The sequence below is a fragment of the Heterodontus francisci genome, chromosome 2 (genome assembly GCF_036365525.1).
Source record: "Heterodontus francisci isolate sHetFra1 chromosome 2, sHetFra1.hap1, whole genome shotgun sequence".
In the NCBI taxonomy this organism is placed as follows: domain Eukaryota; kingdom Metazoa; phylum Chordata; class Chondrichthyes; order Heterodontiformes; family Heterodontidae; genus Heterodontus; species Heterodontus francisci.
The window spans coordinates 92937827-93082005 of NC_090372.1; the positions used below are offsets into that span (position 1 = coordinate 92937827).

At 43.8% G+C, this 144179-nt stretch overlaps 3 protein-coding genes across 3 annotated transcripts in view; all 3 read right to left on the bottom strand.

Moving 5' to 3' along the window:
- Positions 1-3387: 3387 nt before the first annotated feature.
- gpnmb (glycoprotein (transmembrane) nmb) lies at positions 3388-81951 on the bottom strand. The gene is made up of 11 exons (XM_068050916.1): positions 81731-81951; positions 77719-77871; positions 72056-72199; positions 68157-68330; positions 67914-68078; positions 37470-37988; positions 31152-31277; positions 30709-30811; positions 8623-8825; positions 5590-5680; positions 3388-4158 (listed from the first exon to the last, which is right to left on the bottom strand). The coding sequence occupies exons 1-11, from the start codon at positions 81804-81806 to the stop codon at positions 3999-4001; spliced, it is 1914 nt and encodes a 637-aa protein (XP_067907017.1). The 5' UTR covers positions 81807-81951; the 3' UTR covers positions 3388-3998.
- Positions 81952-117752: 35801 nt separating this feature from the next.
- On the bottom strand, positions 117753-139506 carry nup42 (nucleoporin 42). Its single transcript, XM_068008857.1, has 7 exons — positions 139017-139506; positions 129360-129591; positions 126270-126364; positions 125943-126019; positions 123961-124047; positions 120367-120448; positions 117753-119208 (listed from the first exon to the last, which is right to left on the bottom strand). Exons 1-7 carry the CDS (start codon positions 139111-139113, stop codon positions 118592-118594), a joined length of 1287 nt encoding a protein of 428 aa, XP_067864958.1. The 5' UTR covers positions 139114-139506; the 3' UTR covers positions 117753-118591.
- Positions 139507-143744: 4238 nt separating this feature from the next.
- The window catches only part of klhl7 (kelch-like family member 7), a 33928-nt gene continuing 33493 nt past the window's right edge, over positions 143745-144179 (bottom strand). The window contains exon 11 of the mRNA XM_068008858.1: positions 143745-144179. This exon is cut by the window's right edge and continues 12 nt beyond it. Coding sequence (XP_067864959.1) covers positions 143908-144179 — 272 coding nt within the window. The 3' untranslated portion in view covers positions 143745-143907.

Sequence of the window (144179 nt, forward strand, 5' to 3'; positions counted from 1 at the left end):
ATTCCCAGTGAAGACCAAGAAGAAGGTTGCTTATAGTTTTGCAGTTTTGTGACCTAGTACTCATGATTACTCACCTGGACAAGGATGTTGGTGGAACATCACATCCTTGTCCATGTTCTCAGGTCAATCTTTGAGGATGTGCAGCAACTGATAGGTGTCATTCAAGAAGATTTATCTTTGTTGTAGGCACCAATGGATCATGTAGCAGCTTTATTGGAATCTGTAACAAATCCCCACGTAGGGACCAGTCTTTGCTTCCACTTCTATAGCAGCACAGATTGAAGCTCTAGCAATAAGTGAGAGAATAAATTTCATCCTGCATACCAGCTTTCAGATAATGGCACGATGGATGATGTTGTATTTCAGGTGTTTCAGTATCTGATAGTTGCCATTATCCCTCTGATCAATGGGGACATGGGTCCAGTGGTATGAAAGCAGCTTGAGACCACCTGCCTGATACTGGCGTCTCTCAAGACGGCAGTACTGCCAAATCTCTGGCCTTCCTCCTCAGAGCATCACATTAGTGGAAAGTCAGAGGTGACTACAGGTTGCCCAAGAACAAGCTCCAGAGATGCAGCCAGCAGCAGCTTCAAGTCCCTCAACCTTTTTGTAGAGCATAAGCAGCAAACTATAAGCTTGCAAAACTGGGACTCAGCTTGTACTAAAACAAGTAACAGAAGGGCATGTGTACCACTCAGGGTGTGAGGAAAGAATAGGTGGCTTCTGTTCATTTTGCACTTCATTGTTATAAGCTAGGATGTACATGAGTTTGGAGTCATACAGGAAAGGGTTCTCATAGTTAGTGCTGACATATTCACGCAGCTGATGTATATTGTCAGACCAAAGAGAGCTAATGTGTTGTGGGTTGAATATTGGATTGAGAGAATGCCCCTTCATTGTGGAGAAGAAGGTAAGGCAGTGGTGTCAAAGTTAGACTGTGTTACACAGAAGAAAATTCTACAGTCATGAGATATGCTCTGATGCTTCTCAGCAGCCACTGAGGAGTCCTCTGAGTGCAGGTTATTGTGATGCTCTCCTACATGTAGTTCTGTGATCAAAAAAGCCAGGGCCTCCTTGCCAGCAATTCTAAAGTCCATCCCTTTGTATACAGAAAAATTGCGAAGAGTGCAGCAGGCTACGACTAAGTGTAACACACCATCTGATCTGTCTCAACAGCAAAAACCATAGAACCATATAACCATAGTAAAATTATGCACCGAAGGAGGCCATTCAGCCCGTCGTATCCCTGCCGGCTGAGAAAACTAGCCGCCCAATCTAACTAGCCGCCCAACCTTCCAGCACCTGGTCCATAGCCTTGCAGGTTACAGCACTTCAGGTGCATGACTTTGTAAAAGAATTGAGGGTTTCTGCCTCCATCACTATTCCTGGCAGTGAATTCCAGTCACCCACCACCCTCTGGGTGAAAAAGTTTTTCCTCATGTCCCCTCCAATCCTTCTACCAATCACCCTAAATCTGTGCCCACGCGTAATTGACCTCTCCACTAGGGGAAACAGGTCCTTCCTGTCTACTCTGTCTAGGCCCCTCAATTAAGTCACCCCTCAGCCTCCTCTGTTCTAAGGAAAACAACCCTAGATGATCCAATCTTTCTTTATAGCTGCAACTTTCAAACCCTGGCAACATTCTTGTAAATCTCCTCTGTACTCTCTCTAGAGCAATTATGTCCTTCCTGTAACGTGGTGACCAGAACTGTATGCAATACTCCAGCTGTGGCCTAACCAGCGTTTTATACAGTTCCAGCATTACATCCCAGCTTTTGTATTTTATACCTCGGCCAATAAAGGAAAGTATTCCATAGGCCTTCTTCACCACTCTATCTACCTGTCCTGCCACCTTTAGGGACCTGTGGACATCACTCCAAGGTCTCTCACTTCTTCTACCCCTCGCAATATCCTCCCATTTATTGTGTATTCCCATGCTATTAAGACCCAAATGGTCCTCTTGATGACTGATCGAGTAGTGGCTTGTGCTTCACTGTAGTGCTCCTATGCTGCTTTCTGGGTCACTCTTAGTTGGGTCATTATCCATGAAAGCAGTGGGTAGGCTTTGTCACCCATAAGCCATCCGTTGACATAATTTTCTTCCCTGTATAGATCAGGAAGGGTCATATTTTGAAAGATGAATGTATTGTGACAACTTCCAGCATATCTGGCATTGGCATGTGGGATCTTTTGCAGATTGTGTGACAACGTATTTATTGAGGGAGTGGAAGCCGTTCCTACTGAGATATTTGAGAGGGTTTCAGGTGATGGCAATTCATTTCACCATGCACCATGGAGAAGCCAGCAAAATTAGATAGCTCTATCTCACTGCTACCTTGCCAGAATGTCAACGGCAATTAATTCACCTGAACTCATGTAAAGTGTCAATCACCTTCCCTTAACTGCTTGAAGTGAACTGTGAAGATTAAGTGCAGTGGTTACTTTCATATCCAGAGAGGCAGAGAGAATTGTCGACAGGTGAGATTATCAGGCTGCAGATTACCATGTGAGATTATTAGGGCTACAGATTAGCAGTCAGTAGTTGAAAGAGTTGCACCATTTCCTCTTGTTGAAGCACATTGTTATGTACAATCCCTCACCAAGGCTCTCAAATGACCTGTGCTGCCTGTATATTCTATGGGGTTGGGTGACATCTTCATTGCTATCTGACTTTCCTTTGTTCCATCCTATGCTGCTGCCCTACTCTTTCTCCATAATAACACACATTAGTCTATCCATAAGAAATGTCATATCTAGTTCTGAGAAACTTTCATGGGGGCATGGTGGGGTGTGTGCGGGATGTGGGTGGAGGTGGGGAGGGGAGGGGGATTGGTGGTTGGTAGAATGGAATCTGCCAGTGGTCTGACCCAGCCAAAAGCAGTCAGAAAACTGTTCAAATATGTGTCAGTAGAATGGCAAAAATAAGTTATCGCAAAAAGTCATTCCCGGGGCAGACATCATTAGTGAAATTTTCCTGACTCTTCAGGCACAGAAACATCTAATTTCTATCTGTCTCAGCTAATGCTGACAACTGCTGTGCCTTATAATTCTCAGTTTAAATTGCCCTAAGTGAAAGCAGGTGTAAAAGCAGGAAACTCAGAGTGGCAGCACCACTGGCTCTCAGTATACTATATCCAAATGAGGACACTTAGGACTTGGTTTATGGATTGCAGGAAGGACCAAAATGCACTAGGTAATTTGGGAGGACCAAACTTGGATATAAACTAACCTAATAACCTGAAACAGGAGGGTAAGATCACTGATAAATGAATGTTGTGGAGAGCTCTACTAATTTTTGCATGAGTCAATTCCAGACATTCCTCCCAACCTCAAACCAGACACAAGACAAAAATACAATTAAGAGTTTTTAAATTTATTATTACAAGCATTATAGTAGTGTATTTGCCATTATCAGTTTCAAAGGCTTTGGACATCAGCCTAAGAAGTGCAAGCAGCAATGTTAGTTTGCCGACAATCTTATTGAGAAGGCGGCCCAATATCCAAGCAAGTATGCAGAAACCCAGTAGTTAGTACATCCAGGAGGATTTCTCCAAACATCCCTTTTGTATAAGTTCTGAACACAAGCATTGTGGTGTCAGTAGAAATCCGGTAATACAATCCAGGTCTACAGCTATAAGTAAATGCATTGGAACTGGCATTTTACCACCAGTACTTTCAGGAATGAAAAGAAATGTCATTTTGTAGCTGAATGGAATGAACATTTTCACTATTCCACAGAGCTGCATGAAAAAAGTTTACTTCCAACATTTACAGTCGCAGAATTGATATAATATTCGTAAACACATACATTTTATGTCTTCAGGCAATGTGAGGAAGAGTTGGGTTTCAAGTATTTTGTGCTGTAATCCACTTGTAAAGAGGAGCTAAGCAGTATAATAGAATATTTCTATACTCAAGATTTGCTTAAGCAATACAGGTACCCGAACAGGAAGCTGACTCTTTCTGGAGAACACTTCTGCTTGGATGAGTAGCTCTGATTAAACGACTGCAGGTTTCTTTAGTAGGGGGCTCTTCTCATCATTCCCAAAGAGGAGTATGGTCTTCAGGTTACTGAAGTACACATTGGCACTACCATTATTCACTTGTTTACTTCTGTCACTCACCCATCTAACAATCGGTGTATATTCTTTGTAACGCCTGTAAAGTAAGTTTCACATTCTTAATGAATCAAATCTCATACAGCTCCCTCTTCAGCTTTCTCCTTTCCTTCTTACTCAAAAAAAAATTTACAATGTCATTTCTGGATTTTAAAAAACAATAAAACTTTAGTAGGAATTGTTGTAACCTGTAATGTGGAGGGTTCGGCAATCTCAAAACCATCTATTTTGTTCATTATCATAAGCAACATTCTTCGAAACATTTTAAAAAAAATAATCCTGTACAACCTCCTTTAAAGATTTTCAGCATTTGGATACTAATATACATTTTGAGTATTGCTGAAAACAGACATTTTGTCAAAGCTTTTCATCTTGCACTCATCAGGACTATTTGCAAGAATACCAATGTAAGGGAAACCAACAAATTTATACTGTATGAGAAGAGAGTGCTGATTGGTTGGCAAGTGGACTCTGATTGGAAGAGGCATTGCCATGGGGAATGCACTAGTTTATGATGACTGAGAGTTAACTGCCAAGCTTTGTTTGAAATTTAAACCAGGCAGCTTGACTCTAATTGGTCAAGGTAGTGTCCAATGTCTGCATGCTTTCCTTGTGAACAGAACTCCTTAAGCTTACAAGAAGTTTTATTCAGGTTCAAGTTTCTGAAAACACATTGGGGTTGATGTTTGACATCAGCGCCTGAGTCGTAATCTGGCTGAGCTAACTGCCCGCCCATTGTAGAACCTGTCCAAATTGAGCTCCATGGAATCAAGAGGGGTATCACTGGCAACAAAGTTGGAGTAGTGCCATGTCACTCAGATAGAGGAAGGGAGACCCAGCAACAGCCAAAGAAAAAGGAAAACTTTCACCATCTTCAGCTCCCAATAGAAAAGAGGGTATTTTTTCCTGAGCATATCTGATCCCGTGCAGGATTGATTACTTTTAGCTGGAAGAGTTTTGGGTCTATTTGTGGTTTCTGACTGGGACTCATGCCATCCCTCATCTGGCAAAATTATTTAAAGGGTGTACAGAGCAGAATTCCCAGGGAAGTCTGTGACCCTCCCACTCAGACACAGCCACTTGATGTGGGGGTGGAGGCAGGTGGAAGATTTGGCCACACCCACATCCATGCCCCTCTCCCCCTAGAATTTCACCCAAGGGCAGAAATAAGGCAAAATCTTTGTCTACCAAGGTTCTGCCTCATTGTCCAGTTCCTCAAGTGGAAATTCACCCCAGTTACACTTTGGCCCTGTTCAGAATTTTAGTGCAATGTTTATTTAGTCCTATAAGATTTATCAGAAGAATTGAAGGGTTGACTATGAAGACGGGAGGTATGGAGATAGGTCTATTGTTCTAATTTCTGTAGTATATTTTTCTTGTAAATTAGTTGGCATTAAAGGTCTTCACAAAGTTCTAGTACTCCTTTATTTTGTGCCTTTTATTCCCTTCCTGATAATCACTCAAAACTTACTTGTAAAAGAAAGAGGCCACACCAATAATAAGAACCACCAGGCAAGCACCAAATATTAAGACACCTTGCAGTCCCGTACCACTGCCAGAACCTGTAAGTAAATTGAAAACTGAAGTCACTACTCAGTCATCAAAGGAAATCTATTTTAGAGAACAGGCTTAAGACTCATATCAATGACCATCATCATCTGGACAATGTGGCAAAGCAATATAAAACAAATATAAAGCTGGGATATTTTTAGCCAGAACAATAGAGTACAAGTGTTTGGGTCTCTACAATGCAAGGGTCAGGCCATACTTGAAATATTGTGTTCAATTCCCAATATTTCTTTATGTATCAAGAAGAGAAACAAGATTGATCCTAAGAAAAACCTAAATATGAAAAGGAAATTACAGAGAGGGTATCATCAGGATCTATAAAATGGTACAGCCAGAGTAAACCCTGAACCATATATCAATTTAGGCCAGGAACAAACCTAAGAACATAAATCTAAGTGTAAAAAATAGATTCTTTAAAATGAGCTTCTTTACTTAAACCATGGGACTTTCCTCTGTGCAATAGTTTTAATGAACCTGTAAGCATATTTACAAGCAATACAGTGAAATTCCAGGGGCCATGGAGGATAGAAAGCCAGATTTTTGTCTTGCGGGCCAGGAATTTGGGGCCGAATCCAATTATGACGGGATTCCACTTCATTAACAGTAGCATTTTAAATTCCAGTGGACAGGGACATGGGAAGAACCGCAATCTGCCCTCCACCTACATGTCAAAGATTCTGCCCATATACTTTCCTGGGAATTCTGCCCATTATGTCCTCAGTAGTTCTCAAAAAGCCCAAGCATTTTTTAGACCAAGGTAATTAATGCTGGAGCAGATGAACTACCTTAGACTGCAAGGGCATAGGCTCTGCTATGAGACAATTTTTTATTTGCCAAGTTCTTTTTTCACCCAGAAGGATCAGGGCAGGTGCTGCTGAAGTACACATGTCAGGTTAAAAGGAATGTACTCTGATTGACAGGATGTGACAAGTGGTGTTCAATAACTTGAATGAAGGGAGAGAGAGCTGTCTATCCAATTTTGCAGATAGCACTAAGTTAGGAGGCGCAATAAATTCTGTAGATTTGAGCAGGGATATACGAAGGGACAGAGATACATTAGATGGCTGGGCACAGCTATGACAGGTGGAAGGATATTTGAAATCATTCATTTTGGATATAAGAAATACATATCAGAATATTTTCTTAATGGCGAAAGACTAGGAACTGTGGAGAAGGAAAGGGATTTAGGTGTCCAATTACACAAATAACATAAAGCTAGTGTATAGGTTCAAAAAGTAATGAAAAGGTTAATGGAATGTTGGCCTTTATCTCAAAGGATTGGAATGCAAAAGGGAGGAAGTTATGCTTGAACAGAGCCTTGGTCAAATCTCATCTGGAGTACGGTGTTCAGTTTTGTGCACCACACCTCAGGAAGGATATAATGGCCTTTGAAGGGGTACAGTGCAGATTCACCAGAATAATACCAGGGCTTAAAGGGTAACGTTATAAGGATAGGTTGCATAAACTTGCCTTGCATTCCCTTCAATTTAGAAGCTTTGAAGGATGATTTACTTTAAGTGTTTTAAATGATAAAAGAATTTGTTTGGGTAGATATTAAGAGGCTGTTGCCTCTGGTGGGTGAATCTAGAACAAGGAGGTACAATCTTAAAATTAAAGCTAGGCCTTTCAAGAGTGAAATCAGGAAGCACATTTTCACACAAAGAGTAGTAGAAATTGGGAATTCTCGCCACAAAAGGCTGTGGATGCTGTGTCAATTGAAATCTTCAAGACCTGAGATCAACAGATTTTTATTCTGTAAAGATATGAAGAGATATGGATCCAAAGGTGGGTAAATGAGGTATAGAACAGCCATGACCTAATTGAATGATGAAACAGGCTCGAGGAACTTGTTACGACCAGGTGAGCAATGTGTCTAGAGGTCTGTTGTCTTCACCTGGTCTTATTGTAACACGGTTTAATTTTAAACACACTGTGTTTCGAGCTCCCCCTTTGTGAATCCTTGTGCACAGTTTCCAATTATCAGGCAAATAACTGAGCAAACACAGGCTTTCTTTGGTTTAAAGCAGAAGGAGGAAATTTATTAAAACCTCAAAACTTTAAACTCAAACTTTAATACGATGCACGCCTACGGATATATGACGCGCTCATGCTAGCATGCACACGTGATATAAACATGCAAAATAAGGGGACAGAAAAGAGCAGAAGAAAAGATAAGAAGAAAAGTTTGAGGCAATATCTTGTTACTGTTTCTCGAGCTCGCTGTAGTCCTTGATCGAAGTTATAGTCTTGCATTTCGTTGGGGCTCAGAAATCTTCTTAAAACTTTGTTCACATGGCAAACCTTTCTCTCTTTGAGTTTCACGTGTCTTCAATGTGGTTTCAGTTCCCGGAGAGATAAGCAGACAGGCAGGAGAGGAGATGATCCTGCTTCAGTTCCAGGAGCACACGGCGTTCTGCCTCACAATTCCTTTCTTTGGGAGGTCCAATTTTTAAAAAAAAACTCCCAGGTTGCCCTGCAGGTTAGTCAAGTGACTTGTTCCTTACATGGAACAGTCTCCATATCCTTGGTTGGCAGTTCAAATTTCTCTGTCACAGCCAGTCAGCCATGTGACTAAAACTAGTCTGACCACTTTTGTGTATTGGAGGAACACTGCTGGATCCCCATTGTTTCAACATTGTTGCCATGGAAATGTCTTTCCAGTCAAAGATTGCAATTTTTAAAGTTTTAATGTTCATGTTGTGAAATAATGTGTGCCTCAGTCTTGGCAGGTGGGGGTTTGCCTGACAAACTGAATAGATATGTGCTGAATATATTCCTATTGACCAAAGGAAAAGAAATGCAAACGTATTCTTATAGCATAATTTTGGGAGACCAGATTATTTAATTCATTTTAACCAGTAGAGAACCAAAACAATAATGAATCATTTGTAGTTATTACTTAAATGAGCCCAGTTACTCAAAAATAATTGCTTACCTCCAATTGATACTAGAGTACTAGCAACAGCTAAACTAGCATCATCCCTCAATGTGATATTCACACAGTAGATGCCGGATTCATTGAAGCGTCTTTGAAGGCTCAGATAGCATGTGTCAACAGCCTCAACAGGGTCACAGATCATGTTTTGCAGCATCATGCATGAACTATCCCCAATAACAGTACACACATCAGTAGGTATACTGCAAGGCAGAAAAGATCACAGAAGTCAAGCTTTAATTGGGATGTGGAGGCAAGGAGTGCAATTATTAAAAGAAAAACAAATTATTGAGACATACACCAGGATCTGAAAAAAGAAAATATGGGAAATTAATTATTGCACCTGTCTTTTTGATAAAGTTTCTTGTGTCTGTTGTGCAATTTAAATTCAGTTAATTAAATAAAAATCTGGAATAAAAAGGTAGTATCAGTAATGCTGTCCATGAAACTACCGGATTGTCATAAAAACCCATCTGGTTCACTGATACCTTTTAGGGAAGGAAATTTGCCATCCTTACCGGTCTGGCCTGTATATGACCCCAAACCCACAACAATCGGGTTGACTCTTAATTCCCCTCTGAAATTATCTAACAAACAATTCAGCTGTATAAAACTGCTACAAGAAACAATAAGAATAAAACCAAATGGACTACTCAGCATGACCTAGGAACAGACACAACAAAGGCACACCCAGCCCTGTCACCCCTGCAACATCCTCCTCACTAACATCTGAGGACTCGTACCAAAATTGGGAGAGCTGTTCCAAAGACTAGTCCAGCAACAGCCTGACATACTCACAGAATCATACCTTTCAGCTAACATTTCAGACTCCTCCATCACCTGGATATATCCGGTCCAACTAGCAGGGGAAGACCCACCAGAAATGGTGGCACAAAGTTATACTGTTGAGAGGGAGTGGCCCTGTGAGTCCTCAACATTGATTCTGGACTTAATACCATGAAACATCATGGGATCAATTATGGGCAAGGAAACCGCCTGCCCTCCCACCTACAGCCCTCCCTCAGCTGATAAATCATTGCATCTCCATGTTGAACACCACTTGAAAGAAGAACTAAGGGTAGCAAGGGCACAGACTGTACCCTGGGTGGGGGACTTCAATGTCCAAAACCAAGAGTAGCTCAGTATCACCACTACTGTCTGAACTGGCTGAGTCCTGAAGGATATAGCTGCCAGACTGGGTCTTGTGGCAGGTGGTGAGTGAACCAACACAAGGGAAAACCAGCTTGACCTTGTCCCTTAGCAGAGGTGTCAATAACCAGGGGACATAGATTTAAGGTAAGGGGCAGGAGGTTTAGAGAAGATTTGAGGAAAACATTTTTCACCCAGAGGGTGGTTGGAATCTGGAACACATTGGCTGAAGGGGTGGTAGAGGCAGGAACCCTCACAACATTTAAGAAGTATTTAGATGAGCACTTGAAATGCGATAGCATACAAGGCTATGGGCCAAGTGCTGGAAAAAGGGATTAGAATAGATAGGTGCTTGATGGCTGGCATGTACACGATGGGCCGAAGGGCCGGTTTCTCTGCTGTATAACTCTGTGACACCAAGATACTTGTTGCTGATGCATCTGTCCATGGCAATATTGATAGGAGAAACAACTTAAACAGTCCTTGTCGAGACAAAGTCCCATTTTCACACTGAGGATACGCTCGATTGTTTTGTGGGCACTAGCATCATGCTAAATGGGATACATTCAGAACAGATCTAGCAGCTCAAAACTCAGTAACCATAAAGTGCTGTGGGCCAACAGCAGCAGCAGAATTGTATTCCACCACAATCTATAATCTCATGGCCCAGCATAACCCTCACTCTACCATTACCATCAAATCAGGGAACCAACCTTGGTTCAATGAGTCGTGTATATTCAAACATGCATGCCAAGAGCAGCACCAGGATTACCCGAAAATAAGGTATTAATCTTGTGAAGCTACAATGCAGGACTTGATGCATGCTAAACAGCAAAAGCAGCATGCTGTAGACAGAGCTAAGCAATCCCACAACCAACAGATCAGGTGAAAGCTCTGCAGTCCTGCTACTTTCAGTCGTGAATGGTGGACGATTAAACAACTAACCGGAAGAGGAGGCTCCACAAACATCCCCATCCTCCAGCATGTGAGTGCAAAAGACAAAGCTGAAGCATTTGCAATCATCTTCAGCCAGAAGTGCTGAGTGGATGATCCATTTCGGCCTCCTCCTGCAATCCCCACCATCATAGAATCCAGTCTTCAGTCAATTCGATTCACTCCATGAAATATCAAGAAATGACTGAGTGCACTGGATAAAGGAAAGGCTATGGGCCTCGACAACATCCTAGCTGTCATGCTGAAGATTTGTGCTGCAGAACTAGCCACTCCTCTAGCCAAAGTGTTCCAGTACGACTTGCAACACATGCATCTATCTGACAAAGTGAAAATTGCCCAGTTATGTCCTACCACAAAAAGCAGGGCAAATCCAATACAGCCAATTACCGGCCCATCAGTCTACTCTCAATCATCAGCAAAGTGATAGAAGGTGTCGATGACAGTGCTATCAAGCAGCACTTACTCACAAGAACAAATTATGTTTATATAGCATCTTTCAAAAGGCACAAGTCAAGAGTGTGATGGAATACTCTCCACTTGCCTGGATGGGTGCAGCTCCAACAACACTCAAGAAGCTCAACACCATTCAGGACAAAGCAGCCCATTTGATTGGCACCCCATCCACAAATATTCACTCCCTCCACCACCGACGCATAGTGACAGCAGTGTGTACCATCTACAAGATGCATTGCAGCAACGCACCAAGGCTTTTTAGACAGCACCTTCCAAATCCGCGACCTCTACCAAATAAAAGGACAAGGGCAGCAAATGCATGGGAACCTGCAAGTTCCCCTCCAAGTCTCACCCATCCTGACTTGGAAATACATTGCCGTTCCTTCACTGTCACTGGGTCAAAATCCTGGAACTCCCTTCCTAACAGCACTGTGGGTGTACCAATCTCACATGGACTGCAGCGGTTCAAGAAGGCTTCTCACCACAACCTTCTCAAGGGCAATTAGGGATGGGCAATAAATGCAGGCCTAGCCAGTGACGTCCACATCCCATGAATAAATTTAAAAAAACATAATTAAACATCCCAAGGCGCTTTACACAAGAACACAATAAATAGGAGAAGTAGACCATATGGCCCATTGAGCCTGCTCTGCCATTCAATATGATCATGGCTGATCTTGGGCTTCAATTCCACTTTCCTGCCCGCTCCCCATAACCCTTGATTCCCTGCGAGACCAAAAATCTATGTATTCCAGCCTTAAATGTATTCAATGATGGAATATCCACAACCCTCTGGGGTAGAAAATTCCAAAGATTCACAACCCTTTGAGTGAAGTAATTTCTCCTCATCTCAGTCCTGAATGATTGGCCCCTTATCCTGAGACTGTGTCCTGGATTCCCTGACCAGCGGGAACAATCTCTCAGCTTCTACCCTATCAAGACCCTTCAGAATCTTGTATGTCTCAATTAGATCGCCTCTCATTCTTCTAAACTCTAGAGAATATAGGCCCAATTTACTCAGTCTCATCATAGGACAACGCCCTCAACCCAGGGACAACCCCACCATTCCACACAAGTGCCAGGCAATGACCATCTCTAACAAGTGTTATGCCCAAGGCAGGAGGAGTGCGCAGTTTTTTCTAGTCCCACTTCTCCACAGGTCACAGCATATATTTAAATGTTTACCCAGTTACCTTAACGGTCAATCATAGACTCTATTTTTACCCCAGATTAAAATACACCAACCAGGTGTCTTTATTGAGATTTTTTTTTAGAGAGAGATACAGCACTGAAACAGGCCCTTCTGTACCGACTATCAACCGTCCATTTATACTAATCCTACATCAATCCCATATTCCCTACCACATCCCCACCTTCCCTCAATTCTGCTACCACCTACCTACACTAGGGGCAATTTACAACAGCCAATTTACCTGTCAATCTGCAAGTCTTTGGCTGTGGGAGGAAACCAGAGCACCTGGTAGAAACCCACACAGTCACAGGGATAACTTGCAAACTCTGCACAGGTAGTGTCCAGAACTGAACCTGGGTTGCTGAAGCTGTGCTGCTAACCACTGTGCCACCCTTAATAAACAACAAAATTATCAGTTTATTATAAAACAAGACTTAACCAGTACTGAAGCAAAGCATTAACACATAGATTGAAATATGAAAGTTCCCTTTTACCTTAGCCCCTCATTAGCCACACACACACACACCAGTTAACTGAAAAATAGAGATTTTCTCTTTAGAAAAAAAGGCAAAAAGAACACTTTGGCGAAATACTTACTAATTCTTGAAGAAAAAAGAGAAGATATGGAAAGATGTCAGTTGTTCCTTTTTGGTTTGGCATCCCAAATCCGCATAAACGGCTGTCACTGGGATCTTTCTCCAACAGTTCCCTTCAGGTGACGTTGAATATCAGTTTGGCAGACTTTCCAGGAGAAATGGGGCAGCAGGGGTTTCTGACAGGGCTTTCAGGAGAAATGCAGCATCAGTTTCTCTATTTCTTACACTTGGTTCTCAGAAAGTTCTCAAAGAGATGGACGAGGCTTCTGATAGTAACTGCTCTCTTGGCTGGTTTTCTCCTACTGCCTTCAAACAATTCACACCCCAACACAGTGTCCAAAATGAAACAGAAACAATATCTCAAGAGTCAAGCCTCCCGACCCCTATAAATCTTGACCTGTCACTTCTCTGTAAACATCTTCTCCAAGTCAAAAAGCCCCTGCTGGGTATTTATCTGAAGACTTCAGGTGACTTCCAGTAAGGGTTGTTTACAAACCAAGTCCAAAAAACCTTCTGATGACCCCAGTGAAAAAAACATCCATGGAATCCTTTTCAGTTTTCCCAAATATAACAATGTCCATAATTCTAAAATACATGAGTCCTCAAAAACAATACTTAACAAAAAATATAGAAGCACTGTCATAACACAAGAGAGAGTTTAACCACCTCTCCTTACATTCAACAGGATTATCATCACCGTATCTCCCACCATCAACAAACTGGAGGTGACCATAGACCAGAAACTTAACAGTCCAGCCACATATATACAGTGGCTACAAGAGCAGGTCAGAGAGTGGGTATTCTGCAGTAAGTGACTCATTTCCTGACTCCCCAAACCCTTTCCACCATCCACAAGGCACAAGTCATGAATGCGATGGAATACACTTCACTTCCAGTACCGCTCAGAAGCTCGACATCATGCAGGACAAAGCAGCCCGCTTGATTGGCATCCCATCCACGACCTTAAACATTCAATTCCTCCACCTTTGACATAATATGGCTGGTGTGTGAACCATCTACAAAACGCACTGCAGCTACTTGCCAAATCTTTATCGTTAGCAACACCCAAACCTCTGACCTCTTGCAACCGAGAAGGGTAAGGGCAGCAGGTGCATGGGAACAGCACCAACTGTAAGTTTTCTTCCAAGTCACACACCATCCTGACGTGGAAATATATCACCAATCTTTCCTTGTCGTTGGGTCAAAATCCTGGAACTCCCTTTGAGAGTTCCTTCACCACACGAACTGCAGCGGTTCAAGAAGACAGCTCACCACCATCTTCTCAAGGATAATTAGGAATGAGCGATAAATGCTGGCCTTGCCAGTGACACTTACATCCCAAGACAAAAATAAGAAAATTAGTGGCGGAGTTGGTTATTGAGTTCACTGGCATGAGCCCCAATCAACTGGACTGCTTTATTCTGATTGGTGTCAAATTCTAGAATATTGCTGCAGCTGCACACATGCAGGTGGACCTTCCACCCATCCCTACAAGACCATCGGTGAGAGGTGGGGGGAGGGGACACTCCCTAATCAGAGGTTCTGCTCAGTTGGAGCCTCGAGTATGATCGGCACAGGTACACTTTGTCCCACCAGGCATACCTTAGACAAAGGTAGTGGAAGTAGAGCCTACTCAGAGTTCCAAACCAGGATCATGCCTGGACCTCAAAAGATCAGTGAAATAATTTTCTTAACATTTCAAAATCGTATCCTGATGCAGCCAGATTCCTCTTCAGAGAAGGGAGCAACCTAGCACCTTTCCTTCATCAGCTGGTCATCGTACTGTGACATTCTCAAGTTGGCATCCTTCCAACTTCAAAAGTTGATGGACACGCAGCAAACAATCCATTTAGGTGGGGTGTCTTCTCTTGGTGCACCTTTGTTAATGGCTGTGAAGGCCAATTCTTGAGAGGCAGTTTCTGCCACAAGTGCCGCACATGAAGCTGCCAAGTGCGCTGTGAGTTGTTGTTTTTGGCACCTACTGCTGTAGCAACTGGTCATCGTTGTAGTGCACAGGATGTGTCCCCATTTCCCTCTTTCGCCAGCTAGTGACTCCCAAGTGCGATAGTCAACATTTAGGCCCTTCATGTCATGCTTCCAAGCATCCTTGAAGCAGAGCTTTGGATGCCCTACTGGTTGTCCAGCCCCAGCTACCTCACCATACAGAAGTTCCTTTGAGTATGCAACTGTCTTCTATCCTGTGGACATGTCTAATCCACCACAGCGCCTCTGTTTGATTTGAGCCAACACGCTTGGGAGCTCTGCCTTTGAGAGGACTGCCACATTTGTGGTTTTGTCCTGCCAGGATATACCCATAAAGCACTGCAGACAGCAAAGGTGGAAATTATTGATCTTCTTTTCCTGGTAGCTGTAAGTCACCCATATTTCACAGCCACGCAGCAAAGTGCTGTGAACACTGGCCTTATAAACTATCAGCTAGGTCCTAAGGGTCAGCTTGGTGTTATCCCATGTGCATTTTGCAAATCAGCCAAAAATGGTAGCTGCTTTCCCTATGCATGTATCGAGCTTTGCATCAAGGGACAGATTATCTGCTGATGGTGTTGAATGCCTTAGTGAGATCTATTAAAGTAAGGTAAAGGGGTATACTCTGTTCCCTAAACTTCTCTTGTAGCTGGCGTATGGAGAAGATCATATCCACAGTAAATCTGTCGGACTGTTACATTCCCATATCCTTGGCATTCCCCAAACTGCTGAAGAACCATCTGACACACAAACTTCAGCAGGACCAATAGCAAAGTTCAATGGTGGACTGCAATCCTGGTGTAACCGCTGGCATCATACTCCCACAGATTTTCACTATCTTTAAGTGCTTTGATGTGAAACCTATCCCACATTACAGAAAATATTTATTTGTATATTTTGCAATCTTAGCAAAGTGGAACCAGGAATGGTTAGTTGCCATTAAGATAAGTGCACAAGGCTACCAAGAGGTGATGGTGAGTCTCTGCGGTCTCTATATCATCTGCAGGACCTAAGAAGTGAAGCAGAAGAAGACCAAACATTTTCAGGAATTTAGCAAGTTAAGACCACTGACAGTACAATTTACCAGGTCAAAGGCCCATGCTTGGATGCTACAAAGTGTTACCCATCAATCTGCTGCACATTTGTTTCAGCTCTTTCATGACATGCATGCATACCCATACCTCAGCAGAGCACATCTTCTCATACAATGGTTAGGTCTCATCGAGAGTATTGTGTCTAATTCTGGACGCCACACTTTAAGGAGAATGTCAAGGCCTTGGAGAGGAGTTTTACCAGAATAGTACTGGGGATGAGGAACCTCAATTATGTGGAGGGACTAGAGAAGATGGGATTGATTTCCTTTTTTTTATTCTTTCATGGGATGTGGGCATTGCAGGTCAAGCCAGCAATTTTTGCCCATCCTTAATTGCCCTTGAACTGAGTGGCTTGCTAGGCCATTTCGAGGGCATGTAAGAGTCAACCACATTGCTGTGGATCTGGAGTCACATGTAGGCCAGACCAGGTAAGGACAGCAGATTTCCTTCCCTAACGGACATTAGTGAACCAGATGGGTTTTTACAACAATCGTTTCATGGCCATCATTTGACTAGCTTTAAATTCCAGATTTATTAATTGAATTCAAATTCCACCTTCTGCTGTGGTGGGATTCAAACCCACATCCCCAGAGCAATACCCGGGTCCCTGGGTTACTAGTCCACTGACAATACCAGTATGCCACCGCCTCCCCTCAATCGCCTCCTTGGATAAGGGAACATTAAGTGGAGATTTAATAGAGGTGTAGGAACTGATGAGGGCTTTTAAATGAGTAAATAAGAAGAAACTGCTTTCACTGGCAGGAGATGAATTTATTTTAATGCTGTGAGTTGTTATGATCTGGAATACAGTGTCTGAAGGTGGTGGAAGTAGATTCAATGGTAAATTTCAAAAGGGAATTGGATGTATACTTGAAAAGAAAAAAAATACAGGGCTATGGGCAAAGAGCAGGGGAGTGGGACTAATTGAATGGGTCTTTCAAAGAACCAGCACAGGTGCAACAGTCTGAATGGCCTCCTTCTGTGCTGTAAGATTCTAAGAAGTGATGGCAGATGCTAAACAGAGTCGTTGTGTCACAGAAAGGGGCCATTTGACCCGTCAAGTCCATGCCAGCTCTTTGTAGAGCAATCCAGTCAGCCCCATTCTATCCTGTAGCCCTGCAAGTTTATTTCCCTCAAGTGCCAATCCAATTTCCTTTGAAATTATTGATCGTCTCCACTTCCAGCAACCTCGTACATAGGCAATGAGTTCCAAGTCGTTAGCACTTGCTGCATAAAAGAAGTTCTTCCTCACGTCCCCCTTGTATCTCTTGCCCAAAACCTTAAATCTGTGTCTCCTAATCCTTGTACCACCAGCTAATGGGGACAGCTTTTCTTTTTCTACTCTAAGTCTTCTTCTTCTTCTCCTTCTTTGGCCTCCTTATCTCGAGAGACAATGGATAAGCGCCTGGAGGTGGTCAGTGGTTTGTGAAGCAGCGCCTGGAGTGGCTATAAAGGCCAATTCTAGAGTGACAGGCTCTTCCACAGGTGCTGCAGAGAAATTTGTTTGTCGGGGCTGTTACACAGTTGGCTCTCCCCTTGTGCCTCTGTCTTTTTTCCTGCCAACTACTAAGTCTCTTCGACTCGCCACACTTCAGACCCGTCTTTATGGCTGCCCGCCAGCTCTGGCGAACGCTGGCAACTGACTCCCACGACTTGTGATCAATGTCACAGGATTTCATGTCGCGTTTGCAGACGTCTTTAAAGCGGAGACATGGACGACCGGTGGGTCTGATACCAGTGGCGAGCTCGCTGTACAATGTGTCTTTGGGGATCCTGCCATCTTCCATGCGGCTCACATGGCCAAGCCATCTCAAGCGCCGCTGACTCAGTAGTGTGTATAAGCTGGGGATGTTGGCCGCCTCGAGGACTTCTGTGTTGGAGATACGGTCCTGCCACCTGATGCCAAGTATTCTCCGGAGGCAGCGAAGATGGAATGAATTGAGACGTCGCTCTTGGCTGACATACATTGTCCAGGCCTCGCTGCCATAGAGCAAGGTACTGAGGACACAGGCCTGATATACTCGGACTTTTGTGTTCCGTGTCAGTGCGCCATTTTCCCACACTCTCTTGGCCAGTCTGGACATAGCAGTGGAAGCCTTTCCCATGCGCTTGTTGATTTCTGCGTCTAGAGACAGGTTACTTGTGAAAGTTGAGCCTAGGTAGGTAAACTCTTGAACCACTTCCAGAGCGTGGTCGCCAATATTGATGGATGGAGCATTTCTGACGTCCTGCCCCATGATGTTTGATTTCTTGAGGCTGATGGTTAGGCCAAATTCATTGCAGGCAGCCGCAAACCTGTCGATGAGACTCTGCAGGCACTCTTCAGTGTGAGATGTTAATGCAGCATCGTCAGCAAAGAGGAGTTCCCTGATGAGGACTTTCCGTACTTTGGACTTCGCTCTTAGACGGGCAAGGTTGAACAACCTGCCCCCTGATCTTGTGTGGAGGAACATTCCTTCTTCAGAGGACTTCAGATACCCTAAGTAAATCTATCATAAGCTTGCGCTCCTCTGTCAGATCTTCCCTCACCTCCTTTAGAATCATAGAAAGTTTAAGGCTTAGAAAGAGGCCACTTGACCCATCGTGTCTGAGCCGGCCAAAAAACAATCCACCTATTCTAATCCCACCTTCCAGCATTTGGTCCGTAGCCCGGCAGTTTACAGCACTTGAGGTGCATATCCAGACTCCTTTTGAATGAGTTGAGGGTCTCTGGCTCAACTACCCTTTCAGGCAGTGAGTTCCAGATGCTCACCACCCTCTGGATGAAAAAGTTTTTCCTCATCTCCCCTCTAATTTTTCTACCAATCACTTTAAATCTATGCCCCCTCATCACTGACCTATCTGCTAAGGTGAATAGACCCTTCACCTCCACTCTATCCAGGCCCCTCAACATTTTGTACATTTCAATCAGATCTCCCCTCAGCCTTCTCTGTTCCAAGGAAAACAACCCAAGCCGATCCAATCCTTCCTCATAGCTACATTTTCCCAGTCCTGGCAACATCCTTGTAAATCTCCTCTGTGCCCTCTCTAGTGCAATTACATCCTTTCTGTAATGAGGTGACCTGAACTGCACACAGTACTCAACTTGTGGCCTAACCAATGAGTTATACAGTTACAGCATAACCTCCCTGCTCTTGTATTCTATACCTCGGCTAATAAAGGAAGGGATTCTATATGCCTCCTTAACCATCTTATTGACCTGTCCTGCTACCTTCAGTGACCTGTGGACATTCACTCCAAGGTCCCTCACTTCCTCTACACTTCTCAGTATTTTCCCATTATTCGTGTAATCCTTTGCCTTATTTGACCTCCCAAATGCATCACCCCACACATCTCCAAGTTGAATTCCATTTGTCACTTTTCTGCCCATCTGACCAGACCGTCAATATCTTCCTGCAGCCTACAGCTATCCTCCTCGTTATCTACCACATGGCCAATCTTTGTTTCATCCGCAAACATCTTGATCATGCCCCCTACATTTACATCCAAGTCGTTAGTATACACCATAAAAAGCAGGGGCCTGCAGCACTCAGCCTTTCAGTGCAGCAGCTTTTTCGGGAGCAGCGCGTGAGCGAGTGAGCAGCTGGGAAAGTCAGTTTGAAAGTAAATTTAATTTCCTTTTGTTTTTCGGCGGAGGCCAGGGGCCTGCTGGGTAAGTAAAACACTATATATTTGGGCGGTTTAAAATAACTTTCCTTTCAGTGCAGCAGCTTTTTCGGGAGCAGCGCGTGAGCGAGTGAGCAGCTGGGAAAGTCAGTTTGAAAGTAAATTTAATTTCCTTTTGTTTTTCGGCGGAGGCCAGGGGGCTGCTGGGTAAGTAAAACACTATATATTTGGGCGGTTTCTGAACCCGAGACACCACACTTGTAGTGTCTCCCACCCGCCCTCCTCCTCTAACCAAAAAAAAAGGACTCGGTGGGGTGTTTATAAGGTAAGGCTTTTTCGATTTCTCTGGTTTTATTGTGATTGGTAAAAACTTTTCGTTCCTTTTTCATTTAACTAAGTTTAAACTTAAGATTAAAAATGGCAGGAGATCTCAGACCCGTATCATGCTCCTCTTGCTCAATGTGGGAGCTCAGGGACATGGCTGATGACCCTGACTCCTTCACGTGCAGGAAGTGTGTCCAGCTGCAGCTCTTGTTGGACCGCATGACGGCTCTCGAGCTGCGGATGGACTCACTTTGGAGCATGCGCGATGCTGAGGAGGTCGTGGATAGCACGTTTAGTGAATTGGTCACACCGCAGATTAGGATTGCTGAGGGAGAAAGGGAATGGGTGACCAAAAGGCAGAGAAAGAGCAGGAAGGCAGCGCAGGAGTCCCCTGCGGTCATCTCCCTCCAAAACAAGTATACCGTTTTGGATACTGTTGAGGGAGATGGCTCACCAGGGGAAGGCTGCAGTAGCCAGGTCCATGGCACCGTGGCTGGCTCTGCTGCTCAGAAGGGAAGGAAAAAGAGTGGAAGGGCTATAGTCGTAGGGGATTCGATTGTAAGGGGAGTAGATAGGCGGTTCTGTGGTCGAAAACGAGGCTCCCGAATGGTATGTTGCCTCCCAGGTGCACGGGTCAGGGACGTCTCAGATCGGCTACAGAACATTCTAAAGGGGGAGGGTGAACAGCCAGTTGTCATTGTGCACATAGGCACTAATGATATAGGTAAAAAACGGGATGAGGTCCTACAAGCAGAGTTTAGGGAGTTAGGAGCCAAGTTAAAAAGTAGGACCTCAGAGGTAGTAATCTCAGGATTACTACCAGTGCCACATGATAGTCAGAGTAAAAATGAAAGAATAGTCAGGATGAATGCGTGGCTTGAGAGATGGTGCAGGAAGGAGGGGTTCAGATTTTTGGGACATTGGGACCGGTTCTGGGGGAGGTGGGACTATTACAAATTGGACGGTCTACACCTGGGCCGGACTGGAACCAATGTCCTTGGAGGTGCTTTTGCTAACGCTGTTGGGGAGGGTTTAAACTAATGTGGCAGGGGGATGGGAACCAATTGAGGTCAGTTGACAGTGAGGAGGTAGTAACAAAAGCCTGTAAGAAACTAGATAATGAAGTCAGTGTGACTAAGGGGAAGAGCAGGCAGGGAGCAGATGATGAATATAAAGGGACTGGTGGTCTGAGGTGCATTTGTTTTAATGCAAGAAGTGTAGTTGGTAAGGCAGATGAACTTAGGGCTTGGATTAGTACCTGGGAGTATGATGTTATTGCTATTACTGAGACTTGGTTGAGGGAAGGGCATGATTGGCAACTAAATATCCCAGGATATCGATGCTTCAGGCGGGATAGAGAGGGAGGTAAAAGGGGTGGAGGAGTTGCATTACTGGTCAAAGAGGATATCACAGCTGTGCTGAAGGAGGGCACTATGGAGGACTCGAGCAGTGAGGCAATATGGACAGAACTCAGAAATAGGAAGGGTGCGGTAACAATGTTGGGGCTGTACTACAGGCCTCCCAACAGCGAGCGTGAGATAGAGGTACAAATATGTAAACAGATTATGGAAAGATGTAGGAGCAACAGGGTGGTGGTGATAGGAGATTTTAATTTTCCCAACATTGACTGGGATTCGCTTAATGTTAGAGGTCCAGATGGAGCAGAATTTGTAAGGAGCATCCAGGAGGGTTTTCTAGAGCAGTATGTAAATAGTCCAACTCGGGAAGGGGCCATACTGGACCTGGTGTTGGGGAATGAGCCCGGCCAGGTTGTTGAAGTTTCAGTAGGGGACTACTTTGGGAATAGTGATCACAATTCCGTAAGCTTTAAAATACTCATGGACAAAGACGAGAGTGGTCCAAAACGAAGAGTACTAAATTGGGGGAAGGCCAACTATACCAAAATTCGGCAGGAGCTGGGACATGTAGATTGGGAGCAGCTGTTTGAAGGTAAATCCACATGTGATATGTGGGAGGCTTTTAAAGAGAGGTTGATTAGCGTGCAGGAGAGACATGTTCCTGTGAAAATGAGGGATAGAAATGGCAAGATTAGGGAACCATGGATGACAGGTGAAATTGTGAGACTAGCTAAGAGGAAAAAGGAAGCATACATAAGGTCTAGGCGGCTGATGAAAGACGAAGCTTTGAAAGAATATCGGGAATGTAGGACCAATCTGAAACGAGGAATTAAGAGGGCTAAAAGGGGTCATGAAATATCTTTAGCAAACAGGGTTAAGGAAAATCCCAAAGCCTTTTATTCATATATAAGGAGAAAGAGGGTATCCAGAGAAAGGATTGGCCCACTAAAGGACAAAGGAGGAATGTTATGCTTGGACTCAGAGAAAATAGGTGAGATTCTAAACGAGTACTTTGCATCGGTATTCACCGAGGAGAGGGACATGACGGATGTTGAGGTTAGGAACAGATGTTTGATTACTCTAGGTCAAGTCGGCATAAGGAGGGAGGAAGTGTTGGGTATTCTAAAGGGCATTAAGGTGGACAAGTCCCCAGGTCCGGATGGGATCTATCCCAGGTTACTGAAGGAAGCGAGAGAGGAAATAGCTGGGGCCTTAACAGATATCTTTGCAGCATCCTTAAACACGGGTGAGGTCCCGGAGGACTGGAGAATTGCTAATGTTGTCCCCTTGTTTAAGAAGGGTAGCAGGGATAATCCAGGTAATTATAGACCGGTGAGCCTGACGTCAGTGGTAGGGAAGCTGCTGGAGAAGATACTGAGGGATAGGATCTATTCCCATTTGGAAGAAAATGGGCTCATCAGTGATAGGCAACATGGTTTTGTGCAGGGAAGGTCATGTCTTACCAACTTAATAGAATTCTTTGAGGAAGTGACAAAGTTGATTGATGACGGAAGGGCTGTCGATGTCATATACATGGACTTCAGTAAGGCGTTTGATAAGGTTCCCCATGGCAGGCTGATGGAGAAAGTGAAGGCGCTTGGGGTCCAAGGTGTACTAGCTAGATGGATAAAGAACTGGCTGGGCAACAGGAGACAGAGAGTAGCAGTAGAAGGGAGTTTCTCAAAATGGAGACGTGTGACCAGTGGTGTTCCACAGGGATCCGTGCTGGGACCACTGTTGTTTGTGATATACATTAATGATTTGGAGGAAAGTATAGGTGGACTGATTAGCAAATTTGCAGACGACACTAAGATTGGTGGAGTAGCAGATAGTGAAGGGGACTGTCAGAGAATACAGCAGAATATAGATAGATTAGAGAGTTGGGCAGAGAAATGGCAGATGGAGTTCAATCAGGGCAAATGCGAGGTGATGCATTTTGGAAGATCCAATTCAAGAGTGAACTATACAGTAAATGGAAAAGTCCTGGGGAAAATTGATGTCCAGAGAGATTTGGGTGTTCAGGTCCACTGTTCCCTGAAGGTGGCAACGCAGGTAAATAGAGTGGTCAAGAAGGCATACGGCATGCTTTCCTTCATCGGACGGGGCATTGAGTACAAGAGTTGGCAGGTCATGTTACAGTTGTATAGGACTTTGGTTCGGCCACATTTGGAATACTGCGTACAGTTCTGGTCGCCACATTATCAAAAGGATGTGGATGCTTTGGAGAGGGTGCAGAGGAGGTTCACCAGGATGTTGCCTGGTATGGAGGGCGCTAGCTATGAAGAGAGGTTGAGTAGATTAGGATTATTTTCATTAGAAAGACGGAGGTTGAGGGGGGACCTGATTGAGGTGCACAAAATCATGAGAGGTATAGACAGGGTGGATAGCAAGAAGCTTTTTCCCAGAGTGGGGGTTTCAATTACTAGAGGACACGAGTTCAAAGTGAAAGGGGAAAAGTTTAGGGGGGATATGCGTGGAAAGTTCTTTACGCAGAGGGTGGTGGGCACCTGGAACGCATTGCCAGCGAAGGTGGTAGATGCGGGCACGATGGAGTCTTTTAAGATGTATCTGGACAGATACATGAATGGGCAGGAAGAAAAGAGATACAGAAGCTTAGAAAATAGGCGACATGTTTAGAGAGAGGATCTGGATCGGCGCAGGCTTGGAGGGCCGAAGGGCCTGTTCCTGTGCTGTAATTATCTTTGTTCTTTGTTCTTTGTTCTTTGAATGCCACTGGAAACAGGGGCAGCACAGTGGCGCAGTGGTTAGCACCGCAGCCTCACAGCTCCAGGGACCCAGGTTCGATTCTGGGTACTGCCTGTGTGGAGTTTGCAAGTTCTCCCTGTGTCTGCGTGGGTTTCCTCCGGGTGCTCCGGTTTCCTCCCACATGCCAAAGACTTGCAGGTTGATAGGTTAATTGGCCATTATAAAATTGCCCCTAGTATAGGTAGGTCGTAGGGAATTAGAAGGACAGGTGGGGATGTAGTAGGAATCTGGGATTAGTGTAGGATTAGTATAAATGGGTGGTTGATGGTCGGCACAGACTCGGTGGGCCGAAGGGCCTGTTTCAGTGCTGTATCTCTAAACTAAACTTAAAGCCCTCCAGTCGCTAAAACACCCGTCAACAATTACCCTTTGTTTCCTGTCACTGAGCCAATTTTGTATCCACCTTGCTGCATTTCCCTGGATCCCATTGGATTTTATTTTTTTAACCAGTCTGCTATGTTGGACTTTGTCAAAAGCCTTGCTAAAATCCATGTAGACCACATCAATTGCACTACCCTCATCTATCTTCCTTGTTACTTCTTCAAAAAATCCGATCTAGTTGGTCAATCAAGATCTTCCCTTAACAAATCCTTGGTGAGTATCCTTGATTAACTTGTACCTTTCTAAGTGACAGTTTATCCTGTCTCTCAGAATAGATTCCAATAATTTGCCCACTACTGAGGTTTGACTGACTGGTTTGTAATTATTCTGTCCATCTCTCGCTCGCTTTTTAAACAGAGGTGCAATTTTAGCAATTCTCCAATCCTCCGGCACCACACCTGTATCCAGTGAGGACTGGAAAATGATGGTCGGACCCTCTGCTATTTCTTCTCTTGCTTCTTTTAACAGCCTAGGATACATTTCATCCAGCCCTGGTGATTTATCAACTTTCAAGGATGTTAATCCCATTAATACTTCCTCTCTCCCTATGTTTATCACATCTAATACTTCAAATTTTTCCTCCTTAACTACAATATCTGCATCGTCCCCCTCTTTTGTGAAGACAGATGCAAAATATTCATTAAGAACCAGACCAATATCTTCCACTCCTACACATAGGTTACCTTTTTGGTCTTTTATGGGCCCTACTCTCTCCTTAGTTATCCTATTACTCTTAATGTATTGATAAAACATCTTTGGGGTCACCTTGATTTTGCTTGCCGATATTCTTTCATGCCCTCTCTTTGCTTTCCTAATTTCCTTTTTGATTTCACCCCCCCCCCTCCCCCCAACCCCCCCCACCTTTCTATACTCCTCTCGGCTTTCTCTAGTATTGAGTTCTCAGTTGCGGACATAAGCTTTCCTTTTCTGCCTTATCTTACCCTGTAGGCTCCTTGACATCCATGGGGCTCTAGATTTGGCCGCCTCACCATTTTTATTTGTGGGAACTGTTTACCCTGAACCCCTTGAATCTCCTCTTTGAATGCCTCCCACTATTCTGACACTGATTTACCTTCAAGTAGCTGTTTCCAGTCCACATTCGCTCAATCACTCCTCAGTTTAATAAAATTGGCCTTGCCCCAATTGAGAACTCTAACTCCTGTTCTATCTCTGTCCTTTTCCATAATTATTTTAAAACTGACTGAATTATGATCACTACCACCAAAATGCTCTCCCACTGCCACTCCTTCCACCTGCCCATCTTCATTTCCTAAAACTAAGTCTAAAACTGCACCCTCTCTTGTTGGACTTGCTACATACTGGGCCAAAAAAAGTTCTCCTGAATGCACCTCAAGAATTCTGCTCCCTCAATTCCTTTCACGCTAAAGCTATCCCAGTTTATATTGGGGTAGTTAAAATCCCCTACTATTACTGCCCAATTGTTCTTGCACTTCTCAGTGATTTGCCTACATATCTGCTCTTCTATCTCCCTCTGTCTGTTTGGGGGTCTATAGTACACTCCCAGCAGTGTGATTGCCCCTTTTTTGTTCCTTAGCTCAATCCATAATGCCTCATTTGATGAACCTTCCAACATATCATCCCTCCTCACAGCTGTAATAGTTTCCTTGACCAAAATTGCCACTCCCCCTCCTTTCTTATCCCCCTCCCTATCATGTCTAAAAATCCTGTAACCAGGAACGTTGAGCTGCCATTCCTACCCCTCCTTAAACCATGTTTCTGTAATAGCTGTGATATCATAGTGCCACGTGTCTATCTGTGCCCTCAGCTCATCTGCTTTATTTGCTATACTCCTTGCATTGAAATAGATACCCTTGAGCACCGCCAAACTTTTTTTATTTTCTAACCCTTGTTTCCTTTGTCTTCCAGACTCATCCATTAATTTTCCACCTTCCATTTTAATTTCTGATTTTGTCCCAGCTGAGTCTATGTTCAAATCCCCATCCCCCTGCCAAATTAGTTTAAACCCTCCCCAATAGCACTAACAAAACATCCCGCAGGGAACTCAGTCCCGGTTCTGTTCAGGTGCAACCCGTCCGGCCTGTACAGGTCCCATCTCCCCCAGGGCCGGTCCCAATGTCCCAGGAATCTGAAGCCCTTCCTCCTGCAACATCTTTCCAGCCACGCATTCATCTGTCTTATCCTTCTATTTCTACACTCACTTGTGCGTGGCACTGGGAGTAATCCAGAGATTACTACTTTTGAAGTCCTGCTTGCTAATTTCTGACCTAGCTCCCTAAATTCTGACTGCAGGACCAGATCCTTCTTTCTACTTATGTCGTTGGTTCCGATGTGGACCACGAATGCTGGCTGTTCACCCTCCCCCTTCAGGATGCTCTGCGGCCGCTCAATTACATCCTTGACCCTGGCACCAGGGAGACAACACACCATCCTGGATTCACGTCTGCAGCCACAGAAACGCCTGTCTGTTCCCCTGACTATTGAATCACCTATCACTATGGCTCTTCCAGTCTTCCCTGTACCCCACTGTGCAGCTGAGCCACCCGTGGTGTCATGGACTTGGCTTTGGCTGCACTCCCCAGGTGAAGCATCACTTTCCTCAGTATTCAGAACTGAATACCTGTTGGAGGATGAGATGCACTCAGGGGTCTCCTGCACTACCTGTCTGCTTCTTTTTGATTGTCTGGTGGTCACCCATTCCCTCTCTCCCTGCATACTCTTAAGCTGTGGGGTGACCATATCTATAAACGTGCTATCCACATAGCTCTCATCCTCATGAATGCACTGCAGTGCTGCTCAAGTTCCAAAATCCGGAGCTCAAGCTGCTTCAATTGATGACACTTGCTGCACAACTGTTTCGCCAGGGACATAGATGGCACAGTGGTTAGCATTGCAGCCTTACAGCTCCAGTGACCTGGGTTCAGTTCTGGCTACTACCTGTGTGGAGTTTGCAAGTTCTCTCTGTGACTGCATGGGTTGCTTCTGGGTGCTCTGGTTTCCTCCCACATGCCAAAGACTTGCGGGTTGATAGCTAAATTGGCTATTGTAAAAATAAAAATTGCCCCGAGTGTAGGTAGGTGGTAGGAGAATTGAGGGAAGGTGGGGATATGAGAGGGAAAAATAGGATTAATGTAGGATTGGTATAAATGGGTGGTTGATGGTCAGCATGGACTTAGTGGGCCAAAGGGCTTGTTTTGGTGCTGTATCTCTCCATGACTCTATACGGGAAGCATCCTCCAAGAAAAGCAACCCCAGCTTCTCCAAATGAATCTTATAGCTAAGTTCCCTCATCCCTGGAATCATTCTGGTAAATCTCCTCTGCATCCTCTCAAGGACCCTCACATCCTTCCTAACGTGTGGTGACCAGGACAGGATGCAATACTCTAGTTGTGGCCTAATCAGAGCTTTATAAAGGTTCAGCATAACTGCCCTGCTTTTGTACTCAATGCCTCTATTTATGAATCTGCCCATGTTTGGATGAATGTATTCAAATGATAAGTTAGTGAGAGGATGCATCACTTAATTTGTACCATAGCAACGCTGTGTATCAGGAGCACCATCACCTTCCTGGGGTTGAATTTTCAGTGCCTCCTGAAGACGGAAAGGAAGGCAGTGGGGCCCCGAAAATGCCAACACCCAGTTGATTTCAAGGCGCCGATCCCAGTGCTGCCAATAATGAGCAGCGCAGGTGGAGGGAGGGACAGAAATCCTGCTCTCCCTCCAATTGAGGCCAATTAACACAATTTATAAGCTTGTTAATTGTTTGTCAGAGGCTGACTTTTTAATTTTTAAAGAGGCAGACAATCTACCTGTGCTTTCAGAAACAGACCAGCTGAAGGCAGGCAGGTAAAGAGTGAGGAGCCAGTCATGGCTGCCACAGGGCATCCCCAGACCCCATAAGAGAATCAGCAGGGCAAAAGGGGACTGGGCAGTTGGTAAGTGGGTGTCCTTGGCACAGCACATATGGCAGGGAGACTGGGCACTCAGCATCCAAGCTTTGGACAGAGTCAGCACTCCCCTGGCATCGCTGGGGCATAAGAGCAGGGGGCAGGGCTGCCAAGGACAATTGGGCAGCTACCTGCCCAGAAGGAAGGCTCCAGTTGGCATTAGGGGCACAACTTTCAGATTTTGGGTACAGTGGGGATGAGGGGCAACACCCTCTGCAGGAAAAGCAAAATCCTGGTCTTTAGGAAGGCACAGGAGTGGAAAGAAAGGCAGGAAGGCAACGGAGGCCAAACCCTCAACATAGGATCTACTGCTGAAGATGGAGCGACCTGGAGATGACCAAGAACCAGTGCTGCAAGAGATTGCATCTTTCTAGGCAGATAGCAACATATATCTGTGCCCTCATCACCAAAGACCTCGCACCTCACAGCATTGGGCACCATGCCCTGCCAGTGGCTGTCAAAACCACTGTGGCCTTGAACTTCTTTGTTTCTGGCTCCTTCCAAGAATCAGTTGTGGACCATAATGGCATCTCAAAAACAGCTGCACACCACTGCTCCTCCCTGGTCACTGATGCCCTCTTCACCAGAGCTGATCAGCACACTCATTTAACGATAGACATGTCCTCACAGGGACAGAAGGCACTGGGTGTCGCCTCCATCACTGGATTCCCCCAGGTGCAGGGCATCACCAATTCCACCCATTTGGCCACCAAGGCACCCAGTGACCTGCAAGTGAGATCCACCAACAGGAAAGGCTTCCACTTCCTCAACAACCGCAGATCTCTCCCTCAGGACAACCAGCAGCCTCCGCAATGGCTGCCGTGGGGTGTCAAAATGAGTCCTACACTTCACCTGACCCACTACCATTCCTGCCCCACTAGCTCTAAGTGGACAGGAAACCTGCCCGTATATCAATTAAAGGCTCACCCCCTGAAAATCTGAACCATAATCAGTTTCCCACCAGAGGCAAGTTTCTGATCCAAAAACAGCTCCTTTTCCCCACCTCCGTGGTGAAAATTCAGTCCCTGGTGTCCAGTGTTGCTAAGGCAGCATTTTAAAGTGCCATTTTGCCTGGTGTATTTGAAGACTGATCAATCACACTACACAAAGCAGGAGTTTTCAAAAAAATTATTTCCTGCAAGTGGCACTGCCCAGCATATCACAATGTGCCATTTCCTCCCCACCCCACCTGAGTAGAGTGACCTGGCAGCAATGCAAGTATCACAGGAAACCCCCATTAACCTGTTAATTAACCTGATCCCAGAAATTCAATGAGGTGGGTGGGCAGAGTGAAGTGGGTGGAGAGATCCTGCCCAATCACATTCCCAACTGTAACCCCAGCACAGAGGTGAATCTAAGCCCATGTATTGGTGTTGTAGTTTGACTGAATTTATGTTCTAACCTGGTTTTGAATTCTTGGGAATAATTTTAACCCCCCAAAATAGGTGGGTTAGGGGGTCAGGTGAGATGTAAAAATGTCAAAAATCCTAAACCTGATCCCAGCCTGTCTACTTCTAGGTTTAACCGAGGAAGGGGGCAGGCAACCAACCTTCCCCCAGAAGGCAGGCTGTCCATTTAAATATAAGGCCGGAAGCCTCACATGTAACATGCATTACCCGGGACTTTTCTCCCGGGGATCAAAACCACCCCCTGCACCCCATCCACCCCTCACCACCACCCCCCCACAACCACCCCAACTGAAGTCAGGAACTGGACCCAACTCACTAGCAGCTGCAGGCTCCCTGTCTGTTCTGGAGTACTCCCCACCAGATGGGAGCCAAGACTGTCAATTAGTCTGGTTTCCGGGTGGGAATTCTGTTTTTTTAAATAAAATGACACTTCTTTTGGAGTTAAAACTCCACAGAATACACTTCTGGATTTTCCATCTGAAACTTCGCCCCCTGCTCAGAGAACTCGCCTCTGTCAATATAGGGGCTTTTGTCGCATGGTCATACAAAAGTCTATCCTTGGAAAGGAAAGCAGCCAAAAAATACAAATGCAACTTTTTTTGTCAGTGTTCTTGGATAATGCCACTCAGAATTGAAAGGAGAAGAAATTCTTTCACTCAGACGGTTGTGAATCTTTGGAATTCTGTACCCCAGAGGGCTGTCATTGAGCTTATTCAAGGCTGAGATTGATAGATTTTTGGGCACCAGGGAGATCAAATGATATGGGGATCAGGTGGGAAAATGCAATTGCTGTAGAAGATCAGCCATAATTGTATTGAATGGCGGAGTAGCCTCGATGGGCCATAGGGCCTATTCCTGTTCCTATTTCTTATGTTCTTATAAAGCAGCAACCTACCTGCCCTTGCATGTGACAACAAAATTCACCATGGAGTTCTGTTGAAGTTCTGTGGAGATCTGAATACTGGTCGTCTCTACAATGCTGACTCCAACAATTCCATCTAACAAGGAAGAATAATTAAAATTTCTTGTTTGTACTGATATTAACACTTTGGAGACATTTTTACTCTTGAGTTATTATAAATTCTTTTTAATTTGCTGATTTAGCTGTGGCACAATGTCACTCACTGATACAATACAGATATAAACTAAGATTGTGCAGTCAGTTTCGTGGAACAGTGTTCAAGTAGTCAGGACAGGTTAAAATATTTTAAGGTTACAGATACCGATAGCACTGGAAGATTTTATTAACGTCGTTGCTCATTCAGCAAATTAGTGAGCTCATCCGGGTTCTCAAATAGGACATTTGAGCTAAACTCAATTTTTGATAATATTACCTACCTACAACTGTGATGTTTGTTTCAAAGTAGCCATATCTGTAGAGGTTACAGGCTAACCCGGAGGCCTTTCTCATCTCCGACTGCAGTGGACTGTTTGTACCACTTGTATTAACAATTGTTGAGGAATCTGGGGAGGAAATAAAAATGATGAGCATAAATGCTACATATGAAGGGCAAGCATATTTTTAAAAACATTATAGGTATTGGCTGCAGAGAGATCTTGGGGGAGATTGTAACTCCTCTGCCTGTATGAAATAGGGCAATAGCAGAGTTTAAAATGGAGGTGGTGGACTTTCTGGCCTGTTCCTGTGCAGCCGCCATTGTCCCCAGAGCCTTGCACTGGGCAGCTGACGCACCCACCTGAATCATGTGGAAACCTCATTAATCTTTGCCATTTGGGGTCCTATGTATGTCATAGGGCATTTTAACTGCCTAAAAGGTGGAGAGCCCACTGTGGTCACTCTGCTCAATAGAACACCTTACTTTGTGTATGAGTCTCAATTTTGTGTACATGGGACTTCTGCTTTTTATAGATATATAGAGTCTTGCCTTTTTTATATGGGGACCTTGCTATAGATAGAATTACATGCAATATATAGCACAGAAACAGGCTATTTTGCCCAACTGGCCCATGCCAGTGTTTGAGCTCCACACAAGCCTCCTCCCACCACACTTCATCTAACACTATCAACTATTCTCCTATTCCTTTCTCCCTCATATGTTTATCCGACTTTCCCTTAAAGAATTTAAGCTATTCAACGCAACTACTCCTTGTGGTAATAAGTTTCCCATACTACTCACTTGCTGGATAAAGAAGTTTCTCCTGAATTCACGATTGGGTTTATTAGTGATTAGTCTCCCCCACAAGTGGTAAAACCTTCTCTATGTCTACCCTATCAAATGCTTTTACAACCTTAAAGACCTCTATTAGGGCACTGCTCAGCTTTATCATTTGTGTGGGCATGGGGACTCACATTATGTGGCCAACTCACATGTGTCTGGCCAAGTCACAAAGGTTGAATATCCTTAATTTAACTCATTAACTCTTACATAGGGAATATAGAAACATGAGTAGGTCATTTAGCCCCTGGAGCCTGTTCTGCCGTTCAGTGAGATCATAGCTGACCTGCGACCTAACTCCATATACCTGCCTTTGCCCCATATCACTTAATACCTTTGGCAAACAAAAATCTATCAATCTCTGTTTTAAAATTTACAATTGATCTAGCATCAATTGCCATTTGCAGAAGAGAATTCCAAAATTCTACCACCCTTTTCATGAAGAAGTGTTTCTTAATTTCACTCCTGAAAGGTCTGGTTCTAATTTTTAGCCTATGCCCCCATAAGACTCCATAATTAGCGGAACTATTTTTCTCTCCGTACCCTGCCTGTATCCCTCAATATCTTGAAAACTGTGATCAAATCATCCCTTAACAGTCTAAATTCCAGGGAATACAACTTTAGTTTGTTTAATCTTTCCTCGTAGCTTAACCCTTGGAGTCCAGGTAACATTCTAGTAAACCTATACTGCACTCCCTCCAAGGCCAATATAATCTTCCTAAGTTCTGGTGCCCAGAACGGCTTGCAGTACTCAAGGTATGGACTAACCAGGGCTTTGCATAGCTGAAGCATGATTTTTATCTCCTTGTTTCCTAGTCCTCTAAATATAAAGGCCAGAATTCCATTAGACTTTTCAATTATTTGCTGTACCTGCTCATGACATTTTAATGGTCTATGTACCTGGACCCCCAAGTCGTTTTCAACTTCCACTGTTTCTAGCTTTTCACCATTTAAAAAGTACTCTGTTCTATCCTTTTTAGGTCCAAAGTGGATGAACTCACATTTGCCTACATTGAAATCCATTTTCCATAGTTTTGTCCATTCACTTAACCTATCAATATCTCTTGGTAATTTTACACTTCCAACTACACTGCTTACAATGCTGCCTATCTTTGTGTCATTGGCAAATTTGGATATGTGGCTTTCTATCTCATCATCTAGGTCATTAGTAGATACAGTAAGGCCCCAACACAGATCCTTGTGGGTTACCACTATGCCAATTAGAGTGGGATACCACTATGCCAATTAGAGTGCCTGCCCATTATTCCTACTCTCTGTCTCCTTCTGCTCAGCCAATTTCCTCAGTTAATAATTTGCCTTCAATTCTGTGAGCTTCAACTTTAGCTCACAGTCTCTTATGAGGGACTTCATCAAATGCCTTCTGGAAGTCCATATTATTAACATCCATAGACATTCCCCTGTTCACTAATTTAGTCTCATTTTCAAAACATGCAGCCAGATTACTCAGACATGACCTACCCTTTATATATCCATGCTGGCTCTCTTTGATCAGCTGAAACTATTCCTTAATCATAGGCTCGAGACTTTTCCTGACACTAGATGTTAGGCTGACTGTTCTATAGTTCCCTGGCTTCCATTGTCATCTTTCTTAAACAGAATGGCATGTGCAATTTTCCAATTTGAAGGAACAATTCCCAAGTCAAGCGAACTTTTTAAAATTATAGCTCGGGCATCTGCAATGTTCTCACCTACTTCCTTTAAAACCCTGGAATGGAAACTATCTGATCCTGGGGATTTGTCACTCTTTAGTACTAATATTTTCTTCATGACTGTTATTTTGTTTATGTTAATTTTAGTAAGTCCCTGTTCCTGATTTAATATTAGTTTCCTTGGGATTTCCAGCATACTGACCTCTTCCTCTACTGTATTTACTGATGCAAAGTAATTATTCAGCATGTCCGCCATTTCCTTATTTTCATTGACAATATCACCATTATCAGTTTTCAAGGTGTCCACATTGTGATATAATTGTAAGAAATTTTTGTGTTGATTTATACATCCCTTGCAAGTTACCTTTTCATACTTCCTTTTAGTAGCTCTGTTTTATCACCTTTTGCTGTTCTTTGTATCCAATCCATTTGCCAGGATCTGTACTATTTTCGCATTTTTGTGTCCTATTTCTTCCAGTTTTATGCTGTCTCTTACCTCTTTAGTTGTCCACGGCTGTCTTTTTTGGCAAGTAGAACTCTTGCCCCTAAGGGGTATAAACTGGTTCTGTATCATTATTTTTTTGAAGACCTCCCAATTATCTTCTGTAGTTTTATCCATTAACAGACTTTCCCAGTTTACTGTGGAAAATCTCTGTCTTATCCCGATGAAGTTAGCCTTGCCTAAATCTAGAATCTTAGCAGCTGTTTCGCATTTCTCCCTTTCAAACATTACATTTATCTTGATCATATTATGATCGCTAATAGATAAATGTTAGTGCACCATTAGGCTGTTAACTTAATCTGGCTCATTACTCATTAATAAATCTAATATGACATTCTCCCTTATTGGTTCTAGAAAATATTGCTGCAGAAACTATCCAGGACACATGGGCGGCACAGTGGCGCAGTGGTTAGCACTGCAGCCTCACAGCTCCAGTGACCTGGGTTTGGTTCTGGGTACTGCCTGTGTGGAGTTTGCAAGTTCTCCCTGTGACCGCGTGGGTTTCCGCCGGGTGCTCCGGTTTCCTCCCACAGCGAAAGACCTGCTAGTTGATAGTTGATAGGCCATTGTAAATTGCCCCTAATGTAAGTAGGTGGTAGGAGAATGGTGGGGATGTGGTATGGAATATGGGATTAATGTAGGATTAGTATAAATGGGTGGTTATTGGTCAGCACAGACTCAGTGGGCTGAAGGGCCTGTTTCAGTGCTGTATCTCTCTATGACACAATCAAGAATTCAATATCTTTCTGCTTGTTCTAATCTATAATGAAAGTTAAAATCCCCCATTAAAAACACCCTGCCTTTGCTACATGCTTCTCTAATCTGCATTTATGCAATCTAACACTCCACAACTTCCACTAGAGTTTTCTATTTCTTAATTCTACCCATAAAGTCTCCACCACCTGCATACCTCTCAATATATCCTCTCTTCCCATGGAAGTGATTTTATCCTTAATCACTACAGCTTCTTCTTTCCCTCAACATGTTCCCGGTCTTTCCTGTAGACCTTATAATTTCCCCTGTCTTACCTGGTAGACCTTCTTTGTGACAGTAGTCAATATTCCTAACTCTTGACTACTACATACCACTCCTTGTTTTGTTCAGTCCTATTAACACACTCACTTATCTTCCCATTTCCAATTCTAGCAAATGGTCTACACTTGAAAGTTGGTCTGACCTTTCTGCTTTCAGATGTTGATCAGTCTGCTGTGCATTACCAGCATTTTCTATTTTTATTTAAGAGAAAGTTGAATTTTTGCTTCCAGTGCTTCCTCATTCCTCCCTCCCTGGTCACTTACTGGAGTCCATTGCACAAGATGTAGTGGTTGTAGTTTCTTGAGTTCTTGGGAGGAGAGTTGGTTTCACTAATGCAGAAGCAACAGAAGCAACTGGAGGTGGTACAGTGCTAACTTCAAAGAAAACAAGGTTAGGAGGGAAAACAAGCCTCAAATTGAATATAAGTATTGTCATATATAAGAAGGGATGGGGATAGAAGGAAGGAGAAATGGAGAGCGAAGAAAGGAGAGATGGGAGATAAGGAAGGAGAGATGGAAGGATTGGAAGTAGTTGAGTAGGGGAAGGAGGGGAGAAGTGAAAGAGATGTGGGAGAATGGGAGGGAATGAGGATAGAAGGGGAGAAGAGGCTGAACGGGAATTTTTAAATGACCAGATCCAATTTGAACTATGCACTCAACCCCTCTATCTACCCCTCACATCCTCTCCACTCCCCCTCTTGCTCCCTTTGCTTCCTCCTGTTCCGCCTTCATCTTCCCCCTCCTCTTTTCACAAATCTTTCTTTCCCATCTCCTTCTTCCCCTCCTTCCTGTCTCTTCTCGTTCCATCTCTCTTTTGCCTCCTCTTTTTCCCTTCCTCTTGTCCCAATTCCTCTCCCCAACTCTTTCTACCCCTCCGCACCACGTTTTCCTCCCCTCCTCCCTTGCCTCCCAAAATCCTGTTCACTTCCCCACCTCTCCCTCTGCCTCTCATCCCTACTCCTTGCCACCTCCTTCTCTCTTCCCCTATTTCCTTCTCCATCTCCTCTAATCCACATCCTTCTCCCCTCCTTTCCTTCATCCCTCCCATGCCTCTTCATGTCTTTCCATCACCACACCTACTCCTCATGTCCTTCTCTCCACCCTGTTTCTCCCCTACCCTATCTTCACTTCCTCATTCCCACCTCCCATTCTTCCTCTCTTCATCTTCCATTATATCTGTCCTTATTTTAGGGCGGCACAGTGGCGCAGTGGTTAGCACCGCAGCCTCACAGCTCCAGGGTCCCGGGTTTGATTCTGGGCACTGCCTGTGTGGAGTTTGCAAGTTCTCCCTGTGATCGCATGGGTTTCCGCCAGGTGCTCCGGTTTCCTCCCACAGCCAAAGACTTGCAGGTTGATAGGTAAATTGGCCATTATAAATTGCCCCTAGTGGTGGTAGGGAATATAGGGATTACTGTAGGGTTAGTATAAATGGGTGGTTGTTGGTCGGCACAGACTTGGTGGGCCGAAGGGCCTGTTACAGTGCTGTATCTCTAAGTAAGTAACTCCCTTTCTTTTCTCCTCCCTCTCCATCCTCCTCCTCTTTCAATTATTTCCTTTCATTTCTACATGTAATTATAATTCCCTATGTACAACACCATGGGAAATTGACTAGCAAGATAATATTAAAAAAACTAATGTTTGCACTTCTTTTTGACTTACCATTATACATTTCTATGTCCACATTTATATTAGAAACTGTCTATGTAAACCTATCACATTGGAATTACATTCTACTGCCAGTGGTGACGCTGCAGTTCCTTCCCAAGTGGACACATGAATTGATAACAGAAACATAAAAAGGACAGAATTCATGATTTGAAAATGGGGACAGAATTAAATCTGCATGCTCAGTTCCAATTATCCCCCATTGTCTAACCCTGTTTTACCTGAAGACTACACTTGGTCTTGACTCACCATGTATAATACTGTTGGAATCAAGATAGGTAAGTACATGCAAGTATCATAAATGGTTGATAATATTTGGAATTTTCTGATCTCGGGGTGAATTTCACAATTGTCCGTCATAACTTTGGCAGAATGCCGGAGAAATGGTGTAAATGCTGTTTACACAGTTTTTCCAAGACTTCTGTGGTTCACCCTCCAAAGTTACAAAGGACCAGCAGGAGAATCCCTACCAAAATTCATCCCCTTTAACTGGTATCTAGAAAGTTAGATGAAATTTTAATTCTGAATTCCAAAGAATTTTATCAAATGTTTGCATTATTCCATTATGGTACTACGTTGATTATTGTCAGAAAATAAATCACAAATACCAATTGTAGGATCTGCATTGGTAGTAGGGCTCAGTTTAGTTGTAGAGCTCTGTTCCGTCGTGGTGCTCTGTTCGGTCGTGGTGCTCTGTTCGGTCGTGGTGCTCTGTTCGGTCGTGGTGCTCTGTTCGGTCGTGGTGTTCTGTTCGGTCGTGGTGCTCGGTTCGGTCGTGGTGCTCCGTTCGGTCGTGGTGCTCCGTTCGGTCGTGGTGCTCATTTCAGTCGTAGGGCTCACTGTGGTTGGTATAATAGAGCCACAAGAAACTGGTATGATTGCTTCAACGGTCAGCTTAGGACTGAAATGCCCTGTCCTAGTATAGTTGTGAAGAGCAGTTGGACTTTTTGATAAAGACTCATGATCATCACCAAACTTCCAATGATAGGATATGGTGGCATTTTTCAGATAATGGCTGGGATCATGAATTTTAACATCAAAGACAACATTTAAGCCCTTTATATAGACATTATCAGTGGTATTGCGATTGTTTTTTTGTGAAATCTGCACATACGTTGGAATACGATCTGGAAAAAAATCATAAAATATATTACAAAGTCACATATCCACTGTGAATTTAAGATTCATAAGAATATTTGTTTTGTGACAATCAATAATATTTAGAATGGAGATTCCATTCGGCTATGCACAGTGATTTTAGCTGCCAACACTCTTAATTCTTGACCTTTTAGACTTGTCAAAGGTTTAAATGAGCTGAAATGCCTTGTGAGGCTTCCCAAAACTATCAGAATTTTGCCTTGTTATTGCGGCAGTCTCTAATTATTCCTGTTCCTTTCATTTCATTTACATGCAAATTTCGCTCACCTTTAAGGGGTAATTTTGACATAGTGTGACAGTGTAAAACAGGTATTTTACATCTGCCCAATTTTTATTTCCATTGACTTCGACAAAAATAAAAATTGGGAGATATATAAAACAAGATGAGGTGAGAGCGACTGCCCTTGACATCAAAGCAGCATTTGACCAAGCGTGGCATCAAGGAACTCCAGAAAAATTGAACTCAATGGGAATCAGGGAGACAACTCTCCACTGGTTGAAGTCATAGCTAGCACAAAGAAAAGTAGTTGTGGTTGTTGAGGGCAATCATTTCAGCCCCAAGTATTGCTGCTGGTGTTCCTCAGGGCAATGTCCCAGGCCCAACTACTTTCAGTTGCTTCATTAAAGACTGTCCCTCCATCATAAGCTTAGACGTGGGAATGTTCGCTGAGTGTTAAGTTCCATTTGTAACTCCTCAGATAATGAGGCAGTTCATGCCCGCATGCAATAAGACCTGGGCAACATTGAAGCTTAGGCTGATAAGTAACATTCACGCCACAAAAGTGCCAGGCAATGACCATCTCCAACAAGAGAGAACCAAAACACCTCTCCTCAACACTCAATAGCATTAACATTGCTGAGCCCCACCATCAACATACTGGGGGTCACTGTTGACCAGAAATCTAATTGCACCAGACATATAAATACTGTGACTTATAATCTGTGACTTTTCTAATATTTGTCAGTTCCGAAGAAGGGTCACTGACCCGAAACGTTAACTCTGCTTCTCTTTCCACAGATGCTGCCAGACCTGCTGAGTGAATCCAGCATTTCTTGTTTTTGTTTCAGATTTCCAGCATCCGCAGTATTTTGCTTTTATTTTAGTGTTTAATTCACTGCCACTTCTCTTCCAGGAATGCCTACCTTGAAGAAGTTCTGCTCTTCTCTCCGACGGGATTTTCGTTTGTCTCTTTTACCTTGTTCACCTTCATTGCTTTCTATTTCCCTCCTGGTGTTTGATAAGGTATCTACCAAAACCCGTTTTCACAGCCACATCTCCTTCCTCAGTGACTGTCTCCGGCTCCGACTGATTCCACGTGGATTCCAACTGCAGTTTCACCCATCATGCTTTGAAACCACCCAGGATCACAGGTATCTCCGAGAAATACAACGTTCCTCGGACTGCTACTCTCGCCGCATCCTGAGATCCACACTCAGTGCTATGCGCCGCCATATGCACACACTGGACCTCTCTCTCCAGCAGCACCGTCTCACCTTATCTCAAATTTGTTCTACTCCGCAGTTTCATCTCATCTTACGTCTCATCCGACGCATTAACAAAAAACTTTTTTTCTTCCTTTCAGGTGTTAAGGAACGCAAGCTCCAGCAGCTGATGGGGACTAATGCCCCTCCAGATCCTCCTTCCGCTTCACTTCCCTCTGACCCCACCCCTTCTGATCTGACCCCTTGCCGTGTATTCACTATACCCTCTGACCTCCCCCTCTCTGATGCTGAGCGTTCTGTACTCAGCAAAGGTCTCAGTTTTATCCCCTTACGCCCCCACCTCAATGAATTTCGCGCTCGGCATGACGTTGAGCTCTTCTTCCGTCGCCTCCGCCTCCGGGCTCACTTCTTCGACCAGGAGTCCTCCCCCCGACCAGCAGACCCATTCACCCGCCTCCAGCATTCTCCCTCTACCTGGACCCCTCACCCTGGCCTCTTACCCGCTCTTGATCTCTTCATTGAAAACTGTCGGCGAGACATTGGTCGTCTCAATTTCTCTGCCCCCCTCACTCACTCTAACCTGTCCCCCTCTGAACTTGAGGCACTCCGTTCTCTCAGGTCTAACCCCGACATGGTCATCAAACCTGCAGACAAGGGTGGTGCTGTTGTTGTATGGCGTACCGACCTCTACCTTGCAGAAGCTCAACGCCAACTCACAGACACCTCTTCCTACCTCCCTCTGGACCATGACCCCACCACCGAACATCAAGCCACCGTCCAAAGGACTGTCACTGACCTCATCTCCTCTGGAGATCTTCCCTCTACAGCTTCCAACCTCATAGTCCCGCAACCCCGGACAGCCCGCTTCTACCTCCTTCCCAAAATCCACAAACAGGACTGTCCCGGCAGACCCATTGTGTCAGCCTGCTCCTGCCCAACTGAACTTATTTCTTCCTATCTAGACTCTCTCTTTTCTCCGCTGGTCCAGTCTCTTCCCACCTACATCCGTGACTCTTCTGACGCCCTACGTCATTTTGACAATTTCCAGTTTCCTGGTCCCAACCGCCTCCTCTTCACTATGGACGTCCAATCGCTCTACACCTCCATCCCCCACCAGGATGGTTTGAGGGCTCTCCGCTTCTTCCTGGAACAGAGGCCCAACCAGTCCCCATCCACCAACACCCTCCTCCGCCTGGCTGAACTTGTTCTCACATTGAACAACTTCTCCTTCAACTCCATGCATTTCCTTCAAGTAAAAGGTGTCGCTATGGGTACCCGCATGGGTCCTAGTTATGCCTGTCTTTTTGTGGGATATGTCGAGCATTCTTTGTTCCAGTCCTACTCAGGCCCCCTCCCCCAACTCTTTTTCCGGTACATTGATGACTGTATCGGTGCCGTTTCCTGCTCCCGCCCTGAACTAGAAAACTTTATCAACTTTGCTTCCAATTTCCACCCTTCTCTCACCTTTACATGGTCCATCTCTGACACTTCCCTTCCCTTCCTCGACTTCTCTGTCTCCATCTCTGGGGATAGGTTGTCTACCAATATCCATTATAAGCCCACTGACTCCCACAGCTACCTCGACTACACTTCTTCACACCCTACCTCCTGTAAGGACTCCATTCCATTCTCCCAGTTTCTCCGTCTCCGACGCATCTGCTCTGATGATGCTACCTTCCATGACGGTGCTTCTGATATGACCTCCTTTTTCCTCAACCGAGGATTTCCCCCCACTGTGGTTGACAGGGCCCTCAACCGTGTCCGACCCATTCCCCGCACCTCTACCCTCACCCCTTCCCCTCCCTCCCAGAACCGTGACAGGGTTCCCCTTGTCCTCACTTTTCATCCCACCAGCCTCCATATCCAAAGGATCATCCTCCGCCATTTTCGCCACCTCCAGCGTGATGCCACTACCAGTCGCATCTTCCCCTCCCTTCCCCTGTCAGCATTCCGAAGGGATCGTTCCCTCCGCGACACCCTGGTCCACTCCTCCATTACCCCCACCACCTCGTCCCCGTCCCAGGGCACCTTCCCTTGCAATCGCAGGAGGTGTAATACCTGCCCCTTTACCTCCTCTCTCCTCACTATCCCAGGCCCCAAACACTCCTTTCAGGTGAAGCAGCGATTTACTTGTACTTCTTTCAATGTAGTATACTGTATTCGCTGCTCACAGTGTGGTCTCCTCTACATTGGGGAGACCAAGCGCAGACTGGGTGACCGCTTTGCGGAACATCTCCGCTCAGTCCGCAAGCAGGACCCTGAGCTTCCAGTTGCTTGCCATTTCAACACTCCCCCCTGCTCTCATGCTCACATCTCTGTCCTGGGATTGCTGCAGTGTTCCAGTGAACATCAACGCAAGCTCGAGGAACAGCATCTCATCTACCGATTAGGCACACTACAGCCTGCCGGTCTGAACATTGAGTTCAATAATTTCAGAGCATGACAACCCCCCACTTTACTTTCATTTTTAGTTATTTTTTCTTCCCTTTTTTTTTGGCATTCCTTTTTACATTTTTTACAATCTTTTTTTGTATTTATTTCAGTTCATCTTAGTTTGTTCAGTTTGCTCACCCACTGTTTTTTTCAGGTTGTTTTTCTTCAGGTTTGCACTTGCTGATGTTCAATATTCAGTATATTCACACCTAATCTGTACTAATGCTTTGTCTTTCAACACACCATTAACATATTGTTTGCCTTTGCTCCATGACCTTTTGGTCAGCTATGTGGCCTGGTCCAATCTGCACCTTCTCCTTTGTTATCTCTTGCCCAACCCCCACCTCACTTGTTTATAATCTGTGACTTTTCTAATATTTGTCAGTTCCGAAGAAGGGTCACTGACCCGAAACGTTAACTCTGCTTCTCTTTCCACAGATGCTGCCAGACCTGCTGAGTGAATCCAGCATTTCTTGTTTTTGTTTCAGATTTCCAGCATCCGCAGTATTTTGCTTTTATTTTAGTGTTTAATTCACTGCCACTTCTCTTCCAGGAATGCCTACCTTGAAGAAGTTCTGCTCTTCTCTCCGACGGGATTTTCGTTTGTCTCTTTTACCTTGTTCACCTTCATTGCTTTCTATTTCCCTCCTGGTGTTTGATAAGGTATCTACCAAAACCCGTTTTCACAGCCACATCTCCTTCCTCAGTGACTGTCTCCGGCTCCGACTGATTCCACGTGGATTCCAACTGCAGTTTCACCCATCATGCTTTGAAACCACCCAGGATCACAGGTATCTCCGAGAAATACAACGTTCCTCGGACTGCTACTCTCGCCGCATCCTGAGATCCACACTCAGTGCTATGCGCCGCCATATGCACACACTGGACCTCTCTCTCCAGCAGCACCGTCTCACCTTATCTCAAATTTGTTCTACTCCGCAGTTTCATCTCATCTTACGTCTCATCCGACGCATTAACAAAAAACTTTTTTTCTTCCTTTCAGGTGTTAAGGAACGCAAGCTCCAGCAGCTGATGGGGACTAATGCCCCTCCAGATCCTCCTTCCGCTTCACTTCCCTCTGACCCCACCCCTTCTGATCTGACCCCTTGCCGTGTATTCACTATACCCTCTGACCTCCCCCTCTCTGATGCTGAGCGTTCTGTACTCAGCAAAGGTCTCAGTTTTATCCCCTTACGCCCCCACCTCAATGAATTTCGCGCTCGGCATGACGTTGAGCTCTTCTTCCGTCGCCTCCGCCTCCGGGCTCACTTCTTCGACCAGGAGTCCTCCCCCCGACCAGCAGACCCATTCACCCGCCTCCAGCATTCTCCCTCTACCTGGACCCCTCACCCTGGCCTCTTACCCGCTCTTGATCTCTTCATTGAAAACTGTCGGCGAGACATTGGTCGTCTCAATTTCTCTGCCCCCCTCACTCACTCTAACCTGTCCCCCTCTGAACTTGAGGCACTCCGTTCTCTCAGGTCTAACCCCGACATGGTCATCAAACCTGCAGACAAGGGTGGTGCTGTTGTTGTATGGCGTACCGACCTCTACCTTGCAGAAGCTCAACGCCAACTCACAGACACCTCTTCCTACCTCCCTCTGGACCATGACCCCACCACCGAACATCAAGCCACCGTCCAAAGGACTGTCACTGACCTCATCTCCTCTGGAGATCTTCCCTCTACAGCTTCCAACCTCATAGTCCCGCAACCCCGGACAGCCCGCTTCTACCTCCTTCCCAAAATCCACAAACAGGACTGTCCCGGCAGACCCATTGTGTCAGCCTGCTCCTGCCCAACTGAACTTATTTCTTCCTATCTAGACTCTCTCTTTTCTCCGCTGGTCCAGTCTCTTCCCACCTACATCCGTGACTCTTCTGACGCCCTACGTCATTTTGACAATTTCCAGTTTCCTGGTCCCAACCGCCTCCTCTTCACTATGGACGTCCAATCGCTCTACACCTCCATCCCCCACCAGGATGGTTTGAGGGCTCTCCGCTTCTTCCTGGAACAGAGGCCCAACCAGTCCCCATCCACCAACACCCTCCTCCGCCTGGCTGAACTTGTTCTCACATTGAACAACTTCTCCTTCAACTCCATGCATTTCCTTCAAGTAAAAGGTGTCGCTATGGGTACCCGCATGGGTCCTAGTTATGCCTGTCTTTTTGTGGGATATGTCGAGCATTCTTTGTTCCAGTCCTACTCAGGCCCCCTCCCCCAACTCTTTTTCCGGTACATTGATGACTGTATCGGTGCCGTTTCCTGCTCCCGCCCTGAACTAGAAAACTTTATCAACTTTGCTTCCAATTTCCACCCTTCTCTCACCTTTACATGGTCCATCTCTGACACTTCCCTTCCCTTCCTCGACTTCTCTGTCTCCATCTCTGGGGATAGGTTGTCTACCAATATCCATTATAAGCCCACTGACTCCCACAGCTACCTCGACTACACTTCTTCACACCCTACCTCCTGTAAGGACTCCATTCCATTCTCCCAGTTTCTCCGTCTCCGACGCATCTGCTCTGATGATGCTACCTTCCATGACGGTGCTTCTGATATGACCTCCTTTTTCCTCAACCGAGGATTTCCCCCCACTGTGGTTGACAGGGCCCTCAACCGTGTCCGACCCATTCCCCGCACCTCTACCCTCACCCCTTCCCCTCCCTCCCAGAACCGTGACAGGGTTCCCCTTGTCCTCACTTTTCATCCCACCAGCCTCCATATCCAAAGGATCATCCTCCGCCATTTTCGCCACCTCCAGCGTGATGCCACTACCAGTCGCATCTTCCCCTCCCTTCCCCTGTCAGCATTCCGAAGGGATCGTTCCCTCCGCGACACCCTGGTCCACTCCTCCATTACCCCCACCACCTCGTCCCCGTCCCAGGGCACCTTCCCTTGCAATCGCAGGAGGTGTAATACCTGCCCCTTTACCTCCTCTCTCCTCACTATCCCAGGCCCCAAACACTCCTTTCAGGTGAAGCAGCGATTTACTTGTACTTCTTTCAATGTAGTATACTGTATTCGCTGCTCACAGTGTGGTCTCCTCTACATTGGGGAGACCAAGCGCAGACTGGGTGACCGCTTTGCGGAACATCTCCGCTCAGTCCGCAAGCAGGACCCTGAGCTTCCAGTTGCTTGCCATTTCAACACTCCCCCCTGCTCTCATGCTCACATCTCTGTCCTGGGATTGCTGCAGTGTTCCAGTGAACATCAACGCAAGCTCGAGGAACAGCATCTCATCTACCGATTAGGCACACTACAGCCTGCCGGTCTGAACATTGAGTTCAATAATTTCAGAGCATGACAACCCCCCACTTTACTTTCATTTTTAGTTATTTTTTCTTCCCTTTTTTTTTGGCATTCCTTTTTACATTTTTTACAATCTTTTTTTGTATTTATTTCAGTTCATCTTAGTTTGTTCAGTTTGCTCACCCACTGTTTTTTTCAGGTTGTTTTTCTTCAGGTTTGCACTTGCTGATGTTCAATATTCAGTATATTCACACCTAATCTGTACTAATGCTTTGTCTTTCAACACACCATTAACATATTGTTTGCCTTTGCTCCATGACCTTTTGGTCAGCTATGTGGCCTGGTCCAATCTGCACCTTCTCCTTTGTTATCTCTTGCCCAACCCCCACCTCACTTGTTTATAATCTGTGACTTTTCTAATATTTGTCAGTTCCGAAGAAGGGTCACTGACCCGAAACGTTAACTCTGCTTCTCTTTCCACAGATGCTGCCAGACCTGCTGAGTGAATCCAGCATTTCTTGTTTTTGTTTCAGATTTCCAGCATCCGCAGTATTTTGCTTTTATTTTAGTGTTTAATTCACTGCCACTTCTCTTCCAGGAATGCCTACCTTGAAGAAGTTCTGCTCTTCTCTCCGACGGGATTTTCGTTTGTCTCTTTTACCTTGTTCACCTTCATTGCTTTCTATTTCCCTCCTGGTGTTTGATAAGGTATCTACCAAAACCCGTTTTCACAGCCACATCTCCTTCCTCAGTGACTGTCTCCGGCTCCGACTGATTCCACGTGGATTCCAACTGCAGTTTCACCCATCATGCTTTGAAACCACCCAGGATCACAGGTATCTCCGAGAAATACAACGTTCCTCGGACTGCTACTCTCGCCGCATCCTGAGATCCACACTCAGTGCTATGCGCCGCCATATGCACACACTGGACCTCTCTCTCCAGCAGCACCGTCTCACCTTATCTCAAATTTGTTCTACTCCGCAGTTTCATCTCATCTTACGTCTCATCCGACGCATTAACAAAAAACTTTTTTTCTTCCTTTCAGGTGTTAAGGAACGCAAGCTCCAGCAGCTGATGGGGACTAATGCCCCTCCAGATCCTCCTTCCGCTTCACTTCCCTCTGACCCCACCCCTTCTGATCTGACCCCTTGCCGTGTATTCACTATACCCTCTGACCTCCCCCTCTCTGATGCTGAGCGTTCTGTACTCAGCAAAGGTCTCAGTTTTATCCCCTTACGCCCCCACCTCAATGAATTTCGCGCTCGGCATGACGTTGAGCTCTTCTTCCGTCGCCTCCGCCTCCGGGCTCACTTCTTCGACCAGGAGTCCTCCCCCCGACCAGCAGACCCATTCACCCGCCTCCAGCATTCTCCCTCTACCTGGACCCCTCACCCTGGCCTCTTACCCGCTCTTGATCTCTTCATTGAAAACTGTCGGCGAGACATTGGTCGTCTCAATTTCTCTGCCCCCCTCACTCACTCTAACCTGTCCCCCTCTGAACTTGAGGCACTCCGTTCTCTCAGGTCTAACCCCGACATGGTCATCAAACCTGCAGACAAGGGTGGTGCTGTTGTTGTATGGCGTACCGACCTCTACCTTGCAGAAGCTCAACGCCAACTCACAGACACCTCTTCCTACCTCCCTCTGGACCATGACCCCACCACCGAACATCAAGCCACCGTCCAAAGGACTGTCACTGACCTCATCTCCTCTGGAGATCTTCCCTCTACAGCTTCCAACCTCATAGTCCCGCAACCCCGGACAGCCCGCTTCTACCTCCTTCCCAAAATCCACAAACAGGACTGTCCCGGCAGACCCATTGTGTCAGCCTGCTCCTGCCCAACTGAACTTATTTCTTCCTATCTAGACTCTCTCTTTTCTCCGCTGGTCCAGTCTCTTCCCACCTACATCCGTGACTCTTCTGACGCCCTACGTCATTTTGACAATTTCCAGTTTCCTGGTCCCAACCGCCTCCTCTTCACTATGGACGTCCAATCGCTCTACACCTCCATCCCCCACCAGGATGGTTTGAGGGCTCTCCGCTTCTTCCTGGAACAGAGGCCCAACCAGTCCCCATCCACCAACACCCTCCTCCGCCTGGCTGAACTTGTTCTCACATTGAACAACTTCTCCTTCAACTCCATGCATTTCCTTCAAGTAAAAGGTGTCGCTATGGGTACCCGCATGGGTCCTAGTTATGCCTGTCTTTTTGTGGGATATGTCGAGCATTCTTTGTTCCAGTCCTACTCAGGCCCCCTCCCCCAACTCTTTTTCCGGTACATTGATGACTGTATCGGTGCCGTTTCCTGCTCCCGCCCTGAACTAGAAAACTTTATCAACTTTGCTTCCAATTTCCACCCTTCTCTCACCTTTACATGGTCCATCTCTGACACTTCCCTTCCCTTCCTCGACTTCTCTGTCTCCATCTCTGGGGATAGGTTGTCTACCAATATCCATTATAAGCCCACTGACTCCCACAGCTACCTCGACTACACTTCTTCACACCCTACCTCCTGTAAGGACTCCATTCCATTCTCCCAGTTTCTCCGTCTCCGACGCATCTGCTCTGATGATGCTACCTTCCATGACGGTGCTTCTGATATGACCTCCTTTTTCCTCAACCGAGGATTTCCCCCCACTGTGGTTGACAGGGCCCTCAACCGTGTCCGACCCATTCCCCGCACCTCTACCCTCACCCCTTCCCCTCCCTCCCAGAACCGTGACAGGGTTCCCCTTGTCCTCACTTTTCATCCCACCAGCCTCCATATCCAAAGGATCATCCTCCGCCATTTTCGCCACCTCCAGCGTGATGCCACTACCAGTCGCATCTTCCCCTCCCTTCCCCTGTCAGCATTCCGAAGGGATCGTTCCCTCCGCGACACCCTGGTCCACTCCTCCATTACCCCCACCACCTCGTCCCCGTCCCAGGGCACCTTCCCTTGCAATCGCAGGAGGTGTAATACCTGCCCCTTTACCTCCTCTCTCCTCACTATCCCAGGCCCCAAACACTCCTTTCAGGTGAAGCAGCGATTTACTTGTACTTCTTTCAATGTAGTATACTGTATTCGCTGCTCACAGTGTGGTCTCCTCTACATTGGGGAGACCAAGCGCAGACTGGGTGACCGCTTTGCGGAACATCTCCGCTCAGTCCGCAAGCAGGACCCTGAGCTTCCAGTTGCTTGCCATTTCAACACTCCCCCCTGCTCTCATGCTCACATCTCTGTCCTGGGATTGCTGCAGTGTTCCAGTGAACATCAACGCAAGCTCGAGGAACAGCATCTCATCTACCGATTAGGCACACTACAGCCTGCCGGTCTGAACATTGAGTTCAATAATTTCAGAGCATGACAACCCCCCACTTTACTTTCATTTTTAGTTATTTTTTCTTCCCTTTTTTTTTGGCATTCCTTTTTACATTTTTTACAATCTTTTTTTGTATTTATTTCAGTTCATCTTAGTTTGTTCAGTTTGCTCACCCACTGTTTTTTTCAGGTTGTTTTTCTTCAGGTTTGCACTTGCTGATGTTCAATATTCAGTATATTCACACCTAATCTGTACTAATGCTTTGTCTTTCAACACACCATTAACATATTGTTTGCCTTTGCTCCATGACCTTTTGGTCAGCTATGTGGCCTGGTCCAATCTGCACCTTCTCCTTTGTTATCTCTTGCCCAACCCCCACCTCACTTGTTTATAATCTGTGACTTTTCTAATATTTGTCAGTTCCGAAGAAGGGTCACTGACCCGAAACGTTAACTCTGCTTCTCTTTCCACAGATGCTGCCAGACCTGCTGAGTGAATCCAGCATTTCTTGTTTTTGTTTCAGATTTCCAGCATCCGCAGTATTTTGCTTTTATTTTAGTGTTTAATTCACTGCCACTTCTCTTCCAGGAATGCCTACCTTGAAGAAGTTCTGCTCTTCTCTCCGACGGGATTTTCGTTTGTCTCTTTTACCTTGTTCACCTTCATTGCTTTCTATTTCCCTCCTGGTGTTTGATAAGGTATCTACCAAAACCCGTTTTCACAGCCACATCTCCTTCCTCAGTGACTGTCTCCGGCTCCGACTGATTCCACGTGGATTCCAACTGCAGTTTCACCCATCATGCTTTGAAACCACCCAGGATCACAGGTATCTCCGAGAAATACAACGTTCCTCGGACTGCTACTCTCGCCGCATCCTGAGATCCACACTCAGTGCTATGCGCCGCCATATGCACACACTGGACCTCTCTCTCCAGCAGCACCGTCTCACCTTATCTCAAATTTGTTCTACTCCGCAGTTTCATCTCATCTTACGTCTCATCCGACGCATTAACAAAAAACTTTTTTTCTTCCTTTCAGGTGTTAAGGAACGCAAGCTCCAGCAGCTGATGGGGACTAATGCCCCTCCAGATCCTCCTTCCGCTTCACTTCCCTCTGACCCCACCCCTTCTGATCTGACCCCTTGCCGTGTATTCACTATACCCTCTGACCTCCCCCTCTCTGATGCTGAGCGTTCTGTACTCAGCAAAGGTCTCAGTTTTATCCCCTTACGCCCCCACCTCAATGAATTTCGCGCTCGGCATGACGTTGAGCTCTTCTTCCGTCGCCTCCGCCTCCGGGCTCACTTCTTCGACCAGGAGTCCTCCCCCCGACCAGCAGACCCATTCACCCGCCTCCAGCATTCTCCCTCTACCTGGACCCCTCACCCTGGCCTCTTACCCGCTCTTGATCTCTTCATTGAAAACTGTCGGCGAGACATTGGTCGTCTCAATTTCTCTGCCCCCCTCACTCACTCTAACCTGTCCCCCTCTGAACTTGAGGCACTCCGTTCTCTCAGGTCTAACCCCGACATGGTCATCAAACCTGCAGACAAGGGTGGTGCTGTTGTTGTATGGCGTACCGACCTCTACCTTGCAGAAGCTCAACGCCAACTCACAGACACCTCTTCCTACCTCCCTCTGGACCATGACCCCACCACCGAACATCAAGCCACCGTCCAAAGGACTGTCACTGACCTCATCTCCTCTGGAGATCTTCCCTCTACAGCTTCCAACCTCATAGTCCCGCAACCCCGGACAGCCCGCTTCTACCTCCTTCCCAAAATCCACAAACAGGACTGTCCCGGCAGACCCATTGTGTCAGCCTGCTCCTGCCCAACTGAACTTATTTCTTCCTATCTAGACTCTCTCTTTTCTCCGCTGGTCCAGTCTCTTCCCACCTACATCCGTGACTCTTCTGACGCCCTACGTCATTTTGACAATTTCCAGTTTCCTGGTCCCAACCGCCTCCTCTTCACTATGGACGTCCAATCGCTCTACACCTCCATCCCCCACCAGGATGGTTTGAGGGCTCTCCGCTTCTTCCTGGAACAGAGGCCCAACCAGTCCCCATCCACCAACACCCTCCTCCGCCTGGCTGAACTTGTTCTCACATTGAACAACTTCTCCTTCAACTCCATGCATTTCCTTCAAGTAAAAGGTGTCGCTATGGGTACCCGCATGGGTCCTAGTTATGCCTGTCTTTTTGTGGGATATGTCGAGCATTCTTTGTTCCAGTCCTACTCAGGCCCCCTCCCCCAACTCTTTTTCCGGTACATTGATGACTGTATCGGTGCCGTTTCCTGCTCCCGCCCTGAACTAGAAAACTTTATCAACTTTGCTTCCAATTTCCACCCTTCTCTCACCTTTACATGGTCCATCTCTGACACTTCCCTTCCCTTCCTCGACTTCTCTGTCTCCATCTCTGGGGATAGGTTGTCTACCAATATCCATTATAAGCCCACTGACTCCCACAGCTACCTCGACTACACTTCTTCACACCCTACCTCCTGTAAGGACTCCATTCCATTCTCCCAGTTTCTCCGTCTCCGACGCATCTGCTCTGATGATGCTACCTTCCATGACGGTGCTTCTGATATGACCTCCTTTTTCCTCAACCGAGGATTTCCCCCCACTGTGGTTGACAGGGCCCTCAACCGTGTCCGACCCATTCCCCGCACCTCTACCCTCACCCCTTCCCCTCCCTCCCAGAACCGTGACAGGGTTCCCCTTGTCCTCACTTTTCATCCCACCAGCCTCCATATCCAAAGGATCATCCTCCGCCATTTTCGCCACCTCCAGCGTGATGCCACTACCAGTCGCATCTTCCCCTCCCTTCCCCTGTCAGCATTCCGAAGGGATCGTTCCCTCCGCGACACCCTGGTCCACTCCTCCATTACCCCCACCACCTCGTCCCCGTCCCAGGGCACCTTCCCTTGCAATCGCAGGAGGTGTAATACCTGCCCCTTTACCTCCTCTCTCCTCACTATCCCAGGCCCCAAACACTCCTTTCAGGTGAAGCAGCGATTTACTTGTACTTCTTTCAATGTAGTATACTGTATTCGCTGCTCACAGTGTGGTCTCCTCTACATTGGGGAGACCAAGCGCAGACTGGGTGACCGCTTTGCGGAACATCTCCGCTCAGTCCGCAAGCAGGACCCTGAGCTTCCAGTTGCTTGCCATTTCAACACTCCCCCCTGCTCTCATGCTCACATCTCTGTCCTGGGATTGCTGCAGTGTTCCAGTGAACATCAACGCAAGCTCGAGGAACAGCATCTCATCTACCGATTAGGCACACTACAGCCTGCCGGTCTGAACATTGAGTTCAATAATTTCAGAGCATGACAACCCCCCACTTTACTTTCATTTTTAGTTATTTTTTCTTCCCTTTTTTTTTGGCATTCCTTTTTACATTTTTTACAATCTTTTTTTGTATTTATTTCAGTTCATCTTAGTTTGTTCAGTTTGCTCACCCACTGTTTTTTTCAGGTTGTTTTTCTTCAGGTTTGCACTTGCTGATGTTCAATATTCAGTATATTCACACCTAATCTGTACTAATGCTTTGTCTTTCAACACACCATTAACATATTGTTTGCCTTTGCTCCATGACCTTTTGGTCAGCTATGTGGCCTGGTCCAATCTGCACCTTCTCCTTTGTTATCTCTTGCCCAACCCCCACCTCACTTGTTTATAATCTGTGACTTTTCTAATATTTGTCAGTTCCGAAGAAGGGTCACTGACCCGAAACGTTAACTCTGCTTCTCTTTCCACAGATGCTGCCAGACCTGCTGAGTGAATCCAGCATTTCTTGTTTTTGTTTCAGATTTCCAGCATCCGCAGTATTTTGCTTTTATATAAATACTGTAGCTACAAGAGCAGTAACTCACCTCCTGACTCTCCAAAGCCTGTCCACCAACTACAAAGTACAAGTCAGGAGTATGATAGAATATTCCTAACTTGCCCGGAATACGGCTCGAACAACACTCAAAAAGCTCAACACCATTGAGAACAAAGCAGCCCGCTTGATAGGAACCTCAGCCGTCACGTTAAACATTCATTCCTTCCACCACTGGTGCACCTTGGCTGCAGTGTGTACCATCTACAAAAGGCACAGCAGCAACTTGCCAAGCCTCCTTCAACAGCACCTTCCAAACCTGTGATGACCTTTACCACCTAGAACATACCAACATACGAACATATGAATTAGGAGCAGGAGTAGGCCACTCAACCCCTTGAGCCTGCTCCGCCATTCAAGAAGTTCATGGCTGAACTGATTACTCCACATTTCCCACCTACCCCTGATAACCTTCCACTCCCTTGCTTATCAAGAAGAACAAGAGCAGCAGGCACATAGGAACACCACCACCTACAAGTTCCCCTCCAGGTCACACACCATCCTGATTTGGAACTATATCGCTGTTCCTTCACTGTCACTGAGTCAAAATCCTGGAACTTCCTCCCTAACAGGGTGTACCTACATCACATGGACTGCAGCGGTTCAAGAAGGCAGCTCACCACCACCTTCTCAAGGGCAATTCGGCAATTATAAATGCTGGCATTACCAACGTGCCCACATCCCATGAACAAATAAAAAAAGAGCTGCTAATTCACTATCACCCATTTTACACTATGGTCAAAATCTACCCTCTAGTGTTCTCCTTACATCAATCTGAATCTGCATCCGATGCTGTGAATAATCATGTAAATGAGTTAACATTGGAGAATTGAGTGTTATTAGGGTTTAACCTTTCAGGTGGCATTTGCATCAGTTCTTAACTATTTAGAACTGGCTTATACTTACACAAAAATTGGCCCCAATCATAAAATCACAGAAAGTTTATGGCACAGAAAGAGGCCACCTGGCCCACCGCATCTGCGCCAGCCGAATAAAAATAGCTGGATAAACAGTCACCAAGCACTCAGAGGTGCTAAAAATAATTAACCTGCATCTCTAGGCTACTAATGAACAACATAATCTAATGAGGATAGCTATGATATAGATAGCACTTAACAAGCACTACAGGGGTAAAAATTAACTTTGGCAGGAACACAAAATGGATGGTAAGAATTGGCCACCAGTTAGACACCCCGCCCAATTTTCCTATCCATTAACTTCAGTGGAAAGGAAAACTCGGCAAGATGTAAAACGTGTGATTGATTTGCTACCACCTGTGTTGTGGCTCTGCCGAAGTTAAATCCAGGGTTTTCCGGAGCCTTCTAAAAAACTCCGAATCTGTCCGAAATTCAGAAACTGCTGTTCCCGATGTCAGGATCCATCAGCTGTGAAACTGACGGGATTTTTAAAAAAACTGATCAACCATGTGCTGAGTGCTCCCGCTCTCTGCAATTGTCAGAGAGAAAAGGGGGGACAGAGAGAGAGAGAGGGAAAGGGGGACAGAGAGAGAGAGAGGGAAAGGGGGACAGAGAGAGAGAGAGGGGGACAGAGAGAGAGGGAAAGGGGGACAGAGAGAGAGGGAAAGGGGGACAGAGTGGGGGGCAGAGAGAGAGGGAAAGGCTGACAGAGAGAGAGAGGGGCAGAGAGAGAAAGAGAGCAAGTGTGATCAAAATCACTCCTGACAGAATGACATCTATCCAGAATACTCAGCATCACTACAATGTTTATTGATTACTTGTGCAAGCAAAAAATGCCAGGTATTTCACTAAATCAGTGTCCAATATAGTGACCAGAAATAAAAACAAATGGTGCTGGAAATACTCAGCAGGTCTGGCAGCATCTGTGGAGAGAGAAACAGAGTTAACATTTCAGGTCAGTGGCCTTTCATCAGAACTGGTGACCAGAAAGTAAGTCAATAAATTTGTCTTCTCATTTAAAGCTTCTTCACAAAAATGCAGCTTTGTTGATGTTTTGATTAATAGTGATAAATTTTAATGCCTTTATCGTTCCAAAATTGTCTCACTGGCCCCCCATGTAAAATTGTAATGTGGCTCCCCACGAGAAAAGGTTGGACAACCCTGTTATATAGGGATGGCAGTGCAGGTGATGTGCCACAACTGCAGCAAGTGGGAGTTTGTGAAAAGCATTGCGATTCCAGACAATCGCATTCGCAGTAAATGTCTGTTTCTCAAGGAACTTCAGTTCAGAGTTGTTGAGCTGGAGTCCGAGGTGCGGACATTACCATCAAGGAGGAGGAGAGTTACCCAAACACATTGATCCAGGAGGCAGTCACACCCCTTAGGTTAGGTAGTGGTGCTGGTCTGGTTAGCAGTCAGGGCCAGAAAGGTGTGACCTCAAGTCTGGTAGGTATAGAGGCCACAGGTGCAGTGCTGGAGGAACATTATCTTTATCCAACAGATACAAAGTTGTTTCTGCCTGTTTGGATGACAGCAAAGTTTGCAGGGCAGATGAGAAAACTGACCATAGTTCATTCGAGTGGGGTGGGTTGGGGTGGGGGGGGGTGTGGTGTAAAAGAAATGCGGTAGTGGTAGGAGACAGTATAGTCAAGGGGATAGATACTGTTCTGTGCAGCCACAAACAGGAGATTAAAGGTTGTGTTGTCTGCCCGGTGCCACAGTTAAGAACATCTTCTCATGGCTGAAGAAAAACTAGGAGCTGGGTGGGGGGGGGGGGGGTGGGGGTGTCGGGGGTGGGGGTGGTGGTGGTGGTTGGTAGAAGTTAGGTTGTTGTGGTCTTTGAGGAACCAACAACATAGGTAGAACTAGGAATGAGGTTCCACTGAGTTTCAGGAACTAGGGTCGAAATTATAAAGCAGAACCTCATAGGTAATAATCTCTGGATTGTTATCTGAACCACATGCAAATTGGCATAGGGATAAGGTTAAGTGCGTCGCTGGAATAAATAAGGGTGTGGGAGGCAGAGGGTTCACTTCATGGGACACTGTATTGGGCGGAAAGGGAGTTGTTCCATTGGGATGGGCTTCACTTAAACTGGGCTGGGACCAGTGTCCTGACGAACCACATAACTGTAGTAGTAGAGAGAGCTTTAAACTAATAAAGGGGGCCTGGGAGAATTCAAGTAAATTCAAAAGCAGTAAGAGAAATGTCATGGCTGTAGAGCAGAGTAGTGATTTGGGTAAAAATAAGTAGAGTGGGTCAAGAAAGGACAGAGAGCTTAACAAAGGTAATAGGGCATGAGCGACTAAGGTGACATCAGGCAAAATAGAAAAAAGTTAAAGCTAAAGGTATTATCTCTGAATGCGTGAAGCATTCACAATAACATTGATGAATCAATAGCACAGACAGAAATTAATGGGTTTGATCTAAATAACCCTTAGAAAAGCATGGTTGCAAAATGATCAAGGTTGGGAATTAAATATTACAGGAGACTTGACTTTTAGAAGAAATAAGCAAAATGGAAAAGGAGGGGTTGGTAGCCTTGATAATAAAGGATGGGATAAAAACTATAGAAAGGATCTTAGCTCAGAAAATCAAGATGCAGAATCAGTTTAGGTGAAGCTAAGAAACAACAGGGACAGAAAACAATAGGGGGAATAGTTTATAGGCCCCCAAAAATAGTTGTAGTGTTGGGTGGAATATAAATCAGGAAATTAAAGGCGCAGCTAACACTGGTAATAAAATAATCAGGGGGGCTTTAGTTTTCATATAGACAGGGCAAACCAAACTTACAGTAATAGTGTGAAAGGAGTTCATGTAATGTGTAGAAAGTAGTTTTCTAGATCAGTATGCCAATGAACCAACTCAGGAACAGGCCATTTTAGATCTAATATTGTACTAGGAGGAAGGGTTAATTAATAACCTTGTAGTAAAGGAGCCTCAAGGGAAGAATGACCATAATATGATAGAATTTTATATTGAATTTGAAAATGATTTAAGTCTAGGAATAGGGCCTTAAATCTAAACAAAACAAACTATTTAGGTAAGAGGAACAAGTTGCCCAAGGTAGATTGAGAAACTAGATTAAAAGATACGACAATAGATAAGCAATTGCACACGCAAAGAATTAAAAAGCCCACTGGAAAAGTGGTCCAACCATGGCTGACAAGAGAAGTTAAGGATTGTATTAAATTAACGAAGAGGCTTATGATGTTGCCAAAAAGAATAATAAGCCTAAGGATTGGGAGGATTTTGGAATTCAGAAAAGGCTGACCAAGAAATTGATAAAGAAAAAGAGAATATGACAGTAAACTAGCAACAGAAATAAAAACAGATTGTAAAAGCTTCTGTAAGTTTGCAAACATGAAGAGATTAGCAAAAGTAAACGTGGGTCCCTTACAGGGAGAGACAAGAGAAATTATAATGGGGAATAAGGAAATGGCAGAGACATTAAACAAATATTTTGTATCTGTCTTCACAGTAGAAGACACAAAACACATTCCAAAGATAATAGGGAATCAAAGATCCAGTGAGAATGAGGAACTTAAAGAAATTGGTATCAGTAAAGAAATAGTACTGGAGAAATTAATGCGACTAAAAGCCGACTCGTCCCTGGACCCGATGACCTGCATCCTAGGGTTTTAAAATAGGTATCTGCAAAGATAGTGGACGTATTGGTTTTGATCTTCCAGAATTCTCTAGATTCTGGAACGGTCCCTGTGGATTGGAAGGTAGCAAATGTAATCTTGCTGTTCACGAAAGGAAGGAGAGAGAGAAAATAGGGAACTGTAGGCCAGTGAGCATGACATCAGTCATCAGGAAAATGCCAGTAACTATTATTAGGGATGTGGTAACATGGCATTTAGAAAATCATAATATGATTAGGCAGAGTCAACACAGATTTATGAAAGGGAAATCGTATATGAAAAATCTGTTTTTGAGGTTGTAACTAGTGTAGGAACTAAGGGGTTAACAACTGCCATGTTTAATCTGTTGTTACTATATCACTTGAATGAACCTATGAAGTTATGGCCTGCTACAGTTTACATGAGGTGTTATATTTTTAAAGTAGAATGCTTTTAAGAAATGTTGCAATTATGCTTGGGAATAGGTTTACTTTATATGTGTGTCAATGCATTATATTAGGATTAAGTTGTGTACTTTTGTGTCTGGAATCATGTTGTTATGTGAAATGTATATTTTTATGCTGTATTGGAAAGATGGTGAAAGACAGAGTGTTTACTGTAGCAACAATAGTAGAAGTCGCTTTTGAGATAATGCAGGATGGGGGATGATCGCCTCTCTCCATTTCAATTAAAAGACTCAGAGTCACAATAACTGACAGACCTGCAGACTTCATGGGGTTGGAAGTGTAAATAAAGGTATTCAGAGGCCATTCATAACTGGAATATTGATGGGCATACGAAACATTCTCCATTTTGTGACAATGACTTAGGCCATCAAACCATCGGTCGAGACAATGTATAGAAGGTGAGGTCATACCTGACAGATGGAAAGGGTTAAGGTGGAATGTAGCCTAATATAGAATGAAGAAACCCTTGGAGGGGGATAAAAGAAAGGTGCTGAGAGACATTGGCGCACACCAACAGAAGAAGAATCAAAAACCATCAGTCAACAGTGAAGACACATGTGCCGCAATCAACCGGAGGCGGAGGACCAGTGTTCCACAGAGAATGTGACTACTTAGCATGGCCTTTTGTTAAGTATCACATTTTGTACTCATTGCGATAAACTTAATAAATTCTGTGAAGCCTGTGAAAACACCCAGCGTGATTTGTAGCTAGTCTGAACTGAAAGTCCCTTTGAGATCGTCTTTCCCAACTTAGTCTGTAATTGTAATTGACCTAAGTCTGACAATTAAATTAAAGCAAACCCCAGATCTTACACTAGCAGGGTAGATAAGTTGGAACCAACGGATGTAGTGTAATTGGATTTTCAGAAAGCATTCAATAAGGTGCCACAGAGAAGGTTATTATATAACATTAGGGCTAATGGGATTAGAGGTAATATATTAGCATGGATTGAGGATTGGTTAACAGACAGAAAACAGAGAGTAGGATTAAATGCATTATTTTTGGATTGGCAGGCTGTAACTAGCAGGATACCCGCAAGGATCAGTGCTTGGGCCTCAGCATTTTACAATCTATTTCAATGATTGGGAACTGAGTGTAATGCATCCAAGTTTGATGATGATACCAAGTTAAGTGGCAAAGTAAGCTGTGAGGAGGATGGAAAGAGGCTGCAAAGGGATATGGACAAGTTAGGTGAGTGGGCAAGAACATGGCAGATGCCATATAATGCGGGAAGTGTGAAGTTATCCATTTTGGAAGGAAAAATAGAAAAGCAAAATATTTTTTAACTGGTGAGAGACTGGGAAATGTTGGTATTCAGAATTAGTGTCCTCACACACGAATCACAGGAAGTTAACATGGAGGTAAAGCAAGCAGTTAGGAAAACAAATGGTTAGTTAGCCTTTATTATATTGGAGTACAGGAGTAAAGAACTCTTACAAAAATTATATAGTGCCTTTGGTTGACCACACCTGGAGTACTATTTACAGTTTTGGTCTATTTACCTAGGAAGGATATACTTGCCCTAGAGGGAGTACAATGAAGGTTCACTGGACTGATTCCTGGGATGAGGGAATTGTCCTATGAGGAGACAATACGTAGACTAGGCCTATCTTCTCTAGAATTTAGAAGAACAAAGTAATTCATGACAACGCTACTTCATCGGAGAACGTCATCAGGATGCGCCGCGTTGCGCACATGCGCAGACGGTTTCATGCCCCTTGCGCATGCGCTGCGGTCCGACTCTCCTGGACTGATTTGCGCATGCGCAAAGGACGCGGTACGCGCATGCGCACACAGTCTATTCATCTCTGCGTATGCGCTGCGGTCCAACCTGCCGGTCAGGTTGTGCACATGCGCAGATGACGTCATCGCGTTATTTCGTCTTCCTCCCGACGCGCCAGTTTGGCCTCTGCGCATGCATCAAAGCTTCGGCGCAACTTTTTGAAAGTGGAAGGAGCGGAGGTTTCGTCGGGCATCTTATCTGAATTATTTATTCGTTTTGGAGACTTGCTTCATTTTTATTTGACACAGGAGATTGTTCCAAGGTAAGTTGCTCTGCCTTTGTAAGTTGCTCTGAAAACATTTCCATTGTCTGGGCCACCGCATGTTCTCCAGTCCCTGTTGTGAGTTGCTCTGAAAACATTTCCATTGTCTGGGCCACCGCATGTTCTCCAGTCCCTGTTGTGAGTTGCTCTGAAAACATTTCCATTGTCTGGGCCACCGCATGTTCTCCAGTCCCTGTTGTGAGTTGCTCTGAAAACATTTCCATTGTCTGGGCCACCGCATGTTCTCCAGTCCCTGTTGTGAGTTGCTCTGAAAACATTTCCATTGTCTGGGCCACCGCATGTTCTCCAGCCCTTGTTGTGAGTTGCTCTGAAAACATTTCCATTGTCTGGGCCACCGCAGGTAGCAGGATGAAGGCACAGTGACTGTGATTTCTGGCGCCAAACAGTACACACTGCAGATACATGATGGCCAGGCTACCTGCAGCTGCATCTTCTCCATTCAGACTTTGTTGCCCTGCAAACGTGCTGTTGTTGTGCAGAGGCATCTGGGTCTGCCTTTGAACAGGCTCGCCCCCAATTGTCGCTGGCGTGCATCTCAGACACCAACGACGACAGGCATGGCTGCTGCCATTGTGATTACAGAGGAACAGCCAAGGCCCCTCAGCCACAATGAAAAATACCGCTTGCTTTCAGATCAATTGTACCAGCTGCAACAGGCCGTTCTGCAGAGTGGAACGGCAGCATTCATGAGGAGACTGGACTGGCTGCGGCAACAGACTCTCCGCTGGCAGCAAGGACTGGCTGATGAGATGGAGCCTTTTACTATGCCCAACAATTGCCCGGAAGCACCTTCGGATGGAGGTGGCCGCGCGCTGGACATCAGTCACGTGTCACAAACCCTGGATCCTGAGCGTCTCACCCCCTGGCCTAATGATCTGATGGACCATACATATGCCTACCTGTTCAAATCTCCACTTCCCCTACCTGCGGTACCCTCTCCTTGCAGCTCAGTTACACAGTCACCTGCTCCTACACCCATCAGGGCAGTGCACATGGACACACAGTTACCTGCTCCTACACCCATCAGGGCAGTGCTCATGGGCACACAGTTACCTGCTCCTACACCCATCAGGGCAGTGCTCATGGGCACACAGTTACCTGCTCCTACACCCATCAGGGCAGTGCACATGGACACACAGTCACCTGCTCCTACACCCATCAGGGCAGTGCACATGGACACACAGTTACCTGCTCCTACACCCATCAGGGCAGTGCTCATGGGCACACAGTTACCTGCTCCTACACCCATCAGGGCAGTGCTCATGGACACACAGCCACCTGTTACCCCATCCGACGTTGAAACAACCATGCAGAGCCTTGTGAGACTCCGCAATTGCCAGTTGCTGCCTGTCAAGCAGAGAGGGCGTCCAAAGGGGTCAAGCACTTGGGGAACATTCAGCAAGAAGAGACTGAGCACTAAAAGAAACAAGCATGCCGTGTCCAGTGGTAGCAGAAATGTGAATGCTCTTGCTGTGAACACAACTGGTGATAGTAGTAGGCAGGATTAAATGGGAATGGATGGAAAGACGCACGAGTAACATAACCACTGGCAGGGAACTGCTGGGCTAAATGGCCAGCTTTATGTTCATAGCCCAAAAGAAATGTGCTTCTTTTCCAGCACCCTCACATCATTCATGTTTTCCCTGAGAGCAGCATTGAACCATCACGAGATAGGGGCAGTAACATCATCCTGCCTCCTACAGCTGAGGTGGGTACTAAGTGATTCATTGGCGGTGTTATCAGTACATGCCTTTACCGCAGAACACAAAGCATGCTCAACAGTAATTTCATTGGAGGGAGGGAAGCTCTGACACTGATGTTCTTTCCTTACTTTCTTTCATGTAAAACGTGCCCTTGAGAAAACAATCCTTGACACTTAAGGACGGCATTCAAGCAAAGGAGGCAGTGCGGGAGAGGACGCAAGGATGTGCTGATTCCTGCATCTGAGGTGGGTAATAAGTGCTTCATTGGCGACGTTATCAATTGGTGCCTTCACTGCAGAACTTAAAAAGGTGTGCACAACAGTAATTTCAGTGGATGGAGGGAGGCAAGCTCTGACTCTGATTTGCTTTATTTCTTTTCATGTAAAACATGCCGTCGAGAAAACAATCCTTGAGACTTAAGGTCAGCATTCAAGCAACGAAGGCAACTAGATCATGCTGCAGAGCTCATCACGATGTGGAAAGGAACATTGCATTTATGGATGAATTGGGAATGCACATTGGGATGCGTTTGGGGAACATTCACCAAGAATAGACTGAGCTCAGACTCTTGTGACTTTGCCTTCTTCACATGGACAATACAGTAGTGGAATAGAGAGCCAAGCTTTTATTCACCACAAGGCTCTCCAGGAACAATCTCTTCCGCTGTGCATAGCAGAGAATCGACCTGTCTGTCTAACGGGAATGCTGGACACAACACTCATGTATCCATGCACAGCAGTTCCTCGGATACTTAATGAACTTAATAAAACTTTTCAATAATTAAACCCAGAATTGTTGAGGTTTTGTTTTGCATGCTATTTCCCCGACTTTGCAACTGCACTTCAGATATTCAACTATGGTGGGGGGGCAGAGGGAGGGGTATTTGAAGAGGGGGAGGGGTGGGGAGTGCGGGGAGGGGTGGGGAGAGGGAGCATGCAAAATGCAGGGACCAAACAGTTGCAATGCCTGAAGTACTGAGGAGAAGTAGAGAAAGCAACTGGGTAGGGGAGAAAGCAACTGGATTGGGCATCCGCAGCTGGAGGGAACGGCTGAATGGAGAGGGCCGGAAGCGAGAGGCCGTAGAGAGCCGCGGGGAGCGAGCGTGCGAAGACCTTGGTGTCACCGGGTCCAGGGACTGGCCAGTAACTCTTTTGCTGCACTCCTCTTCCGTTCCGCTGCTCCCCCCCCCCCCACTCTCTTCCCTTCCTCCCTCTCCCCCCAGCTCTCCCCCTCCCCCCTTCCTTACCCCTCCCCCTCCCTCTTTCTCCCCCCCTCCCTCTTTCTCCCCCTCTCCCTCTTTCTCCCCCCCTCCCTCTTTCTCCCCCCCTCCCTCTTTCTCCCCCCCTCCCTCTCTCTCCCCCCTCCCTCTCTCCCCCCTCCCTCTTTCTCCCCCCCTCCCTCTTTCTCCCCCCCTCCCTCTTTCTCCCTCTTTCTCCCCCCCTCCCTCTCTCTCCCCCCTCCCTCTCCCTCTTTCTCCCCCCTCCCTCTTTCTCCCCCCCTCCCTCTCCCTCTTTCTCCCCCTCTCCCCTCCCTCTTTCTCCCCCTCCCCCCTCCCTCTTTCTCCCCCCCTCCCTCTCCCTCCCCCCCTCCCTCTCCCTCTTTCTCCCCCCCCCTCCCTCTTTCTCCCCCCCCCCGGCACCGCTGGTCTCCCCGCGCTGCTCTCCCCGGCCCCCGCACTGCTCTCCCCGGCCCCCGCGCTGCCTTTCCCGGCCCCCGCGCTGCCTTTCCCGGCCCCCGCGCTGATCTCCCCGGCCCCCGCGCTGCTCTCCACGGCCCCCGCGCTGCCTTTCCCGGCCCCCGCGCTGATCTCCCCGGCCCCCGCGCTGCTCTCCACGGCCCCCGCGCTGCTCTCCACGGCCCCCGTGCTGCCTTTCCCGGCCCCCGCGCTGATCTCCCCGGCCCCCGCGCTGATCTCCCCGGCCCCCGCGCTGATCTCCCCGGCCCGCTCCACTCTCTCACTCCGGCCATTGTATTCTGCCACGTGTTTGTTAGGTTTCATCTCTGTGATTTTTTGAGCAGCGCCATCTTTAGTCCTGGCAGCTGCAACAGTCGCAGGCTGTGACGTTTTCGTGGCACATGCTGTATCTGCGCATGTGCCAAAACAGCGCCACCTACCGATCGCGTTGTCAACAATTGCGGTCTTAGAAGAATGGGAAGTGATCTCATTGAAACATTTAAAGTTCTTAAAGGGCTTGTTAGGATAACAGCTAGCAGGATGTTTCTGCTGGCTGAGAAACCAAGAACTAGGGATCACAATCTCAGAATAAGGGGTCGGCCATTTAGGACTGAGATGAGGAGAAATTTCCTCACTCAAAGCGTTGTGGGATATTTGGAATTCTCTACCCCAAAGAGCTGTAGATGCTCAGTAGTTGAGTATATTCAAGACAGAGATTGATAGATCTTTGGATCCTAAGGGAATTAAGGGATATGGGGATAGTGCAGGAAGGTGGAGTTGAGGTAGAAGATCAGCTACAATCTTTTTGAATGGTGAAGCAGGCTCGAAGGGCCAAATACTCCTGCTCTTATTTCTCGTGCTCTTATGTTCAAAGCTACTATATTTGACAATTTCAAATTTTTCATTACTACTTGTTTCTGTAAATAATCTATAAATGAACTTGTTTTGTAGTTTTGTGTGTTACTAAAGTGTCTGTTTTAACTGATATTAATCGTCTGCATACTGTGAATCCTAAATCCAGAAATTGCAGAGACAATTGGCCTATTGTTTTACAAGAGCATGCTACCCCAGATGATTTTGCTCACAAGGAGCTGTCAACTTGGGTGGGGGCATAAGACGATCAAGCTCAGATTGGCCACTGTGAGAATGAGGTTTCACACTAGCTGCGTCCCTCGATGTTCTGGATCAGCACACCATGAGTTAAAGTAGCTTTCTGCTGAACATGGGATGCATTGTGAAGCAGACATAAGGCAAGGGTATCTCCAGAGATCAGAAGACTGACCTGTGTGCCTAATCATCTGGGAAATGTTGATCTGGTCAGTGTGTTTATAGTAGTAAAGTGATTGGAAAAGCTTAAATGAGACATATAACCATGGTAACAGAATGATTGAAAGATAGTGAGAAGATCTAAGGATATCTTGTCTTCACATTGTTATTCTGATGTCACTTTTATGTATCTTTGATGTACTATGACAGAGTGGTAGTATGCAATGAGCCATAGAGTCATTACGGCACAGAAGGAGAACATTCAGCCCATCGAGTCCATGCCAAACTGAAATGTAGAGGCCAAAGGTAGACTTAGCTTAAAAATTGTGAGTGAATGTTGTCATGCTGGATTATAGAATGTGATGTACCTGACCACTTATGTTAGATCATATAATATGAGCTCATTTAAGACCTATGTACACATACTGGAATCAAGTAGCGTGACGTAACTGAGAGCATGTACAGGATCATAAAGTGTGACGTCTCATTAAAGACCAGATTCTGTGGTTGTTACAACAGATGCCTGTGTATTCCGGTGTTTAAAGTAACAAAAAGAAATTAGAACAAGTAAGCAATCCCAACAGCCATCTGTTCTGCATCAATGAAACAGAAAATTCAGCAGAGTTTATAACGGACAACTGGTCTATCTCACCCATTTCACCTCCCCAATAAAGTTGAAAGTTCTGGCCAAGGTCCTGCTTGGTTCATAATAGTAGTGCAAGTTTACTTATGAGAGCTGCCTTTCTATTGGGCATAAAAAAAGTATGTGGAGAAACCCCAACTGTAACAGCTATCCATTATGATGCTTGCCAACAGAACATTCATGAAGACACCATGGAGACCTAGCAAAACTGGTCAATGGTGACAGAGGCAGTACCTCAAGTCATACCTGATGCAAAGAAATGTGCTCATGGTTGTCAGAGGCCAGTCATTACAGCCCAATAGCATCACTGCATGAGGTCCTCAGGGAAGTATCCTTGGCCCCACCATCTTCAGCTGCCTCATTTGTAACCTACTGTTTGTCATCCAGTCAGTGGTGGGGCTTTTGCTAATGATTCCACAGTGTTCAGCTCCATTCACAATGCCTATGATAATGAATCAGTCCATGACAGTCGACAACAGGATCTGTGCAATAACTGTACTTGTACTGGCAAATGGAAGGTAATATTCACACCATTCGAGTTCCCGGTAATGACTATCTCCAATGAAAGTAAGCCCAGTTACCTCCCTTCAATGGCACCACCTTGTCCAGTTCTTACCCCATCAATATTCTGGGAACACTATTGGCCAGTAGCTGAACTGGAGCAACCATATAAATAACGTCACTTCAAGTGCAGGACAGAAGTTGAGTACTCTGTGATGAGTGACTCACTTCCTGACCCCTCAAAACCTCTTTCTTCACCATTTACAAGGATTGTTACTTGCCCGGATCAGTGTAGCTACAACAACAATCAGGAAGGTTGGCAACATCCGGGACAGAACAGTTCACTTGTTTAGTGCCCTACCACTGAATTCTGTTTCTAAACCTTTGATCACCTGCATACAGTGGTTGTAGTACAAACAACCTACAGGAAGTTCTGTCGGAACTCACCAAGATTACTTCAACACTACCTCCCTCTTCTGTGACCTCTACCAACAAGAAGAACAAGAACAGCAATGTTGTGAGAACACCACCACCTCTAAGTTCCGCTCCAAGTCACACAGCACAGGGGTGGCACAGTGGCGCAGTGGTTAGCACCGCAGCCGCACAGCTCCAACGACCTGGGTTCGGTTCTGGGTACTGCCTGTGTGGAGTTTGCAAGTTCTCCCTGTGACCACGTGGGTTTCTGTCAAGTGCTCTGGTTTCCTCCCACAGCCAAAGACTTGCAGGTTGATAGGTAAATTGGCCATTGTAAATTGCCCCTAGTGTAGGTAGGTGGTAGGGGAATGGTAGGGATGTGGTAGGGAATATGGGATTAATGTAGGATTAGTATAAATGAGTGGTTGTTGGTCAGCACAGACTCAGTGGACCGAAGAGCCTGTTTCAGTGCTGTATTGCTCTATGACTTGGATATATATTACTATCCTTTCATTGTTGTTGGGTTAGAATCCTCAAATTCCCTACCTAACACCATTGGGGGAGCACAATCACCACAAGGACTGCAGCAGTCCAAGGAGAAGGTTCACCACCACCTTCTCAGGGCAACTAAGGTGGACAATAAATGCAGTCCTGCCACCGTCACCAACATTCCGAGAAAGAATAATAAAAAGATGAAATGAGCAACATAACAACCTGCCTCTCTTGGCCCAAATCTGACCACAAAGTAATGACTTTCAGGGGGAGTCTGGGTCAGATCATTATGCTGGCCAATCACAGAATGGTTATAGCACAGAAGGAGGCCATTCGGCCCATTGTGTCCATGCCAGCTCTCTGCAAGAGCAGCTCAGCTAGTCCCATTCCATCGCCTTTTCTCCATTACCCTGCAAATCTTTTCTCTTCAGATAATTGTCCCATTTTCTTTTGAAAGCCATGATTGAATCTGCCTCCATCACACAGGCAGTGCATTCCAGATCCTAACCACTCACTGTGTAAATAAGTTTTCCCTCATGTCACCTCTGGTGCTTTTGCCAATCACTTTTTAAATTGGTGTCCTCTAGTTCACCAAAAGGAACAGTTTCTTCCTATCTACTCTGTCCAGATCCCTCATGATTTTGAACACCTTGTCATGGACGCGATGGGCTGAATGGCCTCCTCTGTGCTGTAAATTATTCTATGACTTCTAACAAATATCCTCTCAACCTTCTCTAAGGAGAACAGTCCCAACTGCACCAATCTATCCATGTAACTAAAGTCTGTCATCCCTGGAACCATTATCATAAATCTTTTCTGTACCCTATCCAATGCCTTCATATCCTTCTTGAACTGTGGTGCCCAGAATTGGGCACAATGCTCCAGTTGAGGCTAAACCGGTGTTTTATAAAGCTTCACCATAACTTCCTTACTTTTGTACTCTATGTCTCTATTTACAAAGCCCAGGATCCCGTATGCCTTATCAACCACTTTGTCAACCTGCCCTGCTACCGTCGACGATTTGTGCCTGTATACCTCCAGGTCCCTCTGCTCCTGCACTCCCTTTAGAATTGTATCCTTTATTTTATATTGCCTCTCTTCATTCTTCCTGTCACTTCACACTTCCCTGCATTAAATTTCATCTGCTGTGTGTCCTCCCATTCCACCAGCCTGTCTATGTCCCCTTGAAATCTATCACTATCCTCCTCACAGTTCACAATACTTCCAAGTTTTGTGTCACCTGCAAATTTTGAAATTGTGCTGTGCACATCCAAGTCTAGGTCATTAATATAGATCAAAGAAAAGTAGTGGTCCTAGTGGTACCCCACAATATATCATCCTCCAGTCTGAATCTGGGCTTTAGCCTCCAAACATGGCTGGATGGGGACTGTAAAATACTGAATGGTTTTCTTTTGAGAATAGAGAAGATAGAAGAAGTGAGTACAGAGAAGAGACAGAAGGGAGAAAGAGGTTCAGTGAGTCTCGTATTTGCTATTTTACAGATCTTGGAGCTGGAGTACGCGCTCTGGATGAAATGTATGATTTGGCCCTCTACCATAGTTTTCAGCTTCTCCATAATCATCACATGAGACCTTTGAAGCTTTACAAAAATCAATGAAAGAAATGCAAGCAAGTCATCTCGAATCTTCAAAGCTCCACAATCTTGTATAAAACTACAACTAGTTTTACACATTCCTCATAAGAGTGGACTCCAGCCTGTTCCTATTTTTGCTAGGTGATCCAAATGTCTGAAACTAATGATCAATGAATAGATTAACCCAAACATATTGACATCTCACCTGTAACAGTGTATGGGCCACTTGCTGTTGCAATTGGGATGTATGTGTTTCGATGATGATCTCTTCGGTAAACAGACACAGCCATCATATGGTCACCAAGTGTGATGTTAGTTGTATTGATAGAGAGGGTCATACTGGAACGCCCAGTATTTTCATAGTATTGGCCTAAATTTGAAACAAATTTGGTTAGGAGAGTCTTCAAGGGGCTCTCTTGGCATTTGAAGGAAATCTTTTTGTACCAACCTTGTGTGTGCCAAATGTAAACAAAGTTCTTATGCCTCCAGTCCATTTGTCTAGGAAAAGGATGACCATCTGGGAAGACATTACATTTGGAAAACGTGGTGCAGTTAAACCAACCATAGTCATCAATCCAGGAAGTCCAGTTATACACATATTGACCAGGAAAGAATGAAGATGCTGGAAAATAAACACTGGCATTAATGACTTATACAGTTCATGTGGGAGTCAGATTTAGAAATTTGCATACATCTTCCAACAAATTATTAGATGATGTCATTGAATATTTGCAACAAAATGCACGCTTGAGGTCCTAAAAGTTTCATTGCAACGGGTCAGAAACAGAGGAATAACAGAGAGGGTGTTTTATACATCAGAATTATAGTGTAACTCTGGTGAGTAATGTAACACTCTACTATAATTGCCAATCTCCATATATAAATAATATGCTAAACAAACTGGAGGCTGTCCATTTATGGCGACAACATACTCAAAAATAGGTCTACCAGATATATAGTGTCCATATTATCTTTTTCCTAACTAATCAATAATAATCAATTTAAGGCTATAAAGATGACCTGAAAAATTGTACAATGTCGAATGCTCCTGACATATATACCATTGGTCACCTCACTATCTGCTGTCTCATTCATTTTTCAGAGAAGCTCAATATCCCTCTGGATGGAGGCCTCCTACTGCTGAAGAGCCAATCAAGTCTTTCAATTTCAAGTGTGAATGCGATCTTACTTGCAAACATAGGAGGTGCCACAATTGCCAATAGATACCCCATTTCACAGATCCATGCTAGCCACTACAAAAAAAATCAATTTGCCTGAAAAGGGTCAAGACAACCATTGTCATAAGGTCAAAGAGCTTCTCAAGATGTCCTCATGGGACAACCTATTCCATAATTCTTGGGCTGATTCTTGTTGATAGCCAAACTTTTCTAGTAAGCTTCAGCATCAAGACAACATTCTTCATCACTTCTTATGTATAAGCAGGTGCTTCAACTAGGGTCAAGGCCTAACCTCAACAAATGTTAAACCTGTTTTGCTTTGGCTGACAATTTGAATGACTTAGTCACATGCCTGTTACTGGATTCAATTTGTCTGCCTTGGGGAAGATAATTCATTAACTATTTGTAACAAAATCACAAATGTAAGTACAAAGGATGTATTTATGATTTTGTTACAAATAATTACATCTTCCCTCTTTGTGACTTCAGAAGGTAGCCAAGGACATTGAGGCCTTGTGCCCCAGTTCAAGTTGGTGCCTACCAAATGCATCAGGGTCACTCACAATGATTCCAGCATCCGACTGATTACTAGGTATGCAGTTGAATGAATGCTCCTTTAAGAATGAGGCATTTAGAATCTCTTTCAGAGTGGTGACACTATTGCTGGAAAATCTTGCTATTGAATTAACCCGCAACAGACAAAATCATCACATTGAGCTCTTCTACTAGGCTTGGAATACTTTTGATTGTCACACCTTTATAAATTTTTAATATCAGAAGGAAGTTTAAATAGGCACTGTTAATCAGAGGGTTGGTTTTACAGTGATTCCCGCAAGACCTTGTTTCATATGATCAGCTACAGAAAACTATGGTCCAGATTTTGCTGGAGCAGGGCATCTCACAGTCTGCCCTGTTGTTAGACTTGTTCACGTACATTTAGGCTTTTTAATTTTTTTTCTCACAAAGTTGCTGCAAGTGTGAGCTATTTAAGGCCGAGTAAGGACAACAGAGAATCTGGGACCTTGATGAACAGTGGGAGAAACAATTAATCTCCTTAACCAATGAAATTTAAGGATTGAGAAATATACAGTGTGAGGACTGTGAAAAAGCATGAATTAGAGTAGGTGAATTCAATGTCAAATCAAGTTCAGAAAATAGAGAGGGAAAGGTTGGATTAAGAGAGAGAAAAAAGACAGAAAGGAAAACATAGGAACAGGAGTAGGCCATTTAGCCCCTCAACTCTTTACCGCCATTCAGTGAAATCGTGGCTGATCTGCGACTCAACTCCATATATCCGCCGTTTCCCCATAATCCCTTTGGTGAACAAAAATCTATCAATCTCAGTTTTAAAATTTACAATTGATCTAGCATCAGTTGCCATTTGTGGAAGTGTTCCAAACTTTTACCACCCTTTGCATTGAAGTGTTTCCTAATTTCATTCCTGAAAAGTCTGCCTCTAATGTTTAGACTGCAACCCTAATCCTAAACTCCCCAGACTAATGGAAATAGTTTCTCCCTATCTACCCTATCTGTTCCCCACAATATCTTGAAAACTTCGATCAGATCATTCCTTAACCTTCTAAATTCCAGGGAATACAAGCTTAGTTTGTGTAATCTCACCTCGTAATTTAATCCTTGGATTCCAGGTATCATTCTAGTAAACCTACACTGCACTTCTCCACAACCAGTATATCCTTCCTAAGGTGTGGAGCCCAGAACCGCTCTCAGTACTCCAGATGCAGTCCAACCAAGGCTTTGTATAGCTGAAGCAGGTTTTCTACCCCCATGTATTCTATTCCTCCAGGTTTAAAGGCCAGCATTGCAATAGCATTTTTGATTAGTTTCTGTCCTGATTCATGATATTTTAATGATCTATGTTGCTGGATCTCCAAGTCCCTTTGGACCTCCACTGTTTCTAGCTTTCCACCAAATAGAAAGTATCCTGTTTTATCTTTTTTAAGTCCAAAGTGGATGACCTCACATTTGCCTACATTGAAATCCATTTGCCACAGTTCTGCCCATTCACTTAATCTATCAATATCTTAGATTTTATGCTTCCATCTGCACTGCTTACAATACTGTCAATCTTTATGTCATCAACAAACTTGGATATGTGTCTTTGATATGAACAGTAAGGGAAAGTGTAAATTAAAATTTATTTTTAAAATCTCCTAAAGAAATTCACAACTGGAAGGAATGAGACTCCACACATATAATTGTTGACTTTCTGGGCCAGAGACATTGATTGGCAGTCAATAACAATTACCATATTGTTATAAGGAGTTTTATGCTGTTAATTACTAGATTTAACTTGCTGTGGCAAATTTAATGAACAATTAATGTGCGAATGCAGCAACTTCATGAAAATCACTGAGGTTAAGTGCAAGAAGCCATTTTCACAAAGCTAATGGCAGAGTAGCACAAATAATCCAGCAATTTGTGGTGATGCACAATTAACAGGTTTATCTCTTCCATGCCATAAATTCCTAGTCAATTTGCACATTAATAGCAGCATGCATTGTTCACGCACTTATTTTTTCTGTAAATTTGGGCACATATCATTTTAATAACCTGCCCTAGGATTATCATTTACTCATCTTGAAGTAACCTGTTTATTGGACATTCCCAAAAACTCAATCCCTTAGAATTCCAGATATAATCAGCACAGACAAGTCGAAGGACGTTGAAGGACCTTCTTAGTGTCTATTCCTATGCCTGGTGAAAATGTCCTATCACAGATCCAGCGTAGGCACAGCCCGCAGAGAGGGCTGCTCTGGCTACCTGATTCTCTTTCATGGTTTAGATGACACCTGGGTGGCCTTGGAGAGGGAACATGCACTGCCCACTGGTATGGTTGGGGACTTCCGTGACTGGTGGGCATGGCAGAGTATCTTGTCTTATTCCTTGTGGGTCATTCCCTTCATGGAAGTGAGGCATACGTCTAATATCAGGGATGCCTTGGGCCTCACAATTTAGACACAGCGACAGAACCTGGCACTCCCTGTGTGCCCAAAAATGGGCATACCCAATTTCAAGGCCAATCGTTTTCATGACACCCTTCTCAAATTATACATAATAGCCCAAATGGATTGTGCAAGTGAATGAAGCCATTGAAATTGATCTTTATTCTACATAGTATATACATTGCATACGCACATGCAAAATTTACCATTTTTGCAATTTATATCATAAATGATGTCACCATTATCATCCTCCTTTTGACATTTAGGTAATTTAAGCACCACGCTAAAGGTTACATTTGCTCTAACGAGAGTAGGCCCATCATTGCTCAAGTGGGCCACGACTTTTCCTCCTGAAAGAGAAAACAGATGGATTTAAGAGGAAAAACAGATACTTTTTAGTATTCAATGTAATATTTGCTCAGTCGGATGTGGTTCGAGCTACAAAATAATTAGCAAAATTGTAAACAGAAGCATGAAGCATGTGTTTAGGATTTCACTATCAACAGTGAACAGAGAAAACCTTCGTATATAGCCTCCCAAGGAAAACCAGAACATTTTAAAATTAATTATTAACACATACCACAATAAATTGCCCGTCCCCTGTTCAAAGATAAATAGAAGTACAAAATTAAGGGATTGGGACTGCAAGTCAGAAGGTTAAATTTATCAGATCTTCTTCAAACCAAGAGGATCATTAGACTATTGTAATTATTCATGTATATGATGAATAAAGACAAATATTTTAGGAAATTGATGCTACTTTTGTGAGCCTGAGAGTTCAGGAAAGAAATCGGTCATCATTGCAGAAAACGGAACAAAATGACAAATTTTGCAGGCTATGCCCTGTGCCCCATTTTGGCCTTGTATATACTAATGGAGGGGTCTATTTCCTGTCATATGACCTCTGAGAAATTGGGGTACCTTGGGCCTTCTCTGCATAGGATTTCCTGGCATGAATGAGGCCCAAGAACCAGCCACAACCAAAAGGTAACCTTTATTTTTTTTTAATCATGTAGAGCCAGGACGAGCAGGAATATTCTTCCCAGCTCCACAGCATTCCTGCTGAGTAGTGTGAACTGCAATTCCCCTCCTACTGTTCTTCCTACACCCCAGCGCCTACCTGAGGGCTGCTGCCAGTGAGACAAGTGGGCTGAAATGCATCTGTTGAAGTAGGTGACGTGCCTGTGGAAGCACGACAGGCGGCGGTAGTTCATTTGAATTATTGAATTATCGGCCCAAGGCCCAATTTCAAGCCAGCCTCAGGCATCCTGGTTGGGGCTGATTCTGAGCCGAAAAATGGGCTTGGCTGAATTTCTCCCCATTATATGCAAGCTACTGAATGAATCATGAAACAAAGTACAATTGTACAAAGTACAATAAAACATAGTACAATTAACCCAAATAAATCACTTTGGGTTTTTGATTAGAGACTTAAGTCTCTACAATACTTTCAAAAAGATACATATAGCGTAGCCTTTTTTTGTAGTGTGTGGGCGATTTGTTTAAGTGCACAGGCCCTTTAAACTTTTTTGTGCAGTTGTGCACACATGGTAACTTAAAGGCACCGACTTGTGCGCGGCCTGCATGGGAACGTTCGAGCCAGGAACCTTAGAGGGAACACTGAGTATGTATAGCACACGCATAAGTTTTGTGAAATTATACCTCATTTAACTATGGTCTATTTGTGGTTTAAATCCATTTGTTATTGTAAAGCTGTATTACTACTGAGCTAGTTCAACAATATTAGCTTGAACGCTTTTAGCAGTAACACCTAAGCTAACTAGAGAAATCCTTTCAGTTTAAATACTAGTGACAGTCATAGTTTTATTACTAGCCACAATGTGTTGCTGTCGACATGTAATTTTAAGCTGTATGGTTTACTAAGTATTCCTAAACTGTTTAGCTTTGTTTATTTGTCATAATTGAATTTACCATAAATACACACATATCCTGCATCTAACAGCATAAGTAGTATCATTTTCAAACAAATTCACTGGTTTTGATTAATTTATTATATAAATCTTTTAATTTGCATTTTTCTGGTTGCAATGCATACTACAGGTCTGTCATTTCTATTTTCCAAATTACCTTGAATCATTACACAAAAAGGATCTTTTGTAGAATTGCCTATGAAGTTTAAAACATTCAAAATTACAACTTTAGTTTACAAGATGCAATAAAGCCTGGCTCAGGTATAAAATTAAAACCCAACCCAGGCCTGACCTGACAACAGCCAACCCGAACCCGACCCAAGCCCTTTAACATTTTTAACTGCCCGACCAGACCCGAACCCAACAGATGTATTTGGGTTTGGTCAGGTAGCCAGGCTTTAGACCAGTGATCGAGTACAGGTGCCAGTTGTTAATGTACCCGTGTTCAATTAACATCATAGTGTTTTTAAAAAAAAACACTGATTTCAAACAGGCGAAGGCACCGCAACCCTGAGCACTCACAGGAAAAAAAGTATCCACTTCAGGAAATCATGCAATGTAACCAACAAGCTTCTGAACTGTATCAAGTTACAATGTCATTAACAAAAAAAAATGTCCGCGGAGAACTCAGGTTGGGAAGTTTAATCTCCCTATTTCCAGATCATTTTAAATCCTTGGGCCAAGTATAGATTCAAGCAAGAGCTCAGTTGATGTTTCTGTACATACTGCAGTTACTGGTATCTTCCCCGGGCTTGTCAGTTTCTCCCGGACTTGATAGATTTCAGAGTGTAAGGGGTAGGGTTAATTTCACTCCGGTGCTTTATGTCGGAACTTGTAGCTGTTTCTTTCCCCCCCCACTCTTCTCACCTCTGATTTCTGTTTGTCCTGATCTCTGTCCACGTCCAGCCCGACCCAACCCGAGTCCGAATTTTGGACCGAGAAGAGAGACCCGACTCGAACCCAACACGTCATCGGGTCCCGTCGGGATCGGGTCAGCTAGCCATGCTCTAAGATACAATGTTTCAAATAATCTTCCAATCTGCATTCTCATATACTAGAGAGTATCTGCTGTAATAGAAGCTCATGTAGATTTGCACATTTCTATTTGCGCTGAAATAATAGAGAACTTTTTCTTGTATTCGAGATGGAGAATCATTCGAACATGAAACTTCCAAGTAAGGTGCAGTATGGAGCACTAATTATTTCCAATATAAGCCTCAATATCTAATATCACAACAGCATTCATTTCCATCACCATTCATTCAGCCTCTCATCACAAATTATAGAATCGGGAGAGATTCTGGGATCTGGCTGAGATGATACAGTAGAAGATTTCAAGCCACACAATTCAGACATGGAAGGCATTACAGATTCAGAACAGATTTAGCAGCTCAAAACTGGCCATCCATGAGGCGCAGTGGGTCGCAGCAGAACTGTACTCAACCATAATCTGTAACCACATGGCATGGGATATCCCCCACTCTATCATTACCATCAAGCCAGGGGATCAGCTTTGGTTCAATAAGGAGTATAGGATAGCATTCCAGGAGCAGCAACTCACCAACCTTCTTTGACAGCATCTTCCAAAACTGCAACATCCACCTCCTAGAAGGACAAAAGCAGCAGACGCATGAGAACACCACCACCTGCTAGTTCCCCTCCAAGCCACAGCCCATCCTGACTTGGGAACAATATCGCCGTTCCTCACTGTTGCTGGGTTAAAAACCTGGAACTTCCTCCCTAACAGCACTGTGGGTGTACCTACACCACATGAACTGCACGGTTCAAGAAGCTGGCTCACCAGCACCTTCTGAAGGGCAGTTAGGGATAGGTAACAAATAGTAGCATTGTCAGTGACGCTCACATCCCATGAAAAAATTAAAAGAAACAGGCATACCTAAAAATGAGGTGCCAACCTGGTGAAGCTACAACACAGGGCTACATACATGCTAAACAGCAGAAGCAGCATGCAATAGACAGAGCAAAGCAATCCCACAACCAATGGACCTGATCAAAGCTCTGCTACATCCGGTCGTAAATGGTGATGGACAATTCAACAACCAACTGAAGAAGCAGACTCCACAAATATCCCCATCCTCAATGATGGGGTAGCCCAACACATCAGTGCAAAAGACAAGGCTGATACATTTGCGACCATCTTCAGCCAGAAGTGCCGAGTGATCAAACTCAGCCTTCTCCTGAGGTTCCCAGCATCATAGATGCTAGACTTCAGCCAATTCGATTTGCTTCCTGTGATATCAAGAAATGGCTGGAGGCACTGGATACTCCAAAGGCTATGGGCCCTGACAACACCCCAGCTGTAGTACTGAAGACTTGTGCTCCAGAAATAATCGCAATCTTAGCCAAGCTGTTCCAACAAAACTAGCATCTACCCGACAATTGCCCAGGAATGTGGAAAATTGCCCAGGTATGTCCTGTCCACAAAAAGCAGGACAAATCCAATCCGGTCAATTACCGCCCCATCAATCTACTCTCAATCATCAGCAAAATGATGGAAGATGTCATCGACAGTGCTATCAAGCAGCACTTACTCGGTAATAAACTGCTCATCGATGCTCAGTTTGGGTTCTGACAGGGCCACTCGACTCCAGACCTCATTGCAGCCTTGGTCCAAGCATGGATAAAAGAGCTAAATTCAAGACGCGAGGTGAGACTGACAGCCCTTGACATCAAGGCAGCATTTGACCAAGCGTGGCATCAAGGAGCCCTAGCCAAATTGAAGTCAATGGGAATAAAGGGAAAACTCTCCATTGGATGGTGTCATACCTAGTACAAAGGAAGATGGTTGTGGGTGTTGGAGGCCGATCCTCTCAGCCCCAGGATATCACTACAGGAGTTGCTCAGGGTAGTGTGCTAGACCGAACCATCTTCAGCTGCTTCATCAATAATCTTTCCTCTATCATAAAGTCAGAAGTGAGGAAGTTCGCTGATAATTGCAGTGTTCGGTAGCTCGGTGACTTCTCAGATACTGAGGCAGTCCATGTCCATATGCAGCAAAGCCTGGACAACATTGAGGCTTGACCTGATAAGTGGCAAGTAACATTCACACCACACAAATGCCAGGCAATGACCATCTCCAACAAGAGAGAATCTATCCATCTCCCCTTGATATTCAACAGCATTACAATCACTGAATTCCCCACCATCAACATCCTTGGTGTTACCATTGACCAGAAACTTAACTGGACCAGCCATAAAAATACTGTGGCTACAAGATCAGGTCAGAGGCTGGGAATTCTGCAGTGACTAACTCACCTCTTGGCTCCCCAGAGCCAGTCCACCATCTACAAGGCACAAGTCGAGAGTGTGATGGAATACGTCCACTTGCCTGGATGAGTGTAGCTCCAGCAACTCTCAGGAAGATAGACACAAGCAGCCTGCTTGATCAGCATCCCATCACCATTTTAAACATTCACTCCTTCCACCACTGACGCACAATGGCAGCAGTGTGTACTATACACAAGATACACTGCAGCAACTCGTCAAGCCTCCTTCGACAGCACCTTCCAAACCCACAATCTCTACCACCTCGAAGGACAAGGGCAGTAGACTCATGGGAACACCACCACCTACAAGTTCCCTTCAAGCCACACACTATACTGGCTTGGAACTATATCTCCATTCCTTCACTGTGACTGGGTCAAAATCCTGGAAGTCCCTTCCTAACAGCACTGTATGTGTACCTACACCAGAGGAACTGCAGCGGTTCAAGAACATGATGCACCTTCTGAAGATGAATTAGAGATGGGCAACAAATCCTGGCCTTGCCAGCAACACTCACATCTCAAAAACAAATTTTTAAAAACCCTCCTTTTTAACTAAGCAGAATTCAAAGACCACCTGGGAAATGGTTCTTGAGCAGAAGCAAGGTCTGCAATACAAAAAGTTGGTTAGAAATTTCCAGTTCACGTTCTTACCTTTCCAGCAGTTTTTCCAACGGACATCATTCGTCTTCCAATAGGGATAAAGTTGTTCATTCCAGACATTATTGTCAGGATGCCATCCAGCAATATGACCAGAATGTAGTGAGAATGATAACTTGCTACCATGAGTTAACACATCTCGAAAACCTGAAAACAAAAAATGCAGTTAGTCAACTTCTAGGATTAGTAACAAGTTCCTCTTTAGTTGACAACAAAGCTAAACAACTGTCAGGTATGTGTGATACAGATGTAGTTAGAGACTTCAATTGTGTGAAATTTCTATGAATGCTGCCCCATTCTAATATCGGCATATCAATTTTCTAGTTATTTTAAGTGACTGTAATAAACTGTATTTCCCCTCCCCACCAATATTTCTCCTTTATTATCCTAAAAGTAGATACTCTTATTGTGACTATTTTCAAGGACACCACATACCAATGTCAGTGAATATTTGACTGTGAAGGGCTATCACAACCAAGCTCAATTTCATCTTCACCCAACATCGACACATGCACACCTTCCCAATGGAGTTGTGAATACAATCAGAAGCAGAAACTCTGCCTGATCTTGTTGTCCTTCTTAGCTTACACACTGAGGCTGATTCTATTCTCCTTATCACCACCCTAGTTACAAACAATTTGGCTTTAATAACTTACACGATTAGGTAAATGAGGAAGGAAAAGGATTAGTTTATATATTGGAATTGGGCTGTCTTGCTAAATCCAGCTTTTTTTCTTTTGCTTTTCAACTGTACATCGCAAATATTAGACTGTCCAAGATCGGGTATGCTGTAAAACCGCATAATGTGAACTAGTTAGGACCAATTTCAGGCGAATCCACTGTGAAGAGGCAGCCATAATTTTGAGGCCGATGAGCCAAACAGGTCTGATAGAAGCCTGATGTTGCTCACCGGTGTAAGGCCACCCTGGCCACAAGTGTGGGGGTCGGTGGCGAGGGGGGGGGGGGGGGGTGGGGGATGGTGGGGATGGCGGGGAGGGTGGGGTAGGAACAATCGCAATGGGTGGAGGTCCCAAGGAGGCAGTACCCCAAATTATTTTTGTGGGGTCTGGAAGAGCAATCATGCTCCTCTGGGCCCCACTGAAATAATTCCAAACTTATTGTGGCTGGGCCGCTTTGGCACGATTGCCTATGGAACTGGTCAGACTAAATTTGAGGTCCTAGGACACTGATTTGCATATTAAAAAGGGGTTACTGCCTGAAAAAGGCACATACTTTGGGACGCCTTTCAATGAGTCCCTTTCTAAATGTCACTAGCCTCTTCATCTGTGTTAACAGGGTGGTGAGTCAGTAGCCTCAATTTTGCAAGTTGCTCCCTTCATGGAAGTGCGTTACAAAGCCTAATATCAGGGACACCTCGGGCCTCACAATTTAGACACAGGGACAGAACCCAGCACTCCCTGTGTATCCAAAATTGGACATGCCCCAATTCCTAGGCCAATAGTTTTCATGACCCCTTCTCAAATTATGCATAATAGCCCAAATAGATTGTACAAGCGATTGAAGCCACTGAAATTGATCACTTGAGTTTTATTCTACATAGTATATGCATTGCATATGCACATGCAATGTTTACTAATATTGCATTTTATATTATAAATGATGTCACCATTATCATGCTGCTCAAGAGCTCTTTCCAGGTGATCTTTCAATTCTACTTAGTTAAAAAGGAGTAATGCTTTCCATATCTGAATTGGGTGACTTGAAATCGTCTGCTGAATGCATGTTGAATAATCTCATCCAAAACCCAGAATCTCTCTGATTCAACAACTTGTGATGAGAGGCTGCAGGAATGGTGCTGGAAATGAATACTCTTGTGATGTTCGATATTGAGGCCATTATCAGGCAGTAGAAGTGAAAATCAACCCCATTCTCTTCATCTAGCTCTCACAACTAAGCAACTACCACTGAGGTCTAACTTGCCTCTACTCTCTGCAACCTGCTACTTTATTCATCCCACTTAACCTGCAGCATCAATTTACCCACATTGAAAAGAAAAGCATTAATCGGCTTGGGGGAGTGGAATAGAGATACAGATGCTAATACCAGTACTGTGATAAAGAGGTATGCCTTTTTAGTAACTCTGCAAAAAGATCAAATCTCGGGTGTAAATATCTGAACTTTTAAATAAGATTGAGTCAACGATCATCAGATACTATCCAGCCAGGAGAGAGAAATTGCTGTAATCATATTCATGTGACTGTCAGATGACTGAACAGCCAGAGGAAATTAACAGTGAAAAGTTGGCATTGTAACATGACCAATTATAAAAACTTTAATACACATTTTTAGAGCTGTAGATGTAGTTATGTAGTGCCAGCTTTTTTATAATGTACAAACTAAATAAGAGTTACCAAAAGCTGTGATCTGACTCAGTTCTTAAATTCCAGTATTTGATGTAGTCTTTATACTACACCAACCCATGCAGATCTGACAGGGTGTCTGCAGCAGAGCAAATTGACAGTTATGCTTATTTTGTTCACTTGTATCACTGTGGAGTGGCACAGGGAAGAGCTATGTACATTTAAACTCAAACACTGGAACATGGTATGACTTACCAGCCTCTGACTCAGGCAAGTCTTTTTTCATTGCCCCATCAGTTCTCCTCAATTTTTGAAAATGGCATTGTACCAACTGACTTTTCTCTAAAAAAAAAAGTAAACTAAATATTTGGCATTGCACCAGCATGTTGCACTGTTGCTGATGCAAAGCAAAACAAACCGATTTGTTGAAAGTGATTTCCTTGGGCCTCAGTACCAGTCTGGCACCGGCACTCCAAAAACTTAGTTTGGCACCAGCACCAAACATTCAGAAGGCAGTGCAAGCTCTGAAAAACCATCAGAGGGTTACTTTAGGGCAGGAGATAATCAAAAAGGATCTACCACACTCCCTCCAATAGTAGTCTAAACCTGCAGTAAACAAACAGTCATTGATGTCAATATTGCTAGTGGCCAGCAGTTATACTACTGCTACCGAGATGACTGTGCATAGCTGGCACACCCTTGTATTGACTGGGACTAGTATCAAGGTGCCACAGTATGCACCTCTTTGCCTGTGTTCTAATGCATATAGCTCTTCTCCCCAGCAGGTAATAAGGTTAGGATAGAGCAACTGGACATTCTGTCTGCACTGAGATTAAAAATATTACAGTTCAATTTTAAGTTTGCAGTTAGATTTTTTTCTCTTGATACATAAATTCAATACATGTACTGTATTTATTACATGTGCAAATCATTCACTCTACCATTGACACTTGGTAATTTGCCATGCATTTGGTTTAGAAATGCCAACTTTTCATCTTGTAGTTCCCAACAGGTTTTATTTTAGGCATTTTTTAAAAAGAAGGCTCTTCAGGTAAATAAAAAGGTTGTCAGCGCCTGATCCAGGATACTGAGGAAGTGCTGCACTATCAGACGTGCCACCTTTCAGATGAGACATCAAACCAAGGCCCCTGTCTGCCCTCTCAGGTGACATAAAAGATCTAGTGGCACTATTTCAAAGCAGAGCAGGGGCGTTCTCCCCAGTGTACTGGGTAATATTTATCCCTCAACCAACATCATTAAAACAGGTTATCTGATCATTGTCACATTGCAATTTTTGGAGCCTTGATGTGTACAAATTGGCTGTCGCATTTCCTACATTACAACAGTTACTACACTGCAAAGATAATTAGTTGGCTGCAGAGGTCATGAAAAGGTATTTTATTTCTTTTATCAAAGTCTTGATGGAAATGGCACACTCTGGTTTGAGTGCGCTCACCAGGATCAAGACCTGACACCTGAGCTTTGCATTACAATCAACCAACACCATTTCAAATCAACATTGAGACGCAGTCACACTGTCAGATACAAAAAAAAAACCCACACATCACCTTGTTGGTTTAGTTCAGTTTGAAATACAGTGTGTACGTTTCCATACAAACTTTTACAATAGCCGTACGCTAGGATAACGTTTGAATGAAGTCCTGGCAAGTTTTAAAAAAACTTACGTCTGCGAGCAGCTGTTTCGAGGACTGTATCGAGAAAGACAGTTCCAAACAGCACCAAGAAAGAGAAGCCTCGCATGATGACCAGGGGTTAACACTTTTACCAGACTCCAAGTCGAGATACTGAATTGCTCACTGCAGAAACTTATTGTAAAGACAACAGTTACATTCCTAGTACAAATCCACCCCCTCACCAAGTCCTTACTAATTTCGTTAACTCGTCATGTGCTCGGTTGAATAAAAAAAACACTTGTCTATTAAAAACTGAAGATCAACTCCCGCCCAAATCATACATCTCATGGCTCTGAGTCATTCCCGGGTGATCTGTATCAATCGGCTTATGACTTCAGGAAAAGCGGGTGTTGGTGCACCAGGATCACGAGAACAAGGCAGAAAGTGGGGACTGCTACTCTGCACCAAGACTGAAAACCAGGCACAATAGCACAACATATTCCCAAAGCATTTTACATAAATGACAGTACTCAAAAACATTATTCAAATGGGCAATTTGTTTCTCATTGCATTTTGGAAAACAGAATAAACAATCATTTTTTCTCGAGGTGATTTTGGAGGGAAGTATTGGGTATCACAAGAGAAAAAGTTATGAAAACTTAAAATTTACAGCAGAGATAGAGATCATTAATAGAATTTGACAAATTCGGAGAAATGCCTTATGAGCGGCTACTGGAAACGATCCTGCTAAACCAACTTTAGGTGTCAAATCCCCACACATGATCGTGAAAAAGCATGTTTGCAATAGATGACATTAGAACAATTGGCACAATGATCAGGGATCAGCTATTACCATTGTGTAGATGTCTTTTTACTGGTTCCATTCCTCGACCGTCCTAATGTCACCCTGGTAATGGATACGCAGATGTCCCTCCGTTGTCCCACCGATCCAGCCAGGTGTAACTATTGGTCCGATTTTCTGCAGGTTTGTTCGCTGTGACTGATATTTTCGGTGGTGTACATAAAAAGTAACTTTTTCACAGTTGGTGACGGATATTCTCCATTCCACTTTCCTTATCAGTCAAGTAATGTTATTCTTTTTTTTAAAAAGGCAGTATGTTCATCTTCAGTAATTTATAACCAATGACACATAGTCTGGGTGCAAGCAAATTTAGCAAAACCCATCAACAGTTATAAACTAAAGCAGAGATTCTGGAGATAAGTGAGTGGTAGAAAGAATAACTACCAAATACAAATATAAGAATTCACCCTGATATGATATATGATTTATAAAAACTAATGCTATCAATCTCAGCAACTGAATATCGCTCTTTGAACAAATTTGCTCCTTCATCACATATCAATCGAAATGTGATTTGTATTTTTGTCTTAGCTGCGCTGAAGATAGTTTAAGTCTGCTCAGACATTATTGACAATTATTTGTCAAAATTGATGCCCAGATGACAGTTGTACTTGAATAAACGTTAGAATGCTGTGCTATTGAATGAGTATTTGTTTCGAGTCCAAAAAATGTCACAATCATGAGAAAGGGCAAGGAATGGGCTGTGATTGCCTCATATTAATAGCTAACATTGGATTCCACATGCAAGATAAAGTTGGAAGTTGGAAATCTAAGCAAGATACCATGGGATTATTAAACATATAAATACAGACACCGGAAACATCAGAGGAATGTATGATGGCATGAAGAGAGCTCTTGGGCCAACCATCAAGAAGATCGCCCTCCTCAAATCTAAATCAGGGGACATAATCACTGACCAACACAAACAAATGGACAGCTGGGTTGAGCACTACCTAGAACTGTACTCCAGGGAGAATGCTGTCACTGAGACTGCCCTCAATGCAGCCCAGCCTCTACCAGTCATGGATGAGCTGGACATACAGCCAACCAAACCAGAACTCAGTGATGCCATTGATTCTCTAGCCAGCGGAAAAGCCCCTGGGAAGGACAGCATTAACCCTGAAATAATCAAGAGTGCCAAGCCTGCTATACTCTCAGCACTACATGAACTGCTATGCCTGTGCTGGGACGAGGGAGCAGTACCACAGGACATGCGCGATGCCAATATCATCACGCTCTATAAAAACAAAGGTGACCGCGGTGACTGCAACAACTACCGTGGAATCTCCCTGCTCAGCATAGTGGGGAACGTCTTTGCTCGAGTCGCTCTGAACAGGCTCCAGGAGCTGGCCGAGCGCGTCTACCCTGAGGCACAGTGTGGCTTTCGTGCAGAGAGATCGACCGTTGACATGCTGTTCTCCCTTCGTCAGATACAGGAGAAATGCCGTGAACAACAGATGCCCCTCTACATTGCTTTCATTGATCTCACCAAAGCCTTTGGTGACGTTGTTTCTTCAGACTACTAGAAAAGATCGGATGCCCACCAAAGCTACTAAGTATCATCACCTCATTCCATGACAATATGAAAGGCACAATTCAACATGGTGGCTCCTCATCAGAGCCCTTTCCTATCCTGAGTGGCGTGAAACAGGGTTGTGTTCTCGCACCCACACTTTTTGGTATTTTCTTCTCCCTGCTGCTTTCACATGCGTTCAAGGCCTCTGAAGAAGGAATTTTCCTCCACACAAGATCAGGGGGCAGGTTGTTCAACCTTGCCCGTCTAAGAGCGAAGTCCAAAGTACGGAAACTCCTCATCAGGGAACTCCTCTTTGCTGACAATGCTGCTTTAACATCTCACACTGAAGAGTGCCTGCAGAGTCTCATCGACAGGTTTGCGGCTGCCTGCAATGAATTTGGCCTAACCATCAGCCTCAAGAAAATGAACATCATGGGGCAGGACGTCAGAAATGCTCCATCCATCAATATTGGCGACCACGCTCTGGAAGTGGTTCAAGAGTTCACCTACCTAGGCTCAACTATCACCAGTAACCTGTCTCTAGATGCAGAAATCAAAAAGCGCATGGGTAAGGCTTCCACTGCTATGTCCAGACTGGCCAAGAGAGTGTGGGAAAATGGCGCACTGACACGGAACACAAAAGTCCGAGTGTATCAGGCCTGTGTCCTCAGTACCTTGCTCTATGGCAGCGAGGCCTGGACAACGTATGTCAGCCAAGAGCGACGTCTCAATTCATTCCATCTTCGCTGTCTCCGGAGAATACTTGGCATCAGGTGGCAGGACCATATCTCCAACACAGAAGTCCTCGAGGCGGCCAACATCCTCAGCTTGTACACACTACTGAGTCAGCGGCGCTTGAGATGGCTTGGCCATGTGAGCCGCATGGAAGATGGCAGGATCCCCAAAGACACATTGTACAGCGAGCCCGTCACTGGTATCAGACCCACCGGCCGTCCATGTCTCCGCTTTAAAGACGTCTGCAAACGCGACATGAAATCCTGAGACACTGATCACAAGTCGTGGGAGTCAGTTGCCAGCGTTCGCCAGAGCTGGCGGGCAGCCATAAAGACAGGGCTAAAATGTGGCGAGTCGAAGAGACTTAGTAGTTGGCAGGAAAAAAGACAGAGGCGCAAGGGGAGAGCCAACTGTGCAACAGCCCCAACAAACAAATTTCTCTGCAGCACCTGTGGAAGAGCCTGTCACTCTAGAATTGGCCTTTATAGCCACTCCAGGCGCTGCTTCACAAACCACTGATCACCTCCAGGCGCATATCTATTGTCTCCCGAGATAAGGAGGCCAAAGAACTGCATTACCTGAGCCATAATCTGATGTGAAACAAAAACATAAAACAATGGCAACATTTCACAAGTCAGGCAGCATCTGCAAAGAAAGGATAATGTTAACATTTCCGGTACTGCATAACCCTTTGTCAAAAGGCCATTTTTTGCTCCAGATTTCCACCATTTTTTTTCTTTTTCATCATCTGATGTGAATTTGTCAATTTATACCATGATTAACCAATGAAGGAAGGCTCTGCTCAGGCAGTTTCAGTCACCATGCGCTGTCTCCATAAACCGTAAAAGCATGTGTGACCTGTTGTTTCTAACTCCTCCATCGGTTATTATAATTCCAATGTGTTTCCATTTCCTTAGGCTTTCTATGGCTTTGTTTATAAATTATCAAACTCAGATCATTTGCTTTCCTCCTGGATTTTGCCTCTAATGAAGTGCTCATTTCCATTGCTCTGTTTGTTAACACCAATTGGGTTTCCCCAATGTTTGATCACAAGTCACTTAACTTGGTTGCTAATTGGGTAGGCCATTGAGAATGATCATCCAGGTAAAATTTTCCTTTCTTATTTGTGTGAATGGGGTAGTCATGTCAAATCCAGCCTATGTAGATCTTTCAGTGGTGCAACTGGGGCACTTTGTACCAAATACCTCTGCTGCAAACACAACAATGGTGCCATTTTTTGCCCGGGCCATAGTTCTTCCAGTAGGGATGAATCACAACCAGATGCCTGAGTTTTTCAGATGGGGGTTCATTCTACACTACACTGCAGGGAGGTTGATCTTGCCATGGAACCACACACCTCCAAAGGTTCTATGGTTAGGGTTTTTGTGGGCAGTCGGTTTAGCCAAGATATTATTTCCAGTGGCACCATATGAATGTACAACTCATTTAGACAGAGAAACCCGCAAGAGGGTCTTAGCTCCAGTAGTTAATAACTATTCAGCCTTGACTCAGTGGTAGTAGTCATGCTTCTAAGTCAGAAGGTTGTTGTTTCAAGCCCTACTCCAGAGCACATAATCTAGGCTCACACTTCATGACTGAGAGAGTGCTGCATTGTCAGAGATGCTGTCTTTCAAATGACATGTTAAACTGAGGCCTTTCCTGTTCTCTCAAGTAAACATAAAATATCCCATGGCAGTATATGAAGAAAAGCAAGGGAGGTAACTTGATCAATATTAATTTTACATTCAACTTCACTAAAACAAATGATCTGGTCATCAATTTCCTTGCTGTTTGTGGGACCTTGGTTTTTGGAAACTGACTGCCATGTTTCCTTACATTTCAACAATACTTCTAAAATCTTCATTGGCTGTGATGCATTTAGGATATCCTAAAGTTGTAAAAAGCACAATATAAATGCAAGTTCTTTTTTTCTCACTCTCATCAATGCATGTTCTGTTCCACAGTAAAGGGATATTCTTTAAGTGGGGTGGGGCTTGAATTAAGAGGCCACAGTGGTACTACTGTGCAAAACTGCTGCAAAGAAAATGTCCTTACCAACTGCTAGATCCAAGACTGGGACCAGACTGGGGCAGTCAAGCACATCAAAGGACAGAGTTTTCATTTATTTATTTGACAGATACAAAGGTGCTTTCCACAATTAATCTTTCTTTCTATTCTCTATGTCATTCTTTCTACTTTCTATTTGCTGTCACCAGCCCACCTCCATCACCTCCCCCTGTACCATAACCTCCATATTTAAGAATGTCTTTATATCTAAATATTCATATAGTGAATTTGGAAATGTGTTTGTCAGAAAAAATTAACAATTGGTTATCAATAACAAATGTTGGTAATTTTCCTCCTATGTTATTAACAGAAGATTCATTTGTGCTCAGTACAAAGGTATTAAATCCTGCCCATATTGGACACTTAACCAATAAATCTTTGGCTATACATAATAGAGAACTATATCCTGATGTATTAATATTCCTTTGGCAGATTTGTATCTTATTCTTAAATATAGCAAATACACACAACCTGGTATATTTTTCAGTGTCTGTAAAATTACAGGAACATTATTTTGTCATATGTTTATAATCTACACCATGTTTTTAATGTCTTTTTTATAATATGGCACCCAAATGCTAGCATGCCATCAGAAAAATTCCTTTTTTGCAGTTATCCCTAACAATTGTTCCACATCCACCTCCAGTACACCTACATTCTCACTTCTACCAGCGTTTGTAAAAACTGACAAAAGTGTTTAATAGCTCTCTCAAACCTTCAAACTCCACAACTAGATTTCCCCTTTTATTCTTGGGCACTTCTTCCCTCACTAACTATTCTTTTGATTTTTAAATGATTATGACAGCGCTTACTATTTCCTTTTGCATTATCTGAGAGCTTTTTTCTTCATATTTCCTTTTTAGCCCATCTTACATCTCACTACACGTTCTATACTCCCTATGATTTTTTTCCACCCTACTTATATATTACTTTTTAAGTTTCATTTTAGTTTGAATCTCTCTATTCATCTATAGAAATCTATCCTTAGATGCATGCCCTTTTTCATCTTGCAGCACAATGTCTATTTTGTGTTCTATCCATCTGACTTGAAACATCCCATTTCTGAATCATGTAATATCCTAGGGAGAAAATTAAACAGTTGCACTTTAACAATCATTGTGAAGTTCAATGAAGTGTACAATTGAATATCAGCTCAAGTGTCAACGCACGAGAATTCAAGTTCAGAAATTTCAAGTTGTGTTCTTTTAGTTGGAAAGCAAACCAAAACACTGGGACAAAATAACTTTTTGAATGTTAGCAGGCATGTTTTATTGCATTCTATGTTTTTGTTTTTCTAGATAAAGATTCATTTGATTATCTGACATTCTAAAGCATGCGTAAGTAGTTGCTTGATGGAATCCTCGTGAAGAAATAATCACTCTCAGCTGACCAACGTCTCAATAATACTGTTTATGCTACTGCTTTACTAAATTAATTCTTCAATACTGGAGGGTGGATTAACCCTTTTGAATCCAATACTCAGAACAAAGAAGCTGTCAATATGGTTTGTGTTTTTATTTATATTTTTTGTATTCTTATTTTAGAGCTGTCCATATTCTTTCATATTTCACAGCCCCATGCATCACTACACTAGATCAAGGGAACAGCCAGAAAATCTGCTCTCTGGCGTCATTGCTTGTAACCATTCATCAGGAATTGTTGAGAAAGGAGGTTTTCATTATCCTTCCATTTGTAGGCTCACTTCTATTCAGCACCTCCCAGACAGTGCTGCCAAAAGTGGAATTCACCAAGTGGGAATCACACGTCTGCTCATTTTACTACAAAAAGGATCAATGTTCAAATGTTCATGTAAATTGGCAGTTAATAATCAAGATAATATATGAAGGCTTACCTTGCTTCTCTGGGGACAGCCAGTACTGTGGGTAACCAAATGCGCAGTCCACGTGGCATTCTTCATTGATATGGGTGCACACAGCCATGGCAGCTGAACATGTTGAATTGTTGCTATCCTGACATCATACAGCCCAACTGACTGACTATTTTTATTCTTTCATGGGATGTGGGCATCGCTGGAAAGACAAACATTTGTCACCCATCCCTAATTGCCCTTGATAACTGAGTGGTTTGCTAGGCCATTTCAGAGGGCAGTTAAGAGACAACCACATTGCTGTGGGTCTGGAGTCACATGTTGGCCAGACCAGGTAAGGACGGCAGATTTCCTTCCCTAAAGGACATGAGTGAACCAGTTGGGTTTTTATGACAATTGAAGATTGGAGTAATGCTGGGAAGACTGTGCTTGGAAAGGGACACTGTTTCACATTTTTTGATTATTTTTAAAGATCCAGCTCAACCAACAAAAATTCACAAGTTACCAATCAAGTAAAGCCACTGCATTGCCTTCAGGACTTTCCTGTAGTGAAGAAAATCTTGCATTCTTTGGAATTCAGAAAAGTTCTCCAGAATCTGCTTCACATTCTTGGTCTAATTCCAATGCTGGCTGTCAGAGCAGGAACGCTCCCCATATCGTCCAGGCACCACACCAGGTGGGCATTGTATTAATTCACCTATTTGTGGAAGCTATGAAAATACAATCTAAAAATTCAGTGGACTTTGACGCAACAATAGTCACAGCAATGTACCTACACTCTAATATTATCCCCCGATCCTATGGATGCCTATAAACCATTATGTAAGGTTAATTTTCCCACTACTCTGTATATGCACTGGCCCACATACACAATACAGTATGAAAAAAATGACTCCATGCAGTAACTGAAAGACAATTGTAGTTTTCAAAAAATAAACATGGGATAGCAACACATCTATCAAGATAACTAATAGCCTGGAGAAACAACTGAATCCAAAAGTCTCCTACAACCGTATAAATAGTGAAAAGGTAGTAAGAGGAGGGTGGGGTTGATTAAAGACCAAAAAGAAGACCTATGCAGGAAGGCAGTGGGCATGGCTGAGATTCTGAATGACTACTTTTTATGTGTCTTTATCGAGGAAGATGCTGTCAAAGTCATAGTGAAAGAGAAGGTAGTTAAGATATTGGATGGGCTAAAAAATTGATAAAAAGGAGGTACTAGAAGGGCTGGCTGTATTTAAAGTTGATAGGTCACCAGGACTGGATGGGATACATCAGAGGATGTTAAGGGAAGTAAGGATGGTAATTGTGGAGGTACTGGGCATAATGTTTCAATCTTCCTCAGTTACAGGGTTGGTGCCAGAGGACTGGAAAATTGCAGATGTTACACCCTTGTTCAAAACAGGGTGTAAGGATAAACCCAGCAACGACAGGCAGTTAGTTTAACCAAGGTGGTGGGTAAGCATTTAGAAATGATAATCCAGGACAAAATTAACTGTCACTTAGACAAGTGTGGATTAATTAAGGAACGTCAGCATGAATTTGCTAAAGGCAGATAGTGTTTAAATAACTTGATTGAGCTTTTTTGATGAGGTAACAGAGAGGGTTGATGAGGGTAATATGGTTGATATGGTGTATATGAACTTCCAAAAGGCATTTGATAAAGTGCCACATAATAGGCTTGCCAACAAAATTGAAACCCATGAAATAAAAGGACAGTTGCAGCATGGCTGAGTGACAGGAAACAGAAAGTAGTGTTTTTTTTCAGACTGGAGGAATTGCACAGTGGTATACCACAGGGTACTAGGACCACTGCTTTTCTTGATATTTATTAATGATGTAGACTTGGGTGTACAGGGCACTATTTGAACATTTGTATATGACACAAAATTTGCAAGTATAGTGAACTGTGAGGAGGAGAGTGATAGACTTCAAGAAGACATAGACAGGCTGGTGGAATGAGCAGATATATGCCAGATGGAATTTAATGCAGCAAAGTGTTTTGGAGGAAGAACGAGGAGTGGCAATTTAAACTAAATTGTATGATTCTATAGTGGATGCAGGAGCAGAGGGACCTGGAGGTATGTATGCACAAATCATTGAAGGTGGCATAGCAGGTTGAGAAAGCAGTTAAAAGGGCATATGGAATCCTGGGCATTATAAGTAGAGGCATAGAGTACAAACATATTTATGATGAACCTTTATCAAACACTGGAGTATTATGTCCAATTCTGGGTATCGCACTTTAGGAAGGATTTGAAGGCGCAGAAAAGATTTACGAGAATGGTTCCAGTGATGAGGGACTTCAGTTACATGGATGGGTTGGAGAAGCTGTGATTGTTGTCCTTAGATAAGAGAAGGTTGAGAAAAGTTTTGATAGGGGTATTCAAAATCATGAGGGGTCTGGACAGAGTAGATATGGAGAAATTGTTCACATTGGCAGAAGGGTCGAGAACCAGAGGGCACAGATTTAAAGTGATTGCAAAAAGAACCAAAGATGACAAGAGGAAAACCTTTTTGACACAGTGAGTGGTTAGGATCTGGCAAGCACTGCCTGGGAGGGTAGTGGAGGCAGTTTCAATTGTGGATTTCAAAAGGGAATTGGATAAGAACCTGAAGGGAAAAAATTTGCAGGGATACAGGGTAAGAGTGGGGGAGTGGGACAAACTATATTGCTCTTGCAGGGAGCTGGCACAGACTCAAAAGACCGAATGGCCTCCTTTTGCATTGTAACCATTGTATGATTCTATGCCTGATGTAGGAGCAGGTCAATTATTATTATTATTAGTTAATACAGGCTAATAAGCACAATAGGTCTCTAAAAAAAGATTGCCTTTGGGAGTCGTATAAAAATGTATTATCGCAACTGTGTTACACAGAGAGGATTTTATATAGTTCATTTGTTAATTGTAAAGTTATAGATAACAACTGCATAATTGAAAGTATTATACCAAGGGAACCTTTTATACTCAAGGAACACCAACTACAATACAGGAAATTATAGATAAGTGGACTTATGATTTATAGAGGGAGGTCCTGGCTTGGCTAACATGAGGAAGTAGGTCATACTACATCCACATGATATGCCTAACTGTTGCTTGTTTTCCTTAACCATCATGTGACCATGAAACCACAAACCGTATAAAAATCTGACATATAGAAACATAATTTAATTGCGATGGCTTTCCTAATTTGAATCCACTGACATGGTTTATTACCTGCTTAAATGATAATATGGTGGTTGCATTAGTCAGATATTGGTTATATTATTGTCAAGTATTATGTTCTGTTCGATTCTGATATGAAATGGGACTTTTTCCCCAAACCATATTTAATAATACCCTAATGGAAAGTTAAAATTTTGCCCAAGAAATAGTTCTGAACATTAGTGAAGACCACCAATAGCGTCAAAAGCTGTTACTGATTTGCTTCATGTAAATACAATGACATTATTATCATTATTTTTTCTTCACAATTCATTTTCATTGAAACCAAATGAGACAAAAAGCTTGCATAAAGATGTTCCACGCTGCAATATTTATTTAAGCCATATAATCTGCTTTTACTCTTGAACAACAGGAAAGCTTTTCATATGTATTTGGTGCTGAGTTATACGGAGGATACATGATAACTAAAATTTAGCTTGGGCTACTGAACTTAGTAATAGAGGAGCAAATAAGTACATTACATTTCACAAAACAATGAGTTATTGCAATATATCATTAATAATTATTCAGAATTTGGTGCAAAGAGGCATCCAATGGTGTACCCCATTCATTAGATTTTTTTCCTCATCCTTTAGCTCAAAATGTTTTGTGCTGCAAATTGCCGGAATTGTGAGTTGATATTAACAAGATCAATGGGGCATCTGGGACCTTGGTGAATGACAGGTCCAACAATGTATCTCCTTCACTAATGAAATCTAAGGATAGAAAAAGTAGCAGGAACAACAAAGATGGAAATCGAGTGAATTAGAGTCATTTTAAATACAGAAAAAGGCCAAGCAAGATTGGATTAAGAGAGAAAAACAGAGACAGAAAGGAAAAGTCAGATTTTTTAAAATTTAAATTTTAAGAACCTCTAGGAACAATTTACTACCTGTAGGAGTGAGACTCCAGTTTTGGTTGTTCACCTTCTGGGCCTCCAAGGTTGAGTGGCATTGCAGAACATAGATGTTGTCATTTAGAAGGTCTCTGCATTGTGAATTATCTGCCCTAACGTTCTGTTGTGAGTTTGTTTCAATAGTGCAAATGCAGCAATTTCTTGAAAATCCTGGGGCAGTTGATGGAAATCTTTGATTTTTGTAAGGCCAACGCAATTTAGCAATTTGCAATTTACAGCATATCTCTTCCTTGCCACAAGTTGATGGATTTTTTTTATACACTAATATTGGTGTGCATATTTAAATTGCCATTATGCTCCCAGCAAATTCTGGGTCAATATATTATGTGTACACATATAGGTGAAAATTTTCTTTTTATCGAGTCTTTCTCACCTTTAACTCTTGTCCTGACAATACCGTGACCAATGACAGGACACTTGGTGTAGTAATTCAGGAAAACTTGATTAAGCAATAACATGCTTTATTTAACAAAATTCAGGGACTGATTTTACAGCTCTCATAGTTGTGCTTTCTGATCGAGTTTTGGTCGCAGAAGACATGAAGACTCTTTCAGTTCTTCTGTCCTCTTTTTGCCACGTGCTGGAGTTGATGGTTTTTCATGTGCTGAAGTTCTTCTTTGGAATCTGTGGAATGAAGCATTGTGCACCCTGGCATTTAACACTTTTTGGCCATCGTGCCACCTTGTGCTTGGTCTGATGGTTGGTTCAGACCCTGTGATGTCAGTTGCTAGCCTACTCTAATGGGACTTAAGTGATAGGATACCTGCCAGTAACTATGGGGGACAAACTGTGCAAAGCTCCATTCAGTTATTATCTCCTTTTACTGACAATATGGAATTTGTACAAAAACTGATTCTTTGTTAGCTTTAAGCTGTTGAATGTTATCAGTCCATAATTCCTTTTTGCTCACATTTGTTACAGTGAGTTACAGAAAATGATTCTTTAAACAGTTTAAAACTTTTTCATTATTGAAGTTTCATAATTAAGGCATACACAATTTTTACTTTTAATACATTAGTGTAAAATATAAAATATCCATTAACTAATGTGTCAATATTAGATTAAATAATAAAGTAAAGCTAATTCAGACCATCCAAAACTACCTACACACAGTATTTGTAATCTATACATTAAGGAGCAATGATGCATTTAAATCATAGTTATTGTCTGTTTCAGACAAAGAGTATCATGGAACAAAAAGTAAAATACTACTCTTTTTATTTCAGATTTTCAGCAACTGAACATTCAGCAGGCCTGTGGTGAGAGGAAGGGTAGGATTAATTAATATTTCAGATTAATGTCCTATCTCCACAGAAGTTGCCTGACCTGCTTCTTCTGACAAAAGATTATTGACCTGGAATTTTAACTCTACCTTCCTGTCTCAATAGATGCTGCCTGACCTGCTTAGTGTTCCAGAATTTTCTGTTTATTTTATCATCGTGGAGGTTAATTGAATAGAAAACAGATCGATGTTGAGAGTCTGTGTGGTTTTGCTGAGGTGATTAGCTCCTTACACTATGCTTTCATTTTGTTCAGTGCAAGGCCATGCTAGCAATAGCAAGTAGGAGTTATTTAGCACTGGCAATGCTACACAAGAGCATAGTATGAACTGAAGGCTTGATACTTGTCACTTTTGACAATTTTATGCACAAGTGAAAGGGGAAATAGAACTCATATTATTTTGTCTAGCAGCTTCTAGCAAAACCTTTAGAACCATATTTAAGTTAATTCTTGAACATTCACGCTACCAAGACTGTAAAATTAGATCTTTTTTATAATTGTCACACATCTGGAAATTTGATTCAGTGGGCCAAGAAATCACTGTTCAAACTCATAATGAATCTGTATCATTTTGTAGCCAAGGAGGAGATTATATTACTAATCATATGTCATCATTTATGATATTCTCACACATAATATTACCATCTTGGTGAGGAAGGTTACAGATAATTTTCCACAGCCTCAAATTTGACACACCATATTGATTTTCTAAGATTTTACACACCAAATCAACAACTGTGTCATGTCTTAATCTAATTTTTAATTCTAATATACTTGTACTGAATGAAATATTGAGAAGGAGAAATGTTGATAGTTTTCGGGTGGTAATGATTACATGCGGAAGGACAGGAAACGTCAAATGTCTGAAAATTTTATTTATTAATTTATTTAGAGATACAGCACTGAAATAGGGCCTTCGGCCCACCGAGTCTGTGCTGACCATCAACCCTACATTAATCCCATATTCCTGACCACATCCCCACAATTCTCCTACCACCTACCTACATGAGGGGCAATTTATAATGGCCAATTTACCTATCAACCTGCAAGTCTTTGGCTGTGGGAGGAAACCGGAGCACCCGGCGGAAACCCACGCGGTCACAGGGAGAACTTGCAAACTCCACACAGGCAGTACCCAGAATCGATCCCGTGTTGCTGGAGCTGTGAGGCTGCAGTGCTAACCACTGTAAGATATGTAAAATGTAAGATATAGACCATTAATATTTTTCAACAGCAGCAAAAAGTTGAAAACATATTACACCGAAAATCAGCAAACAATTATTGACTGATGTCTAAAATGTAATGTGAGTGGACAAACAGTAGCTACAATTCAACTTACATATCAGAGCACACATAGGCACTGGATGCATAATTTGATTTCAAAATGATGCTTCATCATCAGTATTGGAATGTTTTTTCTCAGGCAGGGAGTGTTGGTGATGTCATTTCGAAGAACTGGTTTACAACAGGTACTGAGTCTGCAAGTCCAATAAGCTAAATTAACATGCGCAATTCCAATGATAAGATTGCTGCAGTTTCTTGAGTTAATGACTATTACTTAGAACCATTCATTACCAATGCCGCAGGAGATCTAGGGCTGGATTTTACCTGCTCAACATGCTGGCAGTGGGGGAACCTGGTAGCGCATGGGAAACCTGGAACTTCCAGCAGGGTGTTTGTCAGTGGCTTTTTAACCCAGCCACCATATTAGCATCTGACTTCCGGGTTTCCCAACCAATTAGAGCAAACTGACTTAATGACAACCTGCATGAGTCAATTTCAGTTGAAATACTTAAAGGGACCCTGCGAGGATGAAAGCTGAAGGATTGTCCAGGTGTTTCAACAGAGGAAAAAACTGCAGCAATGGATTCACAACATTGCATGGCAGCACCTTGCCTCAGTGATGTCTCCTAGAGTTGATGCTGTGATACATAAGATTGTCTTCCCCGCAACGGGAGCATGAAGTCCACCTCAGAGAACAAGAAGGCATGGCTGGAGATTGCTGAGGAAGTCAGCAACAGAAGTATGGTGCCATGCTCCTGGATACAGCGCCAGAAGAGGTTTAATGTCCTAATCAAAGCAAGAAAGGTGGGAGTAATGATACATTCAACAATATTCTGATATGCATCTAACCCCAAGTCATTCTACCTTCCCAAGTCTACTTCTGCACATCACTTCTCAAACCAACTTATCTTGCAGGTGTAACCATCCCTCTCTGTCTATATACCTTCTCACATCCCCATCTGACCATTCATCACTGACACTCACTCAGTACAATGTCATAACTATCCCTCACAGTGACTCTCAACAATTGTAGTCCATCCATCCACTCAACACATTTCATTACTCTCTTCTTTCTGTCCTTGCAACAGAAGAAAGCACAGAACACCAGGAAGAGGCAGAGAACCAGAGGTGCCTCTCCAGCCGTCTCTGTACAGACTCCTGCAGAGGAGGGGGCACAGGGGATAAGCCGAGTTTTGGTATGTGTGACCATTGGAGATGGAGAGATGGGGTCTCCCAGCTACCTGGTGACAGAATTAAATATCACACAGCCGCACGGCATACAACACTCACTCATGTTGACTTGATGTCAGCAGCTAGTGAAATATGATCACGTGCACAATGATGACTTAACACCTTCTTACCTTCACAGTTCTAAATCATATCTTTCATTTCTCACAGGCCAATCAAGCGACCTGCAGGAGGTGATGCAGAAGGTGGACCAAAACTCCTCAGAGGAGGCCACTCACTCTGAGGAAGCACCGTCTCAGGACTCATGCAGACCTGGTCCACCAGTTCAGATGCACACACCTCGTTGGGTCTGTCAGGACAGGTTGTTGGGTTTGCACATGTCTCACATATCACAAGTGAGCAACAGCAGGGTAGTGGAGACAGATAGCAGTGGAGAGTTCCTGTCTGAGGGCACAGGTTGCTCCAAGCTCTACTCAGCTGAGCTTCAGGGGCTGGTGATGAAGGGGATAATTCTGGAGCAGCAGCAGAAAATGTGTGAGGTGCTGGCAACCTTTCCAGTCACACTGCATGCTTGGAGAGAAATTGGAGGAGTATGTTTCAAGCATGAGTATCATGATGTCACAGGCTGTTATGATGATGTCTACATTGATGGAAAGAGTGGCCACCTTCATGGAGCATCAAACACAACAGTCAAATGAGAGCATTCTGGCCCTCACCAATGGCTTGCACACTCTGAAGTGTGATAGACGAATTAAGGCACAAATAGAGATAAATGGTTTAGATCTAATTGGCATTACAAAACATGGTTACAAAGTGACCAAGGTTAGGAAATAAATATTTCAGGGTACACAAGATTTCGAAAAGACAGGCAGAATGGAAAAGGAGGAGGAGCAGCTCTGCTAGTAAAGGATGACATGAGGATAGTCGCTAGAAAGGATCTCGGCTCAGAGGATCAGGAAGTGGAATCAGTATGTGGAGATTAGGAATTACAGAAAACACTGGTGGGAGTAGTTTCCAGGCCTGCTAACATTAGTTATTGCATTGGATAGCACACTAAGCAAGGAATAATTGGTGATTGTAACAAAGGTAATGTAATAATTGTGTGGGACATTAATCTTCATAAAGATTGGACAAATCAAATTGGAAAAGATTGTCTGGAAGATGAATCTGTAGAATGTTTTTGTGTCCCAGTTTCCTGGGACAACATGTTGTGGAACCAACTATGGTTAAGGCATTTTTAGATCTAGTATTGCGTAATGAGGCAGGGTTAATTTGTAGTCTCATAGTAAAAGATCCTCCGGGAAAAAGTTATCATAATACAAATGAATTCCATATTAAGTTTGAGAGCGATATACTGAAGTCCAAAACAAGAATCTTAAACTTAAATAAAGCCATTACATAGGTATGAGGGGAGAGCTGGCTAGGGTTGATTGGGCAAATGGACTGAAAGGTATGGCAGTAACTAGTGGAAAACATTTAAAGAAACAATTCAAAATGTTCAACAAAAGAAATGCTATTTTTAAAAAAATCAGTGAGAAAGATTCATTCTTGGCTTGCTAAGCAAGTTAAGGATAGTATTCGATTAAAAGGAGAGGCTTGTAATGTTGTAAAGAATAGTAGAAAAGCTGAGTATTGGGAAAGTTTTAGAAATCAGCAAAGGGCAACTAAAAAGTCGATAAAAAGGGAAAAATATAGAATGAAAGTAAACTAGTGTTACGACCGAGGCGGGAGGAGTGCACTATCTTTTCTAGTTCCACTTCTCTACAGGTCACAACATCTACTTAAATGTTTACCCAGTTACCGATACAGCCAATCATGTACTCTATTTTGTATCCCAGAATAAAATACACCAATCAGGTTTCTTTAATAAACAACAAAATTATCAGTTTATTATAAAACAGGACTTAACCTGTAAAGAAACAAAGCATTAACACACTGATTAAAATATGTAAGTTCCATTTTTAAAATTCCCCAATTACACTCACACACTGGAACAAAATACAGAAATTCACTCTGCAGAGGTCAGTTACAAAAGAAGACCAAAAAAAACTACTTTGGCCAAATACTTGCTGATTCTTGAGGAAAAGAAAGAAGATATGGAAGGAAGTCAGTTGTCCCTTTTTTGGTCTGGCATCAGGGTATACGGAGTCGGGTCACTGGGATCGTTTCAGAAGCAGTTCATTCTGGAGACATCGAGAATTATTGTAGTAAGCTTTCTTGGAGGAATGTGGCATCAAGGTTTTTCCACCAGCACTTGAATCGCAGGATTTTTTTTCAGCTTCTCAGGAGCTTTACGACACCTTGAATTTTTTTTTCCCACACTAAATCTTGGCAGGGTTTCTTCAAAAAGGTAGAGAAGGAGGTGAGCTGGGTGGTTTCTTTTCTCCTTGGCAGGAAAACACTAACTGTCTTCAAACAGTTCACACCCTAACTAAAACTGAAAACAATGTTCAAACCCCACACAGTGAGTTAACCTCCTGACCTCCACAAACCTTGACATGTGGCTTCTCTGTAACCATTTCCTCCGAGGTCACCAAGGGTTCTATTGTTACTGAGCCCAAATCACAGGTGGTTTCCAGCACAAGTGGCTTTAACAGCATCTTGTCATGTCAGTGAACTTGGTAAAAAAAAACACATCCATGGAATCTTTTCAGTTTTAACACAAGTCCTCAAAAAAACAAAATTTTTTAAAATGGAAGCACTTTCGTAACACTAGCCAGGAATATAAAAATGAATTGTAAGAGCTTTTACAAGTATATAAAAGAGAGGAGAGTAGCTGAAGTAAGTGGTAAAGACAGGAGAAATTATCATGAGGAATGAAGAAATAGCAGAGATGTTGAACGAGTATTTTGTTTTTGACTTCACAGTAGAAGACACAAATTACATAGCAGAAATAGAGGGGAACAAAGGAGCCAATAAGAGTGAGGAACTTAAAATAATTAATATCAGTAGAGAGACTGACGGGACTAAAAGCCAACAAATCCCCAGAACCTGAAGGCCTACATCTTAGGATTCTAAAAGAAGTAGCTGCAGAGCTAGTGGATGCATTGCTTATGATTTTCCAAAATTCCCTAGATTCTAGAATGGTCCCAATGAATTGAAAGCTAGCAAATGCAACACTGCTAGTCAAGGAAGGAGGGAGAGAGAAAATGGGGAACTATAGGCCAGTTAGCCTGGTATCTGTCATTGGAAAAATGTTGGACTCTGTTATTGAGGAAATCTTAACAAAGCACTTAGAAAATCATAGTATGATCAGAGTCAGTGTGGTTTTTCAAAAGGGAAATCATGTTTGACGAATTTATTAAGAGTTTTTTGAGGATGTAACTAATAGGATAGATAAAGGGGAACCAGTAAATGTAGTATACTTGGATTTCTAGAAGGCATTCAGTAAGGTGCCATACAAAAGTTGAATAGGCAAGATAAGGGCTCATGGATTTGGGGGTAATATATTAGCAATAGATGGAGGATTGGTTAACAGGTAGGAAAATCAGAGTAGGGATAAATGGGGCATTTTTCAAGTTATCAGGCTGTAATTAGTAGAGCGTGTTATGTGACGACCTTAAGAACAGATGACCTTAAGGAGCTGAAGTGATGTCATGTCACACATAACCAGTTAGGTGTGGGTGGAGCCCGACAGAGCATAACATGTTTAGATGTGGCTCATGTGGTAATTTTGTATACTGTTCGCAACTTGTCACGGAACAGAATTTTTTTTCTCCTCTGTTTGAAACATTGTGCCTTTAAGACTCTGTTAAAAAAGTGTACCTTTAAGACAGAGAGAAGAGTGTTATATTTCTGAGAACAGTGTGCCACAGCTGCATTTGTTACCTAGGCAACAGCAGGAGAGTGAGGAGGTCACATGGTATAATGTTTCAATTTGACTGTGTAAAACCAGTTTTTGAGAGACCCAACGAAGTGTGCTTACTGAAGGAAAGGAGCTGTCCATTTCTCTCAGCAGAAATTCTACAAGGAGCTATAGGCCTTGTTAATTGCCTTAGGAGGAAAAAACCCTTTGAAAAGACCATTTGTATTGCTGGAGGTAGCAAAATTCCTTTTCTTTACTTTAAATCTAAGAGTCTTTGCTTCAAGATTGACTCTCTCGTGACTGATTGTGTTTGCTGGAATTCGCAGTAAAGTTTCGACTGAGAGACTGACAATTTTTTAAAATTCAAGTCGAATTCATCATTGAAGGAACTGTGTGATGCCTGCTGCAGCTGAAGTGCTTTGAATGCCTATCTACTAAGAGACTGTTTCATCAAATCCGTGTGGAGACTTTGAACGGCATTTGATTATTTTTACACTAGGATACCTCACCCATCAGGAACGTAACCCACAAAGACTAACAACCCAGTTATTTATTTATTCTTAAGAAACAGCTAATTTTTAAAATCATCATTCTTTTTAGAAACCGGTTAACCATTGATTTTTGAGTGCATGTGTGTGAATGGGGGGAGTTAGGTTAAAATAAGAAGTTATAAGGTCTTTAGACATAGGTTTATCTTAATAGTGTTTAAGATCTAGTGTTTAATAAATAGTTAATTTGTTGTTGTCTACAGATACCTGGTTTGGTCTGTTTTATTCTATGGGTTACTAGAGTGTTTAATTTGGCTGTTTTCCAGCTTGGTGGGAAAACTTTAATAATATGCTGCGACCTGTGGAGTGATGGGACTGAATTGACAGTGCATTGCTCCCACCTCAGTCGTTACAAACTCACCAAGGCTCCTTCGACAGCACCTTCCAAACCCACAACCTCTGCCACCTAGAAGGATAGGGGCTGCAGATGCATGGGAACACCACCACCTACAGGTTCCCCTCCAAGCCACACACCACCCTGACTTGGAACTACATCGCTGTTCCTTCACTGTCACCCCTCCCTAACAGCACTGTGGGTGTACCCACACCAGATGGACTGCAGAGGTTCAATAAGGCGGCTCACCAACACCTTCTCAAGGGCAATTAGGAATGGGCAATAAATGCTGGCCTAGCCAGAAAAGCCCACATCCCATGAAAGAATAAAAAGAAGTTCCAGTTAAGTTATAATAAAACCCACATTTTCTTTGGATATTACTTGTAGTCCTCTGAGTCTCACACACCAAAGGATCAAGTAATAATACATGGTGACAACATTAGGGATATATGTTTTTTGAAGACCACCAAAATGTACTTCCTGGCAACGTTGGATTTTTTCTGAAGAACACACCAATAAAGAGCAAACAAAGAACAGCAGGCTGCCTACCTGGAGTGGCTGAAGGGACTGGACAGCAGTCAGCAGGGAACCCCACAACACTGCAGTGAGCTCAATTACGGACAGGATCCTGGGAGGTGTTGAAACTCTGTGAGTACAACAGGCTTTGCCAGGAGACCAGAGCTTTCACTTATCTGGCAGTGGGTCGAAAAAGTTTAAAAGCAGTAGTGAAGCCATTATTGTTTTAGTTTTCCTGGATTTTTTTTGGTGGGACCTAAGCTGAAAAATGTGGGAAGAACTCGACAGAGCCACAGGACGACCAGCACAAAGTAAATGGCTGGTTGTGGCAACTGCTGGTATTGCAAGATCCAACCCTCTTCAAAAAAACTGCCCTGTTTTTTAAAAAAAGGCAGCTCACAGTAAAAAAAAATGAACCAGCCTGTGTAAACACAACTGTCTGTGAAAAAAAATGTAGTCTCTCACATTTAAAAGGGGCAGGCCAGCAAAAGCAAACCTTTCTTTAAAAGGAAATAGAAAGAAGTGTGCCTGTGAAAAACAAAACCTGTGAAAAAGCAGGATCATTAAGACAATGGCTGTCTGATATCCAGTTATAGATTAGAAGGCATCAAACAGAGTGTCTGAATTTAAACTGTTTCGATAGCAAATGGAGCTGTCCTTCCTGGATCAAGAAGTGAGCAGACCAGAGAAACAAGCTACCAAAATTAAGATTGCACTGGGCAAAGAGGGCCTGAAATGGATCAATATGTCAGGATTGTCAGCTGAGGACCCGAGCAAGATATGGGCATTCCTGGAGCAGCAACTCAAAGTGAAGGTAAATATCTGAGAACGTAAGCTTGAGCTTATGACCTAGTGGCAAAGGCAAGCCAAGTCCATTGACCAAGGTGCTGAGATGAAGCTCAATTGTCAGGACAGGTTATAGAGCTAGTAATCACATGTACCCCACGAGAGGCCTTTCAAATAGACCTACTAGAAAAGAAGAAAGGGCACACCATAAATGCACTACTTAACAATAGAAGGAAATATGAAGCCATCATGGCTGGGCACCAACAGTTACAAGCATTGGGGGCGACTATGACAATTGGTATGGTAACCAAGGCTCAGACATCTGCTAAGCCCTGTGGCAAATATGGCCTGATTCACCCAATTTGCGGTTGTCTGGCATATAGCACCTATACAAAACTTGCGAGGACATTGGACAAGGCAGTGCAGAAGGCTGAGCTCAGATACTGCACTAAGGAATGCTGCCAGATCACATACAAAGAGAACATCTGCAAGACAGAATGGCAAATGCATCAAAAGGTATGCCAACACAAAACAAAGGCCCAAGCAGGTACAACAGGTTGGCAGAGAGACAGATTGCTAGGAGGACATGGATGAAGAATGCATTGTGTGAACAGTGAGCAAGCATTTCTCATAGTCAATTTGGATGAACATGTCAATGCTATAGCGCAATCTGAGGCATTCACCATAATCGGGATTGTATGTCCACAGAAGAGTGGCAAGCATAAGCTCAGAGTAAAAATCGACACTGAAGCAAGTGATATCATGTCATACATAACTTGTCAGTGTGGGTGGAGCCCACAAGATGTGTTTAGATGTGGCTCATGCAGCAACTGTTTGTATCTCAGGGTTGCTCAACCTTTTCGCGTAGGGGAGCCACATTCCAATTTTTGTCGTACATTGGGGGCCTGTAAGAGGATTTTGGAAAGATAATTAATCAAAACAACAACATATGTGCATTTTTGTCTAGAAGCTTTAAATAAGAAGACTAATTTATTGACATACTTCCTCATTACTATGTTTGACACTGATTTAGTGAGATACCTGGCATTATTTTTCTTGCACAAGAAGTCAATGTCTGCTCGCACACTTGTTGTAGCAATGAGGAGTATTCTGGATAGATGTCCATCTGTCAGGAGTGATCTTGATCACTCTCTCTCCCTCTCCATGAGTCCCTCTCTCTGTGTTCCCCCCCTCTTTGTGTCGTCCTCACACTCTGTGTCCCCCCCTCTCTCTGACCCTTCTTGCTTTCTCTGTCCCCCCCCTCTCTCTTCCCCTCTTTCTCTACCCCACATCTCTCTCTCTCTGCCCCTCTCTCTCTGCCCTCTCTCACTGTACCCTCCACTCTCTCTGCCCCCCCTTTCTCTCTGTCCCTCACTCTCTCTCTCTACCCCCCGCCCCTTCTTTCTCTGCCCCTCTCTCTGTCCCCCTCTCTCTCTGTCCCCCCTCTCTCTCTGCCCACTCTCTCTGTCCCTCTCTTTGTGCCCCCTCTTTCTCCCTGTCCCCTCTCTCTCTGTCAGTCCCTCTGTCCCTCTCTCTGTCCCCACCTCTCTCTCTCTATGTCTCCCTCCCTCTCTGACCCCCGCTCTCTCTGTTCCCCTCCCTCTCTCTGTTCCCCCCCCCTTCATTATCTACCCCTCCCTACTGTCTCACTCTCTCTCTGGCAGTTGCAGGGAGTGGGAGCGCTCAGCTTTGTGGTTCATCAACTTTTTAAAATATCGCACTCAGTTTCACAGCTGACAGGTGCTGACATCAGGAACAGCAGTTTCAGAACTTCGGACAGATTCGGGGTTTTTCAGCGGGCTTTTAAAAATAAGTTAGAACCCGAAAATCCTGAATCTGTCTGAAGTTCAGAAACTTCTGTTCCCACTGTGAGCACCTGTCAGCTGTGAAAATTACACTTGCGATTTTTTTAAAGCTGGTCTGGAAGAAGAAGACAACAGAAAATTTCTCATCTCTGGGCTGGATGGAAACCTTGTCGGGCCGTATCCTGGCCCGTGGGCCGTACGTTTGGTATCCCTGATATACATATAATAAAACACATAATTTCTTTGGATATTACTAACAGTCCTGCGCGTCTTAAAATAGGTCACACATCAAAGAATCAAGTAATATCACAAAGTATCACAACGACAAGTGCTGGGGCCTCAGCTATTTACAATTTATATTAACTTAGATGATGGGACCATAAGTAATGTATCCAAGTTTGCAGACAATACAAAGTTAGGTGGGAATGAAACCTGTGAGGAGGACATTTTGGGTTTTGGAACTTGAGCAGCTGCTGGTGACATGCTGTGCATTCATGAGGATCAGAGCTGTGTGGATAGCACAGTTATAGATGTGGTCACCCCACAGCTTAAGACTATGCAGGGAGAGAGGGAATGGGTGACCACCAGACAGTCAAAAAGAATCAGGCAGGTAGTGCAGGAGACCCCTGAGTGCATCTCACTCTCCAACAGGTATTCAGTTCTGAATACTGAGGAAAGTGAAGCTTCACCTGGGAGTGCAGCCAGAGCCAAGTCCATGGCACCATGGGTGGCTCAGCTGCACAGGGGGGTACAGGGAAGACTGGAAGATCCATAGTGATAGGTGATTCAATAGTCAGGGGAACAGACAGGCGTTTCTGGGTGGCTCAGCTGCACAGGGGGGTACAGGGAAGACTGGAAGATCCATAGTGATAGGTGATTCAATAGTCAGGGGAACAGACAGGCGTTTCTGTGGCCGCAGACATGAATCCAGGATGATGTGTTGCTTCCCTGGTGCCAGGATTAAGGATGTCACTGAGCAGCTGCAGAGCATCCTGAAGGGGGAGGATGAACAGCCAGTAGTCATGGTCCATATTGGAACCAACGACCTAAGTAGAAAGAGGGATCTGGTCCTGCAGTCAGAATTTAGGGAGGTGGGTAAGAAATTAGCAAGCAGGACCTCAAAAGTAGTAATCTCCGGATTACTCCCAGTGCCACACAGAAGTGAGTGTAGAAATAGAAGGATAAGACAGATGAATGCATGGCTGGAAAGATGGTTCAGGAGGGATGGCTTCTGATTCCTGGGACATTGGGACCGGTACTGGGGGAGATGGGACCTGTACAGGCCGGATGGGTTGCACCTGAACAGAACCGGGACTTAGTTCCCTGCGGGATGTTTTGCTAGTGCTGTTGGGGAGGGTTTAAACTAATTTGGCAGGGGAATGGGGATTTGAACATAGACTCAGCTGGGACAAAATCAGAAATTAAAATGGAAGGTGGAAAATTAATGGATGAGTCTGGAAGACAGAGGAAACTAGGGTTAGAAAATAAAAAACATAGTTTGGCAGTTCTCAAGGGTATCTATTTCAATGCAAGGAGTATAGCAAATAAAGCGGATGAGCTGAGTGCACAGATAGGCACTTGGTAGTATGATATCATAGTTATTACAGAAACATGGTTTAAGGAGGGGTAGGAATGGCTGCTCAACGTTCCTGGTTACAGGGTTTTCAGATGCGATAGGGAGGGGGATAAGAAAGGAGGGGGAGTGGCAATTTTGGTCAAGGAAACTATTACAGCTGTGAGGAGGGATGATATGTTGGAAGGTTCATCAAATGAGGCATTATGGATTGAGCTAAGGAACAAAAAAGGGACAATCACACTGCTGGTAGTGTACTATAGATCCCCAAACAGACAGAGGGAGATAGAAGAGCAGATATGTAGGCAAATCTCTGAGGAGTGCAAGAACAATAGGGCAGTAATAGTAGGGGATTTTAATTGCCCCAATATTAACTGGGATAGTTTTAGCGTGAAAGGAATTGAGGGAGCAGAATTCTTGAGGTGCATTCAGGAGAACTTTTTTTGGCCCAGTATGTAGCAAGTCCAACAAGAGAGGGTGCAGTTTTAGACTTAGTTTTAGGAAATGAAAATGGGTGGGTGGAAGGAGTGGCAGTGGGAGAGCATTTTGGTGATCATAATTCAGTCAGTTTTAACATAATTATGGAAAAGAACAGAGATGGAACAGGAGTTAGAGTTCTCAATTGGGGCAAGGCCAATTTTATTAAACTGAGGAGTGATTTAGTGAAAGTTAACTGGAAACAGCTACTTGAAGGTAAATCAGTGTCAGAACAGTGGGAGGCATTCAAAGAAGAGATTCAAGGTGTTCAGGGTAAACATGTTCCCACAAAGAAAAAGGGTGAAGTGGCCAAATCTAGAGCTCCATGGATGTCAAGAAGCCTACAGGGTAAGATAAGGCAGAAAAGGAAAGCTTATGTCCGCAACTGAGAACTCAATACTAGAGAAAACCAAAAGGAGTATAGAAAGTGGGGGTGAAATCAAAAAAGAAATTAGGAAAGCAAAGAGAGGGAATGAAAGAATATTGGCAAGCAAAATCAAGTTGAACCCAAATATGTTTTATCAATACATTAAGAGTAAGAGGATAACTAAGGAGAGAGTAGGGCCCGTAAAAGACCAAAAAGGTAACCTATGTGTAGGAGTGGAAGATATTGGCATGGTTCTTAATGGATACTTTGCATCTGTCTTCCAAAAGAGGGGGACAATGCAGATATTGTAGTTAAGGAGGAAGAGTGTGAAGTATTGGATGTGATAAACATAGGGAGAGAGGAAGTATTAATGGGATTACGATCCTTGAAAGTTGATAAATCACCAGGGCCAAATGAAATGTATACTAGGCTGTTAAAAGAAGCAAGAGAGGGACTAGCAGAGGGTCTGACCATCATTTTCCAGTCCTCACTGGATACAGGTGTGGTTCCGGAGGATTGGAGAATTGTTAACGTTGTACCTCTGTTTAAAAAGGGAATGAAGGATAGACCGAATAATTACAGGTCAGTCAGTCTAACCTCAGTAGTGGGAAAATTATTGGAATCTATTCTGAGAGACAGGATAAATTGTCACTTAGAAAGGCACAGGTTAATCAAGGATAGTCAGCATGGATTTGTTAAAGGAAGATCTTGATTGACCAACTTGATTGAACTTTTTTGAAGAAGTAACAAGGAAGATAGATGAGGGTAGTGCAGTTGATGTGGTCTACATGGGTTTTAGCAAGGCTTTTGACAAGGTCCCACATGGCAGACTGGTTCAAAAAACTAAAATCCCATGGGATCCAGGGAAATGCAGCAAGGTGGATACAAAATTGGCTCAGTGGCAGGAGACAAAGGGTAATTGTTGACAAGTGTTTAAGCAACTGGAGGGCTGTTTCCAGTGGCATTCCACAGGGCTCAGTACTGGGTCCCCTGTTTTTAATGGTGTGTATTAATGATTTGGACATAAATGTAGGGGGCATAATCAAGAAGTTTGGCCGTGTGGTAGATAGCGAGGAGGATAGCTGTAGGCCGCAGGAAGCTTTTGATGGTCTGGTCAGATGGGCAGAAAAGTGGCAAATGGAATACAACTTGGAGAAGTGTGAGGTGATGCATTTGGGGAGGTCAAATAAGGCAAGGGAATACATGAATAATGGGAAAATGCTGAGAAGTGTAGAGGAAGTGAGGGACCTTGGAGAGAATGTTCACAGATCCCTGAAGGTAGCAGGACAGGTCGATAAGGTGGTTAAGAAGGCATATGGAATCCTTTCCTTTATTAGCTGAGGTATAGAATATAAAAGCAGGGAGATTATGCTGGAACTGTACAATTCATTGGTTAGTCCTGCGTGTTGTTCTGGTCACCTCATTATAGAAAGGATATAATTGCACTAGAGAGGATACAAAGGAGATTTACAAGGATGTTGTCAGGACTGGAAAAATGCAGCTATGAGGAAAAATTGGATAGGCTGGGATTGTTCTCCTTGGAACAGAGAAGGCTGAGGGGAGATCTGATTGAAATGTACAAAATTTTGAGGGGCCTGGATAGAGTGAAGGTGAAGGGTCTATTCACCTTAGCAGAGAGATCAGTGACAAGGGGGCATAGATTTAAAATGATTGGTAAAAAAATTAGAGGGTGATGAGGAAAATCCTTTTCACCCAGAGGGTGGTGAAGGTCTGGAACTCATTGCCTAAAAGGGTAGTTGAGGCAGAGACCCTCAACTCATTCAAAAGGAGTCTGGAAATGCACCTCAAGTGTCATAAACTGCAGGGCTACGGACCAAATGCTAGAAGGTGGGATTAGAATAGATGGATCATTTTTCGGCCGACACAGACACAATGAGCCAAGTGGCTTCCTTCTGTGCCTTAAACTTACTATGAAACATTGACGTGCACAGATTTGAAGAAGGAACCAGATAACAGTTAACAGAACACTTGAAAGAAGACTACGCCACAGCAGCTCAGGAAGCAAGAACCAAGGACACTGCTGTATAACTACTGCCTTTAAGTTGCATAGTAAATCCTTTCTGTGCTTAATAAACTCTATCTTGATTTAAGAATACCAGAGTCCATACCTTGAGGGTCCAAGACTAGTCAACATCCCCAAAAACACAAAAATCTTCCACCAGGTAAACATTGTGAGGCTATTTCCCCTATCTGGGGAATCTAGAACACAGAGGCACAGTCTGGATAAGGGATCAACGATTTAGGACTGAGATGAGGAAAAAATTCTTCACTCAGAGCATTGTGAATCTTTGGAATTCTCGACCGCAGAGGGTTGTGGATGCTCCATTGTTGAATATATTTAAGGCTGAGATAGACAGATGTTTGGTCTCTCAAGGAATCAAGGGATTATGTAATGTGGGCAGGAAAAGGGAGGTGAGGCAGAAGGTGAACCATGATCATATTGCAAGGTTGAGCAAGCTCAAGGGGCTATTTAGTCTACTCCTGCTCCTTTTCTTCTGTTCTTATGCTGAATGCCACCTTAAACCTGATGAAAACCTAGCCCTGGTCATTCAGCACCGCATTAATGTGCCACAAGGTGCCCTCCAGCTCATTACTAGCAGGGACAAGGATGGGCCTTGAGAGGGAAGCTGAAGAAAGCGGACATAGAATTGGGGACTCTGCTCAAAGCACTCCCAGTTCTCACCTGTTGTCCCCTCATCAATCATTGCCCCACATGCTGCCTCGTGTCCTGATGACTGAGTCTAGCAGTCTTTGGTGGGGCCCTCATTGGTTCCAAAATCCAAAGGACATTGGTTAAGAGGACATAGGTCAAGACTGTGGTCAGTAGTCAGAGGAGGGTGTAAGACGTTCCTGCTCCCATTTCCCCCCTTACTGATGGCTCTTGACTTTAGGATTTTATAAAGGACAAATTGCACAGACACAGGGTTGGGCTGAACCACAAACTTGTTTATTAAAACCCTCCTAACACCCCGATACAAAGACCTCTAAGCTAATTGAAAGGATGCCACATAACACCTTGATTAGTTAGTCTGATTTAAATCCCTCCACAATTTAACCTCAGCTCCCAGCCACACACACAAGTCACCACGACTTATAAGATAAACCTTTTTTGAAAAACCACAGGCAAAATCCAATGTTTCTGCCCCAAACTCACCCAGGATTTGATTGTTACACTTAAAATTGATTTAAACTCTCAGCCCCAAATAGCCCTTGGATTTGGCTTATAACTTACAATCCTCCATGCAGTTGGTCCTTCCAGTGAGAATTTGTAGGTCCACGAGCCAGGTTGACCATTCCTGACCATCCTTCTTGACTGCAGTGCCAAATACTTCGATTCTGTCCTTTTTATTATGATCCTTATCGAAATATCATAAACACATCTCCTGAAGCCATCCTGCTCGATGGTCAGCACTTAGAAACTTTTAATCTCTTCCGTTCGTTACCTGTCTGGTCCAGACAGATCCACTCAGTGCTGATGTTATTTCCATGACTGAGAACAATGAACTCCACCAAGGTGAGGTATTCCAAGCTCCAGAGCTGATATACATGAAAAAAGTTTCTCCCCTGTCTTGACAGGAGTGAACGCTGTGCTCTGGGGCTGGTTAGTGGTAACAATGGCCTCCCCAATTACTTAATTGGATTACATAATGGCAGTTATGCTGTGTCACTGTTATGATAATATCCCAAATTCCAGTCCTTTAACAGTATCAGTTCTGTTGTGATATTGGAATGTTTGAAATTGACCCATTGGAATGCAGCCTGCCTCTGTGTGCATATGTGTTGAGTTTTGACTCTCATTCACAGTACTATTGTCCATGGGGATTGGGTTTATTTTCCCCATACTCCACAAAGTCCAGTTTTAAAGTCCAGTTGGTGGGGGGGAGAAATTCCGATCCCACATCTCCCCCCCATTAATATCTCAAACACCAGAGATATTACCTCCAATGAAATCATCTGTCACGTTATGGCAATTGTGGGCTTCAGCCAAATCACTAACTATACATTAGAATCCATTATCAAACCCCTTCTTAATCATTTCCCCATGTTTTGCTTTTTGCTTTTTCATTTCAGTTTACACATACAATATTATAATCATTTGTACAATCACCAACACGTGCGAACAACTTGAATCCAGGAGGGAATTTCAATATTGAAACCAATATCCCACCAGGGTGGGGAGGCTATGTCCCTAATATCATCCCCCGTGTCTCTGTTCTTCTGTTCAAGAGTGCAATAGTGCTTTTGAGACAGTTCCACCTCCTTCACCAATTACATGAGGTGCTCGGGCAGGGATAGAATATCATATCCAAAGTGGGCAATGTATTCTTGGAGGTTTGGGAGGGCATTGCCTAGGGTGAGGTTCACCAAGGTATGATCACAGATAGGGATTATCCCAGTAACTCATCTAACCAAGTCGTTTCCAAATCTTTCCCAGTCCCCGAATACATCACCGTTAGTCTGATCTGTCTTTCGCAACCACAACCACCATCCCACCAAGATGCTCCCCTGCCACTCCAGGCACACTTGCCTTCCCTCTTTCACCCGTACCTTGCTGGCTATAATATTTAATCTTGTGCAGGGCACTGATATTTCAGTGAACCGTTATAGTTGGAATTGGAGTATTTGGTCAAATTTGACCCCAACCAACCCGGTCATTTTTTTTCAAAGGAATATATGGTTGCCCCCTCTGTGTCCCTTGTCTTGCCCCCTTATGTTACGATAGGTCCAGCTCCCCCCCTACACCCATAGGTGAAAGACATCTCGGTGTCGCCCCGATCCATCTGTCCGGCATCCACCAGGATTGTCACCACGCTCAGCCACAGGGTGCGTCCTATCTCATGTCCTTGGATCCAATATGCTTCTACAGAAAAGAGAAAAAGAAGAAAAATAGCACTACTCTGTGAGGGGTCCTCCCTCCACAGGTCAGACTTTGGTTATGTACAAATTTACATGGGGTGCCCCAATTGCTGCGTTCCCTCTTCCTGTCCATCAGGGTGGAGTCTCTTGCAGCTCCAGGTTGGTGTGCGGGGAGGCGTCCAGGGCACCCTGGATCGGGATGTCCAACTATTCCTTCTTACCGCCCAGCTCTCTCTGGATCTTGCCTTTAAACAATGAAAACTCCCTTTTCCAGAATTAAAACCCCTTTATTTAAAAAATATATATTTTCCCAACCCAAATCGTCTTATTTCACCCTTTAAATTTCCTTTGTCAAATGATCCTTTGTTCTTCCCACAGTCTGAGCTTAAAACACACAGTTTTGAGTGTTTTTTTTTATTCCAATCTCTAACTCACATGTGTGAATTTCTGTCCGGAATAAAATCCCCACGTTTAACAAAACAAAATTCCATACGAATTGAAATTCCAACTTGAATTTATAACTTCGAACATATGCTTATTTCCATTACTGTCCCCCTTTAACTAGGTCACAATTCTCATTGTGAAATCCCCTCAATTACAGAAAACAAACTTAAAACATTATTCCTCCACACAAAACCTTTATTACACACAGATTCTCTCGCTGGAAGCTTCCCACTTGCATTCTCCATACACACACCTTAAACTTCATCAACTTAAATCAATTAACATAGCACATGCTTTACGAAGAAATAAAAGAAAATAACTTAAGTTCTGGGTTTTCAGGTCTTCTTTCTTCAAGGTCCCCTTTGTAGCAACTGTAAGTAGAAGCTCAAGGAAAAAGGTGAATTTTCACAGTACGACTTCAGACAAAATTTAAACCGAAGATCAGCCTCACACAGCATGGGAGAGAACCCCCATATCTCTCTCAGAACAATGAAACAATCATTTTTTTTACAGTTCAATATCCATGTTATCATAACTTCTTTCTCACTTACATCCATTAAAAAAAACTCTTGAACCATATTAAACAAACAACTGTTTTTAAAATCACATACAGAAAACAGACCACAAGGGGTTAAACAACTTTTAAGTGACACAGACATTGGCTTGCAATCAGAGACATGAGTCACTCTCTCTCTCAGCACTTCCAACATCCACAAGGGATATGAGCAGCCTGCCTCTACCTCTGCTGAAACCACAGAGGTTGCACTACGTAGGAGTAGTAGAAAAAGGAAGATTAAACATTTGTAGTTGCACAAGGGTATGAATGTGGGTGTTTAACACAATGCTAGATTGAAAATTCTGTGCTTAGTTTTGCTATAAGATTAACATTATTTCTTTGCAGCATTTTCCTGTGTTGTCCTTTTTCCCTGCTGTCTGGCAAGTGGCCTTCTTACTTGTGATGAATGGTAAGTCAAGAATTAAAAACAATCAATGGATGACTGTGACAGGGATGCTTTGTTGGTTGTAGGACTCTCTGTTTTGGGGGATGTAGGAAGGCAAATGGGTTCAGAAGTCAGTTGCCAGATGGGTGCACTGCTTCAGTATAACTGACCAGTGCCAGAATTAGACTATCCCAAGCATCCCATGCAGCAATGTCCTTGCCCCATCAAATTCCTCCTCCTCTGAAGAGGCAGTGGACTCAGCACCCTCTTCGTCCTGGAGCTCCAGTCCTCGTTGCTGTACTATGTTGTGCAAGGTGCAGCATAACACTATCACTCTCGATATCTAGTCTGGTGCATACTGAAGACCATCCCCAGATCTTCCCAGATACCTGAAGTGCATCTTCAACTCCTTGACTGCTTACTCCGTGACAGCTCTCATGATCAAGTGACTTTGATTGTATCTCTCCTAGGCATCATTTTCTTGGTTTCTAATGAGTGTTATCAACCAGGTATTCAATGAATAGCCCTCATCTTCAAGGAGTCATCCGTTAACTCTGCTGCAAGATGTGAAAAGTTCTGAAGGCTTGGCTGCTATAGAATGAAGGCATTATAGCAGCTCTCGGGGAATCTTGCACAAATATGCATGATGATTTTCTTTGTGGTTGCACATGAGCTGCACATTGTCAACTGCAAGGGCTACCACTCAAAGACCCCAGGGTGATTTGGGGCCACCTTTATTGCCACACTTGTGCAGGTGATGAGTCCCTGGACCTATGGGAAGCCAGCAGAGCTAGAAAGCGGAGGGTCCTCTCATTCTGACTGGCCTCATTAGTTGCAAAGTACATGTTTCTTGGTCCTAAATAGCATCGGTCACCTGTGAAAGCCTTGTGGGCAGTAGGTTGTAAGATTCTGCAAATATCCCCTGCAGATCCCTGGGAGGAGCCGGAGGCAATGAAATTAAGAGTGTTAGTGACTTTGACAATGTGCCCCCACCAAGTCCAGTTGGCAGCAAATCTTCCAGGAGTCTGCAAATGTCAGTGACCACCCAGGATAATACCAAGCCTCCTGAGGGACTAATGCTCAGCCATGTCCAGGAAGCCAATCCTTGCCTATAACTATATACCAGAAACTGAACTGGAGTAGCCATCACACAGAATCGTTACAGTGCAGAAGGAGGCCATTCAGCCCATCGTGTCTGCACTGGCTCTCTGAAAGAGCAATTCCTTCAGTTCCATTCCCCAACCTCCTCCACGTATAAATACTGTGGCTACAAGAGCAGGCTAGAAATCCTACTGCAAATAACTCACCTCCTGACTCCCCAAAGCCTGTCCACCATCTGCAAGTCACAAGTCAGGAGCGTGATGGAATACTCTACACTTGGCTGGATGGGTGCAGTTCCAACAACACGCAAGAAGCTCGACACCATTCAGGACAAAGAAACATGCTTGATTGGCACCCCATCCACAAACATTTACTCCCTCCACCGCTGATGCACAGAAGCAGCAGCAGTGTGTACCATCTACACGATGCTCTGCAGCAAGGCTGCTTAGACAGCACCTTCCAAACCCGCGACCTCTACCACCTAAAAGGACAAGGGTAGCAAATGCATGGGAACACCACCACCTGCAAGTTCCCCTCCAAGCCACACTCCATTCTGACTTGGAACTATATTGCTGTTCCTTCGCTGTTGGTCAAAATTCTGGAACTCCCTTCCTAACAGCACTATGAATGTACCTACCCCACATGGACTGCAGTGGTTCAAGAAGGCAGCTCACCACCACCTCCTCAAGGGCAATTAGGGATGGACAATAAATGCTGGCATAGCCAGTGACACCCACATCCCATGAACGAATAAAAAAAAAATGTTTTTATCTTCTGTGCTCATCAGTGCTTTCCCTTCTCTCCCGTGGAGCAGCAGATTGTTGAAAAGGCTTCTGCTCATCTTGATCCTCAGATGTCAGAGATAAAACTGCATAAGGGGCACCCAAGATGAATTGATGTTTGAGAGATGGGATGCATATATCAGACACAGGAAACGCTGAAGTAGTAATGACCTCCAAAGTATTAGAAATCACCTCCAAGGTAATCAAAGCACATCCACAGCAATTCCTGTGAGCAACGCCTTTCACAAGCAAGGAATCAGCTGTGAGGTCCGAGGACTTGCAAGATTTTTTTTTGCCTGCCATTTGTTCAGTCGCCTCAATTTCAATGTCCTCTCACATTGTTTTCACTGGCACATTCCAGGAAACTTTTGCAGAATTAAATTCGAAAAGCCAAGTCAAAACAGCTGCTTATTGCTTTTTAACATAACCTGGCAACCTGCCTCACCTGAGGTTTCTCGCACACAACTGAACACACTGATGTTAAAAGTGGATGTCGACAAGTTGCAGCCAGCTTCTTGACATGCTGTCAATTTCAGTTTTTAACCAGCTGTCTGCTCCCAAGCCCACTTTCCTTGCTTAAAACTCCTCCCCCATTCCCCCCGCACATCCTTTCCCACACTTTCCTTGCTTAAAACTCCTCCCCCATTCCCCACCCACCTCCACATGGGATAAAGTGCAGCACTAAGTGCTCACTTAGGTTCCAGTTCCGCTCAAACTGTACTTAAATTCAGTGTGCAACTTTAATAAATAAATATAACGCTGAGCTGCATAACCAAAACAAATGGAGCACCAGTCACAGGATATCACTAAGACAATGCAGTGCTCTGGTGAAATTATACCTTGACTAAAATCTCCAACTTTGATCACGCAGATACAAAGGCGATAGATAAGTTCTGGAGAAAGCGCTGATATAAGTCATAAGGTTGATCCCTGGGATTAGAAGATTGAACCGTCATTGGGAAAGACTGTAAAACTTTGGGCTATTCATCCTTGAAAGACAGAGAGTGGACCGTGGAGGTCTGTACGCAACAATTTGAATCCATTATTGGAAATCAAATTAGTGAATATTTACAAATGCAAGGGTTAACCAAGGACAATCAGGTATTTTAGTAAAGACCCATCATGTTCAAGTTTGAGCTTTTATTTGAAGAATTTGAAGATAGGCTAGATAAAAGTAATGCATTATATATAGGGTATATGGAGTTTTAGAAGGCATTTGGTAAGATGTTTAACTGGAGACCAGATATCAAAATACAAGCATATGGAAGAAGAGGCAATGTAGCAGCATGGATAGGAAGTTGGTTGACAGGCAACAATCGGAAAGCTGAGGTTAAAGGGTACTTCTCAGATTGAAGAGTTGGAATTAGTGTGCTCCAGGGGCCAGTTCTGGGTCCACCTTTCCTCTTAGTGTATACAGATATAAATGATATCGGGAGCACAATATCAAAACTTGATGAAATAAAGAAGCCCATTTGGCAAACAGTCAAATTAACTGTAAAATACTTCAGGAGGATGTAGACAGATTAGCTGAATAGGTAGGGTAGCAGAAAAATGTGAGGTAATGCATTTTGAGAGGGAAACATTTGAGTGTATATACTCAATGGAAAGATGCTACAGGATGTAGGGATGTACACACAATTCCTTGGAAGTGCAGGTAGAGGATTTGTTCATGAGGGAGAAACAAATTCTCTCATGGACAGTCAGTAAGTAGGAAATTTGTGGCCTTTAATAAAACAAAGTGAATCATATGCTTACAGATCTTCACTACAGTATTACAAGGTGAATGAGGAATGTGTGTTTTTCCTCTCCAAGATCATCTCATCTGAAATTACCCATAATTTGGCCCAACTCAATTCATAAATAATTTTGTATCACAATAGTATAAAACCAATACAAACACTATAAAATTATCTGTAAGTGGCACTTTATTACGATTTGCTAAATATCACAGTTTGTACATAAAGATATTAAAAGCAGAAAATGAAGCAAAAATCTATCTGCATACAACAGATGAACACCCACAATCAATCTATCGTTAATAATTCATTGACTGTGAGTGCTTTGAGACTCCCTGCTAATGTGTTAAACCACTCTATAAAAAAAAGTTTTCCTTATGATTGCACAGGTCTACAGTCAACACCCAAGAAATAATTAGAGGTAAAAGAAAGAATATTTAAAACTATGTTTGTAAAATTCACATTCATGATAGAAATAAAAATACAGCAAGGATCCTGGGAATGAATGTTTCAGGTTTTGGTAGATATAAAGGACACCACTTATAAATTTATTTTATACATTACTTAGTAGGGGTAACGACACGATCCAGTGTTCCTAGGAAACACTGAAATGTGGAAATCATTCCTGATGTGCATATTTATAAAATATAAAATTTAAAAGAAATTGTTTTGGTAAAATGTTATGCAAGTACTTATTGGAATAATTTAAAGATTAATATCTTGGCTCAGTCTAGCACAAACAGGTATTGTACATACTATCAGTATCAAAAAATTTACAGTGCATTTATTCACCAAAGTGATTCTTGACAACGCAGCCAGCGGGGACGTCATCCGATTGCGCCAACCTGCGCACATGCACAAACAGGCTCCTGCTTTCTGTGCGTGTGCTGCGTTCCGCATTGCCAGGATCGACTGGCACATGCACAGATGACATCATGGTACACGCATGCCCAGATGACGTCATCACATAACATGGGATAGACAGCAAGCGGAGAAGCGGAGTGTGGGGGGAACGGCCGAAGACCTTGGTAGCGGTGGGTGCGCTTTCCTCCTGCCCCTTCACCCCCTCTTTCCGCCCATTCCCCCCCCCCCCGCACGCTCTCTCCAGGCATTCCCCACCACCCCCACCCTCCGGCCATTCTCCAGCCAGCCGATCTCTCCAGCCATTGTGTGCTGCCATGCGTTTAGGTTGCCATTGCGTGCTGCCATGCGTTTAGTTTGCTTTTGTGTGATTATTTGCGCAGTGCCATCTTTAGTCCTGGCAGCTGCCTGATCGTCACTGTGACGTTTGAGTTGAACAGGCTGCATTTGCGCATGTGCCAGTGCAGCGCCACCTAGTGGCTGCATTGTCAGCAAACGCAGCCTTATTCATAACCATGGTGTGTTTTTGTATTTATAAAGTTGTATACATAATATAAATCTTTCTTGTCCAGTTGAAATAATTTATCCTATGGGTAGCCCAAGAGATGCTTTGACTTAAGGTCAAACTGTTTTCTGTTTACAATGGCAGCTCAGCATTTTGCAATTCCAACAGCATCCAACATTCCTCACTCATCAATAGATTTATTTTTTCCAATTACTGGTACAAAATTAACAGGATGCACATCTCATCCTGGTCAGCACATATTTCTGATTATATGAAAATAACTATAGGTGTGTTTATTCAGACTTTTCCAATCCATGTTGAAGCTGATATATTAGTGAATTTTGGAGTGGGCAAGGTGAAGGAGAGCTGGAAAGAAGATGAGAAAGAAAGCAACAATAATTTATCCAATATATTATTACAACGTTAAATCCCTACTATTGCTGATAATAGTAGCAAATTTACCGAGAATTAAAATAAATTCAGAAAGCTTAATTTGTAGCCTTAGTTAGTACATTATTCAATGAAAGATCATAGCAACTAGTCAATACAACTACACTTAACACAACAGATTTACACATTCAGAAGTTCAATGGGTGGTGGTCTTAAAGGGATCCTTCCTAGCGTGAACGTCTTTGCTTCAAATTCTTGTAGGTCATCTGCTGAGAGTTCTGTCCGGGGCGTATACAACTTATCATATCCACTGACTGAATTATTGCTCACAGAAATGTTTTGGGGCCGAGATACTGATACTGCAGTGCCCCCAAAAGCATTTGTGGTTGTTTTTGTTGTTGTTACAATGCCCCCAAAAGCATTTGTTGTTGCTGTTACAGCGCTCCCAAATGCCGAGGATGTAGATGCACATGTAGATGCAGAACTCCCAAAACCGTTGGAAGCTGCTGAGTTGCTTCCAAATGGAGCAGGATTTCCGAACACAGAGATTCCTGGAGTAGAATTGGTTGCAGAACCAAACAAACCAGAGACTGAAGCTGATTTGGAAGTGGGAACTCCAAATGTAGGTGTGCTTCCAAACGCTGAAGAGGAAGAAGCTGGTTTGGTTCCAAATCCTGACAAAGGAGGAACCAAAGGTGCTGAAGAGCTTCCAAACCCCAAGGTTGCTGTCGTATTGCCTAATCCAGCACTGGGTTTGAAACTAAATGTGTTGTTGATTACAGAGCTCGAGGAAAAACCTTTGGAAACAAACAAATCTAAGTTAAACGTATAGTTTCAGTAAACCACCAGGGAAGTAGATCTCGCAAATCGCATACAAGCTCAGAATTACTTTACTTAAAACTTATTCATTCGTGTTACAGACCACACAAAAAGTGGCTTGGGAAATCAAGCTAGTGAAAGATGAGGGTGCTTCAGATGAGGGTGTTTCAAAAATAAAAGCTCCAAAGGTTTTATTTACTTCAACAATACTTGGTGCAGTTCACACAATTAGTCTAAAACCTTCCCTTTTCTTAATTAAGAACAACTCAAATAGTTGTTGAATTAAACTTTTCAGTACTGCACTGAAATGAATAAACTAATCTACAATGGAAAAGAATAGAATAAAATTTCATATACAAACAGTGGTGGAATCCATAAACAGCTTTGAAAAGAGAAATGGTCAAATATTTTAATAATATTTTTTAAAAGATACAGAAAAAAGGACTAAATGAATAACTGAATGCTGCTAAATAAGGGATGAGCTAAATGACCTACTTCTGTGCTGTAAAATTCTATACCTCCACGGTAAATTAGTTTACTAGTGTTAATGCTGTTAAGCTTTGTGACACTGATGAGTAAACTGATAGTTCTTGAACAATCTTTCAACTAACTGTACATAAATACTTTCATTAAAATCCATCTATAATTCCTAATGTCTTGGCATAATCTGCCCTGATCCCCTTGAAATATATTCTTCCCACCAGTGGTCACGCAGTTTGGGGTCAAGAGAAAATTTTATATTATGTACTAGAGGCATCTCTCCATATCATTTATGAACATTGTAAACATCACAGATCTACAACAGGCCCCCACACAACACCATGAGCCACAGCTCCCCAGCATTAGATTATATTTACTTTGTTGAAGAATACTGGTGTGTATTAACTGTGCCTCAGTTTTTCTTTTAGTATAATAAACTTCTTAAAAATCATAATCAGTCAAAGCAGAATAAAGTGTTTGCTTGGTGACTAGAAAATACATCAATTTTCTGGCTTTTTAAGCAAGTGAGTCTGTAAAATGACACTGAAAATAAACTACCACTTTTCAGCAATTAAAACAAACTCAGAAGATTTCCATTTTACAGAAGCGCATTTATTTCTCAGACGTTTCTATAGGAACTGCATGTTAGCACTCACCTGATGAGCCAAAGGTTGAAGTTTGCATCCCACCAAATCCTGTTGCAGGTTTTTGTTGGTTAGGCTTCCTCAATTCAGTACTCTGGAGAAGCAGAGAAAGAAAACACAAGTTATATTTCAAAATTTCCTAAAATAGAAATTGTTACAGACTCCACTTGTGCTATAGTAGGGAATTGTTGGCAGCAAGTCAATTATTTTCCTATCTGGCACACTGCAGGCAGTTGTACAATACTGAGAGCTGAGTTATAAAAATCATCACACAAGTTCGTAATAAGCAAACAAAAAAGTGGGTAACCTGTTAACTGCTCAAGTATCCAGCTTCTATTAATGTTTGTGTAAAGGTCTGACATGAAAAGCGTTTGCAGGTTCAACTCAGTTCCCGTGGTCAAGCAGCCTGAAGATTGAGTTTTTCAATTCAGTACAAGACTAAAAATCCATGAAAGGTCACATAGTGATGCACGTGTGAAGTAGAAAAGTTCACAATACTGTAGTTGAGAAACCTTATCTAAGGGAGGGATTAGAGTAGATTCACTGCACATTAGAGAGTTTAACTCTGCATTTGGTCCATGCAATATCAGACCCAGCAGTGGTCAACACAGTAACTCTGTGTACCTTGATGTGAAAAGAGGAGAAAAAAAAGGGGTAATTATTCCAAATTTGGAAAGAAATGTTTTGGTACTTCAACGTGATACTCATAAATTAGTTGAAGATACGCGAATTCATCTGAGCCACAGTTGGCAAGTTTCTGATCTCAGTACAGTTGTCAGTTAGAGGCCAAACACTTTTCCATAGGAAGAGAGAAAAGGAATTTTTTTTCCTTCAAAAAAATTTGAGAGCAGTTGATTCACTCAGTATTAGATTGGTTTAATATGAAGTATAGTCATCTGCACACACTACATATGCCTCAGTTACAAAGAATTGATTAAAAATACCTTTAAGGGTGCATTGGGATGACATTTGCTGGTGACCAGTTCGGCTCCAGTGTTGGAAAGTCTGCTTCTGCTTACAATTCTAACCTTTCAACTAAAACTAATTCATTAGTTAACAATCCATTATCATGGTGGTATGTGACTATCAGGATGGTAAGAAGGTAAACTACGGACCTTGTTTTTTGACTCCCAAGCAATTCCTATGGACCTATGTCCCTAAAACTCATCTAGTTAAAATTACTTTGCAACATTAAATATGCCTCTAAAACTCATCTCATTAAAATTACTTTGGAACATTAAAGAGGAATCATGCAAAACAAAAACTCTTGATTAAACTTCTACAAATAATTTTAATCAATTAATTTTATCAATTCTTTTATACTAAGAATAATTGTATGATTTTTCTGTATACCTAGTGTTATGTTACAAATTATGAATGTGGTCTTCAAGAAAAGTTACATGCCAAAACCATTTCACCCCAATTGGTAGCATTCCCATCTGTCAGAAGGATTTAGGTTCAAGCCCCACCCTAGGATTTGAGCACATAATCTATGCTTAAACTGTAGCATTGCGTGAGTACTGTATTGTCAGAGGTCCTATCCTGTGGATGAGGCATTAAAATGAGTCTCCAGGTACTTATTCAAGTTGTCGTTTAAAAAAAAAGTATCCTTGGCATTATTCGAAGAGATATTCTTCTAGTGCCCAGGCCAATATTCCCATTTTGTTAAGCACCATTACAAACAGATTAGTCATTCATCTTGTCATTATTTGAGAGATCTAGCAGTGTGTAAAACAGCTACTGCATTTGTCTACATAACAGTGATGTAATTTCAAAGCAATTAAATGTATGTGATGAACTTTGAGTCCTTTTTGAAAGGCATGATAAAGTGCTATATAAACACAACGCAAACATGTAAACTTTCTATGATTTCTATCTGACCAAATGCTGGATGGTGGAATTAGGCTAGGTGGCTCATTTTACAGCCGGCACAGACACGATGGGCCAAGTGGCTTCTTTCTGTGCCGTTAACTTGCTATGGTTTCTATGATTTTCTTTCTACAATGGCCCGTATTTTGTGATCAGTGGTGAATGAATGGCACTCGCTGTTCGATGCAATCCACTTTCAATGGGTTTTTGCATTGTAACTTGCAATGTAAGAGTCAGAACAATGTGGCACCTTCTACAGGGGATCTGGGACCTAATTGGTGCATTCTCCATGGCAACGCCTCTATCAATCAGCAATCTCTTCTCATACAGTATAAATTTGTTGCTTCCCTTACACTGGTATTCTTGTGAATTGTCCTGATGAGTGCAAGACGAAAAGCTTTGACAAAATGTCTCTATTTTCAGCAATACTTACACCAGGCTGTTAAAATACCCATGCACTTAAGTGGACAAGCCCTAATGCTTTCAGGCTGTTTAGTGGGTATCTAGTGGATAAGTACCATAAATTCACGCACATCATTGCATATGAATGTTGCATCTCTTGGCAAGATACTTGTCAAGCTAGGCCCCCACCTGCCAAGATAGAGGCACATTAATTTTGTCATGAACATTGATTTTAAACTGTTACTGGAGTGAAGAAAGGACGAGTTAAACACATCGGCTGTGGCTGGAAAAGACATTTGCATATTAACAGACGGTGATGGAAGGACAAAGGACCATACTCTGACACATTCAACCCACAATGGACCTTGATCACCAGGTATGGTGTGTAAGAGGTGCATTCCAGAGACTGCTAAGGTGATACAATCCAAGACGTGGTCAAACCAGTTAGTCACATGACTAACCTGCTTGGCAACCTGGGCTTTTCTGAATTGTACAAACAGTTTTCTCCTGGATTGAGAAGATCTCTCCTGTCTGCTCCCATCTTTTTCTTACAAGCCTCTGAATCCACTGAAGACAATGAACCCCAACAGAGAAAAGTCTACTACAGCGAATGGGGTTTAAGAAGAATGCTTGGCCCCAATGAAAAGCAAGATCTACCTACAATCAGGGACTCTACAGTGAGCTCGAAGAACCGTAACAAAATCTCTTCAGATATTGCCTCAAATTTTCCACTTTTTTTTTCTTCTGCTCTTTTCTGTCTCTATTTGCATGTGTGTATCACGTATGTATGCTAACGTGGGTGTGTCGTGTATCCGCAGCTGTCAACCAAATTCGGGCTTAAATTCAAGTTTCATAAATTTAAACTTTTCTTCTTTAAACCTAAGAAAACCTGTTTGTGCTGGTTTCTTTGCCTTATAATTGGAAAGTGGTGAACAAGGATTCACCAAGGGGAGAGCTAAAAACAGTGTTTAAAATTAAATCCTGTTATGGTAAGACCAGGTGAAGGCCGAGAGGGACCCCTAGACACCTTCCTCACCTAGTCATAACGTACTGTTTGTCCAAGTTACTTTGCTCAGTCATTTATTGATTTCCACATTTAACTGCACATGTGCAGGCACCAGAAGTTGCTATTCAATTTACTCCATAATAACAGTAAGCATGATAGCCTCACCATTATTCCTACTGCAAAATCCAGGTCAATCTCTTTATAACATTTTAAAATGACAAACCTATATTAATCCACAGTTTTTCTAGGCAACTTTCTCCCTCCCACCCCCAACAGCTGATTTTACTTTATACTTGAATTTTTATCGTCTTTTCCTGATCAGAGCTTACCACTAAAGCTCTTACAGATGGATCTGGCTTCTTTACTTCAAGCATTCTGTTTCTCTGTTGATTTGATAACTGTCTAATGGAGTCCGCCTACATCGAAAAATTGCAAAATTAAAGAACATTTCAGATTATCACAAACTTAACATTACACATTACACTTGCTGCAAATTGTATTGACTATATTTTAGATTCAGTGACAAAAATGTGAGCACATTATAGATAACCATAATGTTTTGTTTCTTGTTTATCTACAATATTTTACTTTTATCACTTTGTTTCAATGAGTAAATAAATGTACATAGAACACAAAACATTTCAAGCCCATCTACTCAGAAGAGAGTCAGCATGTCATTCTGTAAATTTTTGATGTGCGATCTTTAGAAACATAGGAACAGGAGTAGGCCATTCAGCCCATCAAGCCCATTCAACACGATCATGGCTGATCAACCACTTCAATGCCTTTTTCCCCACACTATCCCCACATCCCTTTATGTCATTGGTATTTAGAAATCTGTCAATCTCTGCTTTAAACATACTCAATGTCTGAGCTTCCACAGCCCTCTGGGGTAGAGAATTCCAAAGATTCACAACCCTCTGAGTAAAGAAATTTCTCCTCATCTCTGTGCTAAGTGGCTTCCCCCTTATTTTGAAATTGTGCCCCCCCCCCTCCCAGACTCCCCAATCAGGGGAAACATCTTACCTGCATCTACCCTATCTATCCCTTTAAGTATTTTGTAGGTTTCAATGAGATCGACTCATTCTTCAAAACTCTGGAGAATACAGGCCCAGTTTCCCCAATCTCTCTTAATAGGACTGTTCCCAGGATGGCGGGAACATTCAAGCCAACCAATTATTAGAATTTTTCAACAGTTAAAAATTCTAAGTTAACTTGTTTAGGCCAATTTATACTCTTGTAATCCATGAAAACAAAAGTCATTATTTTATTTCTAAATTAATCAATCTTTCATAATGTAGTGATCACAATTCATAGATCTCACACAATGAAACAATCATCTCTCAAAGGGAGACTACAGATTAAAATAATTGTAGATTAAAGTTTATTAAAAGGTTACACTTCAACTCACTTAAACCCTCCCATGACTCAGGATGGTAAATGTGCAATCACTTCCACATGCCAAAGACTTGCAGGTTGATAGGTTAATTGGCCATTATAAATTGCCCCTAGTATAGGTAGGTGGTAGGGAAATATAGGGACAGGTGGGGATGTGGTAGGAATATGGGATTAGTGTAGGATTAGTATAAATGGGTGGTTGATGGTCGGCACAGACTCGGTGGGCCGAAGGGCCTGTTTCAGTGCTGTATCTCTAAACTAAACTAAACTAAACTTCAGTTCTTAGGTCAGTGCAATGTATTCCAATTAGAAAATAGAAAAATCTGGAGCAAGTTAGCAACAAGATCATATGCTATTGGCTAGAATTATGGTGCACATCACCAATTTTGGAATTGCAGGAAAATTTGGACCAATGTTCCCCATCACCATAATTAAAATGTGCAAATTTATTTCAATTAACTTATAATGAAGAAAAATGTCACAACTCAAATTAGAGCATTTACATCTTCACAGCCTAGGAAAGTGAAATTATCTTCACATCTTCTAACCAATTAAAGGTCACACCATCCTCCCTTTAATTTTGGGGACTAAATTGTAACTACCAGCTATCCAGAAATCTGTCAAAACCAGAATTTGTTTTTCTTTTTAAATGAAGGGATTGGAGATGTTAGCAATGAGCACTCATCATTTAAGGATTAAATTCACATTTACCACCTGTGACTTAAGGAATGGGCTGCTACCCGTGCAATGAATATAGACTCAGCTGAAGGATCAGGAGTCTCCTTTCTGTTTAACAGAATATAGAGGCAGAAGAAGAACTTAAATAGTGGGTGAGCTTCATTGACTGAGTAGTCCTTATGCTTCCACTTCAGATCCTAAAAATTATAATTCAAGAACCAGAACAATGACTTACATAATTTTGTAAGCTGCCTCCTGCCCTACTGTTATAGTATTCAAATCGCAATTCTTCAGGGGAGATGTCCACAAAACCTACAGAGGAATAGAATACATAAAGTACCTTCTTACATATTTTTTCAATAAGATAATTAAATGTAATGTGAATTATCTATTGATTCTGTTATTGCATCAATAACATTTTTACTTGAAGGCCTCAGCTTTTGGTTTAGAGTTATAAGTTTTAAAAAAGAAAAATAAAGGCAGAATAGATGAAAAAAAGAAAACATGTTGGGATAAACTGATTTTAGAAAAACTAAAGACAAAATAAAAATCAGCACTGTACCTGAGACACAAGCATATTCTTTGGCAACAGAATAACAGGAGAATAACCATTGGCCAGAGATTTCCCATGCTTCAATGTCTTTTCTTACTATTTCCCTGTAATAAATCGAAAACGGTTAAGATATTGTACATAATATTTACATAAAATATATGAATTTTAAATTTCTCCAATATTTCCTTCCTGTAGTGAGTTCCAAGTCGTTATAGAAGAAAACTGTGAAATGAATTTGTCAAACATTGGTGCTGTGATGAAACAATTTTTTCATATTAAATAACCTCAATAACCTCCTCCAAGCTCGAGTTGGTAAAGGAAAGTGTAACTAAACCAAAGACCAGAACATCCTAGGTTTAACTCCTAGCAGTAGTAACACCACCACAGTAAAACACCCCAAGATGCTTCACAGGAGTTTTTTCAAGCAAAATTTGACACTGAGCCACATAAAGAGGTGTTAGAACAGATGACCAAAAGCTTGGACAAAGAGGTAGGTTTTAAGGAGCAACTTCAAGGAGGATAGAGGGGTAGAGCTGCAAAGGGGTTCAGGGAGGGAATTCCAGAGTTTAGGGCCCAAACACATGAAGGCACACCTGCACACAGTGCAGCTATTAAAATCGGGGATGCACAAGAGGCCAGAATTGGAGGAGCACAGAGATTTTGGAGGGTTATAGGGTTAGAGATGGTTATTGGGATAGAAAGAGGTGAGGGCATGAAGGGATTTGAAAACAAAGAGAATTTTAAAATCGAGGCAGTGTCAGATTGGACGGGATGCAATGTAGGTCAGCAGGGTTGGTGAGTGAAAGGGATTTGGTGCAAATTAGGATATAGGCAGCAGAGTTTTGGATAGCTCAAGTTTATAGAGGGTGCAAGGTGGGAACCTAGGAGAGCATCAAGAAATTATTTTCTAGTAGCATCAATAAAAAATGGGATTGCACCCATAGAAGGTGGAAATGCATGCTTGTCCAATAAGGGCAGTTTGAGATTACTAGTTGTCAAATAGCTTAGCAATACTCACACTTGAAAAGTAGCCAATTGAGTGGAATGTTAGAGGGTACTAGGCACCCATGGAACAGTACTCCAGCAGCAGTCAATTCCCCCAAGAGAGGATAGGCAGAAATTTAGCAAGGAAAACAATATGGCATATCATGGCCATTAAAGTGTCTAACTATAGTTTAAGATTGTCACATCACAATGTCTTACAAGGAAACTGATCAATACAAAATACATTACAACTACAGCAAAATGTAAACCAATGTAAAATATTTTCTTTAGAAAGATTTTTTTTTAAATTACCTTGGTTAAAGCTAAAAGTTTAAGCATTATTTCATCTATAACTTAATTATTTTTAATTTGACTATTGTTGAAAATAGAGAAATTTTGTCGAAGCTCATCGTCTTGCACTCATCAGGACAAATCGCAAGAATACCAATGTAAGGGAAGCAACAAATTTATACTGTATGAGAAGAGAATGCTGATTGGTTGGTAAGTGGACTCTGATTGGTAGAGGCGTTGCCATGGAGAATGCACCAGTTTATGGTAACTGACAGTTAATTGCCAAGCTTTGTTTGAAATTTAAACCAGGCAGCTTGACTCTGATTTCCTCAGCGAATGGCTGTCACTTATTTTGTTTAGCTGAAACAGGCGTAATGTTTGTACGTTCTTTCTGTCTGCAAAGAACAGTGCCCTGTGTATTAATATATGTAGCTTCTAGTACGTGCAAATGCGCCACATTGCGAGCCCAACTGACAATCTTAAATTGGTGGTCAGCGTAATTCTTTGGACAACATTTGCTAAATAATCCTCTGTGCTAAGAATTACGCTGACCACCAATTTAAGATTGTCAGTCGGGCTTGCAGTGTGGCGCACATGCACGTACTGGAAGCTACATATATTAATACACAGGGCCCTGTTCTTTGCAGCCAGAATGAACATGTACACACATTGCGCCTGTTTCAGCTAAACAAATAAGTGACAATCATTCGCTGGTTCGTTCTTCAGGGCAATGCCTTGACCAGAGTCAAGCTGCCTGGTTTAAATTTCAAGTAAAGCTTGGCAATTAACTGTCAGTCACCATAAACTGGTGCATTCTCCATGGCAACGCCTCTATCAATCAGATTCCACTTGCCAACCAATCAGCACTCTCTTCTCATACAGTACAAACATGTTGCTTCCCTTACATTGGTATTCTTGCAATTGTCCTAATAAGTGCAAGATAAAAAGCTTCGACAAAATGTCTCTATTTTCAGCAATACTCAAGTTCTGTAAAACCAAACAACCATTCATTTTTAATTTATTGAATTAAAGTTTTAAAAAATTTAAAGTGTATGCTATTGAAGGAGCCACTTCAAACAAGAGCAATGTGGGCTGATTCATTCTCCAAATTTCCTTTTCCCCAAATTTCCTTTTCTCCCGAGATTGTGTTTCACAGCTGCTCAATTTCACCCAAATACACAGATTAAGATGAGGGAGAAATAATGTAATTGTACCATTCACCAACAGCCACATCAGTATATCAAAGAATTACACTACTAAAGCACAGCTTTCTCCAAGTTAACACTGATAATACCCGAATCCAACCTGATCTGACTATTACCAAAAATTCAAACTTTAGCCTCCGATTCCATTAACATTCCTGGATATTTGCTCAAACTGAGTCCGGCAGTGCACAACCTCGGTGTTCTGGCTGACCCTGAATTTGGATTCAAACCCCATATCCTATCCATCACTAAAACCAACTATCTCCAATCTCCAACAGGGGTCTTGTCTCAATCTACATCGGCAAGCTCGTACAGCCCAATGTGTCAGCACACACCCGTTCCTGGCCTTCTTTGCATCATTCCTCCCCTCACTCATCTTTAGTGAAACTTTGGCCCTAAGTTCAAACTATTTTTCTAAGCCTCTCTGCCCTCCTACTACTATGCCCACTTTCAAAAGCTTCCTCAAGATGTATCCGTACAACTATATATTCTATCACCTTCCATAATTGTTCACACTGTGTATATTTGGCTCTGTTTACCATGTCAAAAGAACTTTATAAATGGAAGTTGTTAGCTTGTTGTAAAATAAAGCATGTATAAAACAAACAATTGCACTCACAATAGGTTTTCCACATCATGTTCTTGATCATCACAAGAGAGTGTTGTAAACCTGTTCTGCGTAAAGCTTCCAGAACTTGAAATTGCTTTCTTCCCAGTATCTGCACAACCGAATCCTCGTCTCTCAACATCCCTGCTACCTCCTCCCCATGTTGTCGGTTTGCTGAATGTTGACGGTTGGATATAACTAGATTGATGTTTTTGGAATTGATTTCCCCAGCTTCCTCTGTAAGCTATAAATACAACATGAAGAAAGTAAAACAATGGATTGAACACCCAAATATCTATGGAACTAGCTTTAATTTTTATGAGAAATACTAGGAATGCAATATCTTAATATTTATGTAGGTTACACAATTGTAATATCCTTGTCAAAACACTATTTTCCAAACTACTGAATGTAGAAGTTCAAGAATCAAGTTTAAAGAAAAATACAATTTTTACAGCGACTGCATTCAACACATCTAATAAGCAAGACTTTTACCATTTGTTACAAGGATTTCCATTTTTTGTATTAAAACTTGGTATTCTATATTTTTAAAAACTGAAAAGGATTTCAGTTGACATTGAGACATCTGGAGATAGCTGAACTTTCTGGATACTTTTGGAAGGTAATTTCAAGGAAACCAGCAGGGGGTTTGACCTCGGAACTACCCTTTGTGTGACAAGATGGAATTTATAACTTGGCATATGACTTGTTTCTGGAAGGTTTTAGTTTAATTTTTGAACTGTTTAAAACCAGTGGATTTGTACCAAAGCAGGCAATTGGAATTTGATTTTCACCTGCCTGGAGAAGAATCATAAAAGTACTACCTCGCTGTAAAGAATCCTTGCTCTTGAAAAGCAAAAGCTTGTATGACGTGGTACTGACGCCTCCTGCATTTCTGAAGAAACACTGAATTTGCAGAAATCTTGCATCTTTTAAAAAAGGACTTTTGCATCGAATATGAGAACTGACACCTGTTGCTACGCCGCTAATGGAAGACCCATGTGAAGCCTTCTGCCATTGAAGTTCTTTGAATGCCTACTCATCACAGACTGTTCATCAACCTTGCCTGGAAGGACTTCAAGTGGCATCCAACTATTCGACTTTGGGGCACCTCGCCAAAACGAACTTCCTTCCAGATCATGGCAGTCTAAGTTTTTTTATTCCTTTTATTCCGATGAAACAACTGTAAACCAAAATCCCTTTTTCCCCCGGTTAACCAGTTTTTGGATGTATCTGCGTGTGCATGAGGGCTAGGAAAAAATATGGAGCTTTAATATCTCAATTCATATATAGATTTACTTCATTATTGGTTAAGATTTGGTTTTATAATAAGCGGTTAATTTTGTTGATTAAAGAAACCTGGCTGTTGTGCTTTATTCTGGGGACAAATAGAGTATCTAATTGGCTGTTTTGGTAAGTGGGAAAATTTACTGATATGCTGTGACCTGTGGAGAAGTGGGACTGAATTAACAGTGCACTCCTCCTGCTTTGGTCGAAACATATTTAAATGACTGGAAATGGGGCCTGATATCAGAACATTTTGCTACAAATACAATGACGATTCATGTCTGACCCGTGGACAATGACACAAAAACAGATACCTAACAGCTTCCAGAAATGCCGCTCAAAAAATTGAAATTACTCAGCATAAATGAGAAGGAAATGGAGCCCAAATCTAAATTTCTCAATTGTTTGGCACAGCCAAGATCAGAAAATTCACAGACTCCATTGTGACTATTATGCAAAAACCTGTTTAATTCTTCTAAACAGATTAACAAAAAAATTTAAAGGTCATAAACCATTAATGATGGAGAAATTGTGCAGATATATATATTTATAATGTAAAACAACTAGGAAATAATGAAATACAGAAACCCTCCAAGAATAAGTCAATAAAAGTTTAACTGAAGCTCATTCTGCCCCACTTAACCGTGCCTCAGGCCCTCCTTAAAGGAAGACAAGAGCAAAATATTACAAATGTTGGAAATCTGAAATAAAACCAGAAAATGCTAGAAATACTCAGGAGGTCAGGCAGCATCTGTGAAGAGAGAAAGAGAGTTAACATTTCAGGTCAGTGACCTTTCATCAGAACTGGAATAAGTTAGAAATGTAATAGGTTTTAAACAGGGGAAATGGTGGGGGTGGGAAGAACAAAAGGGAAGGTCTGTGATAGGGTGGAGAGCAGGAGAGATTAAATGACAAAATAGTTAGTCATACAGGGCTAAAGGGAGTGATTATGGGGCATGAAAAAAAACAAAGAAACAAAAGATGGGTGTACAGGAGGTGTGAATGGCAGGATGATGAACAGCTGCAGTCCAAAACGAAAAACAAGGCTAAGACCAAAACATGCAAAGAAAAGGAAACAAAATAGGGGCAGAAATTGCTCAACCAATGTAGAGTCCAGAAGGCTGTAAAGCGCCTAATCAAAAGATGAGGCACTGTTCCTCGAGCTTGTGTTGAATTTCACTGGAATACTGCCGCAGGCTGAGGGCAGGGGAGATCAGAGCGAGAGCAAGGTGGAGGATTAAAATGACAGGTGACCTGAAGCTCATGCTTGTAGACCGAATGGAGGTATTCCGTGACAAACTCACCCAATCTGCATGTGGTCTCCCCAATGTGGAGCCCACCGCACTGTAAGCAGCGAATATACTAACTTGAAAGAAATACATGTAAATCGCTGTTTCACCTGGAAGGAATGTTGAGGCTTTGGACAGTGAGGACAGAGGAAGTAAAAGAGTAGGTGTTGCATCTCCTGTGCTTGAATAGAAAGGTGCCATAGGAAGGGGAGGACACATAGGGGGTGATTGAGGAGTGGACCAGGGTATCGTGAAGGGAACAGTCTCTTCGGAATGCTGAAAGAGGAGTGGAAAACGTGTTTGGTGGTAGCAGAAATGGTGGGGTGGAAGATGAATACGGAGGCTGGTGGGGTGGAAGATGAATACGGAGGCTGGTGGGGTGGAAGATGAATACGGAGGTCCAACCTGTCTTCATCCACCATCACACTCCTTCGCCTGGCTGAACTTGTTCTCGCACTAAACATCTTCTCCTTTAACTCAACAGATGTCCTTAAAATAAAAGGTGTTGCTACGCGTACCCGCATGAGTCCTAGATATGCCTGCCTTTTTATGGGCCCCCTTCCTCACTTCTTCGTCCGGTACATTGATGACTGTATCGGCGCCGTTTATTTTTATTCTTTCATGGGATGTGGGTGTCGCTGATAAGGCTAGCATTTGTTGTTCATCCCTAATTGCCCTTGAGGTGGTGGTGGTGAGCCGCCTTCTTGAGCTGCTGCAGTCCATGTGGCGTAGATACACCCACAGTGCTGTTAGGGAGTTCCAGGATATTGACCCGGCTACAGTGAAGGAACAGCAATATAGCTCCAAGTCAGGATGGTGTGTGGCTTGGAGGGGAACTTGCAGGTGGTGAACTTGCAGGCAGTGGTGGTGTTCCCATGCTTCTGCTGTCCCTATTCTTCAAGGTGGTAGAGGTCATGGGTTTGAAAGGTGCTGTCAAAGGAGGCTTGGTGATGCTGATGGTGGGGGATTCAGTGATTGTAATGCCATTGAATGTCAAGGGGAGATGGTTAGATTCTCTCCTGTTGGACATAGTCATTGCTTGGCACTTAAGTGGCAAGTTACATTTGCACCACACATCAGCCCAAGCTTGAATGTTGTCCAGGTCTTGCTGCATATGCACACGGACTGCTTCAGTATCTGAGGAGTCAGGAATGTTACCCAACACTGTGCAATCATCAGTAAACATCCCCACTTCTGATCATATGGTGGAGGGAAGGTCATTGATGAAGCAGCTGAAGATGGTTGGGCCTAGGACTCTCTCCTGAGGAACTCCTGCAGTGATGTTCTGGGGCTTAGATGATTGGCCTCCAACCACAACCATCTCCCTTTGTGCTAGGTATGACTCCAGTGGAGAATTTCCCCCCCCACCCCACCTCGATTCCCATTGACTTCAATTTGGCTAGGGCTCCTTGATACCATACTTGGTCAAATGCTGCCTTGATGTCAAGGGCAATCACCCTGACCTCGAGTGCAACTCTTTTGTCCACGTTTGGACCATGGCTGTAATAAGGTCAGGAGCTGCGTGGCCCTGGCAGAACCCAAACTGAGTATCAGTGAGCAGATTATTGTTGTGTAAGTGGCCCTTGATAGCACTAACACCACCTTCCATCACTTTGCTGATGATAGAGAGTAGACTGATGGGGAAGTAATTGGCTGGATTGGATTTCCCCTGTTTTTTGTGGATAGGACATACCACAGCAATTTTCCACATTGTTGGGCAGATGCTAATGTTGTACTGGGACAGCTTAGCTGTGAGCCGGCTAGTTCTGGAGCACGTCTTCAGAACTAATGCTGGAATGTTGTCAGGGCCCATAGCCTTTGCTGTATCTTGGCATCACGTGGAGTGAATTAAATTGGCGGAAGACTGGCATCTGTGATGTCGGGGATTTCAGGAGGAGGCCAAGCTGGATCACCCACCCAGCACTTCTGGTTGAAGACGGTTGCAATGCTTCAGCCTGGTCTTTTGCACCGATGCTGGGCTCCGCGATCATAATAGATGGGGATTTATTTTAATGGAGCTTCCTCCTCCGGTTAGCTGTTTAATTGTCCACCACAATTCACGACCGGATGTGGCAGGACTACAGAGCTTTGATCTGATCCGTTGGTTGTGGGATCACTTCGCTCCATCGCATGCACGTACTCCCGTGTTGCAGTTTCAACAGGTTAGCACCAGATTTTAGGTATGCCTGGTGTTGTTTTTGCCCTGAACTTCGAAAACTTAGTCAACTTTGCTTTCAATTGCCTCCCTTCCCGCACCTTCACAGGATCCATGTTCAACTCTTCCCTTCCTCAACTTCTGTCTATTTCTGGGGAGAGCCTATCAACAAATATTAACTATAGGCTCACTGGCTCTCACAATTGCCTCCATTACACTACCTCATATACAGCTTCCTGTAAGGACTCCATTCCATTCCATTCTCCGGCTCCGTTGCATCTGTTCTGATGACGCGAACTTTCATACCATCATTTCCTATTACTCCACCCCAACGTGTTTGACAAGCCTCCCTCTCCCCACCCCATTCCATTCCACCCCCCGTACCGTCCCGCCCCAGTCCTTCCACCCCCTCCCCATTATGCCCCAGTTCGTCCTCCTCCGCGCCCCGTCTCCCTCCTACTCCCTCACTCCGTCTTACCTCCCCAAACTACTGCTCCAGTTCCTCCTCTCCATCCTCCCACTCGCACCCCCATTCCACCCCAGTCAATCATCCTCGCGCCCCCATTCCACCCCAGTCCCTCATCCTCGCGCCCCCATTCCACCCCAGTCCCTCATCCCCCACGTAACCCCCCAGTCCCTCCTCCCCCACATCCCCCCCAAGTCCCTCTTCCCCCACGTCCCCCCCCCAGACCCTCCTCCCCTACGTCCCCTCCCGGTCCCTCATCCCCCACGTCCCTCCAAACCCGTCCTTCGCCAGTCCCCCCTCCCCTAAGTCCCTCGCCAGTCCCCCCCCACCACGTCGACCCCAGTCCCCCCTCCCCCACGTTCCCCCCACAGACCCTCCTGGCCCCACCCCCCACGTTCCCCCCCACAGTCCCTCCTCCCCCACGTCCCCCCTCCCCTCCCCTCCTCTATCCCTCCCCTCCCACCTTCTATCCCTCCCCCAGTCCCTCTTCTCTCCTCTCCCCCCCCAGTCCCTCCCCTCTCCTCTCCCCTCCCCCCCAGTCCTGCCCCTCCCCCCACAGTCTCCCCTCTCCCCCCAGTCCCCCCCCCTCTCCCCCCCACAGTCCCTCCCCTCCACCCCAGTCCCCCTCCGGTCCCTCCCCTCCCCCCCCACAGTCCCCCCTCTCCCCCCGTCCCTCCCCTCCCCCCCCGGTCCCTCCCCTCCCCGTCCCCCCCAGTCCCTCCCCTCCCCTCCCCTCCCCCCCAGTCCCCCTCCGGTCCCTCCCCTCCCCCCCCACAGTCTCCCCTCCCCCCCAGTCCCCCTCCCCTCACCCCCGTCCCCCCTCCCCTCCCCTCACCCCCTCCCCTCACCCCCCAGTCCTCCCTCTCCCCACAAGTCCCCCCCCTCCCCTCCAGTCCCCCTCCTCCCCTCCCCCCTCACTCCCCAGTCCCCCCCTCCGCTCCCCTAACCCCCCAAGTCCCTCCCCTCCCCCCCCCACCCAGTCCCCCTCTCCGCCCCAGTCCCTCCCACCCCAGTCCCCCTCTCTCCCCCCCCAGTCCCTCCCCTCCCCAGTCCCCCTCTCCCCCCCAGTCCCTCCCCTCCCCAGTCCCCCTCTCCCCCCCAGTCCCCCTCTCCCCCAGTCCCCCTCTCCCCCCCAGTCCCTCTCCTCCCCTCCCCTCCTCCCGTCCCTCCCACCCCGTCCCTCCCCTCCTCCCGTCCCAGTCCCCCTCTCCCACCCCCACCCAGTCCATCCCCTCCCCTCCCCAGTCCCCCTCTCCCCCCCCACCCCTCCGCAGTCCCCCTCTCCCCCCCCACCCCTCCCCTCCCCTCTCCCCCCGTCCCGCCCCCCCAGTCCCTCCCCTCCCCTCCCCTCCTCCCCAGTCCCCCTCTCCCCCCCTCCCCCCCAGTCACTCCCCGCCCCTCCCCTCCCCCCGTGTCCCTCCCGTCCTCCCATCCCTCCCACCCAGTCCCTCCCCTCCCCTCCCCTCACCCAGTCCCCCTCTCCCAGCCCCACCCAGTCCCTCCCCTCCTCCCCACCCAGTCCACCTCTCCCACCCCCACCCAGTCCCCCCTCCCCTCACCCAGTCCCTCCCCTCCTCCCCACCCAGTCCCCCTCTCCCACCCCCACCCAGTCCCTCCCCTCCTCCCCACCCAGTCCACCTCTCCCACCCCCACCCAGTCCCTCCCCTCCTCCCCACCCAGTCCAGCTCTCCCACCCCCACCCAGTCCATCCCCTCCCCCCCACCAAGTCCCCCTCTTCCCCCCAGTCCCTCCCCTCCCCTCCTCCCCACCCAGTCCCTCCCCTCCCCTTTCCCCCCGTCCCTCCCCTCTCCTCTCCCCCCGTCCCTCCCCTCCTCAGTCTCTCCCCTCCCCTCTCACCCCCAGTCTCTCCCCTCCCCTCACCCCCCCGTCCCTCCCACCCCCAGTCCCTCCCCTCCCCTATCACCCCGTCTCTCCCCTCCCCTCACCCCCCCCGTCCCTCCCACCCCCAGTCCCTCCCCTATCACCCCGTCTCTCCCCTCCCCTCACCCCCCCGTCCCTCCCACCCCCAGTCCTCCCCCCCCCCCGAGGCCATCCCCCCCCTCTAGCCCCACCCAGTCCCTTCCCTCTCCTCCCCCCCAGTCCCACTCCTCCCCTTCCCCTCCCCGTCCCTCCCCTTCCCTCCTCCCCCAGTCCCTCCCCTCCCCTCCCGCTCCTCCCCCTCTCACCTCACCTCCCCCCCCAGTCCCCCCCCTCCCCTCACCTCACCCCCCCAGTCCCACCTCCCCTCCCCTCCTCCCCTCCTCCCCCAGTCCCCTCCCTCCCCACTCCTCCCCCCTCTCACCTCACCTCCCCCCCAGTCCCTCCCCTTCCTCCCCTCCCGCTCCTCCCCTCACCCCCCTCCCCTCCTCCCCAGCTTCTCCCCCCCGTCCTTCCCTCCCTCCTCCTCCCACCCCATCCCTCCTCTCCCTTCCTCCTCCCACCCAGTCCCCCCCCTCCCACCCCGTCCCTCCTCTCCCCCCACCCAGTCCCTCCCCTCCCACCCCGTCCCTCCCCCCCCGTCCCTCCCTCCTCTCCCTTCCTCCTCCCACCCAGTCCCTCCCCTCCCACCCCCCCCCCCGTCCCTCCCCCCAGTCCCTCTCCTCCTCCCCCCCAGTCCCTCCCCTCCTCCCCCCCAGTCCCTCTCCTCCTCCCCCCCCAGTCCCTCTCCTCCTCCCCCCCCAGTCCCTCCCTCTCCTCCTCCCCCCCAGTCCCTCTCCTCCCCCCCAGTCCATCCCTCCTCCCCCCCCAGTCCCTCCCTCACCTCCCCCCCCAGTCCCTCCCTCACCTCCCCCCCCAGTCCATCTCCTCCTCCACCCCCCTCCACCCCCAGTCCCTCCCTCACCTCCCCCCCCAGTCCATCTCCTCCTCCACCCCCCTCCACCCCCAGTCCCTTTTCCCCACCAGGTCCCCCCACAGTCCCTCCCTTCTCCCACCCCCAATCCCTCCCCACCACCCCCCACCCCCAGTCCCTCCCTTCTCCCCCCCCCCACCCCCCCCCCACCCCCACCACCCCCCACCCCCAGTCCCTCCCTTCTCACCCCCCACCCCCAGTCCCTCCCTTCTCCCCCCCCCCCCCACCCCCAGTCCTTTCCCCTATCTGCTGGAGAAGATACTGAGGGATAGGATCTATTCCCATTTGGAAGAAAATGGGCTTATCAGTGATAGGCAATATGGTTTTGTGCAGGGAAGGTCATGTCTTACCAACTTAATAGAATTCTTTGAGGAAGTGACAAAGTTGATTGATGAGGGAAGGGCTGTAGATGTCGTATACATGGACTTCAGTAAGGCGTTTGATAAGGTTCCCCATGGTAGGTTGATGGAGAAAGTGAAGTCGCATGGGGTCCAGGGTGTACTAGCTAGAAGGATAAAGAACTGGCTGGGCAACAGGAGACAGAGAGTAGCAGTGGAAGGGAGTTTCTCAAAATGGAGACGTGTGACCAGTGGTGTTCCACAGGGATCCGTGCTGGGACCACTGTTGTTTGTCATATACATAAATGATTTGGAGGAAAGTATAGGTGGTCTGATTAGCAAGTTTGCAGACGACACTAAGATTGGTGGAGTAGCAGATAGTGAAGGGGACTGTCAGAGAATACAGCAGAATATAAATAGATTGGAGAGTTGGGCAGAGAAATGGCAGATGGAGTTCAATCAGGGCAGATGCGAGGTGATGCATTTTGGAAGATCCAATTCAAGAGTGAACTATACAATAAATGGAAAAGTCCTGGAGAAAATTGATGTCCAGAGAGATTTGGGTGTTCAGGTCCATTGTTCCCTGAAGGTGGCAACGCAGGTCAATAGAGTGGTCAAGAAGGCATACGGTATGCTTTTCTTCATCAGACGGGGTATTGAGTACAAGGGTTGGCAGGTCATGTTACAGTTGTATAAGACTTTGGTTCAGCCACATTTGGAATACTGCGTGCAGTTCTGGTCGCCACATTACCAAAAGGATGTAGATGCTTTGGAGAGGGTGCAGAGGAGGTTCACCAGGATGTTGCCTGGTATGGAGGGCGCTAGCTATGAAGAGAGGTTGAGCAGATTAGGATTATTTTCATTAGAAAGACGGAGGTTGAGGGGGGACCTGATTGAGGTGTACAAAATCATGAGAGGTATAGACAGGGTGGATAGCAAGAAGCTTTTTCCCAGAGTGGGGGATTCAATTACTAGGGGTCACGAGTTCAAAGTGAGAGGGGAAAAGTTTAGGGAGGATATGCGTGGAAAGTTCTTTACGCAGAGGGTGGTGGGTGCCTAGAACGCATAGGTGGTCGACGCGGGCACGATAGCGTCTTTTAAGATGTATCTAGACAAATACATGAATGGGCAGGAAGTAAAGAGATACAGACCCTTAGAAAATAGGCGACAGGTTTAGATAGAGGATCTGGATCGGCGCAGGCTTGGAGGGCCGAAGGGCCTGTTCTTGTGCTGTAATTTTCTTTGTTCGCCCCCCCGACACCCTAGTCCCTCCTCCCTCTCACCTGTGTTCTGTTCCCGCCCTCCGTTACGTGGGTGTTCATTCCAACAATTATCTCCGAAGCGGCAACGACCTTCCAGGAAATACTTGCACACCGGCATGCTGCCTATCCCAGGGAGGTCTCTGAGACGTTTCTGTCGCTTCTACAACATTGCAAGCCGGTTTCCTCCAGCCTGAAAGTGGCAGCTCCGTATTCGGAGCCGTCGCGCTGTCTGACGAAAAACCTTCTCATACAAGCTGAAGTGCCCAACTGGAGACTTGGGTGTTTGTTAGCGCTGGAAAATGGAGCCCCTCAATCTGAACTGTCAGTTATTTTAATGTTTTGGCAGTTTGGGATTCAATTTAAATTTAGGGCGTAACAAAAAAACGTTCATGAAACCTTCCAACTGATCGAAACATACATTTGTTAACCTTGAATTTCAAAATTGAGTAACTTCAGCGGTCCTCCAGAGAATAATTAGCATCGTCATGAGCGGCGCAAGCTGATGACGCCATGCGGTTATTGTGATTGTGAGCAAATGATTGTAAAGGAAGGGGGGGGGGGGGCGGTGACTGAGCGAACGGCGACGCAAAGCGGTGATTGTCAAGGAAGGGGGCGGTCATTGTGAAGGAAAGGGGCGAGACAGTGATAGTGAAACCATATCCCTTGGGCATCAGCCTGAGCCTCTGGGTTACTAGTCCAGTGATATTACCACTCTCCCCCTCCCCCAGTGGAGATCAGCAGGTGGGGGAGGGGTAGGTTTATGGCTGGAGGAAAGGCATAACAAGCAGGATGTTGTGTTGCCCAACAAAACAGTGCATTGGTGTGGGGAGATTAAATTAGCATAAAATAGCAAAATGAGCGGTAATGCTGGAAATGTAATATCTTTACCATCACAGACCACCTCCAGGCGCTTACCCATTGTTTCTCAAGATAAGGAGGCCAAAGAGACTGATACTGATTGTTAGACAGTGAGTAAAGTACACACAATTTGTTTTTAACAAAACTAACCCCTGCAGCACAAATTGAAATTTAAAAATAAAAGTAGGGTTTATTAAAACAACTGAATTACATACAACAAAAATGAAATTTATTAAGATGCACTTCACCAAAAGAACATGTTATTAGAAACAGCTTACTCACAATAGTAACTTATCAACCTACAAGTGATTGGGAACAACTATAAATTTCCTTTGAAGTGAATTGTTCAAATTAATCTGGTATTTCCAATATTGATCCTGAGTTGCTTAACGTTACCTTAATACATTTTAATTCATATTAATATCCATACTAATGTTACAATCACAATATTAACAGGATCTCATACTTCTCTTCAAAAGGATACCTGAATTTTTGAGAAAGAAATTCCTGATTACATCAAATTTAAATACATTGTCCGGGGGGAAAAAACCTTGCAACGCATTTAATTTTTTTTAAAAAAGTAAGTGTAAAGTACAGGATCTTAGCCATGCATCATGGTGAGGCATAAGGAATAGGCAAAATGCTTGTCCACAGAGAAATGACAATCATTTGGAATCATCCAAAGCCTACTCCTTAAACAACTTCTAGTGACTAAATCCAAAACAACAAAGGCAGAGGACTAAAAGCTATTCTGAGAAAATATGTTAAGGGGGCCTACAGTGAATGACAGAAAACACACTGGAAAGGGTTAATCAGGCTACAAGATAAAAACAATTGAACTGAAGATACAATAAGTTTAAAAAATAAACATGTTATGGTTGGTTCTAAGCTTTCATTCATTGAGGTATAACATTTAACACTGGAAGACACATTCTTCAAGCTCCAGAGGCACATTTGAATAATCAGTCTTTAATATGGAGTCATTACTTGGATGCATTGCAATTTAATATTTTTGGAACATACAGGGAGTTCTCGCTGGGTATACATTTAACAGGTTAAGTGACTATCGGATTACAGTCTTCTATAAAAATCCTAGTCATCAGGAACTCATCTGATTTCTGCCATACGCAGATTTAATCTATTTTGTTTTAAATGTTAAAAAGAAAAAAAAGGAACATGTTGGGCAATGGCTAATTAGCTGAACACAAAAGCCATGTGGTCCTTGATACCAAAACAGTAATAAATATAAACAGGAAATGCTGGCTTGAAGGTCTGCAGGTCTGATGAAAGGTCAGCAACCTGAAACGTTAACTCTCTACACAGATGCTGCCTAACCTGCTGAGTATGTTCTGTTTTTATTTCAGATTCAGCATCTGCAGTATTTTGCTTCTGTACAAATGTAAACTTCCTGTGTTCTCACATATTGAATGACTTGAAACTATTTAAATTACGCCAATATTGTACTGTGTTGGTTTTTCAATGCCACAGTCAAGATTGTGGTATATGCTAGAGAATACTTGGAAAGAGGGGGGGGGGGGGGAAAAGAGGGAGAAAGGGAATTATAAAGTTCATAAGGAATAATCACATTTTTTTAAATAATGAGGTTCAACTGTACCGCTATAATTCCTAACCAGGTTAGTTAGAAGGAGCTGGCTTCTGCTTCCCCTGCCTTGTTCTCCTTTAAGTGAAGATAAAATTTAATTTAGAATGGCACTACTTGTGATGCATTTAGGATAAGAGACATCTAACAGTGAGATACAAGATGATAACTCATATAGTTCTCATATGCCAATAAATTGAAGCAGTTTACCAATATCAACAGAAATAATTCTATTAAACATATGCTATCTCATTCAACACAAGGGTAATGCCATTCAGCCCTTCAAGCTTGTTCCATCATTCTATTAGATAATGGCTGATCTGTACCTCAACTCCACTTACCCACCTTTGTTCCATATCTCTTAAACACTTACCTACTAAAAATTTATCGATCCAAGTCTTGAAAATTTCAATTGACCAAGCATCCACAATCTTTTGGGGGAAGAATGTTCCCGATTTCCACTACTGTGTGGAAAAAGTGCTTTCTGATTTAAACTCTTAAATAGTCTAGTTCTAATTTTACGATTATACCCCCTTGTTCTGCATTCCCCCACCAGAGGAAATAGATTCTCTGTATTTATCCTATTGATTCGCTATCATTTTAAACAACTCACTTAGATCAGCTACCTGTCCTCATAATTTAACCTTTTCGGCCCTGATATCATTCTGGTGAATCTGTGCTCTACTCACGTTAAAGGGCCAATATACCTTTGCTGAGGTTCAATACCCAAAACTGAATGTGGTACTCCAGATGGGGTTTGAGTCCAGATTTCTTGGTTTTGGCACTAGTCCACTTGCTACTTGGGAAGTGGGGTTAGGTTACTGGGATACTCATACATAAAACAGCAGCCATGGTGGGGCAGCAGGAATACCATTCCATTTAGTTTTAAAAAAACTATAAAAATTGTATTCAGCAAATTACTGATGGCAGAATATCAGTACTAATAAAATAATACAATTCCCTTACACTCACTTGACAACCTAAAACGTTGTGGTAAATATGTGTAATCATTAAGATTGAACAAAGTCAATGCCAGGAAAAATTAATACTTTTCTACAGCATCAAGCAAGCTAGCATTCTAAGTCAGATATGCCACAGGCTAAATGCAACAATACGCCTTAAAACAGTGCGCAAGATTGCAAAACTAAATGAGATTAAGTTATGGGTAATTTTATACAATTGACTCTCACACACTAAGAACTGGGTTCAGAAATCGCCCAAGTCCATTTCAGTTGGGTTCTTTATTACAGCAGATTAAGAGGGGACTTGCACATCCTATTGGCCTGAATTTGAATCAAAGCCCCAAGGAAATGGGCAATGTAATGCTGCTTCCTCATTTGGGTTAAACTTTAAACAAAAAAGTAAACAATGCAAATTTATCCATAATGCAGTACACATACTAAGTGTGATGAAAGACAAGGACTGTATGACAGAATGAATACAGGTTGCATAAATAGATTACATAAAGATCACAGAATATGAAACATATTCAGTTCAGATCCCAGTCTTTTGTACTTACTTGCAATTTTGCCAATTGTGGGTTATGTGGCCCAGATATTTTAAATATTTTTCATATGCTATATTTGATGACCATCTCTCAGTTTACTGTTTCATAAGTGTAAGCTACATTCTCTTTCCCAGTAACTAAATTAACACCTGGGCAGTCTGGTTACAATGTAAATCTCACTGTACAGAATAATTTTCAACATTCAAAATGCAGATTTCAAGCAGTTTCTTTTTAATTGACTGGCATGCCCATGGAAAATCCTTGCTTTACATTATGTAGAGGAGACTGTAGCACAAAAGTTAATGTTGCCAGTATCAGTACATGACTGCTTCGTACAATTACAAGCCAATCCTTTGTGCTAATTCAGCAGAGGTGTTCACCCATTTAAAATAAACAGATTAATGCCCGTTTTAAAATAGTGGCAAGAATATTGTTAAAGCGTATTCCATAAATTCTTTGCAAAAGGAATTAGATAATTGTTTGGGGAAAAAAAAGAGAATATTAAAAGCGTATGGAGAGCAAGCTTGGTGGCTTGTGTGAAAATAATCACTGTTGCAAACTAGATGGGCTGAATTGCCTGTTCCTGCGCTGTAACATTCTATGTCAAAAAACATATTAAGTATTTGTCTACTAATACTGCCAACAGTAATTTCTAGACTTGCATATAAAAACTAGAATTAAAATCAAAACCATACAAAATATCTCCTTTTCTATAGCAATTTCCAGAAATATCCAAATATCATGACACTTTTTATAAAGCAATTAAAACAAAAATTCTGCAATGTTAGGCAAAGTCTTTTTTAATAACGTTCAAGAAATAATCCTGAATACCAGCATCACTTTAAGACATCTCAGAAGACTCTGAGTTAGAAATATCTTCAAATACCAGTTTAAGTCAGCACAGACTGACAGCACAGACATCATCCTTGTAACTCCAAGGACTTTTTTCAAGTTTCAAGCTTTTCTTCATTTGCACCACATGTGTCTACAACACATATAAGACAACTGGTTACAGGGAAAGCGCGGACCTTAGAATTGGTTGTCCATTTGTCAGTCTCAGTATTATACTCCAAAATGTGACCTAATCGGCCTACACCTTGGAAACCAGCCAAGACATAGATGATGGAGCCTACTGCTGCACATTTGACTGTTACCCCTTTCCAGGGCATCGTTGACACCATTTTCCAATCATTCATCTTAATATCATAATATTCTATGG

Bases quoted from the DNA above. Each gene is read 5' to 3' on its own strand.
- nup42 (XM_068008857.1), bottom strand. From the start codon at position 139,113: ATGCCGGTGTGCAAGTATTTCCTGGAAGGTCGTTGCCGCTTCGGAGAT. The intron at 129,592-139,016 runs GTGAGAGGGAGG...TTGTATTTATAG, and splicing joins AGGGCGGGAACAGAACACAG to CTTACAGAGGAAGCTGGGGA. The intron at 124,048-125,942 runs GTAAGTCATTGT...TTTTCGATGTAG, and splicing joins GAGGCAGCTTACAAAATTAT to GCGGACTCCATTAGACAGTT.
- gpnmb (XM_068050916.1), bottom strand. From the start codon at position 81,806: ATGCGAGGCTTCTCTTTCTTGGTGCTGTTTGGAACTGTCTTTCTCGAT. The intron at 68,079-68,156 runs GTTGGTACAAAA...TTTCAAATTTAG, and splicing joins TTACATTTGGCACACACAAG to GCCAATACTATGAAAATACT. The intron at 8,826-30,708 runs GTAGGTTGCTGC...TCTGCCTTGCAG, and splicing joins GTTGTCACATGCAAGGGCAG to TATACCTACTGATGTGTGTA.